Source organism: Bos mutus, chromosome 2, assembly GCF_027580195.1.
Source record: "Bos mutus isolate GX-2022 chromosome 2, NWIPB_WYAK_1.1, whole genome shotgun sequence".
Lineage (NCBI taxonomy): Eukaryota > Metazoa > Chordata > Mammalia > Artiodactyla > Bovidae > Bos > Bos mutus.
This window is the reverse complement of record NC_091618.1, coordinates 41,289,981-41,426,176: the sequence shown is the minus strand read 5'-3', so window position 1 is coordinate 41,426,176 and position 136,196 is coordinate 41,289,981. Positions and strand designations below refer to the sequence as shown.

At 39.8% G+C, this 136,196-nt stretch overlaps 3 protein-coding genes, 1 long non-coding RNA gene and 2 other non-coding genes across 6 annotated transcripts; 4 read left to right on the top strand and 2 right to left on the bottom strand.

The window, feature by feature from the left end:
- Positions 1-18,939: 18,939 nt before the first annotated feature.
- On the top strand, positions 18,940-27,242 carry LOC138991782 (uncharacterized). Its single transcript, XR_011467664.1, has 3 exons — positions 18,940-19,004; positions 25,941-26,071; positions 26,320-27,242. It is a non-coding gene; the product is annotated as an uncharacterized lncRNA (long non-coding RNA).
- A 4,178-nt stretch (positions 27,243-31,420) lies between these two features.
- NDUFS1 (NADH:ubiquinone oxidoreductase core subunit S1) lies at positions 31,421-61,577 on the bottom strand. Its single transcript, XM_070387774.1, is given in 19 exon segments — positions 31,421-33,240; positions 34,416-34,488; positions 34,590-34,724; positions 35,396-35,571; positions 37,078-37,232; positions 40,598-40,758; positions 44,418-44,547; positions 48,007-48,135; positions 48,485-48,622; positions 50,251-50,391; positions 51,067-51,201; positions 53,545-53,730; positions 54,176-54,306; positions 54,398-54,479; positions 55,115-55,191; positions 55,831-55,938; positions 58,049-58,140; positions 58,841-58,905; positions 61,431-61,577. Coding segments are annotated over 18 exon segments (2,202 nt in total). The 5' UTR covers positions 58,902-58,905; positions 61,431-61,577; the 3' UTR covers positions 31,421-33,148.
- A 314-nt stretch (positions 61,578-61,891) lies between these two features.
- Positions 61,892-65,013, top strand: EEF1B2 (eukaryotic translation elongation factor 1 beta 2). Its single transcript, XM_070387722.1, has 6 exons — positions 61,892-62,175; positions 62,625-62,747; positions 63,735-63,861; positions 64,134-64,200; positions 64,601-64,726; positions 64,814-65,013. Exons 1-6 carry the CDS (start codon positions 62,096-62,098, stop codon positions 64,966-64,968), a joined length of 678 nt encoding a protein of 225 aa, XP_070243823.1. The 5' UTR covers positions 61,892-62,095; the 3' UTR covers positions 64,969-65,013.
- Positions 63,978-64,056, top strand: LOC138985011 (small nucleolar RNA SNORD51). The gene has a single exon (XR_011462250.1). It is a non-coding gene; the product is annotated as a small nucleolar RNA SNORD51 (small nucleolar RNA).
- On the top strand, positions 64,328-64,461 carry LOC138985012 (small nucleolar RNA SNORA41). The gene has a single exon (XR_011462251.1). It is a non-coding gene; the product is annotated as a small nucleolar RNA SNORA41 (small nucleolar RNA).
- Positions 65,014-70,871: 5,858 nt separating the features above from the next.
- CMKLR2 (chemerin chemokine-like receptor 2) lies at positions 70,872-124,490 on the bottom strand. The gene is given in 4 exon segments (XM_070387711.1): positions 70,872-80,095; positions 80,097-80,363; positions 82,045-82,111; positions 124,168-124,490. Coding segments are annotated over 4 exon segments (1,278 nt in total). The 5' UTR covers positions 124,290-124,490; the 3' UTR covers positions 70,872-79,273.
- Between the last annotated feature and the right edge of the window lie 11,706 nt (positions 124,491-136,196).

The following is a 136,196-nucleotide window of genomic DNA, read 5'->3' as shown; positions in this document are numbered from 1 at the left end:
GATATTGAATGGTTTGCCTTGAAAATGAACAGAGATCATTCTGTCGTTTTTGAGATTGCATCCAGGTACTGCATTATGGACTCTTTTGTTGACCATGATGGCTACTCTATTTCTTCTGAGGGATTCCTGTCCGCAGTAGTAGATATAATGGTCATCTGAGTTAAATTCACCCATTCCAGTCCATTTGAGTTCACTGATTCCTAGAATGTTGACATTAACTCTTGTCGTCTCTTGTTTGACCACTTCCAATTTGCCTTGATTCATGGACCTGACATTCTAGGTTGCTATGCAATATTGCGCTTTACAGCATCGGACCTTCCTTCTATCACCAGTCACATCCACAACTGGGTATTGTTTTTGCTTTGGCTCCATCCCTTCATTCTTTCTGAAGTTATTTCTCTGCTGTTCTCCAGTAGCATATTGGGCACCTACTGACCTGGGGAGTTCCTCTTTCAGTATCCTATCATTTTGCCTTTTCATACTGTTCATGGGTTCTCAAGGCAAGAATACTGAAGTGGTTTGCCATTCCCTTCTCCAGTGGACCACATTCTGTCAGACCTCTCCACCATGACCCGTCCATCTTGGGTTGCCCCACTGGCATGGCTTAGTTTCATCGAGTTAGACAAGGCTGTGGTCCTAGTGTGATTAGATTGACTAGTTTCCTGTGAGTATGGTTTCAGTGTGTCTGCCCTCTGATGCACTCTTGCAACACCTACCATCTTACTTGGGTTTCTCTTCCCTTGGGCGTGGGGTATCTCTTCATTGGTCAGTGTTAATTTCTATTGGTAGCTGAACTCATTTCAGGTGTTATATCTCTTAATTCCTAGAAACTACAGGTGCTAACAAAACTACTGACATAGTTAACCTTAAATAACCCTATTTTGCCCAGTAAAATTCCTGGTACTCAAGTTTGGCTAACGTTGAGCACCTGCCTCTTGAGAAATCTGTATGCATGTCAGGAAGCAACGGTTAGAACTGAACACGGAACAACAGACTGGTTCCAAATCAGGAAAGGAGTACCTCAAGGCTGTATATTGTCACCCTGCTTATTTAACTTATATGCAGAGTACGTCATGAGAAATGCTGGGCTGGATGAAGCACAAGCTGGAATCAAGATTGCTTTGAGAAATATCAATAACCTCAGATATGCAGATGACACCACCCTTATGGCAGAAAGTGAAGAAGAACTAAAGAGCCTCTTGATGAAAGAGGAGAGTGAAAAAGTTCACTTAAAGCTCAACATTCAGAAAACGAAGATCATGGCATCTGGTCCCATCACTTCATAGCAAATAGATGGGGAAACAGTGGAAACAGAGACTTTATTTTGGGGGGGCTCAAAAATCACTGCAGATGGTGACTGCAGCCATGAAATTAAAAGATGCTTGCTCCTTGGAAGAAAAGTTATGACCAACCTATTAAAGACAGCATATTCAAAAGCAAAGACATTACTTTGCCAACAAAGTTCCGTCTAGTCAAAGGTATTGTTTTTCCAGTAGTCATGGATGTGAGATTTGGACCATAAAGAAAGCTGAGTGGCGAAGAACTGATGCTTTTGAACTGTGGTGTCAGAGAAGACTCTTGAGTCCCTTGGACTGCAAGGAGATCCAACTAGTCCATCCTAAAGGAAATCAGTCCTGAATATTCATTGGAAGGACTGATGCTGAAGCTGAAGCTCCAATACTTTGGCCACCTGATGTGAAGAACTGACTAATTGGAAAAGACCTTGATGCTGGGAAATATTGAAGGTGGCAGGAGAAGGGGATGACAGAGAATGAGATGGTTGGATGGCATCACAGACTCAATGAACATGAGTTTGAGTAAACTCCGGGAGTTGGCGATGGACAGGGAGGCCTGGCGTGCTGCAGTCCATGGGGTCACAAAGAGTCTGACGTGACTGAGCGACTGAACTAAACTGAGCACCTAATATATCTTGGTAACTTTGCTGGACACTTTTTTTAATTTAAATGTATATTTTAGTTAGAGGCTACTTAGTTTACAATATTGTAGTGGTTTTGCCATACACTGACATTCATGTCAGTGTGTGCTGTACACTTCTTTCTATGGGCTCTGGTTTAATTCCCCGAACAGCTCCAAAAAAATACTATTTTTCTTTCCTTCCTCCCCTCCTCCTACTCCTTTCCCCTTATGTTTTAAATACTGTTGGGATAATTACCTTCACTTTCAAGGAGTGTAGATCTTCTTGGGCTTTCCAAAGATTCCAAATCCTTTTGCTGTATAGTTGCTGAGGTACCTACCACTGCTCTATACTCTATATCTGGAAATGCTGTTTCTGCCATTTTTTTGTAATTTAGTCACTAAGTTGTGTCTAACTCTTTTGGGATGCCATGGACTGTAGCCTTCCAGGCTTCTCTGTCTGTAGGGTTTCCCAGGCAAGAATACTAGACTGGGATGCCATTTCCTTCTCTAGCGGCTCTTCCCAACCCAGGGATCGAACCTGCGGCTCCTGCATTGACAGGCATATTCTTTACCACTGAGCCACCTGGGAAGCCCTTCTGCCATTTACTCTTTGCCAAAAACAGAGTAGCCAGCAATTAGATCTCCCTTTCATTCACTAGTGGCAGCCAGTGGCTTATTTCACCCTTGTGAAGGTCTAGTTCCTATGTCTATCCATTGTTTTGAGGAGTGCATATATATATTGATATGTATATGTGTCAGCTGAAACACTGTGGTTAAGAGAGATTTCCTTCCTGATCCTAAAAGTGGACAATATATGTGGAGCACTAGTGTAATTAGAAATGTTACCTATGGTTGTAAAATTGTACTTTCTAAAAAATCTAATCAATGGATGAAGTGACCTGGAACCATGAATGCCAAAGTTTACCTATGTGATCTTTAAAGCAGTGTCTTTTATTTATTCTGTTATGCCTTAATTTCACAAGTAGCTTGTTTAGCCTTTAGCTGAAATAAGAAATGCTTGCCTTAATATTTTTACTATTATTAGAAATTTTAATTGATCTGCCTTTTGGTATTAGTGAATTTAATTTTTCAAAAATTAACCACCTTATTGTGGACACTAGTGAAGTTATGAAAATACTACCTAGGGACTTCCCTGGCAGTCCAATGGTTAGTACTCCCGTACTTTTCACTGCAAAGGGCTCAGGTTCAAGCCCTTGTCTGGAATCTAAGATCCCAAAAGCCACAGGGTGCGGCCACAAAAAACAAAATACCACCTAGATTCACAGATTGTGTGGATTTAAAGTGAAGGATTTATGCATGTTTAATACATTAGATGTCTTTAAGCAATAAAGCCCTACCTTTATTAGCAAATGTGTGCTGACAGAATCACCAGTGACATCAGACATTATTATACAAATTCAGTGGGTTTCGGGAGAAGTAGGGGTATGATTATAAACCTTCCCTAATCACAGAAATGTTTCTCTTAACATTTCTAAAGGCAAACTCTGAAGTCATATCAAAAGGTCCCTAGTGTGAAGCCTTCCAAGGAGGTAAAAAGAAGTGGAGTGCGTTCAGAGCCTAAAAGTTTTCAAAAATCATACTGTTGATTTCAGAGAAAGAGCAGTGAGCAGTCCTGAGGAGAGATCTTAGTTCCCTGCCCAGGAATTAAATCTGGGTCACCTGGATGAAAACCAAGAATCCTAGCCACTAGATCATTGGAGCTAGAAGCAAAGTGGCCCTGGCTTTTGCCCCTGTTTGAAAACAAGAATGTTTCAAGGAGGCAAAACTGTAAAAACAGGTACAAAGTTTATAATTAGAGAGACAGCACAATGTGTGGGAGATCTCACAGGAAAACAGTTTGTTTATCCAACTCAGAAGCAGGGCAGAGATGTACACCCGGAGAGAAAGGGTATGGGCATCTTCTCTAGAGAGTAGTACAGTAAGTCAGAAACTAGGCAGAGATGCACACCGGGAGAGGAGCACGGAAGTTCTGAGTGCAGAGCAGCGCAGTATGGAGGCGATGTAGATCACTTATATAGGACAGTCCTTCCAAGTCTTTGTTTACCGTTGGCCAGTTATCTTGTTTCTTTCTTCACACCTGACTGATCCGTGGGTCCTCCCCAAGATACGTGTGCAACCTTTTTGCTAAGCTGGATCCCACTCTAGAGGCCTAAGAGTGCATGTCCACACTTACTATGGGTAGGCCTCCCCACTCCATTTCTGCCTTCCAAGAAGCCCCCAAGAACCCTTCCTGCACATGTGCAGACAGGGAGGCTTTCCTTGACCTCAGGAGCAGGTACTTTATCTCTCTGTTCTAGCAGAGCTCAGCTTTTACCACTAGCTTTGTCCTTGGAGTGTCTGGGTGAGAATAAAGCTTGGATTTTATTCCACTTGACAAATACCAGATGTCCAGCCCAGAGGCCCACTGTCCCCTGCCTCACTATTATGGTGGTCATACATGTATTTTTTTTTTTACTTTCTGTTTTGGAAACATTTGTTGGTAATGTTTCTATCTAAAACAAAGATTTTAGTTTTCTTATGGTTTTTATGCCCTGACGAAAACATTTTTGAGACAAGCATTATATTTGGGACATATTCTCATCGTAGCTTTAGGTTATTCAAATGTGAAATTTCTATATTAGAGATTGAACTACAGTCAAAGCACACACGATCAGGTAATCTCCAAGTTCTGACACCTACCCAAGGGCACTGAATCCTGGAAACAACTAATACCAAGCCAGAAAGGTCTTTTTTTTTCAAATCCCCATAAGGGATAGAAGATACTCTCCAGGAGGCAGATAGTCACCTGCAGCAGCAGGGACAGGACATGTCCCCAGTGCCATATCACTGCCTTCTTGTCACACTGCAGGCAAAGAATGTGACATCACTTCAGCCTTGGCAGTCTCTGGCTATTTCTTTTGACCCCAACCTTCATTTCAGTCGCTCAGCTGTGCCCGACTCTTTGTGACCCCATGGACTGCAGCATGTCAGGCTTGCCTGTCCCTCACCAACTCCTGGAGCTTGCTCAAACTCATGTCCATTGAGTCGGTGATGCCATCCAACCATCTTATCCTCTGTTGTCCCCTTCTCCCATCTTCAGTCTTTCCCAGCATCAAGGTCTTTTCCAATAAGTCAGTTCTTCACATCAGGTGGCCAAAGTACTGGAGCTTCAGCTTCAGCATCAGTCCTTCCAATGAATATTCAGGACTGATTTCCTTTAGGATGGACTGGTTGGATCTCCTTGCAGACCAAAGGACTCAAGAGTCTTCTCCAACACCACAGTTCAAAAGCCTCAATTTTTCACCACTCAGCTTTCTTTATGGTCCAACTCTCATATCCACACATGACTACTGGAAAAACAATACCTTTGACTAGACGGACCTTTGTTGGCAAAGTAATGTCTCTGCTTTTTAATATGCTATCTATGTTGGTCATAACTTTTCTTCCAAGGAGCAAGCATCTTTTAAATTCATGGCTGCAGTCACCATCTGCAGTGATTTTGGAGCTCCCCAAAATAAAGTCTCTCACTATTTCCATTGTTTCCCCATCTATTTGCCATGAAGTGATGGGACTGGATGCCATGATCTTCATTTTCTGAATGTTGAGTTTTAAGCCAACTTTTTAACTCTCCTCTTGCACTTTCATCAAGAGGCGTTTTAGTTCTTCTTCACTTTCTTCCATAAAGGTGGTGTCATCTGTATATTTTGATTCCAGCTTGTGCTTCATCCAGCCCAGCATTTCTCATAATGTACTCTGCATGTAAGTTAAATAAGCAGGGTGACAATATACAGCCTTGAGGTACTCCTTTCCTGATTTGGAACCAGTCTGTTGTTCCATGTCCAGTTCTAACTGTTGCTTTGTGACCTGCATACAGATTTCTCAGGAGGCAGGTCAGGTGGTCTGATATTCCCTTCTTAGACTGACCTTAGACTGAGGAAAACACCTCTCCAGCTGAAGCTGTGTTTTAAGTAATGGTTAGTAGAAAGAAGGGGCTTCCCTGTGGCTCAGACAGTAAAGAATCTGCCTGCAGTGCAGAGGACCCAGGTTCTATCCCTGGGTTGGGAAGATCCCCTGGAGAAGGGAATGGCTTCCCACTCCAGTATTCTTGCCTGGATAACTCCATGGACAGAGGAGACTGAGCCTAAGCCTGGAGGGCTGCAGTCCATGGGGTCACAAAGAGTGAGACACAACTGAGCGACTAATACTTTTCACTTAGTAGAAACAAACACCCCCCAAAGCAGTATCAAAGGTTAGATTTGAGCAAAATTGTGATAGTCAACTTTTTCTAAAACTTGTAATGAGAAAACTGTGTCCCCAAGGTGACTGTTAGCTAAAACATTGTAATAAGAAAAGAAATCCATGGAGTCCTCAGAATAATAGGCAGAGATCAACACAAAGGTGACTGTTTTACTACGTTCCTGGTTAAGCAAGCTTTGTAGACCCACTAGGAACTTAACTACTATTTCCATGGGAAAATTAATCCCGGGTTCCAAATAGCTAATTTACAGTGATACTCTGCAACACAATCCATTAATAAGTTTGGGCTTCCTGTGCTGTAATATCTTTGACATAGATTTGTTACAGGGTGCCAGAATTCAAGTAAGGATGGGGAAGGGGGGTAGTGGGAAATCCTCTCATTCAATTAAAGTAAGGAATAACCATTAACACAATTTAAACAGCTTGATTTAAATTCAGGTAAAGGAGATTTTCGAAGCTATGAAATTATGAGGCCAGTTGTAGTACACCAGTAAGAAGAAATGACTTCAGTCAATAAAAATTGTACCGTTTATACACTGATGTTTCTGTTTTATGTCTGTTTGAGTGCTTTATGTCCTATAGTAGTTATTTGCATTTTGTTTTCTTCTTAAGGAAAACCAGAAAGAGAAATGAAGGCATAGACGTAGGTAAAATTTTACTAAAAACTACATAACCTAGTCTCCTGCTATTATCCTGATGCTGTTTTACCCCACAGAGCAAGCCCTGCCCATTCCTGTCATAATGCCTCTGTTCTCAGCTTTGCCAATTAAGTCCCACTCTGCCCTGATGCTATGCTCACAATCTTCTTTCTGAAGCCTTCTGGTGCCAATCTGAGTGTACCGTATTCTTACTCTGTGCCTTGAGTTGTTTTCCAGAACTTTCTTCCCCCCTGATATGTGTTCTTTTGTGCAGGAGGAGCTGAAGTAGTTTCAGAGGTTAGTCTCCAGTCCAGGCTATCTGGTTTAGAAACTTGGCTCCACCATTTTCCTTGGTACTATGACCCTAGGCAAGCTGCTTAGCCTCTCAGGGATAATAATAGTACCTACCTCATTGTATTGTTGTGAGATTACAGGGCATAATGCATAAGGCAGAGCCTTAGTGCCATGTGAAGGTCAGCTGCTCTCTGGTTACTTGCCAATAAACATCTTGCAGGCAGCACAGCCCAAGGTCAGGGAGTGCAGTTTTGTTTGTGTTTTGTTTTTAAACATTACCAAGACAGTGGACTTAGCAGCACTAGTCACAAGTTGAATTAACTCAGCACAGAAAAAGACAACAACTATGATTATGGCATACCAAATATCTACACCACAATACCTACAAAAACAATCAATTGACTCTTTTTTCTAAATACTCAGATAGTTGATAGTCTGCAGCAAAGAATTTTAAGATTAGCTGAGATCTGAGTGTCCTTCAGACTCATCCAGGGTCTTAAAAACTGTAAAATGAAATACGGAAGAGTCCATACAGAATACAGAAGAGAAATAATGTGACCAGTTTACACCTTTTCATTAGCTGTTCTAAAGAGAAAGTGTTAGTTTCTCAGTTGTGTCCGACTCTTTGCAACGCCATGGACCATTAGCTCACCAGGCTCCTCTGTCCATGGAATTCTCCAGGCAAGAATACTGGAGTGGGTAGCCATTCTCTTCTCTAGGAGATCTTCCCAACCCAGGGATCGAACCTGGGCCTCCAACATTGGATGCAGGTGCTTTACCATCTGAGCCACCAGGGAAGCCCGTTCTAAAGAGAGAGGGGGTGGGGGGGGCATTTAAATTTCAACATGAGATCTTGAAGAAGACTTCTGACAAGACATGGAAAGGTTTATGAAATATCTTCAAAACAAGTAACCCCACAAAAAAAAAAAACATAGGTGTTTGACACATATTTCCAGTGAAATGTTTAATAGGGCAGGTACTAGTTCATTGTTTAAAATGTACCTACAGTGTTAAATAGTAGACAAACTGGGGGGTTGAGATCAGAAAACCATTAGACTCCCAAAGCTAATATTTATTTACTAGCTGTACAAACTCGGAGAAGGCAATGGCACCCCACTCCAGTACTCTTGCCTGGAAAATCCCATGGATGGAGGAGCCTGGTAGGCTGCAGTCCATGGGGTCGCTAAGGGTCGGACACGACTGAGCAACTTCCCTTTCACTTTTTTTTTTTTCTTTCACTTTTCACTTTCATGCATTGGAGAAGGAAATGGCAACCCACTCCAGTGTTCTTGCCTGGAGAATCCCAGGGACGGGGGAGCCTGGTGGGCTGCCGTCTATGGGGTCGCACAGAGTCGGACACGACTGAAGCGACTTAGCAGCAGCTGTACAAACTAAGTTTCCCCAGCCCCTCAAACCTCAGTGCGCTCATTCTCAACACGATTGATTGAATAAGGTGAGTGATAGACCGTATATAGTATACTGTATGACATGTAACAGCCACTCCACAACTGTCCATTCCCATTTTGGCCACTGAATTCATAGAAAGTGCCTGGAATTAAGGTAGGATTTTAATTAGAAAACTGTAAAAGAGGATCTTGCTCTAGAAGCAGTTCCTAAAGTATTGAAGAACAAATACCTAATTAGAACCCTACTTACATAATTTCCCCAGTAGCTCAGATGGTAAAGAATCTGCTTGCATGTGGGAGACCTTGGTTCGATCCCTGGGTTAGGAAGATCCCCTGGAGAAGTGAATGGCTACCCACTCTAGTATTCTTGCCTGGAAAATTCCATGGACAGGAGAGCCTAGTGGACTACAGTCCATGGGGTCACAAAGAGTCGGACAGGACTGAGCAACTTTCACTTTATTTTCACTTACATATTTACTATTTTCTTGCATGATTTGTGTGAGGTTTTTCTTTTTGACTAATTATTACTGCTTTTGACAAAATTATCTTTTAAAAATATGATCGAACTGTATATTTTCACAAGAGGCTCAATCAACACAAAACCACAAGTGTTTATTCACTTAGCCATGTTCCTTCCAGACAGCTATGCATTTCCCTGGCACTTGGCTTTAACAGAAAATGATGACGAGGGACTTCCCTGGTGGTCCAGCGGGTAAGACTCTGTGCTCTCAATGCAGGGGACCCAGGATCCATCCCTGGTCAGGGAACTAGATCCCACGTGCCACAGCCAAGAGTCTGCATGCCACAGTGAAGATCTCAAAAGCTGCAACTAAAACCCAGCGCAGCTAAAAATAAATAAAATTTTTTAAATGATGACAAGTCTTCTTGTTCAGGGTATTGCATGATACAGTGGCGAGAGACCTCACCTCAACTCTGTGGCATAGAGTGTTTACAAGAGGGAACTTAAGAAATCAGTTTGGCAGCTTATGACCTACTGGAGAGAATAGTGATATAGAAGAGAAAATATCCAAAGTCATTGTGGTTGATGTATTATTTCACAAAAAGATATTCTCTTCAGTTACAGATGCATGTATGTATATTTTTATGGTGGATTAGGGACAAAAAATTGAAGAGATACTGGTGTATCTTATGAGGCTGACATTTGTAGCATCCTGCAGTAGTTAAATAGTGAGCAAATCAGTCCCCATCCTCATTGGCTTTATAGTCTTAGCACAGGATAAGGGTTTGAACTGACCTGGTTGAGAAGAACTTGGAGACCACTGGGCTTAAAAATATTTTAAGTTCCCCACCCCCCTCCCGGCCCGCACCCCCCACTTCTGGTCAAGCTAGGCACCTGTGTGGTAGATTTGTTGGCTGATTATAACATCTGACCTGGATAGGTTATCTCATCAAAATACAGTTTAGCCATGCAGTTTTGCTTGCCATACCTCAACGACACCAAGGAGCCAGTGTGTGGTCAGAAGAATGAAAGAGAACCTGGGAACACGAGGTTTTCTTTGCTGAGAAAAATCAACAGGCTTGTGTTGTGATTCAAGTCAATGAAGAATTAGATCAGCTGAACATTAAATTGTTTACCTATAAGTCAAAGATAACTTGAATCTCAAATGAGGTGTTTATGACTAAAAGGATGTCTTTTTCACACAGCAGGTTTTGACTGTATAGAACTTGATTCAAAAGATGGGATTTATTGCAAAGGTTAACTTCCTAACAGTCAAAAGTAAGAGACAGCCAGAGTTGGTTAACCTTCTCAGTTAGCGGCTTATTTATTGCACATTCATTGGGCATGGTATTTGGTTAGGTTCTGCAGGGAAGTAAAAGAAGATACTGATATAATTCACAGTTGTGAACTTAGGATCTAGTTGCAGAGGTAGATAATATCCAGGAAGCCCCTGGAGAACAAGTAAGAGCTTCTAGTAGGGAATGGAAGGGGCAGAGCAAGAAGAGGAGGCTGCCTTGGGTTATTGTGGGGGATCCACCCAACTGAGTAGCCCAGGGACCTCAGGCTGCTCTCAGAACTTGGAGCCTCTCCCATGCCTTCTAAAAATCAATGAGAGCGCTTGTGTAGATTTAAGGAGACCTGTGGACAGCTCTACCACAGTCCTGGTATGTAGAAGATACTAAATCAGTGTTTGTTGAATCTAAATGGAGAAAATTTTTATTTACCTGGACAGAGGAAAGAAATAACATTTGCCAAAGCATGTCTCAACAGAAGGTGTGTTGGGAAAGATAGAGGAAAAGGAAGTAGTAGGGGAAGGGCTCAGTTAAGAGGATCTTGAAAGCCAAGGCAAAAAGTTCGAACAGATGTAACAGGCAATGAAGAAGGCAATTATTTATACTTAAACAAAAAAAGAAAAATCTGCTATTTAATTATTCAAGGAGTACCTATGAATCATTTATAGTGTGCTAGGCACTGTGGTTAAGATATGGGGAAATGGCATCTCTGCCCTCAAGTGGCTTAAGTCTGACAAGAAAAGTAAGAACTATTGCTTTGGGATGTTTTATTTATATACAGATCTAGTTTTACTTTTCTTTATTCCCTTCCACCCCTTGCCCGGTAGAGCAGTCGTAGTTCCCTGACCAGGGATTGGACCTTCACCCCTTGCATTGGAAGCACAGAGTCTTAACCACTGGACCACCAGGGAAGCCCCAGATCCTGGTTTTAAAAATATAAACTCCTTGAAGGCTAGCTGTTTTGTCCTTTTTTTTTTTCCCTCTTGATCTGTTTTGTTGACTTAGCATGTAGAATAGTGCCTAGCACACAATATGCACCATAAATATTTATTGAATTAATTTGAAATTTTGAGTTTTTAAACAGTACAATCTCTTTGAGACTAATATGATAATTAACATATGACTTTTAGATAGGTTAAGTGAGAAAAGTTCTAAGAAAGCTTGTGTTGGACTTACTGTTGTCAATCTCAATACAAGAGTCCAAGATGATTAGTAAAATATCTGTACAATTCTAATTATGTCAATAACCTTTGAGCATTGTATTCCATTTGACCATGTTAAAGTCCTGCTAAAAAACAACCTGGGAGTGGTGTTAAGTATTCTACTTTTTTCTATTGGCATATTCTGTTGTACATTCTTTTTTTTTTTTGCCACACTGCTCAACTTGTGGGATCTTACTTCCCTGACCAGGGATCAAACCTGCATTGGAAGCGCAGAGTCTGAACCACTGGACCGCCATGGAAGTCCTTATACTCTATTTTTAAATAACTAATGTCAGTTAATGCTGAAAACTTGTCAGGTTAAAAATTGAAAATACAGCATAAGAGAATCATCCAAAGTAAAAGGCAAACGTACAAAAGGAAAACAATATGGCTTTCATTAAAGCCGTTTTGTGGAAACTCTCGAGCGTATTTGAGCAAATGTCCTCGAGTATCCCCTTCCGCCACTTTTTAGGGTGGGATCAGTTTTACCATCTGCTCTTCCAGGTAACGTGACAGCTGTTGATTAACTAACAGTGTTCCCTGAGTTTTGCTGTCACCATAGATGATTCTGGAACATAAGAACAAAAGATTTGTCAGAATAGTTTTCCTAACACAAGTTTCCTTTAAATTATAGACAGGAGAAAGAAAATCAATATTGACCAGCTGGGAAGAATTAAATAAATATTTACATAGTCATAAATCATTTCAGTTTTCTCAGAGCTTATTACCATGATGTTTTATATATCTAAATGTTTTAAATGTGTAAAGAAAGAGCAATTAAGTAATTTAATACCAACAGAATTTAGACTTCAAATGGGGAAAGAGTAGATCATCTCAGTTGTGGTAAGATACACAGATGCTTCCTGTTGCTCTGTCCAGGACGATGTTAACATTAACCTCAGAGGAGGCCGTTAAGCCAGCCTTGAGCTAGATGGTAGGCACTAGGTTTCTCTCTATGGAGGAAGGAGGGAAGAATTACCTTACAAGTATAAGCAGCAAAGTCAGAGTACTTCATGCAATAATATGATGAAGTGATAAATTATCATTTAATCTCTATAGCATGTGTCCAGTTTTCTAAAATGAAGCTGAGAAAAAAATTATAAGGAAAGAGATTGATGATACCATTCTTAGAAAACTTATGCACATACCCCATGCCGGTCTTTTTTTTTTTTTCTATTGGAAGGGGATTTCTATCTTGTATGAATCCAACTGTTCATACAAACTGTGTGTTAGTTTTTTTGCTTCCCTCTCTGTATCTTGAATTCAGGAAACTTTTAAAATGTTCATTCTTTTAAGCTATTGAAAAGATTTTGTGTATTTATAGTTTTACATGCTAACTTCCTAATTTGTAATAAAAGTAAAAAGCAAACATCAAAGCAACAACCACAAAAGCCCCTACAATGTACTATATTGTCCGATTTTTCATTTTCGGATTTCACCCATTAATAGTATTTGCTTTCATTAATCTCTGCCACTGGGTCAAAGTCATTACAATGTTGAAGCATGCCAAGTCTCCCAAAACACACCAACTCTTCCAAAATTAAGCCATTTTAAAGGCAAATAGAATTATTAAAAGGCAAACAGTAAGCAGCATAACTTACCATTTTAGCTAAGAATCTTTTTTTTTTTTTTCTTCCAATTTTATTTTATTTTTAAACTTTACATAATTGTATTAGTTTTGCCAAATATCAAAATGAATCCGAAGCTAAGAATCTTAAAGCACACTGCAAATGTTTTTCATGTTACCTAACAATTGGAAAAATAAATTCTAGAAGTGAATTTCTTACTATTACATGGAGTTGCCCAATTCTACAGAGAAATAGCTTTGGGTATGTTCTGTTGTAATTTTTTTCTGTCAACTAAACTACAGACTTTATTCTGATTTTTGCCAGTTTACCACTGATGTCCCTTTTCTGTCTCAGATACTCAAATTTTCCTTATCTTTCATGACCACCACAGTCTTGAAGAGTACCAGTCTATTATTTTGTAGAACGTCTCTCAATCTGAGTTTCTCTAATATTTCCTCGTAATTAGATGGGGGAATCTGAGACATGGCGTGTCCTTTCAGAGCATGCTGTGAGGGAGGACGTGATGCTGAGCTGTGCTGGGACTGGCTGTGTGGTTTTGTACTGCTGCTGCGACACAGCTCCACAGACCTAGCACCACCACACAGCACCCATCTTATCTGCAGGGCAGGGGTCCAGGCAGACTGGGTGGTATCCCTGCTTGGGGTCTCCCAAGGCCAATACCAAGGTGTCAGCTGGGCTGCGTTCTCATCTGGAGCTGGTGGTCCTCTTCCAGCTCATTCAGGTTGATGGCAGAATCCAGGATGGATGGTTTACCTGCTGATTGGCAGTAGGAATCTCTCTCAGTTCCTGGAAGCCATTCTCAAGTTCTCACCTGCAGCCCCTCCATTCACAAGGGCAGCAGGAGAATTGCCCTCCCTGACAATCCCTCTTACACTTTGCATCTCTGACTTCTGGACCCATATTTACAAGGCTCATAGGTCAGGCAAACACGTAATCTCACATAATATAGCCTAGTCACAGGATTAAAATCCATGGTATTCACAACCTGGAAGATTATGACAGGTGTGTCCCAAGAGTGGGGAGGGAAAGGCAGAGAGTGAACATCTCAGAATTCTGCCTACCATGTTACTGCTATTAGCCTGGTTACTTGGTATAGCTGGTGTCTTCTGGTTTCTCCATTGTAACCTTACTGTCTTTCCATTTGTAATTAAAAGATACCAGGAGGGAGCCCATTTGAACTATGTAAACATTTTATTTCTCCTCAGACTTTCCTAAACTAACGTTAACTCACCAGTGGACTTGTCCATTCTCTGCCATTTATTTGTTTGTCTATTTCATTGCAGATTCATGGATACATATTTTATTTGGGAGGTTATGGTTATAATCCAACACTGTCATTATTTTGCTGTGCTAATTGTCCCAGCTTTGGCCATTGCAGGCTCTTTCACTTAGCTCCTGTGCTCTTTCCGTGTGCCCTCACACTTTCTCAGCACTTCTTTACTTTCTCACACTGAGACACTCTAGATTCACCTTGCATTTTTTCCTGCTCAAGCCCCGAAAGAAATCGTTTTTCCACAGATAACTCCAGTTTTAATCCAAGAGAACTAGAAGCACGAGGCTTCCCTGGTGGCTCAGATGGTAAAGAATCTGCCTGCAATTCAGGAGATCTGGGTTTGATCCCTGGGTTGGGAAGATCCCCTGGAGAAGGGAATGGCAACCCACTCCAGTATTCTGGCCTGGAGAATCCCATGGACAGAGGAGCCTTGTGGGCTATAGACTATGGGGTCGCAAAAAGTCGGACGTGACTGAGTGACTAACTAGAAGTCACTTCGGTTTGTACTGGCTACAAATTAGTGTCTCCACAGGTTAGGTGCAGATTAGTAAATGTATTTAGTTTCCACCTGCTGTCCTCACATGGTGCCACAAATGTGGTAGCTTAAAACAACACAGATGTATTATCTTACATTCCTCCGGTCAGGGATCTGAAATGGGTTTTACTGGTTGTCGGGAAGGGCTACATTTCTCTCTGGAGGCTCTAGGCAAGAATCTGCTTCCTTGTCTCTTCCAGCTTCTAGAAGCTACTTACATTTGTTGACTCCTAATTCCTTCCTATGTCTTTATTTATGTATTTACTTTTGGCTGCATCTCAAAGCTTGTAAGATGTTAGCTCCCTGACCAGGGGATGAACCCCATCCTGCAGCAAGAGCACAAAATCTTAACCACTGGACCAGGGAAGTCCCCTTTCCTATGACTCTAAAGCCAGCAACATAGTATCTTCCAGTCTCCAGTGACTCTTGTCCTGTCCTGCTCTTATTAGGATCTTTCTGCTTACATTATGCCCACCCAGATAATCCAGAATAATCTCCGTATCTCAGGATCCTTAATTCAGTCATATCTACAAAATCCCTTTTGCCATGTAAGGTAACATTCACAGGTTGGGGGGAGGATTAGAACATGGACATATTTGGGGCCATTATTTTACCTACCACATGAATATATTTGCACAGATGGGACCATCAGTCCACAAAAATCAGGCAAAAGGAAAATATCCCTTTAATAACAGATCCTTTTTTACTTTTTCTTCTTAGCCCCATAAGTCACTTTTTAAAAAATTGCTGTATATTTTGCACATTTGTCTAAATCCTTGGCAAAAGTAGATGTCATTAATCCTCCATTGGTAGGACATCAGTTTTGATTTGTCCTCCAGCAGCCGTGAAGAGCTCCTGCTCATCCATCTGTCTCCTCCTCTGTTGTTTGTCACCAACAGCACAGATTTTACAGGATCATACCCAGTTGTAAAAAGCAATGATTATAGTTTCCCACGATGCATTACTCTGCTGTCCAAAGACCTGTTTCTATAGCATGTATGCACATTATTGGTTAGAAATTACATTGCCAGAGCTAGTGAAAAAAATTAAATGTTCTCTAAACACCCTTGCCTATAACTGCATTTACTTTTTAGTTCATTTCTAAAACCAAGGTTTTCCCATTCTTACTATTTTCAATGAGCTATAATAAAATTTTTGATGTAAAGTATTTTGTGTAAAAAGCCATTTAACGCTGTCTGTTCTAATACTAAACTATGGATTGGTTGCATACTAAGTCGCAGGCAGGATTCTAGGTATACATTTTCATTCTTTCTTTTTAAAGGATGGAATAGCAACAGCACATTACACTCATTAAGCACTTACTCTCGTCCAGTGTTTTACACATATTAAGTTATTTAGTCAAATCTCTGAGGCAGGTGTTGCTATCATCATAGCATATGCAACCCCCATATCAATAGGTAATAGTGGGAATTCCCTGGCGGTCCAGTGGTTAGGACTCTGTACTTTCACTGTGGAGGTTATGGGTTAATTAACTTAATTCCTGGATGGGGAATTAAGATCCTGCAAGCGTGTGGCTTGGCCAAAAAAAAAAAAAAAAGGGAATAGTAATAGAGATGACATAGCTGCTAAGCAGTAGAGCCAAGACTTAAATCTAGGAAACAGATTATGGAGCTTTCTCTTTTAACAAATCATTTTGTACAGTATCACAGCGTTTTTTCTTTTTTAAAGAAAAAAAAAGTTGAATATAATGATTTTTTCAAACCCTGCTCTTAACCAGATCATTTTTTCCAAATTGGTATATAGCTGAAAAACTATAATGTCAAAAGATTGTGATACATGCAGTGAACAGAAATTTTAGAAGCAGCCTAAATGCTGCAGAGACTTACTAAATCCAAGTCCTATTGAATGCACATATGATAATTAAATCCCAGGACATTTCAGACTCCAGTTCATCATTGCTGCTGTTGAAATCATCCCTTTAATTTGATAGCATGAATCAGGGAGAATGTACCAATAGCTCCCAGCACAGTTGTCTAGTTTACCATTGGCAGTTACTTTCCTATAATTGAGGACAACTGCTGTCAAGTTAGGCATTTGCTATGATTTGAACGTTAGTGTTTCCTTAACATTCATATGATGAAATCCTAAATCCCTAAGGTGATGGTATTAGGAGGTGGCACTTTTGGAAGGTGCTTAAGTTATGAGGCTGGAACTTTCATGAATGGGATTGTTTCTGTTATAAAGGAGACCCTCCAGGGTTTCCTAGTACCTTCCACCATGTACGGACACAGCGAGGGATGATAGTCTGCAGCCTGGAAGAGGGTCTTCACCAGAACTTGACCATGCTGGCTCCTGATCTTGGACTTCCAGCCTCCAGAACTGTAAGAAATAAATTTCTGTTGTTTATAAGCTACCCAGTGTGTGGCATTTTGTTATAGCAACCCAAATAGATTATAACAGTATTATTTCTCCAGTTCTTAAAAAAATCCTGGAAGAAAACTTGGGCAAATAAATTTTGGCTGCCTCATAATAGATTCTTAATAGTATATTCTATTTACATCTAGTCAGAAAGAATGCTCTTCATGTTTACTTTATACATTTCAGTACTTACACATTTATAGAAACATGTAAATTTTTCTATTCCAGAACACTCAAATCTAAAATACTTTTATGTTGAAGTTCATAGATATTTCTCATACTTAGTTTTAGAAATCTGTAAGTCTAGATAAATTGGAAAGGGGGAAAATGAATTCAGTTTATATCCATGTTTGTACAAGTCTTTGAAAATGGATACACTCAACAAGAAAGAACATTATTCAAGATAGTTGAAGGTTTTGGAATAAAATAGATGAAGTATATGAAATGTGATTTATATAGTCTAATAAAATACACATAATCTAAAATATATTCAAAATGAATTTATATTATGATCTGAGAGTAAGTTTTGTCAACATATATATGTTGTTGTTGTTTAGTCACTAAGTCGTGTCTGACTCTTGTACGAAGCCGCCAGGCTCCTCTGTCCATGGGATTTCCCAGGCAAGAATGCTAGAGTGCCTAGCCATTTCCTTCTCTAGGGTATCTTCCTAACCCAGAGACTGAACCCACGTCTCCTGCATTGTAGGAGTATTCTTTACCACTGAGCCACCTGGGAAGCCCATATGTATGACTACACATGACTAATTTCTACTAGATTGCTAACCAATTGGAAGTGATTTTCATAAGTAGGCTTGTCTATCAATAACTTTAAAGAAATAGCATATAGTTTCCTGAAGGACCAATAAAAATGTTTATGTACAAGTATGATTAATACTACGTTATCTGTAATAGAAAAAAAATAGGAAAGCCCTAAATACCCCATCAATAGGGAAGCAGTATGGCATTGTGATTAAGAATTGCCTGGATTCAAATCCCATCTCCACAATTTACTGTGTGATCATGGAGACATTATCTCACTCTCCAATTAGTTTGCTTGTGCTCAGTCACTAAGTAGTGTCTGACTTTTTGCGACCCCATGGGCTGTAGTCCCCAGGCTCCTCTGTCCATGGGATTTCCCAGGCAAGAACACTGGAGTGGGTTGCCATTTCCTTCTCCAGGGGCTCTTCCCGACTCAAGGATCGAACCTTCATCTCCTGCATTGGCAGGCAGGTTCTTTACCACTGAGCCCCAGGAAGCCCCCATTTGTAAAATGAAGCTAATAAAATTTACTCCACTGGTTTGTTGTAGTACTTAGAATAGTTCCTAGTCCATAGTATATACTCAATGCATTTTAGTTATCATTATTGATAGGGAATTGGGATACAACTTGGTAGAGGCACACAAGGGAATACTAGGTAACTTTTAAAAAAAAGACAGCTATATGCACTACTTAACTAGAAGACAGTCTGTTGCCAACTCATTTTGTCTCCCTCTCTCCAATGCCCTGCAAAAAACTTAGCTAGAGAGAAGCTGAATTTTGTGCATATATATTGAAGAACAGAGAGCAGATCTGGGGGGCCTCTGATGGAAAATAAAATTATTTGGGGGTGCATTATAGGAAGAGAAAGGGGAGAGGCTTCGGGGCAATATGGATTGTATATAGAGAAAAGACCTGCCGACTTTTTTTTTTCTTTGTAGGCAAAGAAAACTGATGTTTATTAAAATGCTCTTTAGGTGACACACACTTTGCTGCCAGCTTGATGTAAGTAAATAATTCCATTTAGTCTTTGAAGTAACCCTAAGAGGTGGGTGTTACTGCTGGTTGACCACAAAATTATAGAGGTGAAATGGTTTGACAGCCACACCTGGAGCTTAACTATGCTATGCGAAGCTCAGAACCTGTATTGACTTCAGGACTTCAAGATACTTTTCTCAACTCAACGCTCTTCGCTTCAGTGCCTCCAAGGAAAGCGTAAGGTCTTTCATGGAGCAGACCACATTATCTGGCATCCATTTTGTCAGAGCTGCTTCCCATTGTCCCAAAAGGGCATCTGTCCTTGCTTGCTGTGCTCCTTCTGTCCACTTGACTTACTCCTGCACAGCCCACAGGCCTCCTCACAGTAAGCACTTCCTCTTGGAAGCCTTCCCTGATAGCTCTTGATAGCCTCCCAGTCAGGGCTGTCATGAAGGTGTGGTCCCTACTGTTCCCAGCGGACCTTGTTCTGTCACAGCACTTGCACATATATGCAATCATCAGTGACTCTTCTGCCTTTGCCACTGAAGACAGGGTCAGTCTCCAACACCTGTATAGTTCCCAACCACTGGTAGTTGCTCCATTGTTCCTGTACAGGAACTAGGGATGAATATGATCCCTAGTTACCACTCTCCTTGGGCAATTTTTTTAAGTATAGTTAACTTACAAAATTATATTAATTTCAGATGTTCAACAAAGTGATTCAATTATATATATGTATCAGTTCAGTTCAGTTCAGTAGCTCAGTCCTGTCTGACTCTTTGCAACCCCATGAACCGCACGCAGCACGCCAGGCCTCCCTGCTGCTACTGCTAAGTCACTTCAGTTGTGTCTGACTCTGTGCAGCCCCATAGACAGCAGCCCACCAGGCTCCACCATCCCTGGAATTCTCCAGGCAAGAACACTGGAGTGGGTTGCCATTGCCTTCTCCCCAGGCCTCCCTATCCATCACCAGCTCCCGGAGTTTACCCAAACTCATGTCAATTGAGTCAGTGATGCCATCCAACCATCTCATCCTCTGTTGTCCCCTTCTCCTCCTGCCCTCAATCTTTCCCAGCATCAGGGTCTTTTCAAATGAGTCAGCTCTCCGCATCAGGTGGCCAAAGTATTGGAGTTTCAGCTTCAACATCAGTCCTTCCAATGAACACCCAGGACTGATCTCCTTTAGGATGGACTGGTTGGATCTCCTTGCAGTCCAAGGGACTCTCAAGAGTCTTCTCCAACACCACAGTTCAAAAGCATCCATTCTTCGGCACTCAGCTTTCTTTATGGTCCAACTCTCACATACATACATGACTACTGGGAAAACCATAGCCTTGACTAGACGGACTTTGTTGACAAAGTAAACGTCTCTGCTTTTTAATATGCTGTCTAGGTTGGTCATAAATTTCCTTCCAAGGAGTAAGTGTCTTTTAATTTCATGGCTGCAATCACCATCTGCAGTGATTTTGGAGCCCCCCAAAATAAAGTCAGCTACTGTTTCCAATGTTTCCCCATCTATTTGCCATGAAGTGATGGGACTGGATGCCATGATCTTAGTTTTCTGAATGTTGAGTTTTAAGCCAACTTTTTAACTCTCTTCTTTCACTTTCATCAAGAAGCTCTTTATTTCTTCTTCACTTTCTTTCATAAGGGTGGTGTCATCTGCATATCTGAGGTTATTGATACTTCTCCCGGCAATCTTGATTCCAGCTTGTGCTTCTTCCAGCCCAGCGTTTCTCATATTAAGTTTCATGAGAAACTTAATATATATTTATAATATAATAATATATAATATTATATATAAAACTTAATATATATAAGTTAAGTATGCTGCTGCTGCTAAGTCACTTCAGTCATGTCCGACTCTGTGCGACCCCAGAGACGGCAGCCCATGAGGCCCCCCTGTCCCTGAGATTCTCCAGGCAAGAACACTGCAGTGGGTTGCCATTTCCTTCTCCAATGCATGAAAGTGAAAAGTGAAAGTGAAGTCGCTTAGTCGTGTCCGACTCTTCTCGACCCCATGGACTGCAGCCTACCAGGACCCTCCGTCCATGGGATTTTCCAAGCAAGAGTACTGGAGTGGGGTGCCATCGCCTTCTCCATAAGTTAAGTATATATTAACTTATATACTCTGCATAAAAGTTAAATAAGCGGGGCGACAATATACAGCCTTGACGTACTCCTTTTCCCATTTGGAACCAGTCTGTTGTTCCATGTCCAGTTCTAACTGTTATTTCCTGACCTGCATACAGATTTCTCAAGAGGCAGGTCAGGTGGTCTGGTATTTCCATTTCTTTAAGAATTTCCCACAGTTTATTGTGAGCCACACAGTCAAAGGCTTTGGCATAGTCAATAAAGCAGAAATAGGTGTTTTTCTGGAACTCTCTTGCATTTTTGATGATCCAGCGGATGTTGGCAATTTGATCTCTGGTTCTCCGTCCTTTCTAAAACCAGCTTGAACATCTGGAAGTTCACAGTTCACATATTGCTGAAGCCTGACTTGGAGAATTTTGAGCATTACTTTACTAGCATGTGAGATGAGTACAATTGTGCGGTAGTTTGAGCATTCTTTGGCATTGCGTTTCTTTGGGATTGGAATGAAAACTGACCTTTTCCAGTCCTGTGGCCACTGCAGAGTTTTCCAAATTTGTTGGCATATTGAGTGCAGCACTTTCACAGGTGTTAAACAGCATTTATTATATTCAGGATTTTGTGTGTCAGGAATTGGGATGGGGCTTAGTGAGAACAGCTCATCACTGTTCTATGCTTCTGTTGATGATCAGGTAGCTCAAATGGCCAGAGATGGTTGGAATAGTTTGCATGCATACATGTGAAGTCACTTTAGTCCTATCTGACTCTTGAGTGCAGCACTTTCACAGCATCATCTTTTAGGATTTGAAATAGCTCAACTGCAATTCCATCACCTCCACTAGCTTTGTTCCTAGTGATGCTTTCTAAGGCCCACTTGACTTCACATTCCAGGATGTCTGGCTCTAGGCGAGTGATCACACCATCGGGATTATCTGGGTTGTGAAGATCTTTTTTGTATAGTTCTTCTGTGACTTCTTGCCACTTCTTCTGTATATATCTATACTATTTTCTAAAAATTCTTTTCCATTATGGTTTACTACAAGATATTGAATATAGTTCCCTATGCTATGAATCTTTGTTATCTGTTTTACAAATAGTAGTGTGCATCTGTTAATTCCCTACACCCAATTTATCCCTCCCTGCCCCCTACCCTTTGGTAACCTTAAGTTGGTTTACTATGTCTGTGAGTCTGTTTCTGTTTTGTAAATAATTTTATTTGTACTATTTTTTATTTACTTTTGGCTGCGCTGGATCAGTGCTTTGCTCGGATTTCTCTAATTGTGGTGAGCTGGGCTACTCTTCATTGTGGTGTGTGGGCTGCTCCTTTTGGTGGCTTCTCTTGTTACAGAACACAGGCTCTAGGCATGCAGGCTTCAGTAGTTGCTGCACACATGCTCAGTAATTGTGCCTCGGGGGCTCTAGAACTTGGGCTCAGTAGTTCTGGCACACAGGCTTAGCCGCTCCAAGGCATGTGCAATCTTCCCGGACCAGGGATCAAACCCATGTCCCCTGCATTAGCAGGTGGATTCTTATCCACTGTGCCACCAGGTAAGTCCTGTACTATTTTTTAGATTCCCCATATCAGTGATATCATATGATATTTGTCTTTCTCTTTTCTCTCAGAGAAAAGACAATACTAAGTAAGTACATACTAAGTGAGTACTTTACTTAGTATGATCATCTGTAGGTCCCTCCATGTTGGTGCAAATGAGCAGTCAGAGCTTTTGAGGTATTACTTTGGTGGGTGGGTTCAAGGGAGTTAAGAGACCAGGGAAGAATTATGGGCCCCACAGGAAACTGGGATCTGGTATCTTTTGGTTCACTAGATATACATATATATATATATATATATATATACACACACACACGTATATATATATATATATATGTTCTATATATGTGTATGTGTGTATATATATATATATACAGATACACACATATATGTATATATATGTTCTATATATATGTATGTATATGTACATATATGTGTATGCTGCTAAGTCACTTTGGTCGTGTCAGACTCTGTGTGACTCCATAGACGGCAGCCCACCAGGCTCCCCCGTCCCTGGGATTCTCCAGGCAAGAACACTGGAGTGGGTTGCCATTTCCTTCTCCAATGCGTGAAAGTGAAAGTGAAGTCGCTCAGTCGTGTCCGACTCTTAGCGACCCCATGGACTGCAGCCTACTAGACTCCTCCATCCATGGGATTTTCCAGGCAAGAGTACTGGAGTGGGGTACCATTGCCTTCTCCATATATGTATATATGTATACACATATATATACATCCTGCATCCAGATGTTCTACTGCATCCCGAACTCTAGCAGACAATATTTTCTCAACTGTTTATTGTGTATAAGCATGCTGAGTCAGAGGTGAGTTAACCCTGCTCTCTGGGAGGGAGATACTCACCAGGGAGAAGGAATGACTTCCTGGGCTGCAGGGCTGATTTAGGGAAATTCCTTGCCCAGAGACCTAATCAGTGTCTTGGTGCCTAGGAAAAGTGAAGTGTTATTTCCAGGGGTGAGCAGTTGATTTGGTCCATTCAGTCTTGAGGATTATACGTAGTAATCCTAGTTAACATCACAATGTTCAAATGTAAGAGCACACTGGGTACTTCCTGGGGAAAAACACTGAGCAGGCCCAGTCCTTGCCTAGTAGCCTTAATTGTAAGTTAGTAATGATAATAGCAGGTTGGTGTATTAGGAACATATTAGTTCCTAATAATTTCTTGGTAGTTTGTCTAGCAGAAAGATCTCTGCCCCCTTTTAGGGTGGTTTTCATTTCCCTTCTGAAAATCGCTTTTCTTGCAAGAGACTTAATCGATTAAACCACAAAACATGAAATAGAAGAACCAATTCCAATCAAAAAGATCTAAGATGTGGACTCTCAGGATCAAACAGGTTATTTTAAAACATCAGGTATCTCTTTTCTGGCAATCAATAGATTTGTACAGAATACCACCATTTCCTAAAAACACTCCCTTATAAAATAATTGTCCTAATATTCTAGTTTTGGATAAGAATTGTTCCAGTTTTACCAAAGGGCACTATATTTTATATGTTGAGTCAAAATGAAGGAAAGGTACAGAATGCATGAGATGACAACAAGTGTGAACCTGTAGAAAACGCACTTCATATATGACTGGGAACAATACAAAAGTATTAGCTAAGAACATTCGTGAAAGGGGTCAGAGGCGCATCCTACCTCTCATGGAACAAAAAGGCTTGGAGAAATGGACACATGCATTTAACTAGAAAGCGAAGGGTAAGCAAGGAGAGCACAGAGGTCACGGGGTAAAGACGCAGACACAGTTACTGAGGAACAACCCCAAACTCCCAAGAAAATGCTGCTGCCCCTCCCTCCTCATTCCCTCCCAGCTTGCAGATACAAAACAAGCCCCATCTCATGAAGGGGTGTAGCTGTTTAGTGCCAAGTACTAAGCAAACCATAAATTTCCACTTTATGTTTTATGGGAACTGTAGTTTGGGGGACCTACCAGAAGGCTCTATTATGATTTAACTTTATCCATGTAACAATATATCTCAGTATAAAGTCCAGGTTCCTGGAGGAGGGGATGGATTGGGAAATTGGAATTGACATATATACACTGCTATGTATAAAATAGATAACTAATGAGAATTGACTATATAGCACAGGGAACTCTAATCAATGCTCTGTGGTGACCTAAATGGAAAGGAAATCCAGAGGGTTTATATGTAAACATATAGCTGATTCTATATATGTACTTTGCTGTACAGCAGAAACTAACACAATATTGTAGAGCAAGTATACTCCAATTGGAAAAAAAAAAAAAACAGGTTGCCTCAGTTTAAAAAAAAAAAAAAAAAGCAGAAACAGGCAAAAAGAATTTGCATTTTATTTTTCTTGGCAGGGGAAATTGAGATTAATGAAATTTAATCGTGCTTTACTGCTCCTTTTAGATTTCCAACATTATCCCAGGGCTTCCCAGCAGCAAAGTAGATTGCTTCTGTTCTAGAACAATGGGACAAGGTCACCCTAACCCTCAGAACATGAGGAAAATCCCCAAGTCTTCAAAGAGTTGAAAGATCTCCATAGACTCGGTTCTTGTCCTAGTTTGTCCTCATGATTTGCCACTTTTTTTTTTTTTAATTCAGAAAATAATTTATATTAATTACAGTACATTTTCTGGCAGGGAGGTTACTTACCCTACTGAAGAATATAGTAAATCCTGTAAAGTGGAAATGGAATAGAAGATACTGAAAAACTACACTTTGGGTTCTACTATTGGACTCAGACTATGATATTAAATCTATTACTTGAGGAACATTACTCCATCTGGCCTAGTACTTACCCAATCTATAGCAACCCAGACTGGACAATCTGTGAGGAAACTCACAAAGGCTCATTTCCTCCTATAAATAGCCTTTATGCCCCCCAAAAGCATCTTAGTTACAGGTGCCAATGTTCTTGGGTTATATTTAAAAGCTTAAAGAATTTGAGCCAAAGGAAAGGGTCTTCATTCTATCTTATGTATGACAGGAGACTTACCACCTCTATACTGGATACAAAAGCAGTTAACTAATGAGAAAACAGGTATAGATTAATTGGTATGTTATAGAAGCTTCACTTTATAATCCATACAGTCTTTTTTTCCTGAGTATCTCCTTCTTCACTACTGCAGTAGGTATCATAGGGCTTGTCTCCTATGTCTATTCTTCTGGTTGTTTTAATCATTTGACCCTCCTCCTCTCAAGAGATGGGGTGTATGCTTTCTTCCTTTGAACCTGGGTGGGCTCCAAGACTGGCTTGACCAGTAAAGCACAGTTAAGTGATGCTATAGTTTCCGAAGTTGTCATAAAAAGCCTTGCATCTTCCTCCTTGGCCTCTAGGAACACTATGGTTCTTGGAACCCTGAACCACCCTGTGAGTAGATCTGTCCTGGGACTGTCGTGCTGAATGCTCTGGAAGATAACCCCCTGTGAACCTGTCTTTCCACCATTCCAGCCCAGGAGCCAAGCATGTAAGTGAAGATGCTATCTGGGGATTTAAGGTGCTTCAGCCAGAGCTTCTCTAGCCCCTAGCTCTTTGAGTCATTCCCCAGTACTTTAGTCACCCAGCTGAGGTGCCATCTTGCTGTGCCCTTTCTACATTTTGGACCTATTGAATCTCATGAGTATAATAAAAGATTGTTGTTTTACACCACTAAGTTTTGGGGTGGTTTGTTATACAGCAAAAGATAACTGGAACATCTCTTGGAATCTATTTTAGTTGAAAAAATGGCTGTTGGGCTAAAGGCTGTATTTTCCAGCGTCTGCTCTTGCAGGTGAGTGTGGTAATGAGTCTTGCCTGTGGTGTGTGAGTGGAAGTGATGCAATTTCCAAGTCATGTCAATAAAATGTTAGTGCTGGTCCTCCACTTGCCCTCCCTCACTGCTTCTTGTTGACTGAGATATAGTGATAATTGAAGCAGTTATGTAGGATCCAGACATTCCAGAAGGCTATCACAGACTGAATTCCCCAGGGAGCATATAGTGCGCAGAATTCAATGTGCAAAACACTCATTAAATAGTTCCATGGGGATCAACACCTGTAAAGAAGGGGAAGAAGGCAGAAGTGGGCAGAGGGCAAAAACTGCAATGCAGGGCCAATGACAGCCTCAGACAGGCCCATAGAAAACCTGGACGCTAAAAGAGCCCTTCACATTTGTCCTCTGCTAGGTCTAGATGGAGAAGGCAATGGCAACCCACTCCAGTACTCTTGCCTGGAAAATCCCATGGATGGAGGAACCTGGTAGGCTGCAGTCCATGAGATCACTGAGTCGGACATGACTGAGCAACTTCACTTTCACTTTTCACTTTCATGCATTGGAGAAGGAAATGGCAACCCACTCCAGTGTTCTTGCCTGGAGAATCCCAGGGACGGGGGAGCCTGGTGGGCTGCCATCTATGGGACTGCACAGGGTCGGACACAACTGAAGCAACTTAGCAGCAGCAGCAGCAGGTCTAGATGAAAAGCAGAGACATTACTTTGCCAACAAAGGTCCGTCTAGTCAAGGCAATGGTTTTTCCAGTGGTCATGTATGGATGTGAGAGTTGAACTGTGAAGAAAGCTGTGAAGAATTGATGCTTTTGAACTGTGGTGTTGGAGAAGACTCTTGAGAGTCCCTTGGACTGCAAGGAGATCCAACCAGTCCATTCTGAAGGGAGATCAGCCCTGGGATTTCTTTGGAAGGAATGATGCTAAAGCTGAAACTCCAGTACTTTGGCTACCTCATGCAGAGTTGACTCATTGGAAAAGACTCTGATGCTGGGAGGGATTGGGGGCAGGAGGAGAAGGGGACAACAGAGGATGAGATGGCTGGATGGCATCACTGACTCAATGGATGTGAGTCTGAGTGAACTCTGGGAGTTGGTGATGGATAGGGAGGCCTGGAATGCTGCAATTCATGGGGTCACAAAGAGTCAGACACAACTGAGCAATTGAACTGAACTGAGGTCTAGATGGCCACAAGTCAGTTATTAGATTTGGGTCACCCTAGGCTTTGCCTCGGAGAAGGCAATGGCACCCCACTCCAGTAGTCTTGCCTGGAAAATCCCATCAACGGAGGAGCCTGGTGGGCTGCAGTCCATGGGGTCACTAAGAGTCAGACACGACTGAGTGACTTCACTTTCACTTTCAAGCATTGGAGAAGGAAATGGCAACCCATTTGTGTTCTTGCCTGGAGAATCCCAGGGACAGGGGAGACTGGTGGGCTGCGGTCTATGGGGTCGCACAGAGTCGGACACGACTAAAGCGACTTAGCAGCAGCAGCAGCTGCAGGTTTTGCCTAGATGTAATCATTGTGTACTAGCTATTTTTTTTTTTTTCTTTTCATTCATTTATTTGGCTGTGTTGACTCTCATGGGCTCTTTAGCACGTGGTCTTAGGTGCCCCACAGCATGTGGGGTCTTAGTTCCCCAACCAGGGATAGAACCCAAGTCCCCTGCGTTGCAAGGTGGATTCTATTAACTACCACGGAAATCCCTGTACTATTTCTACATAACAAAATAACATAAAATTTAATGGTTAAAACAACAACTATTTATTAGCTCATAATTTCTGTGTCAGGAATCCAGAAATGTATGGGGTTGCAATTAAACTGTTGGCTAGGGCTGCAGTCATCTCAATTGGCAGCCAAGATTCGGCTCACTTACAAATGGTGGCTGGAAGTCCTCTTCCTTACCACACGAGATCTCTCTGTAGGCTAAGTATCCTCCAACATGGCAGGTAGTGATCTGAGAGGGAGAGAATCAGAGCAAACCCCAGACCGAAATTGCAGATTAAGTTTAAAAAAAAAAACACAAAACCTAATCTCAGCACAAACATCCCTACTCATTAGAAGTGAATCAGGAAGTCTGGCCCACACTCAAGGAGAGATGACGACAAAGGGGAGGGAATCCCAGGAGGCAGGGATCAGTGGGGCCGTCTTAGAGGCTGCCAAGCACACAGAGAATGCATACAATTTTGTATCCTATTTTTAGCTTTCATCAACTTAAGTTTTGTTTTGCCATTCTTCATTTATATGTTTTTAAAAATAATAAAAGCAATATATTCTTATTGTCAAAATCTTCAAATATTCAAGTGATAAAACTGTACTGTCTTCTTTTTTTGCCATATGGCATGCAGGCTTAGTTCCCTGACCAGGGATCAAACTTGCAACCCCTGTAGTGGAAGCACAGAGTCTTAACCATTGAACCATCAGGGAAGTCCTGACAATCCTTTTCTTTAAGCTGTTTCCTCAGACTAGTTCAACTACCCTGAGGTAGTTGCATCTAAGATACTTTTCACACATAATAAACATGTATGTATGCTCATAATACATACAGTAAAAAAATATATATGTCTCTTGTACTCATAGTACTTATTACACCTCACACAGAGGATACTCTGCAAATGCTAAATAAATGTTGGAGCTGAATTGAGATGTCATTGAACCAGGAATCAGAGGGCTGGTTCAAATCGCAAAACCTCTAATTTACCCTTATTCTTTGGCCTCCAATTCCATAATTATCAAACACACGTGTAATGCTAGATTTTTTCCTATAGTCCTTTCCAGATTTGAAAATACATGTCTAAGAAGGAAATGGCTCAGAAGTAAACAAATCCATCTGCAACACGGAAGACCCTGGTTAATCCCTGGGTAGGGAAGATACCCTATAGAAGGAAATGACAACCCACTCCAATATTCTTGCCTGGAGAATCCCATGGACAGAGGGTCCTTGAGGGCTGCAGTTCATGCTTCACTTTCACTTTCTTTCAAGAAAGAAACTGTTATTCATCTTATGATCTCTTTACAAACCAATTCAAGTTAAATATTATAATCACTAGTCCTAGACCATGCATTTCACCCTATTTTTCAATGCCCACAAATATTTTTCATTTTATTTTAAAAACTATACAGATGTCAAAGATTCTGAACATCAATCACAGTCTGAAGATCAGTTTCAGATAATTAAATCTTTAATCTTTTTGATTTCAAAAAGTCTTTATCAAGGTTGATTTTTTTCATGAGTACTTGTTTCCAAAAGTTGGGTCACTCACAAACCTATGGTCTAGCTATAAGGTAGGATTAGCCTTACAAAATGTCCTAAAAAACTGTCATGCATATCATTTATTTCTGCTTGGACTCTTTCCCAGCCACACTGGGCCTTTGGTAACAGGCGTTTGTAATGATTTTGCTAGTGACATTTTAACAGTGGTCATGAATGACACTGTTAACATTTAAAACAAACCTTACCTCTTACCACTGTTTTGGTTGCTAAGTTGCCTCAGTTCTTCTCTCCTTGGGAACTTGAATCATGGTGGAGTTAATTTGTTTCAGTAACAATAAAGCTGACAGTTTATATTAGCCAAAGGCTTTGCCAGCAAAAAAATCCTCCTGTCCCCTTTTATGCACATCAATAGCTCTCACACTCCTCCTGTTCCCTTTCTATCAGCATACAGTTTTCCCTCTTCTGATAGCACTGCTTTATCTTTTTGCTTTCAGAGTAATCTCTTTTAAGGGTTAGAATTCAACAGATTCAGTAAGTCTTATTCTAACAAAAATTCCATCAAAATCTGCAGAATTCTGCATAATAAATTATAATCTTCACCACCTTGGTGGACAGTTTGTAGTAGCAGTATTCTGTTGACTGGATTGACCTTGGATAAGTCATTCAATTCTTTTGAATTAAATAGTTTTCTTTAGGAAAACAGAAGCTAGAGGTTATATTAGGCTTGGCTTTCCCTCACACTTGACAGAATTGAGTTTTTCTCTTGGTTCACTTAGAATGGGGACTTTAAGGACTCCCATGGATGGTTAGCTGCAACTTCCTGAAACTTAGCAAAATTTTGAACACAGCCTTTCCCTACGATGGTTCTCAGTTATTAACCACAGTGAACATTTACTATATGTCAAGAAATAGCCTAAGAAAGTTTTAGAGGCTTTCTAACTTAATCCTCATTACAACACTGTGAGGTTCAAAGTAGGTATAATCATTAGAATTTTTGTCATTTTACAGATGATGAAACAATCTTCCATTTTCCTAAGTAACATTTCCAAAGTTGAACAAGATCTATCTGACCTGGCAAGAAATGGTGTTTAAATAACTCAGCAACAAACAATAGTAAATTATTGCATACTGAGTATTATTAATGCTTTTTATTAATGTATTCATTATAATACAATTCACAATAAATTTGAGGGGCATTCTGTATGGAGTTAAGGCTTTTAAGATTTCTCCTGTGTATCTATTCTACTAATTGCCCATAACATTTTTTGAGGCAAAATGGAACAGTAAAAATATCTCTAGTTAAACATTCTTGCCTTTAGTCTTTAACTGGGTAAAAATGGGCAAGTAATTTGATATTTCTTGGGTCTTAATACCGATTGTCAGCATGGCTTTAACTAGACATAATGTACTTAAAGCTCTAATGGCACATATTAGTGGTCTTCTCTAAATGGTATTATTCCAGGGTCTTTCCAGATTGCCATCTTCACCTAAAAGGACTTGGCCTTGATTCTTTGCAGTTTTCTCATTGTTGACTCCCTCATTGCTTAGAATAAAATTCCATCAACAGTGTTATTCTTCTTATCTATATGTATTTTTCTTCTATCTGGATCCATTCTTCAGAAAGTCTTGCAACCATCTTCAATGTTTATGCTCATGATAACCTTAATATGGGCTCTTCCCTGGTGGCTCAGATGGTAAAGAATTTGCTTGCAAATGTGAGAGAGGGGAGAAGGGAATGCTACCCACTCCAGTATTCTTGCCTGGAGAATTCCACGGACAAAGGAGCCTGGCGGGCTATACAGTCCATGGGGTAGCAAAGAGATGGACACACTGAGTGACTAACACTTTCACTTTTCAACTTTAATATTTTGTATTAAGTGACTGATAGGTGCTCATGGGACAGACTTTCATATTTACTTTATGCAAAACCAACAACTTTAATGAGTACTACTTAGCCCAGACAAAATACTCTTTATGAAACTACAAGTTCAACACATGCTGCCCAGATGGCAGCCCTAGGATCCTGGACCATCTTAGTCATATCACCATTTCTCCATCTGAATGCAACATTCCCTCACCAAGAATCCTACGAAGTCTATCACTGAAGAGTACTGTGTAAAATAAAAACCCAAAGTGTTTGCCCCTGTGAGGTCAGCAACAGACTACGGAGTAGAGAAGGTAGAGAGAGAAGGAGTTTGTATTAAATTCAAAGTCTTTTAGTAAGAAGTTATATTTCAGGCAACTGAGAATTTAAAACGAAGTACACAACTTTATGACTGAAATGAATAAAATAATTCTGAAAAGGCTGTTATGGGTGACAAATTCTGAGCAATTTTTGAAGATGACAAACTATATTCTAAAAATTTTACCTTTTCTCATATCAGTAAAATTGCGACCTATAGTTGGGCTAATAAATCTCTGGTGAAAGCAAAAAGGAATAAAGATTATAAAACAAATGATTCTGAACATAAGATTTCAAAAAAAATTAATACAGCATTAGATCATCTCCTAGATTAATTGTAAGTTTTTTTACTTTTTTTTTTGGACAATTGAAAATTATGAAAGCTGTTAGTTTTGTCTTTTATTACTGGAGTAATTTAGTTGACTTAAATACTACAGATGGTGTTAATATAATAAATATGGAACATCAATGAAAACCTAAATATTTCTTGAGACCTCACTCATTCCAAGGGATGTGTGTGCTATCTATTATACAAAGAAGAAAAATCACATAAATCACCATGACATTATATTGTATAAACAGATGTAAGAAAAAACAGAAAAATGTGTTATCCATTAAGCTTCTCAATACCAATTATTGGAGGTAACAACCTATGGAATTTGTATTAATGAGAGGAAATTATGTCCAACACTTAAGAACAATGGGCTATGAATTTGAAGTCAGAGAACCAGGTTTGATTCTATGACTTTTTTTGCTGTGGACTCAGGCAAACTATCCAGTATCTCTGGGCTTCAGTTTCTTCACTTGTAATATGAGATAATACCCATCTCACACGGATGTAACAAGGACAAAACGAGATGATGCATGTAAAACCAGACTGCTTAGGACACAGAAAATCCTGAATAATCATTAAGCTATTATTACTATGATTATTATTAGAATTGTTCAAGATACATACCTGATGTGTGATTATATTATATATATTTTTTCTATTTACCCAGTTTGACAGAATACTTAAATCTTTTCTTTAGCACTAGGATAGAACAGGAGCAATGGAAGCTATTCTTATTTTATTCACTTTACAAGCATAAGTGAGCAATGAAGATAAAAAAATTTATATTTTAAGGACTTTCTTTTTTATGTCACAAAGATTATCAGTGCTTTTACATGAAAAGTCCTCTATATAATGTTTATTAAACTATTTAACATTTACATTCAACACATAATTGTTTTGAAACTTCAAAGTTCTCTGATAATTGCAATAGCATTTTCAAATAAAGCATGGTAGAACCTTAAATATTACATCAAGATTATTTTTGAAAGAGATACACCTTCAAGAGATCGTGCCAACATAACTGTCCATTAACTGGGCCATAGTAGATGTTTCAGCATATGGATGGTTCCTCTACTGCATGGGCACCCTCTGTAACAGCTTTGACACATTTAGCCATTGTCTGTGAGGCTCTGCTAATTGAATCTGAAAGATATCAAGAAAATGTGCATTCTGATAATATAACTTCAACAGAGGCACACAGTAAAACCTTCCTATTGTGCATATTCAGGAACAACAAACAACAAAAGGACTATAAAAGTCTATGTAACAATATATAAATATTGTAAAAATCAACTGATAAATTCAGAATATAAGCCCTGTAACAGCTAAATGGTTTTAATAAGTACTCATAGGAATGATTAAATAATTATATATAGCCATACAAAGGGCCAGTATGCAATCAGTAAGAATATTATAGAAAAGTGTTGAATTAACAACAGGAAAAGAATACACATATACATGGTTATGGAAAAAAAGGTTACAGAACAGTGTACTAAAATCCATAAATCATACACTTTATGGGTGAATTTTATGGTATGTGAATTATATTTTGATAAAGCCATACAAATCCTCCCTCCCAGGGTAAATGAATAATCTCATTTATATTTAAATAAAAACATGTGTATATCCCTGGTTGATTGGCCAAAATGTTAAACATAGTTATTTCTGGGATGGTAGTGTTTTTACCTTGTTATGGTGGCCTTAGGTAAGTATTCTACAATGAACATAACTTTTACAATACAACTAAAAATCCTATTAAAAACAATCTTGGATACAAACTGTACCAAAAACTTAAAAATATCTATCTGCTTTTAGACAGAAAATTATTTTTAAATGTCTGTCAACTACCTCATAACCTAGATGTTCTATCATGTATTATAAAATCTGTAGGTTAGTCTGCATTCCTTAAGAATATTCTTAACAATTTATATCAGAAGCACTATTTAACATGTTTCACATTTTAGTGTTTTGATTCTTCTACTGTAATTCTCAGAAAAAACCTTCAGTTTTTTGTCACTCAGAAAATTATCCCCATATTGCTGTATAGTAATTCTACATATAATAGTTAAAGTTTATATTTAACATCTGCTAATTCTTACTGGATTTTCCAACTCTACTTACATTAGAAAAGAAATTAGAAAGAAAATAAATTAGAGTAAAATCAGAATATATACTTATATTAGTTCAATATTTGAAAAATCTTGTGAGATTAGACATATCAAATACTACCACTAGCAGGTGAGAATCGTAACACTAAATTAGGTGATGATATTCCTTCCCACCTTCCATTTATGGCAGCCATGCTAACAACTGCATACCTGTCATGTAGAAGTCTTTTATTGTTAGCTGAGGTGGAACAAGTGGATCAGCAAGAAGCTGTTGGTTCACTAGCTGCAAAAAAAGGAATAAGAGATCAGTAATAGTATTGAAAACTAGTACTGCTACACCAGAGGATACATTATTATGAAAACTGCAAATAGACAAGGTTTTACCTTGGAAAGCTCACTTGCTTGCTGGAAATAATTAGCTCCTTCAACATCATCATATCGAACAAGATTAGGAGAGACTTCTTCCAATCTGTTTCTCACTTGATCCAGAGTATCATATGGAAGAGTCATACCTGCAATCTATAACATAACAGGTTCCAAAGCATTAATACTTATAAATTTCAAATAATACATCATTGCAACTATGGTAAAATAAGGCAGTACTAGTATGAAAAATATACTGGTGTCCATTTGCATGTATATTAAGCAAGTGGGTGAGGAATATTAGAATATTCTTCTAATTCATAAGTAGCTGTCAACATATTAGTAATTTATTTTTAGAAAACAGAATGATTATGAAATAAATGCTTTGCTAATCTGAATATTTCAGCTAACCTGTTATTGCTCATATACAAGGTTTATGGACAACTATATTATTACTTTAAATCTCATATGATGCTTCTTTTTATAATAAGAGTTGAGTCTTTTTAGGCAAAAGACAAGTCAAAAATAAAAAACACCAATTTCAAATTCCCATTTTCTTTTTGTTTTTGGCCAAGTCACACAGCTTGTGCGATCTCAGTTCTCTGACCAAGGATTAAACCAGTGCCTTCGGCAGTGAAAGCGCAGAGTCCTAACCAATGGACCACCAGGAAATTCCCCAAACCCCTGTTTGGGGTTTCTCATGTTTCTCCTACAGATTGTTTAAATCATCTCTGCATTTCAGACTTGCGTCCCCCTTGACTCCGGAAATCATTCTGACAAGCTAACATGTCAAACATCCTACTAGCAGCATCACTAAGGACAAATACCTCAGAAAGGGCTCTTATAATTTTCCAGTCTTCTCTTGCCAAGCCGGGAGGCGTCACTGCTACTTTTGTCTGCTGAGCTCGGCCCTCGGTATTGACGTAAGTAGCAGACTTCTCTGTGTAAGCAGCGCCAGGGAGAATAACATCAGCTATAGGAGCTCCGACGTCGCCATGGTGTCCTGTGAAAAAGATAGAAAATGGCAAACCACATTTTAGCACAAAACTGATTACATATTAAACATGAACACCGTAGATATCCTTTTAAAATTTCATTTTTATAAGTGTTAAAATTCCATTTTATGAAGTGTTTAAAAATTTATTGTTAAAAAATTAAAACAATACAGTATTGAGTATATGGAATAAAAATTAAAGCCCACTGGGTCCACAGTTAAACTCCCTTCTCCAAAAAAAGGTACTGTTAAAGCCCTTGGTATGTATCTTACCAGATCAATTTTTGCAAATACACAAATACATAATACCACACACACACACACATCTAATGGGCAACTAGGTGTATTATCTCACTTGATGGTTACAAAGCGGAAATGCTCAGATGTCTGCTACTGAGATTCGGTAAAGTAAACTGAAATGGTGCAGGAACAAGAAGTGTGTGACGGGGCATGACAGGAATACTACTAAAAAGAGCACGAACAGAAGATTACAGAAAACAGTATGCTAAAGACTGTCACTCAGTAACTGAAGTGTTGGAAGAAAAAAGGAACTTTGGTTAAGTAAAAGAAAGCTATAGAATAATACATAAACTTTGATCTCATTTACTAATTTTATATACATATAAAAATATGTATGAAGCATCCGTATCTAAAATATCTCAATGATTATCCCTGGATAGAACTAGGACAGGATTTTAGTTTATGCATTTTGGTTTAAGTTTATCAAACAAAATATTACATGCTTTTTATGTGGCATGGCAATAAAAAGCTTATTATAAATTAGTGTTGTTTCTGTATAAAACAAGGTTTCCCTGGTAGCTCAGCTGGTAAAGAATCCACCTGCAATGCAGGACACCCCAGTTCAATTCCTGGGTTGGAAAGATCCTCAGTATTCTTGGGCTTCTCTGGTGGTTTAGGCGGTAAAGAATCCGCCTGCAATGCAGGAGACCTGGGTTCAATCCCAGGGTTGGGAAGATCTTCTGGAGGAGGGCATAGCAACCCACTACAGTACTCTTGTCTGGAGAATCCCCATGAACAGAGAAGCCTGGCGGGCTACAGTCCATGGGGTTGCAAAGAGTCAGACATGAATGAGCACGCATGCACAAAGTGCAAAATTTAACAAAGGACTCATGATTTTTTAATTTTTACAGTTTATATAAAAGTGCTAGCCCTTTAATATATAATCACACTAAATATTTGTTGAAAAATTGAATTTAATGCTATATAATATTTCATAATTTAAATTACTGTTACTGGGGGCATTAGCTTTCTTCCAATTCTTTGTTATTAAATAATGTAAGGTGATAATTCTTAATAGCAAAGCAACTATGTAAGTAACAAAGCCTATTTTAAAAAATATAAAATCTATAAAAATACATATTGTTTTGAAACTGGTGAGCGTATAGGGAAATTCTCAAATGGAAAATATTATTACACTAAATATACTGCCATGCAGTTTCTAATATACAAAATGTACTATTCTCTTCTGTTTCTAATGTCACAGATGCTACTAACCTTGATAAACAATGAAACAATCCTTTGGCAAATCCTGTCGAGTGATACAACCTCCATCTGCTCCCAGGAGAAACAGCATTTTAGGAGGATTCTTCCGAATTGCTTCCACCCCAGGCTTATAGCCAAGATCCAAAGCAGCTACTTGGCTTGCAATCCTGTAAAACAATTATGGGATTTCGGCATACTTGCTGTTTTCATTATAAAAAATTAAATGTGATTCTTGAATAATACCGAGTCTTTTTTTTTTTTCTGTTCGATGCTGTCAAAGATCTTCCCTCATTTTTTTTTACCCAGGTGAAATAAATGTCAGAATCAGAAAAAGCAGTCTTTTACTGTTTTAAGAATGCTAAACAAAGAAATAAGATGCTGAGGACACTGTTTCTTCAGGACATGATACTTAATGGAGTAATTCGGGAAACTATGCCAACCACATACTTGATTTTTATTCAATATAGCAAGACTTGATGAGTCAAAGACAGTCATTAGAGAAAAATTAGAAGACTTTGAAAACCTAAAAGGAAAATCTAAACACCACTCATAAAACTGTAATTCAGAGAAAACTATAATTAGTACACTGGTGTATGTCCTTAGGGAACTTTTTCAATGAATATATATTATTGTTATACAAGCAGATAAAAACCTTTTAAAGAAGTTTCAAGTAACTATACTTCGAACATTTGGGAGTTTTTGCTCTAGTTAGGTATTATCAATTTTCTTTATAGAAATAGTAGCCATTTTGAGAACCTACTATGAATAAAGCTAAACTTTACCTGTTAAGGGAGGAGGGCAGATCAAACAAACTCCCACTAGATGCTGCTTGCTCTGTAAAACTCTCTAATAGGACATCAAAAGAATAAAATACTTTAAGAATATTTAACAAAAGAAGCGTTAAGATTTATATGATGAAAATTACAAAACTCCAAAGGAAATTAAAGACTGTAACAAATGGAAAGACACCCTATGTTCATGGATTGGAAGACTTAATGTTTTGAAGATGGCATTACTCCCCAAACTGATCTATAGGTTTAATGCAATCCCTATCAAAACTGACAGCTGAGTCCTCCGCAGAAACTGACAAACCGATCCTAAAAGTCACATGGAGTGCAAAGTGAAAGTGAAGTGAAAGTCGCTCAGTCGTGTCCGACTCTTTGCAACCCCATGGACTATACATTTCATGGAATTCTCCAGACGAGGATACTGGAGTGGGTAGCCTTTCCCTTCTCCAGGGGATCTTCCCAACTCAGGGATCAAACCCAGGTCTCCCGCATTGCAAGAAGATTCTTTACCAGCTGAGCCACAAGGGAAGTCCAATGCAATGCAATGGAAGGCAAAGGACCCTGAAAAACCAAGTCTATCTTAAAAATGAACAAAGTCAGAAAACTCAGACTTCCTCAATTCAATTTCAAAACTTAGCTCCTCTTGCCTCGCCACCTACACAGTATTTTTTTCTTAAACATCTCCCCTTCTGAGCATTGATGTCTCACAAAGATCTGAGCAGAGACTCACGCTAACTCATGACAGAGCCCACCTCGTCTTGGAAAACAAAGTGGGTAACATTAAGTTTGCCTCTGAGAGAATGATGAGTAAAAAAAAGAAACTACAGGCTGATTCTTTAAGAATGATTCTTTAAGAATGAGAAATTATGCTTTACTATGAAATAAACTTACTGTAAGAAATTTTTAAAAGGTTTATAAATACTCTTCATGTTCTCAACAAGCATTAATTAGAAGGTATGTCTTAACAAACTGCATTGAAACAAGCTGTTCTCATGAAAATGAAATCTTATATAAGAATGAAATGAAATTAAAAAACAAGTCTAATCAATTAAAAATTACAATGGCATTAGTGCTCTCCATAATCAAAGCTCACAAATGACAGAAGATAAATAAGAAATTCTCCCTAAACACAGGAAAAGTGAGAAAAATTATGAGAGAGAAGAGACAAAAGTCTGAAGGGCCAACCAGTGCAGAATAAATAGAAGCTTCTGCATGAGAGCAAACAACAGTGTAGAAGTAGACAAACTGGCTTTTTCTGAACTTACACGAAAAAACAAAAACTTTCAATTTGAAAATGGAGAGTTCTATGATATCCCAGGCAAAGGTGATGTCAAACAAATGTCACTTAGTTATACCCCGGAATAATTTTTTTTTTCTGACCAGGCTGTACTGTGGAGCATATGGGATCATAGTTTCCTGACAAAGGATTGAACCTATGTTCCCTGCACTGGAAGCATGAAGTCTTAACCACTGGACTGCCAGGGAAGTCCCTCTAGGAATCCAAAGGGTGGGCAGGCAGACAAGAACACATACATACATAAAACCAAGTTCTCAGAGACAAAAAACCACACAACAAAACAGATTAGATGAGATCCTCTCTAAAATGTGAAAGGCAGGGTGAAAATACTGAGTATTAAAGGAAAAATATCTGCGATTTATGTATTTAGCCAAGTGGTCCTCGGTGAAAAGGAACCATAAAGACATCATTAGACACGCACAAATTTTTCTTAAAAAAGTTATTATGTTATTGTTTTTCAGACAAAAACAGAAACAAAAAATATTAATAAAGACATATGTTCAAAAGTGAATTAAAAATAAGAAATAACTAGTCTCTTTTCTATTCTAAAAATTGTGGCTAGAAAGATCTGGAAGTGATCAATGCAAATAAACGATTTAAAAAATAGAAGTTTTAAAAAAATGTTTACATGATGACCTACGATGCCAAATTAATCTATTAAGAGGGGAAATGTAACACTGAAATGAATGTTTAAGAATGCATTTGAATACTTTTAAAATAAAAAAATTTTATTATCATGGAGTGTTTATTTTATTGTTGTTTAGTTGCCCAGTCATGTGCAACTCTTTGTGACCCCATAGATTCTCCGGGCAAAAATACTGGAGTAGATTGCCATTTCCTTTCTCTGGAGGAGGGGGTGTTCCCAACCCAGGGATCGAACCTGCACCTCTTGTTTGCATCTCCTGCACTGCAGGCGGATTCTTTACTACTGAGCAATGGGGGAAGCCCACTGAGTGTTTACCCTCAATCTTTAAACAAATCTGAAGATTCGAAAAGTAACACTTAAGGTAGAAAGAATTGTGTGAAATGGGAAACTCGTTCGCTAATGCAAAATTGGTACAATCTTTCTAAAATAAGTTGGAAATATGCATTAAAAGCCTCAAAAATGTTTATCCTGTTCACTGCAATAGTTCTACTTTCAGAACAATTCTACTTTATATTTATAAAGAATTTATAATCACAGGAGGAAATTCTTGTTTCAATTTTTGAACCCAGTATATTAATATGATATAAATTTTCAAGATTTTTTCTAGCACTTACCACAATTTGGATATTTTAAATATTATTTATTATCTTGGGTTCTTCTCACACAAAATAAAAGTTGCTATTTCACATCTGCTACTGAGATAATGTCACTAAATATTAATTTGTTTTAAAAATAAATGTGACGGTGTACAGGAACACATATACACACAATTACAGATTACAAAACAACTATTTAACTTACCTATGAAGGATATTCATAACTTTCCAATCACCAGTAACACCACTACTTGTCCGAATCTTCTGAGCAATGTTGGAAACAGCTGCAAGAATTGCTGCACCATCATTTCTTTGGAGTGCAGAACTGCCTAAAACCACCATTGGTTTTTTAGCTTCCTGTAGGACCTATTTTTAAGAAGAACTTTGAATTAAAAAAAAAATTAGAAGTAACTAAATCTAACCAAGTTTGTATCTACAATATACTGTCCCAAGCTTTAGTTCTAAGATGAACATTGTGATTTGCTAGTCAACATATGGATATACATACAAACCGGATTTACTCAAAAACCTCTTGCCAAAGCTACTGTGAAGTAGCTAAATGAATATTAGATAAAGTAGTTTCAATAAGGAAGCACTGGGAATAAAAGCCTGAGTCAAACATCCTTTAGTCAGAATGACTATGGATAGGTCCCAGAAAAAACTGGAGAATATGTGCACAGAGGTTCAGATGATACAACGTTTAACAAGAGAAATCAAGCTGAAGTACCATGTCTACCGTCTTCCATCTACTTTCTAAGTTCCAGACAGAGGGGAAAAGGTAGGGAAAGCAACGGACATAGATCACAATGCAGAATACTTTAAGGGCTTTGCTTTAAACCACAGTAACTACCTGAATATCAGAAACTGAGAAGGAATGCATCCCAAGTGCAAAAGAAACTACAGATATGGTGGAGAACAGAAAAATTAGCAGTAAAGCTGTAGATTGTTACAGTTCATTCCCCTGCCCATCCATTCTTTGATAAAGGGCTGGTCCCAATCAATCAATCAGCATGAAAATCATTTCTAGATACTACAAAGAAGAGGCCATTCATCTTAAGAGGAGTTTCCCAAGGAAAAGTGAAGAGTTTTCAATAGCCTTAAAAAATGAGAAACAGTTTTCAACAGCCTCAAAGAAAATGAAATATTTTTTAAAAGAGCTCAGAGAAGTTACATGATAGACAATATCATAGAGGATTTTCATCAGAAAGTTCAAGAACTAAAAGATACACAAAGCAGAGGTGAACATCATTCCAGAAACAACAAAAACCAAAATTTAACATGAGTGTAAATACAGGAGCAAGAAGTATATAGGAAATTATATAAAACAAATTGAAAAAGAACAGAGGAATAAAGAAATAAGTGACAGAAAAGATAGAAAAAGGGATCCAATATCTGCATTAAGAGTTCTTAACAAACTAGAAGTTACTTCCATTAGAAGTTACTTCCATTAGAAGTTACTAATGGAAAATACATCTAAATCTATTATAAAAGAAAACTTTCCTGAAGAACACTCATCACCTTCTGGGGAATGGGGAAGGGAACTATAGAGAAGAGAGGGCTTCTTCTCAATAAAATTTTTAAAAAAATATTTTTGATGCTAGTAATAATAGAGATGTTATTCAAAACTGACAACAAAGGAGTTGGGTTTGGCTGCTTTGTCCCCTCACACTTGACTTCTTCATGCCTACATCCGGAGGTGTAAGCAAAGCAACCATCTTGACATCATGAGGAGAGGCTCACACACAAACACATGTGAGTGAACCAGTACACTGAGGACAGCAAGCAGGAGGGCAGGCTCCTGCCTTGAATAGATCCTTGGACAGCTGCACGATATGTCAAACTTCAGCATCACTGTTATGTGAGAAACAGAAACCTTTCTTATATTTTTTTAAATAATCACTAGCCCGCACACCACATACAAGCACACACACAACTCCTAAAATAAAGAGAATCTTGAGTATTCAAAATTAAGGAGGCAGCATATCCCATTAAAAAAAAAAAGGGTATGGAACCACCATCATTAAGATATATTCTAGTGAAGTCACTAAATTTCAAAGATAAAAAACCAAGTACGAAATAGCAACAAAAATGTATCTAGACAACAACAACAGGACAGGGTTGAAACAGAATACTACCTCAAATCAGGATTCTCCACAATAACAAAAGGCAGTGTCTAGACTTCCCTGGTGGTCCAGTGGCTAAGACTCTGTCCTCCCAAAGCAGGGGGCCAGGGCTCAATCCCTGGTTGGGGAACTAGATCCCACATGCCACAACTAAGAGTTCGCATGCCACAGTAAAAGATCCTGCATGCTGCAACTAAGACCCGGCACAGCCAAATAAATACATTAATTTAAAGGGGGAAGGTGGGCCCATATCTATAAAGTTCAGAGGGAAAAACAGAAGTATAACCCAAGATCTTTACATTCTGCCAAGGCTCTCGTCAGGAATAAAATAAACATTTTCAAGCAAGAAAGAACTTAAGAAATGGTGTACCTACATCTCTTGGGAAAAAAAAGAAATAAAAAGCCTAAAAGCTCTAAATTTAAGGTGGCAAATGAAAAAAAAATTAAATAAGGAATTTAGTAATGAAAAGGTCATATAAAAAGACCAGTGAAATTTCTTTAAAGAATAATAACTCTTGCTGTAAAGAAAGACTTCACTGAAGTTTAAAATTTAATTCTTTCAGTTTCACATCATTTTCTTTTCTGATAACTTCAAGTAAAATTAAACTCTGGTTGAAAAAAAAAAAAGGCAGAGTCCTAGAGAATAGCAAGGAGAGATAAGAAAGTGTTCCTAGGAGATCAATGCAAAGAAACAGAGAAAAACAATAGAATGGGAAAGACTAGAGACTTCTTCAAGAAAATCAGAGATACCAAGGGAACATTTCATGCAAAGACGGGCATAATAAAGGACAGAAATGGTATGGACCTAACAGATGCAGAAGGTATTTAGAAGAGATGACAAGAATACATAGAACTATACTAAAAAGATCTTAGTGGTCCAAATAACCACAATGGTGTGATCACTCACCTAGAGCCAGATATCCTGGAATGTGAAGTCAAGTGGGCCTTAGGAAGCATCACTACAAACAAAGCTAGTGGAGGTGATGGAATTCCAGCTGAGTTATTTCAAATCCTAAAAGATGATGCCATTAAATTGCTACACACAATATGCCAGCAAATTTGGAAAACTCAGCAGTGGTCACAGGACTGGAAAAGGTCAGTTTTCATTCTAATCCCCCAAAAATGCAATATCAAAGAATGTTCAAACTACTGCACAACTGGACTCATCTCACACGCTAGCAAAGTAATGCTCAAAATTCTCCAAGCCAGGCTTCAGCAGTACGTGAACCGTGAACTTCCAGATGTTCAAGCTGGATTTAGAAAAGGCAGAGAACCAGAGATCAAATTGCCAACATCCGTTGGATCATCAAAAAAGCAAGAGAGTTCCAAAAAAACATCTACTTCTGCATTATTGACTATGCCAAAGCCTTTGACTGTGTGCATCATGACAAACTGTGGAAAATTCTTAAAGAGATGGGAATACCACACCACCTGACCTGCCTCCTAAGAAACCTGTACGCAGGTCAAGAAGCAACAGTTAAAACTAGACATGGAACGACAGACTGATTCCAAATTGGGAAAGCAGTTTCCCTTGACATATATTCCCAATGGCTGTATATCGTCATCCTGATTATTTAACTTATAGCCTGCATGCTGCAGTACATGGGATCGCAGAGTCGAACACAACCGAGCAATTGAACTGAACTGAAATAAAAATGTAGAGTATGATTTCATTTTTTTGCTTACCTATCCATCCTTCTTTCTCTATATAAATGAGAGATGACCATAGGACGTTTCATCAACAGTTGTTTGTAGTAGGATTTTTTATTATGTTTACTTTCTTATATATTATTTTCTATATTGCAATCTCATAGTTATCACGAAAATAATAAATTAAAAAAATAAGACTTAAAAATCACATACATATAACTTAAAAATCTTATACATGTAACTTAAGAGCACCTGGCTGAATGGATGGCTACCCGAAGCAATGTCTTGAAGAATTTTGGGAGAATCTCCCAGATGGTCATATCTGTAAGTGAGATCCACTGGGCTGCCTATAAGGGCCACTTTTAAGTCATTATGAAGCCAGCTGAAATAAAAACAATGAAGTTTTTAGAGCTAAATCACTAAGTCGGTACAGTTATTGGTCTCATCAATGCTAAGTGCTACATCTATTTAAATTAAAAAATGTTAAAAAGCATTAAAGCTTTCCCCAAACATTAACAGATATTATTGTGTATTTTTCAAAATAAAGTGTAAAAATACAGGTATACCTGTGTTTGGTTGCAGACAGCAACAATAAAGCAAATATCTCAATAAAGCAAGTCCCACAAAGTTTTTGCTTTCCCAGGGCATATACAAGTTATGTTTATACTACACTGTAGCTTATTAAGTGTATAAAAAGTATTATGTCAAAAAAATAATATATACACCTTAATTAAAAAATACTTTATACTGAAAAAAAATACTTTATTGCTAAAAAATGCTAACCATCATATGAACGTTTAGCGAGTGGAAATCTTTTTGCTGGTAGAGACGCTTGCCTCAATGTTGAAGGCTGCTGAATAATCAGGATGGTGGTTCACTTAAGATTAGGGTGGCTGTGGCAGTTTCTTAAATAAGACAACAGTGAAGTTTACTGTATCAATTAACTCTTCCTTTCATAAGCAATTTTTCTGTAGCATGCAGTGCTGTTTGATGGCATTTTATCCACAGTAGAAATTCTTTCAAAACTGGGAGTCAATCCTCTCAAATCCAGCTCCTGCTTTATCAACTTAAGTGTATGTCACATTCTAAATCCACTGTTATTACTTCTACAATTTCTTTATAGAATCTTCACCAGGAGTAGATCCTATATCAAGAAATAACTTTCTTTTTGCTTATCCTTAAGAAGCAACTCCTCATCCATTAAAGTTTTATCATGAGATCACAGCAATTTAGTCACATCTTCAGATCTCACTAATAATTCTAACCCTCTATTTCCACCATATTTGCAGGTACTTCAACTGAAGCCTCTCAAAGTCATCCAGGAGGGTTGGAATCAACTTCTTCCAAACTCTTTTTTAACACTGATATCTTGACCTCTTCCCAAGACTCAATGTTCTTATTGGCATCTAGCATAGTGAATCTTTTCCAGGTTTTCAATTTACTTTGCCCAAATCCATCAGCAGAATCCTATATATGGCAGCTTCAGCCTTCTGAATAAGTATTCCTCAAATAATAAGACTTGAAAATTGAATTACTCCTTAATCCATGAGCTGCAGAATGGATGCTGTGTTAGCAGACACAAAACAAGATTAATCTCATTGTATATCTTCATCAGAGTTTTTGGGTGATCAGGTACAATTATCAGTTAGCAGTATCTTGAATCCTGAGCAGTAGGTCTCAACAATGGACTTAAAATAGTCAGTAAACCATAATGCAAACAGATGTGCTGTCAATGAGGCTTTGTTGTTCCATTTATCAAGCACAAGCAGAACAGGTTTAGCAAAATTCTCAAGAGCCCTAGGATTTTCAGAATGGTAAGTTGAGCACTGGCTTCAACTTAAAGTCATCAGGAACATTAACCCCTCACACAGCCTATCCTTTGAAGCTCTGAAGCCAGGCACTAATTTCTCCTTTCTAGCTATTAAAGTTCTAGGTGGCACATTTTTCCAATAAAAGGCTGTTTCGTCTACACTGAAAATCTGTTGTTCACTGCAGCCACCTTCATTATCTTAGCTAGACCTCTGGGTGACTCGCTGCAGTTTCTACATTAGCACTGGCTGCTTCAACTTGTACCTTTATGTTATGGAGACAGCTTCCTGCCCTAAATCTCATGAACCAACCTCTGCTAGTTTTAACTTCTCTTCTGTAGCTTCTTTACCTTTAGAAATGAAGAGAGTTAGGGCCTTGCTTTGGATTAGGCTTTGAGGGAATGTCATGGCTGGTCTGATCTTCAATCCAGACCACTCAAACTTTATCCACATTAGCAATCAGGTTGTTTTGCTTTCTTATCATGCACTGCGCACTTTGGAATAGCACTTTAAATCTCCTCTGCAGTCATGACATGATTGTTTGGCACAAGAGGTCTGTTTTTTGGCCTATCTATGCTTTCAATATCCCTCCTTCAATAAGTTTAATATTTCTAGCTTTTGATTTAAAGTAAGATGTACAAGACTTCCTTTCACCTGAACACTTATAAGCCACTGTAGGTTATTAATTGACCTACTCTCCACACTGTTGTGTCTCGGAATAAGGAGACCCAAGGAGAGGGAGAAACACGAAGGACTGGCCAGTTGGCAGAGTGATCAAAAGACATCAACATCTACTGATTAATTTCACCATATTATATGGATACGGCCTATGGTGCCCCCAAACAATTAAAAGAGTAACAGCAAAGATCACCATAATAAAATGTAGTAATAATAAAAAAGTTTGAAATATTGTGAGAGTTATCAAAATATGACAGAGATACAAATGAGAAAATGCTGTTGGAAAATAGCACTGAAAGACTTACTCGACCAACAGCTGCCATAAACTTTAAATCTGCAAAAAACAGACTATATCTGCAAAGTGCGATAAAGCAAAGTATAACAAAATAAGGTAAGTCTGCACACACCAAGTAAAGTCAATGAATTAACTTGCTGTGTTAGAATGCTAACTCTAAGCTAGCTATAAACAGACTTTAATTTTAGAATAAGTGATGTTTTTATTTTGCCATATTTACACAGCAGAGTCCTAATTATCTGTTAAGATCATTTAAATAAAAGTTCATAAAAAACAAACTACATCATTCATATTTACTGTCTACTGACAACGAAGTATGGATCCAGCTCCTCCAAAAATATTAATAAATGTGGTGACCATATATTCTGGTTTGTGAGAGACAGTAGGGGTTTTTAACCTGTCACCCTGGAATAAAAAAATCCCTTTTCTACTCCCAACACTGTCCCAGTTTAGACAATCAACTATATGGTTGAGCTATTACACGTCTCTAAGATATAAAAAGATAGAGAGGCATTCTACAAAATATCTGGCCTGTAGTCTTAAAAAAAAAAGTCAAAATGGAAAAAATTATGGAAATTTTGGAAACAATTATGGAAAAAATTCAGTGAAATTTAAGCACAAATAGATAATAATACTGTATCAATACTAAATTCTTAATTAAATAAAGAATCAAATTCCTAAATGGAGAATGTCCTTGTCCTTAGGAAATCCACACAGACGTGTTTAGTTTGGGATTAAAAGGGCATCATGTATACAATCTACTTTCAAATGATTATGTTCACACAAATATATAGATGGAGAGAAAAGAAAAAAATATAAACATTAGCACTGATTAATCTGTGTGAACACTACACAAACGTGGGTATACAAAGTTGAGTTATTTCAAACTAAAAAAATGATCAGCAGGGAAGAAGTGGGAAATGGAGCTGTTAGAAACTGCCCTTCAATTATCTTTTGGAATCTTACTCCCACTATTAGGAATCAGCTAAGACAGTCATTTTTCATATATAAAACAAATTATCATGTAAATGTTTTTAAAACCCAGAATATTATTACAAACCTCTTTCGAATTCTAGCATTAAATAGCGGTGCCTCAAAACGTGGATTTGTACCAACTAGAAGGACAACATCTGCCTCCTCCACACCAGCGATTGTAGTATTAAGAAGATAATTGGAACGTAGATCTGTGCTAGAAACATAAAATATAAAATCCAAGTTTATTTTAAAATTAATACACACTGACAATCCATGAAATACTCTGTCATTAAACCCACAGCTCACTGCCTGACAAAAAATTTTTTGAAATAGTCTTAAACTGCATCAAAGGTTCAAATACTTTATTAATAATTAGATTTTCTAATAGCTCCTGGTTTGACTTTGGTCTATATGTGAAAATAACCAGGAGGTATGTTGGAGTATCCAAGTTGTCACATGTAAGTCACTGATGCCACAGATGTGTTGGTTTAAACACAACCTATAAACAGAAGGAAAAAAAGAAAGAAAACAGAACACCTAGATCCTAGCCTCAAATTTCTCACCCAGCTCCTGCGGTGGGGAAGACCTCTTCAGTGCACAGCGTGTCAGAATCCACTCTATTAAGTAAATCTTTGAGAGCTATGAGGGCTTCAGCATCCACCAAGCCACCTGCAATTGCTGCCACATCGTTGCCTTGAAAGCTCTCTGCAACTAGAAATGGATGAAAAGGCTATCACCAAGAAACCTTCGTTCAGAAAAAGACCAGTGACTCATTCAGAAAACAAAACAATAACGTCATTTTCAAGTAAAATAAAAGCAACAAACTTCTGACAAAAAAGCTTTTTACACTAATTAGTCTGAAAGTGAGAAGCAGAAAGTGTATGTGGGGCCAAGAATAACATCTGCTTGTAATAAAAGTTGTTTGTTTTAAATTAGGAACAAAAGGCCTCAAAATGATGTCAGGAAGATGAAGACTTTGGAGTTATATAGCCAAATACAATCTTCTGAAGCATCTGTCATTCCTTCAAGCCCTTTATGTATTTTGCTCTGGCAAGCCTGTTCGTGGCTCATCTACTAAAGAGACCATCAAAAGCATTCTTCATTCCTGGTAGTGTTTTCGATCCCTAGCATTTGTCTTTTGTTTTTTCTTAGAATTTCCATCTCTCTCTGCTAACATTGTTCATCCATTTTTGTATGCAGTCTTCTTTTTCCAATATAGTCTTTTAACATTTTAGTCATAGTTTAAAAAATACCTGGTCTGATACATCCAATATTCTTGTCACAGATGACTCTGGGTCTAATGCTTATTCAGTCTCCTGTGTTTTTACCTTTTAGTATGCCTTGAAAGTCATTGCTCAAAGATGGATGTGATGTACTGGGTAAAAGGAACTGAGCTAACAGGTGTTTAGTAAATATGGTGGTGAGGTTGAGTGGGCAGGGGAAGTATTTTCTAGTCCTATGATTAGGTTTTAGTCTCTCAATGAGCCTGTGCCAGTGAACTTTCAGTTTCTCTCATCCCCTCCCCCACATGGTATAGGACTGCAAGAGGTGGCTGAGGTTAGGTATTTCACTTCTCTCAGGTAGGCTAGGCTCTGATTAGAAACCCAGTAAATTAGGATCAGGGATTCCTAGGTGGTTCAGTGGTAAAGAGTCTGCCTGTCAGTGTGGGAGACTTAGGTTATGACCCTGGGTCAGGAAGATCCTCTGGAGAAGGAAATAGCAACCCACTCCAGCATTATTGCCTGGAAAATCCTGCAGACAGAGGAGCCTGGGGGAGTCCAGAGTCAATGGGGTTGCAAAGAGTCAGATATGACTTAGCAACTAAACAAAGAAGTCATCTTACCTAGGTAATATGGTAGCCCTGGTAGGCATCCCTCCAATGTGCTCTCTCATATATCATCTTCTGCATGACTACCCGAAAGCAACATACAATAATTGCCTGAAGATGCATCTTTTCCTACTAAATGATTGTGGAAATAGGAACCATGTGCTATAATCTTTATATCCCTACATCTAGCATGACGTCAGATGGCTCTCAATAAATGCTTGTTAAAAGGAAGGTAATCCTGGTAAGAGGAAACAAGTTAAGAGAAACAATAACCCCTCTTCATTAGAAAGATGTTCCCTATGGGACTTCGCTCGTGGTCCAGTGTCTAAGACTCTGTGCTCCCAATGCAGGGGGCCTGGGTTCAATCCCTGGTCAGGGAACTAGATCCCACATGCCACAACTAAAGAACCCACATGCAGCAACAAAAATAGAAGATCCTGTGTGCCACAACGAAGACCTGGTACAGCCAAAAAAAAAATGTGTCCTGGAAACCACAAATACAGTTATTCTATATTTCAATTTTTTACCATTCCAGCTACACGAGAGAGTGCATCCTCCCAGGTGGTATGTGTTAAAAGTCCCTTTTCATTTCTGACCATCGGTTCGGTAAGTCTTTGACGTTTTAGCCCATCATAGGCAAATCTAGATAACAGAAATTACACCATTTGTGGAATCTTTCTAAAAAGGCAACTGTAATTTTCAAATTTCAAATCTAAAAGAAATGTTATTTAAGTACAGTGTTGGTTAAAGGTAATAGAACAATAAACACATGGATACAAATAATCATTCCAGATTTCTTTGGAGATGAATTAATATTTTACAAACATTATCTGAAACTCAAATGCCACCTAAAATGTCTGAGTTCTTATCATTTATTTTCAGCTACCCAAAGAAACTTAAAATTACAATACGTTTGGTAGCTGAGAAAGCCAAATCATTTATAAAACCTGAGTATCTCTAGATATTTCATCAAAATTATGTTATGCAAACTCAAACTTATATTTAGCTTCTATTCTCCAATGAAAGAGAGACAAACTGAAATAGGTTAAATATCTTCATTTACTTCAATTTCTCCATCTAGGAGAAAAAAAGATATTTCTCAATATGAAAACCAGTAAATATGAAAGCCAGTAATATACCTAGGATTATTATTAATGTCAGTTTTATCCAATTCACTATATATCCTAACAATCCAGATTTCAATAGTCTATAAACAGTAATTTGCAAATATAAAAGACTGTTCCTTAAAATGAAAATTATTATAAAATTTCCTTTAAATCTACTGCAAAAGTTAAAGGAAAAAAACACAGCATATACCTGGTTTTATCAGAGATCCACTCTTCATTGATGTCCTCATGCATCCTTGGCAAAATCCTCATTACCTCTCCAGTTCTTGTGCTGACCACAATATTACTTCCAACTGCATCCATTACATCAATGGATTCTGTCTTTCTAAGAAAATAAACACATATATTTACTAGCTGATTTTGAGAATAAATGGACAAAGTTTCTGTTACGTGGTTTACCAAAATCAAAAAACTTTACATATACTTTCCTTTCGTTACATATATATACACACACACTCTCATATTTGAGCAGACCATAACACAAAAACAGAAGCCAGTTATCTGAAAGTTATCTAGTTATCTAAAACAGAAGCCAGTTGGAAAGGTTGTAAATAGCCAAACTGTGAAAACTTGACTATCAAAATAAATAAATTTTGGGGTATGGCTGATTAAGGAGCTTGACAAATCCTCCCTCCAAAAGCAAAAATAAAGCTAGACAAAACTGACGAAAGTAACCAACTCAACTCTTTGGAGAGCTAACAAAAGCAAACACATCATGTGAAGGTTTTATGTTTAGAGAAACTGCTGAACTTCTAGAAAGAATGGTGGAAACCAGCGGTGTTCTGGCTTGGGACTATTCTTATTGTCCTTCTCACCACCTTGAACTGGAGGTTCTGGTAGGATGGGGCAAGCTATGAAGACAGGAGATTTTTTCTTGCAGACAAAGACTCACTTGATTTGGAGAAATGGAAAAGCTGTCTGTGGAAGTGATACCTTGGAGGTCACTGAGCTGAGGAAAGTCAAGGACCTACTGGCATGAGGCTGCAGTCACAGGCAGGGTGAGCATTCCTAGAGGAGGCTGCACAAATGTGCAGCTGAGACCAGAGATAGCCCAGGCTATTCACTCTCCTGGACAACACAGAGACCCAAGAGACCTAATGTAAACTACAAGCTGGGCAGACCGGAAAACAGCCTGAACTCTGAATATGCTTTTCTATCCACAAACAAGGGCAACCCACATGGCTCAGTGGTAAAAGAACCTGCCTGCAATGCAGGAGATGCAGGTTCAATTCCTGGGTCAGAAAGATCCCATGGAGAAGGAAATGGCAAACCACTCTTGCCCATATTCTTGCCTGGGAAATTCCATGGACAGAGGAGCCTGGCGGGCTACAGTCTATGGGGTCCCTAAAGAGTCAGACACAACTTAGCAACTAAACAGGAACAACAATCCACACACAGATCCACTGGCAGAGGATGGAAGCTTTACTGGCTCAAAGAATTTGAGCATGATCATTATTTGACTACTAAGCTATACAGAGAAGCAACTCCTAAGAAGCCCTGCTTAAAAATAAAAACAATAATATTAAAATGTTCAATGATAGAAGGAAAGTCATGTTTAAAGATGAAAGGGAAGAACTTCCCTGGTGGTGCAGTGGTTAAGACTCTGAGCTCCCAATGCAGGGGACCGGGGTTCAATCCCTGGTCAGGGAATTAGATCTCACATGCCACAACTAAAGATCCTGCATGCCACAGCTAAGACCTGGCACAGCCAAATAAATTAATAAAAATAACTATTAAAACAAAAAAGATTAAAGGGAAATATAAAATCATGAATCAACAAGTGAAGATTCCCAGCGAGGATACAAAAATTAAAAAAAAAAAAAGAAACAAATTCTGGAGTTGGAAAATGTAGCTAATAAAAAGCTGACTGTAGCGGTTGAATAGAAGATTTGGGATGGTAAAAGAATGAACCTGATATGATATGTCAACAGAATCCATCTAATCTGAAGAACAAAGAGAGAAAAAGTTTTAAAAAATGAATAGTGTCTCAGAGACCTATAGCACATTAAATGTACCCTCATATGTATTACAGAGAGGAGAAAAAACTCTCTACTTAAACTTTTGAGTTATGTACTGTCTTTTTTTTATACATAAATACATGGTTCAAAGCCTGGAATTTTAAGATGCTCCCATATACTCTGGTAGGAGTTTAAAATTAGAGGGCAATTTAATATGTTTCTAGAACCTGAAAAGTATTCAAATTTATTTTCAATGATCTATTTAATTTCTTAGTTTATTCAGAAGAATCAGAGATAGAATCAGAGAAAATGTAAATATATTTATCATAGATTTTTAATTATACAGTAATAGAAATAAACTAAAGGTCTAATAAGAACTGATTAAATAATGTATGATTTGTATACACGGTTGAAAGTTTAATATACAATGAGAGGAAACTATAAATTTTTAAAAATCAACACAATCTTACTCTTTGGAAGAAGTAAATAATTTTGTGATTAAGTACTCTAGAATTAATTTCCAAGGAAACAACAACTGACTTGCACAGGTTCATCCTATCTATCTAACAACTTACATTCCAGTAAAAGGGTTTCACTTTAAGCAAACAAAACCTTAGCAGACCAAAACAATTAGAACTCAGGAAGAAAATAAATCTTAAATTTTTTTGAATGATACTGAAGTAAAGGACAAAAAATACAATGATAAATACCTTGTTTCCCAAGGCCGAGCGGTAAAGGCATAGGGCTTAGAAGTCAGGGCACCTACAGGGCAGATGTCAATGATGTTGCCAGAAAGTTCAGACATGAACATCTTTTCAATGTATGTGCCAACTTGCATATCGTTTCCTCTGCCTGTAGTTCCCAAATCATCCACTCCTGCGATCTCACTTGCAAACCTACAGGATAAAAATGCACCAAACAACTGGTCAGACCTGCAAAATTACCTCCTTTCTTATTATTGCAAAGATAATGATTTTCAAAACACTAAGAAGGTTGTTTTCAATGGTAAGTGCAGTTCCTGAATAAAAATTAATAATAAATGCTGGCATTTGAGGTGTAACACACATACAGAAAATTGTACAAATCCATGTGTACAGCTCAACAAGTTATCATAAAGTTAATGCTTGTAGATTCTGATTTTTAAATCCAACTGAAGTTGCTGTTAACTAAAACTGAAAACTTTTTCACTCTATTGGCTTATGTAAAAAGCAACCAATACAACATCCCTCTTTTCTACCAAATAAAAGTTGCTATCCTTTCCAGTGTTATTATTCCACCAAGTTTTGTGAATATCAGGGCTAAGAATACAAATGATATTCCAAGAGACAGAAAAATAATTACCTGATGCAGCGAGTACACTGTATACACCTAGTCATAATGGTTTTTACCAACGGCCCAATGTTCTTGTCCTCCACAGCACGTTTCCCCTCTAAAAACCGGCTCCTATCACTTCCAAACATCATGGACTGGTCCTTAAGTAGATTACAAAAGAGTCAACCTAATTTTGCTAACAAAATTAAAACCTGAGACAACCAAAAGAATTAAGAAATTAAGACTACATACCTGCAGATCACATTCACCTCCCTGGTCACAAATAGGACAGTCCAGTGGGTGATTTGCTAATAAGAACTCCATCACACCTTCTCTGTACAGAAAATCGTAATATGTAAACTTAAGTAAATTGCTGGCATTCAAAATGGTTTACATATAGGGTATTTAAATAACCGTGACAGATGTATGTTCTCATACAGTTAGTATGGATTTTATATTTACTATCAGAAACACCACTGTTAATTATCATAAAAGTAATATTAAATACATAATTTAAAAAATGTTTATGAATCTGGAATAAAATATCATTAGAGAACCTAGAAAATTATGAGTTTTAACAACACAGAATTATCAAAAGTTGCTGAATGGGCCTCAGAAAACTCAGGCATTAATTCAGAAAAACATGAACGCAAAGCAAAAACAAACACAACCAGTGCCAGTACAGTTCAGTATCCTTGCAATAATCTCAGCTCAGTAAGCCCCAGACTCACTGCCATCACAGGCTGAGCAGAGTTCTAAACGGGGGTTTTTAATGCTGATTCCAATACAGACTCAAAAACATAAACACCTGACTTCACCTCCTCTATGTGTACTTACTTCCAACTGCTGCTAGAAGCACAACTTCTTCAGAGTCTGATACTGAATTTCTCATCTATGGGAAGGTCTACATATTGAAATGTTCAATTTTCTGCCAAGAAAAGTCACTATGCTGAGTTAACAGTAAAGTACCTGGCTTTCTTAGTTTTCTCAGAGTTTGTCAGGATATTCCAACCTTTCATTACTGGCATGGCACAAGCAGCTACAACCTGGAATTTCAATGGAGAAATCTCTAAGTATTTGTAATTATATAAATTTTATTTGTAATTATGAAAACAAGCAAAGAACAGAATATTTTTGAAGACTGAGTGTTTTAGTTTTCATGTTTATAATATGATAGTCTGGCACTTTACATTTCTCTTAAAAATAAGACATCATCTTAATTTTATTATAATAATTAAGATGATTTTTTAATAAGAGGCTCTGAAACAGAACATCAAATAACTGTTTTGATGAGCAGGCACTACTGAACTAAAACTGCATAAACCAAAACAGAGTTAAATTGAACGTGAACCTTTTCACTGCAACCCTTTTCTCTAGTGAAAAATGGCACAGCATAAGCACTTCCAATGTTGTGTGTCATACAGTCACTTGGAAATACTGACTGCTCTAAGAAGGTCCCTTTAATTTCTAAACATTACAATTATATAGGACTTGCACTTATAAAGTACAATGTGTTTCCAGTTGTGAAATGAAGAGAATCAATCACACAGAAAATAAATTTATAGATAGAAGTAAACAGGACCAGACTCTTGGTTACAACAATATTGATTTTAAATAAAGTTTGCTACATAATTTAAAGTTTTCTACCTTCTACAGCATGGTGTGTAATTTTAGGCATTAAGTACCTTAGGAGCTTTCTCAATTTCAACAAGGCACATCCTGCAGTTTCCAGCAACAGACAACCTTTCGTGATAACAGAATCGAGGAATCTGCATGCCAACCTTCTCACAAGCCTAGAAGAGAAAGTAAAAAATATTTGCACTAGAATAACCTGACCTTCCTGTGTCTTATCTAAAACACAGGAAAAAGAAAACAAACAAAAATCAAACAAGAAAAAAATGAAGCCATCCACTACTTATCTAATTACTCCAATCCAAATATCTGCATCTTCATTCCACCTTCATCCTCAAAGAGATTTCCCTCCTTTTCTTTATTCTTGACTCCAACCTCTATCTGCTCTGAAGATACCTCTTTAAAGATCCTCACCATGCCTAAAAACTGGATAAAGCATCCTCAGACTGTGCTTGACTACTCACTTGTCCTCTGAACCATTCTCTACAAAGATTCCTCCTTCGAACTCTGTCCCAGTGGTTTCATGTCCCTGGATTTCCTCATTGACTAGCTCTCCTCCTTTAGATTAGACTTCATTTCACACCATCTAGGTGACTATAATCTGGTTCTGTCTTTGGCCCCATATATCCCGCCCAGGACTCCCCACTGTTGGCTAAGGGCTCTTCTCAGTTCCCATTTGCCTAGTGAGGGGGATTAGTTCAGCTCTGCCAATTATCCCTGCTCCTTTGCTGAGCCTATAAATGCACTTAAATTTCGAGAGTTAGTTATTCCATCCTTAGCCCTCACTCTAAAGCAATCTCATCAATTTTCAATATTTTTAACAACTTGATAAAAATGCACCAAGTCTTCCTGTGTGCTAGATGCAGTGGGTCAACTGTCCCCACCTTCACACTAGCCCATTTTACATACTGATTACATTCGAACCTTCATCTGCAATCCTGACAGTCTTCCACTTCTTTAGATGTAGGTAGGCATTTACATGTGCATGTTCTTTAGACAGTTAAAATTCAATCTATTTCCGTTCCCTACTTCTCCAGGGGATCTTCCCCACCCAGGGATTGTATCCGGGTTTCCCGCATTGCAGGCAGATTCTTTATCATCTGAGCCACAGGCAAGCCCTGTCCCCTCCTACATATCCCCAAATAAGATAACGAAGCCAGAAATCACAAAAACTCCTCTGCTCTTCATCATTCCTAAAGGCCTGTCTATCTACATCTCACTCTCTCATGAATATACTCTTTTGTTTCCATTTCCATTGCCACTATTTTGGCCCTTCTCATTTCCTGCTCCACTAATGCAAGATATACTCTATCCTTGTCTCATTCTAATCTTAATCACCAAAGCACCATACTCTACAGTCAATGTCATACTGCTTAGTAGCATGAAAACTCTTGATGGGCCAAACTACAAGCTCTTTAACATTGCACTGACTATCTTTAATGACTAGACCTTCTCCAACATCACAGTTCTGATTTCCTGTTATCTCCTCTTCCACACACACCTTGTTTCACTAGTACTAAATGACCTGAAGTTTCCTTGTCCACATATAAACATCTGTTCATCCTTTAAAAACTTCTCAGGGATCACCTGAGATATTTCTGACATCTCTTCTACCACCTCCTATTCATGCCAAAATACTCTCCACTGTACACTGAACATATTTTTGTTATATATTTATTGTTTATATTTCTATGCCTGATGGTACAAAAGTTACTGCTAAAATTAATAAAGAGCATTTAGCTCTGCAATAATTTACAATGGAATAAAGCACTACTTCTTCATGACCAATTTTGTTAGTTCTGGAAGAAACTGGAGATATTAAGTGTTTAGGGCATAAATTTAAGAACCTACTACCCTCCATTTACCTGCTTTGTAGGATACCTTCCTAGAAACATTGTTAAAAACAGGAGAGTTATGTAAATGTGCATCAAGCAGGCTCATAAAAAAGATTACCTTTCTCCCAAACTTACTCATATTAACTAATAATTTATTTCACATAACTTAAAATTTCTAAATGGGAATTTATTTGTAAGGCAGAAGTGAAACAAAAGAATTCCCACAGTTCATTAAGAAAGTCAGAAACAGAAAAGCTCATTCTGATATGCCAAGGTTTCAAATCGAAGTTATTTTCATATAATTTTACTATCTACAGTTCTTTAAAGAGCATTTGTCAAGGAATCTTGAAAATTTTAGAAGTAAACAGTATCAAGAAAATAAAATTTTTTTCAATCAGATTATGCACAAAAATAAAGAACTGAAATTAATGCCTACTTGAAGGACGGTAGTTCCTGGTTCCACCATGACAGACTGACCATCAACAAATACTTCAATCAAGTTGCTTGCTGCTGTGGCAGTTGTTCGAACTGATCATCCAAAACATTGAGGTGAAGATGAAATTAACAGAATTCAAGTTATCATAGCAGAGGGGGTAATGGATTAAATAATTAACCTACAGGTCTAAATTTTTTCCTCATTTAATACTATTCCCTTCTATTTCTCTAGATGCAAACTTTTAAAATACTGAATTAGAGGAAAGCTTTTCCAGTCCTTAACACCAAATGGAATATAGTTGTCTATTTTTAACAGCGGTTTAGGCTGTAACTTTTTTGGCCCTGCTGTGTGGCATGTGTACAATCTTAGTTCCCTACCAGGGATTGAACCATGCCTCCTGCCACTGTTAGTGCAGAGTCCTAACCATGGGACTGCCAGGAAGTCCCAGTTATAACTTTTAATGCCACTGAACACATGTTCCTGGGAAGATCACTTCTCAAAAGCAGAACGACTGCTTTTTCCATTCTGGCACTGATGGGGAATTCCTATTACTTTCCATTTCTATGAACTGTTTAAAGCTGTATTATTCTATTCAGCTATTCTATTCTATTTTTAATAAAAACTATTATATTTTTAAAGAAAAATAAACCACTGACTCAACATTGTTTCTATTTTTATTTAAAATCTATTATGGATTTAGGGTCTTTTAAGAAACATTCCATAAACCTATAAATTTACAAAGATAGACAGTTTAGTGCCCACAAACTTGCAATTTAAAAAAAAGATACTCACCACATCCTTTAGAAGACTTGGAAAGGCCTACTAAGGCCTTTCTTACAGGTATCCTTAACATACTGCTAAAAATAAAACAAAGAAGGGCTATGTTATGATAGAAAAAACAATCCCAATAACAAACTTTTTAGTAATATTTTATGGGTTTAAAGGACTTCATATACATATTTTATTCCATGGAACATTTCACAAGTCCTGATATTGTTTCTCAAATTATAGAGATGAGAATACTCCATCTCAGCTAAAGTAACTGACTTTTACATCATCAAGAAGCTAAGGAAGAGCCGCTAGTATATAAATATGAGCCTTCTAATTCTATACAAAGGGCAGTTTTGTTGTTTTTAATTATAAACAAATGGTCAAACTTAAATACAACTATGTAGTAAAATAAATTCCAAGAATTAGCTTATCATTAGTTGCTATGTAAAATAAAGCCTACCTTTCTATCTTCATTTCCTGCTAATACACATTCCAAAATTCTATGTTCTGAGCAGTTATCTACTAAATGCTCCTGAGATATTCTGAGCCTAAGATATTCACAAGCCTAAGCTTGAAAAAGTCTGGAGTGCCATTTTCTGTGTCAACTAGTACATTTATCTTTCAGATTTGCAATTATTTATTTTTGCGCTTGTTCTACCCCCACACTGTATTATGAACTTCCTGAATCTTTCTATCTCTACCCCTAAGGATCGCGCACAGTAAGCTCTAAAAGAGTGGTTCTCTACAAGACACAATTTTGTTTCCCAGGGAACATTTAGCAAGGTCCAGAGAAATTGTCTGTGGTCAGGATGAGGGGAAACCTATTGGTGTCTAGCGGGTAGAGGTCAGGGTGCAATTAAAGATCCTACAATACTCAGGACAATTTCCCATAAAATAGAATTACCTAAAGTGCTGCAGCTGAGAAGCCCTCTCTACAGGATTTGCTGAATTACTGAAATAAATGAAAGTAGGTTACAGAACTTAACACCAATTAAAGGTGTACATAAGCGAACACTGAAAAGTTATTTGATCTTTTAGGTCCACTCACTTGATTATATGGACAAAGCATTGCTGAATCAGAACAGCACAGATTCAAAATCAACAATCAATATTTCATACAACAGTGTAAAAAATTTTAATTACTATTTTGCTCATGTCCAATACAATATGAAACTGGTGCCTACTTTAGCTAGAAAATCCATGAGGACTATTTGTATTGAACACCCTGCAACAAATGGAAGACTGCATAACCCCAACATAAGAAATACAGATTTGCAAAACTTTGATAAGTGCTTTACACTTTTTTGGCTACCTTGCAGGAACAGAAAAAATCGAATATAAGATGGGAAAGTGCTAATGATGAACCATTTCTAAAACTAGACTGAACACGTTTTGGTACAGGGATAGATAATACCACTCCACATTCACCATGTATCCTGCATCCATCCACTTCTTTCCCTCCAAGGTACTATCCTATTCCAAGCCACCATCATCTCTTGCTTGGATTATTAGAACAGCCCCCTAACAGGTCTCCTGGCTTCCACACTGCTCCTATTGCCTCTCCCATCTTCCCAAGGGCTGTGGCCTCAGACTGAAATGCTCTTTCCTCAGATCTTTCTGGGCCCTCCTCATCCTTCAAATTTCTGCCTTAAAAGGCATTTCTCAGGGAGATTTTCTTAGACCAGTCTAACTAAAACTATCGTAACTACTCCCCAGTCATGTCACCCATTTAATTCTTCCTTGCAGACTCGCTTCTAGTTTATAATAGACGTCCAATAACTATTTGCTAAATGAGTTCTATCTCTACCATCTGGCCATCACTTCCACTTTCCTGGCATTAAAAAGTGTAGGTGCTCTGGCAATCTTGTAACACCCTGCTTAAAGATGCACATACAATTCAGTGGGGGAAAAAAAAAGACTTTCAGTAAAAAACCAACCTGATGTTTCTTCATCAGAAACACTTCATTTTACAGCTTCTATACTCTCACAAGTTCTGTTTCTGAGCACAGTTGTACCTGACCCACGCTTTTATAGTACATGTGCATGCATTAGATCCCCAAATTTAAACAACGTAGCTTTGTCATTTGCAGTGCAACCTCTGGGCCAACTGTTTAAATGTCCCTTTCTTCCCCACCAGTGAAAATGGTAAGAAGTGCTACCCAATGCAGCCCTTGCACAAAACCAAAAAACAAAACAAAAGGCATGCACAGTTGCTAAGGCAACAGCGGCCAAAGATGCCCAGTACCAGGTATGTGTTAATTTGGGGGAAAAGGCTCAGTCTTTAGGCCTAAGTCACTGACACAGGTTCTCTCCAGGAAGGGGACTGTCTTGCATTCCCGTGCAAAGGGAAGGTCACCCAAAAGGTGACTCGGACCAGCGTTCCCCAGGGCCTCCAGGTTTCCTCCTCCTCTCTGCTCCATCAGACCAGAGATCTTGCCTAACAGTCCTCACCTGCCGGCTCTCGGGGGTTCCCGAGGAGGCGGGGTGGAACGCGGCGCAAAGTCAAGGACAAGAGGAGAATGAGTGGGCTGAGACAAAGGAAACAGTCTCGTCAATAAACAAACGCCGGGGGCTGGGGCACCTCAGCCTTCTCACCCAAACACGACCTCACCTTCTCCCTGGAGCCGCGGAGGCTGCCCTGCAGAATTGTCTGCAATACACCGACCCCTTCAGAGGCCGGGTTGCCTATTCAATATGGCGGTCTCGGGTATCTCCGCCAGCCGGGCCTGGAAGAACGGAAAGCCGGGAGGGACTAGAAACCCCAGTTCGACAATTTCCGGCTGATAGAGTTCGGCAACTTCCGTCGGCTTGACAGAGGGCGGGGCGGAGGGCGTAGCACCCGGGAGGAGGCCGGGGTGGGGTTGGGGGTGACGGGGGCCGGCTCGGACCCGCAGTTCCGCCGGAAGTGGCCTGTCGGTTGAGGCCGAGCGTTTTCGGCCATCTCCGGCGCCCCCAGAGGGCGGGTCCTAGAGTCTTCGAAAACCTTGAGGTAGCAATTTAAGAAATATCCATTTTATTAATTGATTTCCAAATGCAAAGAAAGGCCAATGGATAAATTGCGGGCCATTAATTTAGAGCCTTTGCTTTTTACGTTGAAGAATCTTAACGTACTTTGACCTTTAACCTGCGGCCGAGGGCCTCGGAGAGAAACGCCTCCGTTTCTATATAAGGGATTTCCGGCCTTTGGCGGCCCTTTTTTTCCTCTTAGCGCTGGGCGCAGGCCGGTTGCGCGCCTCTTTTTCTTCGCTGCCTCCCAGTTCTAGATTAGCCGTCGCCATGGGTTTTGGAGACTTGAAAAGCCCCGCTGGCCTCCAGGTGCTCAACGACTACTTGGCGGACAAGAGTTACATAGAGGGGTGAGCGCATTGGCCCGGGTCGGGCAGGGCCGGGTTGGTGGGGCCACGTGGCGCCGCCTCGGCTGCGGCTAGAGGAAGGGAAACCCGGTCCCAGGGCTCTCCTTGGGGAGGGGGTTGCGAGGGAACAAGGGTTAAAATGTGCTTTTTCCGCATGCTTAACTCCACCAGGTTTTTCCACGTCTTTGCTCCGTTAACAGATGTAAGCCTGTAGCTCCATGTTAGCAATTGCAATTTCTGAAGAGGTCTACTGAGTGGCAAGAATGTCTCAGGGTATCGCGGAGAACCAAATAAATGATCCCTTATCCTAAGAAGCTTATTTCTTACAAAAGACAAAGCAGCTTAGGTACCCCGGTGACGAAAGGGCGAGTTCGTAGTGTTTGTCATTCATTTGCTGGTGTTTGTATCTCTCCTTATAAAAGTGTGTGTAATTACGTTTGTATCATCGGCAGGTATGTGCCATCACAAGCAGATGTAGCAGTGTTTGAAGCCGTCTCCGGCCCACCACCTGCCGACTTGTGTCATGCCCTCCGTTGGTATAATCACATCAAATCCTATGAGAAGGAAAAGGCCAGGTAAAATTATCTTTGTGTTTGCTTGAGGAATAGAATACTTTCAGAGCTTAAACTCGGGGTTTTCACGTGACAAGTTAGGGTTCAGGATATTTTAGTTTTGTTGGGATATTGTGAGCTAATTTCTCCATGACTTGAGAAGGGCCAAGAGACCGAAATCCTCCCATTTTTTCACGTAGCAGGTAGAACGTGACCATATTGAAGGAAAAAATTGGTCAATCTAGGAAATAGAAAATTTTATTCAAGCCACACCGAGGATTATAACCTCTGAAAAACTCTTCTGAAACCTGACAACTGTTCCCTCCACATAAGTAAGACAAGGCTGTAAATAATGTAAATGATTCATTTATTATTTAATGATGGTTTATATAATCTAGATCTACAGGTGCAAAGCAGGTTCATCATGACCCAAGATTAAGAAGAAATATTTCTTTAAGAGGGTTGGTTAATGCACATATACAATGCAGCCTAGAGGGGAGGCAGGTGGTTCAAATGGACTAAGAAAGATTTTATTTTTAATTTTTATTTTGTCTTGCCACAAAATATGAATTTTACTTGATCAAAAACAGCAATTCACCTGTTCCCCACACTGCCTTTCCAACGTGCCTGACCTTGACTTGGGGGGCAGTGCACCTCTGGGATGAGCGGGTCCTTCTTCAATCTTCGGAAACTGCTAACAAGAATGGAAGTTTGAGGAGGTAGACTCCAGTTCACTAAGAATGGAACTGAGCATACTTAATGAAATCTCAAATAGAAATAATCATTCTGAAAGTATATCATTGTCCATATTGAATAAAATGTTTCACATGGTACTGATGATTGTTGGGTGAGAAGCTCAACATATATATAAAAGTATTTACCAGGGAGGGTTGAAGGGTAAATTCTTAGTATAAAAGAGATTCTTTAGTTTTAATGAAAACAAGCTCTCGCGTGTTACATGAAAGGGGACATGGTGACCTAGTAATATTTGATTAATTTTTTTTTTTCAAGCCTGCCAGGAGTGAAGAAAGCTTTGGGCAAGTATGGCCCTGCTAATGTGGAAGACACCACAGAAAGTGGAGCTACAGATAGTAAAGATGATGATGACATTGATCTCTTTGGATCTGATGATGAGGAGGTATGGCATAAATTGACTTATGTGTGTATCTGTGCTTAAGCACAGGCTCTGTAGCCAAAATCCCTGGGTTTTAACTCTGGCTTCACTTAAAATTACCTGCCTTTTAAAAATTCTGACTGGCTACATGATGAATAAAATCAAATCACCATCTTTCGGCTGAGTTCGTGATGGATTTGCTTTTTTCTGACAAAGCCAGTCTTTGTTACAACCCACCAGCTTTAAACTAAGGAACAATCCACTTTGTGAAATACATGAAATTTTTTCCTCTACAGGAAAGTGAAGAAGCCAAGAGGCTAAGAGAAGAACGCCTTGCCCAGTATGAGTCAAAGAAAGCCAAAAGTGGGTCATTTTATAATTTGTGTCTAATTGACTTAATAGATTTCATAATGTGAATAATCTTTTTAAAAAGTTAACCTTCAAAGTAATTTCCTTTCCTCCCCATTTTGTTGAAGTAGAGCTTCAAAACTTCCACAGCTACTGGTCTGCAGCTGTTCTTAAAGGTAGCAGCTGTGGCATTCCACTGTGGGAAAGAAACTGTCACACAACTCAACACCTCTTTCTCAGCACAACAGAAAGTGGGCATGTGTGTGACAAACACAAGGTGTGTGTTCTATACTTCTGTGTGGCTAAGGAGATGATCCATTTAGAAACAAATTTAAGATTTATTAAGTGACTTGGAGTAGGGTAAAAAGAATTGTTTGAACGATGCTGTTTCCTGTACACTTTTTAAATTTTTTAGAACCAGCACTTGTCGCCAAGTCTTCCATCTTATTAGACGTGAAACCTTGGGATGATGAGACTGATATGGCAAAACTAGAGGAGTGCGTCAGAAGCATTCAAGCAGATGGCTTGGTCTGGGGCTCTTGTGAGTTTAATCTTCTCTTTTTGACACTGGCATCTGCATAGTTTCCAACTGTGTCAATTCTAAGATTTTTTTCGATCTTCTTTTCAGCTAAACTAGTTCCGGTTGGGTATGGCATTAAAAAACTACAAATACAGTGTGTAGTTGAAGACGACAAAGTTGGGACAGACATGCTGGAGGAGCAGATCACTGCTTTCGATGAGTATGTACAGTCTATGGATGTGGCTGCATTCAACAAGATCTAAAATCCATCATGGTTCAGTGCCCATAAATAAAAGTTTGAAAGACAACCCTTGGCTCTTGATTTCTAAATAAGAAGGTGGTACTTATATTCCATTTTTGAGGGAAGAAATTCAGTGGCTAGATAATTCATAAATAATGTAAATTTAGGTCAGCATTGTCATTCAACATTTAGCCAAAAAAAGACTACCTGTTATGAATACTGTGGCTACGCATAGATGTAAGGTAGATTTTATAAACAAAAGTGGACTTAGGACAACTTCTCTACCTGTTAGTGACATCCTCTATAAGTGGTGATACAACTTTTACTGCAGTATTTCAAGCGTTTATATTATTGAAGAGGTGTACGTGACTGAGAATTTGTACTAAGAGTTTTTTTTTTCTTTAACCACATCACTTGGCTTTTGGGACTTTAGTTACCCAGGTCCAAGGCAGTTAACTGCCAAGAGTTGATTTTAGATTAATTTGGCCCATGTATAATGGCTCAGTTACAAAATTACCTAATATCTGAGCTGACTCCTCAATGAGAATATTCAGAATATCTTGAATCATAAGAAATGAGTGAAAAACAGATAAAGTGCTTATGGTAACACCAGGCATGTGCAAATAATATCATTTTGTTGGATAGTTAAACATTTGGAGTTAAAGGAATTAAAGGCCAAGACTAACTCATTTTGTAGTTGGGGACGATGGCTGACAGTAGTTTGTTGTGACCTAACATCAAGCTAGGGTCTGCTGCTGCTGCTGCTAAGTCGATTCAGTCATGTCCGACTCTGCGACCCCATCCCTGGGATTCTCCAGGCAAGAACACTGGAGTGGGTTGCCATTTCCTTCTCCAAGGTAGGGTCTACTTGTGACTAAAATCACAATTAAAAGTCCCAACTAAAAATGTTACGTGTTACATGAGTTAGTATGTGTGATTTACTAAAGGTTACCTACCTAACCCAGAGCTTGGTTTCCCAGTGGTGCTAGTGGTAAAGAACCCACCTGCTAATGCAACAGACTTGGGTTCAATCCCTGGGTTGGGAAGATCCCCTAGAGAAGGAAATCACAGCCCACTCCAGGATTGTTACCTGGATAACCCTATGGACAGAGTAGCCTAGTGGACAGTGGTCCATGGGGTCACAGAGAGACACAACGCAAAGTGACAGCCTGTAGGCAACCTGGAGGAGGGGAGGATTCCCAGAATTTGTCATGAATTGCAACCTGCGTCAAGGCAACATTGTAAATTTTACATGATGCCTTCTGTACTGTTTGATCTTCCCTGGTTGCTCAGAGGTTAAAGCGTCTGCCTCCAACGTTGGAGACCTGGGATTGATCCCTGGGTCGGGAAGATCCCCTGGAGAAGGAAATGGCAACCCACTCCAGTATTCTTGCCTGGAGAATCCCATGGACAGATGAGCCTGGTAGGCTACAGTCCACAGGATCACAAAGAGACAGACACGACTGAGCGACTTCACCTTCACCTTCTGTACTGTTGGGGAGAATTTGTGTTGAGCCTGTGTGGTGGTGTGGGGAGGGAAGCCTAAAGATTCTTCAAGAGATGGGAATACCAGATCACTTTACCTGCCTCCTGAGAAATCTTTATGCAGGTCAAGAAGCAACAGAACTGGACATGAAACAACAGACTGGTTCCAAAGTGGGAAAGGAGTCAAGACTGTATGTTGTCACCCTGCTTATTTGACTTACATGTAGAGTACATCATGTGAAATACCAGGCTGGAATCAAGATTGCCAGGAGAAATAATAAACTCAGATAATGCAGATGACACCATCCTGATGGCAGAAAGCAAAGAACTAAAGAGCCTCTTAATGAGAGTGAAAGGAGAGTGAAAACGCTGGCTTAAAACTCAACATTAAAAAAACCGAGATCATGGCATCTGGTCCCATCACTCCATGGCAAATAGATGGAGAAACAAGGGGAACAGTGATAGACTTTATTTTCACAGGCTCCAAAGTCACTGCAGATGGTGACTGCAGCCATGACATTAAGACGCTTGCTCCCTGGAGAAAAAGCTATGACCAAACTGGACAGCATGTTAAAAAGAGATACTACTGACAAAAGTCTGTCTAGTCAAAGGTATGGTTTTTCCAGTAATCATGTATGGATGTGAGAGTTGGATCATAAAGCTAAGCACCGAAGAATTGATGCTTTTTGGTGTTGAAGAAAACTTTAATTAAGAGTCCCTTGGACTGCAAGGAGATCAAACCAGTCAGTCCTCAAGGAAATGAGTCCTGAATGTTCACTGGGAAGACTGATGCTGAAGCTGAAATTCCAATACTTTGTCCACCTGATGCAAAAAACTGACTCCTTGGAAAAGACCCTGATGCTGGGAAGATTGAAGGCAGGAGGAGAAGGGTATGACAAGAGGATGAGATGGTTGGATGGCATCACCGACTCCACAGACGTGAGTTTGAGTAAGCTCCAGGAGTTGGCGATGGAAAGGAGCTGGTGTGCTGCGGTCCATGGGGTCATCTCAGAGAGTCGGACATGACTGAGCAACTGAACTGAACTGTGTAGTAGTGTTTGGGAGGGAGGCCTAAAGATGGGTGATTGATCCCTAGGCTGTGGTTCATGAGTCTAGCTTGGGTGAGGAAGTGGGACATTCTACCTGAATTTGTAAGTCTGACTAAGTCTGTCAGGGTGGGGGATCTTCAAAACTGAGATGGTGCTACAGTTGAATGAATGTACTGAGAGGAGAATGGTACTGTAGTCAGATGATAGTCCAGTATTGGAAACAGCTGCATGTTAACAGTTTGCAATATACTGAACCTTTGAGTATATATTTTTCAAATATATAAATGTTTTTTACTTGGCTGTAGCCGGTCTTAGTTGCAAGAGGGGACAACGTGATGAGATGGATGGCATCACTGACTCAATGGACATGAGTTTGAGCAAACTCTGGGAGATGGTGAAGAACAGGGAAGCCTGGTGTGCTGCAGTCCATGGGCCAGCAAAGACTTGGACACGACTGAGCAACTGAACAAGAAGTCTTGGATGTGGCATGTGGGATCTAGTTCCTTGACCAGAAATCAAACTCAGGATCCCTGCATTGAAAGTGTGAAGTCTTATTAACCACTGACCACCAAGGAAGTCCCTTGGTGGGACTTCCTTTTTTTTCTTTATGAGTAGTATTTATATCGGAGAAGGCAGTGGCACCCCACTCCAGTACTCTTGCCTGGAAAATCCCATGGGCGGAGGAGCCTGGTAGGCTGCAGTCCATGGGGTGGCACAGAGTCGGACACGACTGAGCGACTTCACTTTGACTTTTCACTTTCATGCATTGGAGAAGGAAATGGCAACCCACTCCAGTGTTCTTGCCTGGAGAATCCCAGAGACGGGGAAATGTAGTGAGCTGCCATCTATGGGGTCGCACAGAGACAGACGCAACTGAAGCGACTTAGCAGCAGCAGCAGTATTTATATATTTTTTTGCAGTAGTAGTTTTCAGAAAAGTAGAGCTTGGAAATTGTGGACCTCCAAAAATGTTCATTTTGTAGTCTGTAGGCCAAAGAGATTACAACAGACCCAGTCTAAAATCACTGGAGATATTTTCAGGTTGTCACAATTATGGTAGCCAGCAGAGGGCAGCACTTGATTTTGTGGTGAACAGCAGAGCCTGGGGATTCTGGAAATGATACGGAAAAGCAGAGATGTAGTAGCCTAGTGAACAGCCAAAAATAATTCATAGTCACTTACTTGAGTACCAGATAGCTTGAGTACCAAGTAGCTTGACCAAAATGTTAAGTATGAAAAGTAATTAATTTTAAACTAATGATTAAAAATGTTTTTAAGGGGCTCCCCTGGAGTCCAGTGGTTAAGGCACAGTGCTTTCACTGAAGGGGACATGGATTCCTGATCTGAACCAAGATACCACAGACCACACTGCTGAAATATAGGAAAAACAATGGTTAAAAGTAAGAGTTAAAAAATTTAGAATAGTCAATTCAAACCACAGCTGTCTGGTAAATCTTAAAATAATGAAGCATATGACTTTAAGATCTTGACTCCATGGTCCTGAATGAAAAATTAATGGTATCTTTTAATGTCATTTAAAAAGATCACACATTAATATCATTCAAAATTCTAGAGTTTATACAGTGAAATCTTCCCTGTCCCCCAGGTCTCCCATTCACTTTCATAAAAGCAACCAAGGTTGCCAGTTTCTTAGGTCTTTCCAGAGCTAGTCTAAACATATGTAGAGACTAATTGTAGCATACTAATTATAGCATATGATGCAAATTTCTGCATCTTAAGTTTTGTCCATAGATATAGACTTAGATATCTTTTATTCTGTAATGGTACCTAAAAGACTTCCTCATTTTTTTAACAGTTATATAATCCATTTTCTCATATCTTACTTAGTCTGGTTATTGGATCTTTAGTTTGCTTTCATTTTTTTGCTATTATGAGCAATGCTCACATATTCATGTGAGCCAGTATACCGAATTGTTTTTTTGAACAGAATGGGAAAGACTAGGGATCTCTTCAAGAAAATCAGAGATACCAAAGGAACATTTCATGCAAAGATGAACTCGATAAAGGACAGAAATGGTATGGACCTAACATAAGCAGAATATATTAAGAAGAGATGGCAAGAATACACAGAAGAACTGTACAAAAAAGATCTTCACGACCCAGATAATCACGATGGTGTGATCACTGACCTAGAGCCAGACATCCTGGAATGTGAAGTCAAGTGGGCCTTAGAAAGCATCACTACGAACAAAGCTAGTGGAGGTGATGGAATTCCAGTTGAGCTATTTCAAATCCTAAAAGATGATGCTGTGAAAGTGCTGCACTCAATATGCCAGCAAATTTGGAAAACTCAGCAGTGGCCACAGGACTGGAAAAGGTCAGTTTTCATTCCAATGCCAAAGAATGCTCAAACTACCGCACAACTGCACTCATCTCACAGGCTAGTAAAGTAATGTTCAAAATTCTCCAAGCCAGGCTTCAGCAATATGTGAACTGTGAACTTCCTGATGTTCAAGCTGGTTTTAGAAAAGGCAGAGGAACCAGAGATCAAATTGCCAACATCCACTGGATCATGGAAAAAGCAAGAGAGTTCCAGAAAAACATCTATTTCTGCTTTATTGACATTGCCAAAGCCTTTGACTCTGTGGATCACAATAAACTGTGGAAAATTCTGAAAGAGATGGGAACACCAGACCACCTGATCTGCCTCTTGAGAAATTTGTATGCAGGTCAGGAAGCAACAGTTAGAACTGGACATGGAACAACAGACTGGTTCCAAATAGGAAAAGGAGTTCGTCAAGGCTGTATATTGTCACCCTGCTTATTTAACTTCTATGCAGAGTACATCATGAGAAGCGCTGGACTGGAAGAAGCGCAAGCTGGAATCAAGATTGCCGGGAAAAATATCAATAACCTCAGATATGCAGATGACACCACCCTTATGGCAGAAAGTGAAGAGGAACTAAAAAGCCTCTTGATGAAAGTGAAAGTGGAGAGTGAAAAAGTTGGCTTAAAGCTCAACATTCAGAAAATGAAGATCATGGCATCCGGTCCCACCACTTCATGGGAAATAGATGGGGAAACAGTGGAAACAGTGTCAGACTTTATTTTTCTGGGCTCCAAAATCACTACAGATGGTGACTGCAGCCATGAAATTAAAAGACGCTTACTCCTTGGAAGGAAAGTTATGACCAACCTAGATGGCATATTCAAAAGCAGAGACATTACTTTGCCAACAAAGGTCTGTCTAGTCAAGGCTATGGTTTTTCCTGTGGTCATGTATGGATGTGAGAGTTGGACTGTGAAGAAAGCTGAGCGCCGAAGAATTGATGGTTTTGAACTGTGGTGTTGGAGAAAACTCTTGAGAGTCCCTTGGACTGCAAGGAGATCCAACCAGTCCATTCTGAAGGAGATCAGCCCTGGGATTTCTTTGGAAGGAATGATGCTAAAGCTGAAACTCCAGTACTTTGGCCACCTCATGCAAGGAGTTGACTCATTAGAAAAGATGCTGATGCTGGGAGGGATTGGGGGCAGGAGGAGAAGGGGATGACAGAGGATGAGATGGCTGGATGGCATCACTTACTCGATGGACGTGAGTCTGGGTGAACTCCGGGAGTTGGTGATGGACAGGGAGGCCTGGCGTGCTGCGATTCATGGGGTCGCAAAGAGTTGGACACGACTGAGCGACTGATCTGATCTGATCTCTGATGTTCAGAAGGCATAGGTTTACGTAGAGAAAGATTTTTTTTCTGTTTCTGGCCTTGGTATAAGAACCTCATCTTTTTTGATGTGTTCCCTAAGTGATTACCTGACGCTGAAACCTTATTTATTTTTTCATATTCATCCATCCAGTATAAGAACTGGGCACAGTGTGGGAATTCAAAACTGATTCATTCAGTGTCACTGTATTAGATATTATAAAATTACAAAAGGAGTAAGAAAATAGCCAAAGGGAGGTGGTTCAAACATCCTTAAAATGAAGTTATTTTGTGATTAAGTACGGTCATCCTTCAGTATCCAAGGGTGGATTGGCTCCAGGAACCACCCTCAGACCTCAGGTACCAAAATCCTAAGATGCTCAAATTTCTTATATAAAATGGCATAGTATTTGCATATAACCTACTAGCATCCTCCTGTATTAAATCATCTTGACTATTATAATACATAATACAATGTAAATGCTATGTAGATGGTTGTCAGCATGTGAGAAATTGAAGTTTTACTTTTTGCAACTTTCTGGAATTTTTTCTTTTTTCAGATATTTTTGATTTGTGGTTGGTTGAATCTACAGATGTAGAACCTGCAGATAAGGAGGTATCACAGTAATCTAAAAGTCCAGAGACTCAGGGAAGGCTAGAATTGAATAAAAATGTTTTAGAAGAGTTAGGACTTGAGTCGGATAGATCTTAATCAGTCATTCATTAAAAAAAAAAAGTTTCAGGATGGTGTGAAAGGCAGAATGAGAAGGCAAGAATGAGAACAGTTTTGGGAGGCAATTAGACCAGTTTGGCTGGATTTTGTAGTGTCAGTTTGGGATTATTAATAGACAGGGCCAGGTTGTAGAGACATCTGAGTTATAGGCTGGCTCATTCCGTGAGGGCAATGGGGAGCCTGGTTTCCAAGCCAGAGAATGACAAAGGCAGAGCAGAGGTGGAGGTGGGAGAGGTGGAGGGTGGTGAAATAGATGAATTAAGAGGGACAAATTTAAAATAAGTCACAGCAATGTACAGTGTAGGGGATATAGTCCGTAAAATTGTAATAGCTTTTTATGGTGACAGGTGTTTACTAGATTTAGTATAGTGACCAATTTTAATGTACATAAATGTCAAACTACTCTGTTGTACATCTGAAACTAATATAGTATTGTATGTCAACTATATTTCAGTAAAAAAAAGTTCTGATCTGGAGATCTGTGGACAGAAGCAGGGAAATAAGAGGACTGTTTAACAACAGAAAGGGCTAAATCATGGCATATGTGAAAATTTTTATAAATTTAATACATTTAGTTTAGACAGTAATGGAGATTATAGCAGCAATGAAAATGCTTAATTTTTTCACTGATCATAACTATGAACTATAAGCTTATGGACAAAGACAGAGATACAAAAAAGAGTTGCATTCGTGTTTTTGAATGTGTGTATAATTTTTTTCCAAACAAATGCATTTGGCAATGACAGTTATTGTCCATAAAATAAGTGTTAAAAAAAAAAGTACATGCCTCACATACTTTGTCTAATATGAACCCCATTATAAGCTGGTGAGATAAAGCAAACACTACAATCAGCACTTACAGGTAAGGATACACCTCTGAAGGATCATTCCCCAGTTATTCACCTAGTAAGTGAGACAGAAGGAATGCAAGCCCGTCTTCATGGGCCAGGTAATATGTTGGTAACAGAATGGGGGAAGTTCTTCATTCCTGCATTTAGACAATTTGATCCTGTTTCATCTAACCCTTGCTTGATACCCTCAACTAGGAGAAGTAAAACAACAGTATCACATAAGGATAAACTTAAAATTAAGAAAGATAAACATATTCTCTCCATACATGCCCTGTATGGATAATAGTTGCATCTAGAAAATGTCCCAAATGAAAGTCTGTCATTTGAAATGTCATTGTCCTGAATAGCTTTTAGTAAAGTGAAGTGAGGGAAAATCGCTCAGTCATGTCCGACTCTGCATCCCCATGGACTATACAGTCCATGGAATTCTCCAGGCCAGAATACTGGAGTGGGTAGCCTTTCCCTTCTCCAGGAGATCTTCCCAACCCTGGGATCAAGCCTGCGTCTCTCGCACTGCAAGTGGATTCTTTAGCAACTGAGCCACAAGGGAAGCCCAGCTTTTAGTAAAGTGAACAGCAAAGAAAACTGTCCACAGACTTCTAAGTGTGCATCCCCAAGGAACTATTCATATATGGAAGAATATTGAGTGGTGAATTACTATTCAAGCCTGACTCCAACCTGGGAATCTTCTATCCTTGCTTTGCCCCTATAAAATGGGACTCCTCTCTTTTCTGAACACAGTCTGTTTTCTGTCCTCTATAAACATATGGTCTTGAGGGGCCACCTACCTGAAATACTTTTTCACCTGCACTTGTTAAAATTAGAGTCATTCTAGCTGCACTTACGGAGAAGGCAATGGCACCCCACTCCAGTACTCTTGCTTGGAAAATCCCATGGACGGAGGAGCCTGGTAGGCTGCAGTCCATGAGGTCGAGAAGAGTCATACACGACTGCGCGACTTCACTTCCACTTTTCACTTTCATGCATTGGAGAAGGAAATGGCAACCCACTCCAGTGTTCTTGCCTGGAGAATCCCAGGGACGGGGGAGCCTGGTAGGCTGCCGTCTATGGGGTCGCACAGAGTTGGACACGACTGAAGTGACTTAGCAGCTGTAGCAGCAGCTGCACTTAAATCACTTCTTTTAATGTCTTTCATTCTACTTTTCCTGCCTCTTGTAGCCTCTCAGCCCATAATATCCTTTTATAGTATTTCTAAACTTTATAAATTTTAAGAAATATTTATTAATTTGGCCACAATGTGCAGCTTATAAGATCTTAGTACTCAGACCAGGGATTGAGCCTGGGGCCTAGGCAGTGAGCGCACAGAGTCTTAACCACTGGACTGCCAGGAAATTCTTTTTTTTTAATAATATTTATTTACTTATTTGGCTGCACCAAGTCTTATTTGGAGCACACAGGATCTTTTGTTGCAGCATATGGGATCTAGTTCCCTGACCAGGCAGAGAACCTGGGCCTCCTGCATTGGGAGCACAGAGTCTTAGCCACTGGACCACCAGGGAAGTCCCCAGGAAATTCTTAATAAATACATATTTTAAAATAAAATTTATAAAATTTGAAATTCTTTGTATAAGTTCCCTTCTTCCTATAAGATTTTTTTATATTCATTCAAGAGGTGAAAGGGCTGTAACATTAATAAGTAATTACTATGTCAGAAGATGCTGAGAGTTTCACTGAATAAGTATAATACCAGGTAATATTAAGTGTTTATAGGACTAAGTGCCCACTTGAAGTACTTCATCTTTGTCAGTTCATTTAATTTTCACAATAATCCTATGTAGTAAGTACTACTATTATGAATCCATTTGCAGATGGGGGAAACTGAGGTCTAAAAAATTTAGGTCAATTTAGCCAAGGTCATAGAGCTAGGATAAACTGGGAGTCATAATTCAAAGCCAGATATCCTGCCTCAGGAGGCCCTGAAAGTTGCACTCTGTTTGGGTATTTGCTTCCATTGAGAAGGAATCAGATCTGTCTTGTTGGGTTCATGCCCTAGTCCCTGGGAGCCATGGGATTCTTTACTCTTCCGCCAACCAGGCACTGAGCTTCCTTGCTTCCTCCTCAGATTGCCCCAGGGCAGTCCTCTCCCTCTAGCCCCCTGTCCTTTCATGAATTCCTGCTACTCATTAGAGGTTATTAGACCCTTAGACCCCTGGAGAGCCCCCCTCTCCAATTCCGGCTGCCAGGGGAGGAGGCTTGAAGCCTCTAAATCTGGGCCCAGCCTTGGGTCCTACACTATTCTCCAGATTTTCCCTCAAGTTGAGAATAAAAATGAACTCCTGTTTCTGCTAGAAAGTGCTTGCATTGGTTACTACTTTCTACTAGTAGACTCCTGTAAGTTACACCCAGGCTATCAGCTATTTATTTCTGGCTGTGCTGGGTCTTCGATGCTGTGCTTGGACTTCTTATTGTGATGGTTTCTCTTGTTGCAGAGCACAGGCTCTAGGGCACATGGGTTTCCATAGTTGCAGCACTTGGGCTCAGTAGCTGCAGCTCCCCGGCTCCAGAGCACAGGCTCAACGGTTGTGGTGCATGGGCTTAGTTGCCCGCAACATGTGGCATCCTCCCAGACCAGGAAGTGAACCGTGTCTCCTGCATCGCAAAACAGACTCCTAACCACTGGACCACCAAGGAAGCCCCGTTATCATCTATTTTAAAAGCCACTAAAATTGGAGTTCTTTTCCTGGGGTACCAGGACTCCCTGAAATTTTATTTAAAAGCATTTTTTTCTGGGGAAAGGACCCATAACTTTTCATTAGACTTTCAAATAAACTCAGAATATTTATTAATTTTGACTTTTCAAGTTTCCCTTTTTAATTTTAGAGACGATTTTTTTTAGGATCTCAAACATTTTCACAGGCCCTTGGAAAGCTCAGAGGCCTTAGACGCTGTGCCCGTAGCATGGGGAAAACCGAATTGCTCTGCATGGGTTCCTAACTCACAAAGCTTAGGAAGCACTGTCCTGAACTTCCAGACCACCACCTGCTCCGTAATGTACTTTTGACCCTGGTAGCTTAATCACCTTCCTTCCTGCTCCTCAGCCTTCTTTCTCCCCCAGCCTTCAGAGTCAGTCTCTCTGCACAAACCAGGGATGAACCTACATAATCCTCTTTTCTTTCTTGGATCCTCCAGCTTTTCTCCTGATCCTGGAAGCCCATCCCTTGAGGGTTGAGGGGTACACCAGAGTGAAATATTGCAAGCCCTCCTTGTGCAAGGGGCAGGGTTCAACGGAGCACAGAGGGCTAGAAACTCACAATGAGCCTTTCTCTCCCAATCTTCCCTTAACCTATACTGGGTATGGCAGGAGGCAGGAAGCTTGGGAATGGCAAAAGTTTGGGATATGCTGAGCTATGCCGCATATTTTATTTTTTTCTTGGAATAATTTCCAAATCAGATCTGATTGTCGCATGGGGCTAACAGTAAAGAACATAGCCAGTAAATGATCTGATATTAGCATTTCTAAAAACTAAGAGATGAAATTAAAAAGATACTTATCTTCCCTCACAACTTTCAAATAAAATCAATAAATTATAGAAAATTAAGTATTTTAAAAATTGCAGTGAGTAGCAGAGTTTGTATTTATAAAAGACAAGAGAACCAGCAGAGACATGGAAAAGGAGTGGCATCTTTAAGAAACTAGATTTCCAGTGCTTCTTCACTGGCCCACTGGAATCCATCTCTTTCCTCTCTGAAAAGGCTACACTCTTCTTGGCTCTTTTATAGTATTTTTCCAAGCCAGGCTTCAGCAATACATGAACCATGAACTTCCAGATGTTCAAGCTGGTTTTAGAAAAGGCAGAGGAACCAGAGATCAAATTGCCAACATCTGCTGGATCATCGAAAAAGCAAGAGAGTTCCAGAAAAACATCTATTTCTGCTTTATTGACATCGCCAAAGCCTTTGACTGTGTGGATCACAATAAACTGTGGAAAATTCTGAAAGCGATGGGAACACCAGACCACCTGACCTGCCTCTTGAGAAACCTATATGTAGGTCAGGAAGCAACAGTTAGAACTGGACATGGAACAACAGACTGGTTCCAAATAGGAAAAGGAGTATGTCAAGGCTGTATATTGTCACCCTGCTTATTTAACTTATATGCAGAGTACATCATGAGAAATGCTGGACTGGAAGAAGCAAAAGCTGGAATCAAGATTGCTGGGAGAAATATCAATAACCTCAGATATGCAGATGACACCACCCTTATGGCAGAAAGTGAAGAACTAGAGTGTCTTGATGAAAGTGAAAGAGGAGAGTGAAAAAGTTGGCTGAAAGCTCAACATTCAGAAAACTAAGATCATGGCATCTGGTCCCATCACTTCATGGCAAATAAATGGGAAAACAGTAGCTGACTTTATTTTTCTGGGCTCCAAAATCGCTGCAGATGGTGATTGTAGCCATGAAATTAAAAGACGCTTACTCCTTGAAAGGAAAGTTATGACCAACCTAGATAGCATATTCAAAAGCAGAGACATTACTTTACCAACAAAGGTCCATCTAGTCAAGGCTATGGTTTTTCCAGTGGTCATGTATGGATGTGAGAGTTGGACTGTGAAGAAAGCTGGGTGCCGAAGAATGGATGCTTTTGAACTGTGGTGTTGGAGAAAACTCTTGAGAGTCCCTTGGACTGCAAGGAGATCCAACCAGTCCATTCTAAAGGAGATTAGTCCTGGGTCTTCATTGGAAGGACTGATGCTGAAGCTGAAACTCCAATACTTTGGCCACCTGATGCGAAGAACTGATTCATTTGAAAAGACCCTGATGCTGAGAAAGATTGAGGGCAGGAGGAGAAGGGGATGACAGTGGATGAGATTGTTGGATGACATCACTGACTTAATGGACATGGGTTTGGGTAGACTCCGGCAGTTGGTGATGGACAGGGAGGCCTGGCGTGCTGCAGTTCATGGGGTCGCAAAGAGTCAGACATGACTGAGCAACTGAACTGAACTGAATAGTATTTACTACTGTCTATCTTGCTTTAGGATTGTTCTTATCCAAGTTTACTCTCACTCTCTATAAGTACCGTATTCATCTTGTGTGCGTGCTAAGTTGCTTCAGTCACATCCAACTCTTTGCGACCCTATGGACTGTAGCCAGCCAGGCTCCTCTGTCCATGGGATTCTCCAGGCAAGAATACTGGACTGGACTGCCATGCCCTCCTCCAGGGGATCTTCGCAACCCATGGGTCAAACCCACGTCTCTTACATCTCCTGCATTGGCAGGCAGGTTCTTTACCACTAGGGCCACCTCTTGACATCCTTTAAAATATCTATCTACTGAAGTTTTATATAACTCTTAGTCATCTATTTGCTAAAGCGACAAATGAATAGAAGTCAAAATACTATTATAGTCTTAAATGCAACACATTTGCATCATGAAAAGGTCACTGACTTAAAGGTATACTTTATTGGTCTTACACTGTTGTCTATATATAGAAATAGAAAGTAGAAATATCATACATGCCTTCTTTTCCTGAAATCTTTCTGATATTGAGCTGGCGTACCTACTATCTGGATGTCAGTGTTTCATGTTTATAGCAAACTTATACATATTTGCACATATAAACATTTATATTTATAATATTAGTGTAGGGGTTTAATAGGGCATATATCCCAGTTGAGAGATGGGGTCTATGTCTCCTCTCTTTGAATCTGACCTGGCCAGTGACTGCTTTGATCAATAGAGTACAGTGAAAGTGTGCAGTGTCTGGCATAGCTGTTAAGAGGAGTGGAAGTTTCCACCCTGGTCTCTTAGAGCCCTGTATTACCCTAAGTCTGGCTTCCCTGAGGTGCCATGCTGGAATACCCATGTGAAGAAAGAAGAGGAGAAGATACAAGAAACAAGGGGAGGAGGAGAGGGGAAGGAGAAGAAGGAAGGGAAGAGAAGAGGGCGGAAGGGAAGAAAGCTGCTCGGCCCATACAGCTGAGGCCCCTAATACTGTGAAACAGAGAGATGAACCTCCCTTCTGTGCCTTGTTTAAACCCTGATTCTCAGAATCATGAGAGATAATAATAATAGTTATTTTCTAGATTTGGGGGCAGTTTACCAAGTATTCAGGCACCCTGAATATATACTATAACCTACTATAATCAACTATCACTTTAATTCATAAAGGCACATGTACAGATTACATGAAATAAGGAAATTAAGTACATATGTTGCATTTTAAGAATAAGTCTAATAGGTTACTTGTGCAGAATTAAAGTAGCTTAAGCATGCCTATTTTTATATTTTTTAAATCAATCATACATTTAATATTAAAATTTAGAAGTTTTAAAAAGTCATTAAAGTTATAAAAGTAGTGTTGGTTAATCTACTATGGTATAATTAGCAAGAATAAGATAATTTAGGTTGCTGAAAAGAAAAATGAAGATCCTTCTTATATTTTATATCTAAAGAAAAATAGGATGCCAATAAAATTACCAAAAAAATAAAAAGATACAATCAGCTGTATGTCTTGGAACCAAATAATCTAAAAGCATGTCAGGGGAACCACACAAAAGTCGTGTGCTGATGGGTCGGAGGGCAAGAATTCACTGGGCTGTTTCCAGGAGACTCAGATTCTTGGTTTCAGAGTTCCTGAGCTGTTCACTCAGGGTGCCTGAGCAGCTCACCTCCCACAGCGTGTATTTTAGTATCTCAGCCACTGAGGCCCGGAAGCGCGCTTGGAACTTCTTACTAATCAGGACGTAAAGGATGGGGTTCAAGCAACTATTGAGGAACGCCAGGCCAGTGGAGAGGGGGATGCTAGCCTGTAGCACTTGGTGGAAATAGCTATTGTGGTGAATCGTGAGTTCCCAAATGCTAAACAGGTGATAAGGAGTCCAGCAAATCAGAAAGGCCATGACCACAGCCAGGATGGTCCAGAAGTGCTTACTGGAGATCAGGATGCTTCGCTTCTTCACCTTGAAGATGAGGCACAAGTAGCAAATGCTCATTGTTAGCAGAGGGAGGAGGTACCCAACAATAACTTTCACCCAGGTCAGAACATGATGCCTCAACAACCTGAGGTCCACATCATGCTCATGGAAGTTGTTATAGCAAAGAGTGTGGTTATTCAACTCCAGAGTGTCCCGGAAGTACAGAGCTGGCCCACCCATTAGTGAAGCCAAAAGCCAAACAACTATAATAACAATCAGAGAGTTCCTGAGGGTACGGTACCGATGAGATAAGACCGGGTGGATCAAGTAGATATAGCGGTCCAGGCTTATCACCATCAGGAAGAAGACACTGGCAAACATGTTCAACTGGGCAATGAAGGAATTGGCTTTGCACAACCAGATGCCGAAGGGCCAGTGAAAATTCATGGCCACATAGGAGATGTACAGAGGTAGGAAGAGAAGAAAAATGAAATCTCGCGATGGCTAGATTGAGGAACCAGAGAGTGGTGACTGTCTTCTTCCACTTGAATCCTGTGAACCAAATGACAGTGGCATTTCCTGGAATGCCCAGGACAAATGCCAAACAGCACAACACCAAGGAGACCCAGTGAATGGCTCCCAGGGGTGCTTTCTCCTCTGAATCGGTCTCTGGGGAGTAATATTCCAGGGCATACGAGTAGTTCTCAAAGTCTTCAAATAATGTCTCCTCTAGATCTTCCATGATCTTGCAGAATGAACAAATCTATGGAAACAAATTTAAAAAGAAAGAAAACAACTTAAAAAATTTGTTTATAGAAAACAACTTATCAAAGAAAAAATGTTTAGTAAGTAATAAAGGACATAAGGATAAAAATTCTTTATCTTAATAGGCACTAATAACAATTTAGGGACAAAAGGGAGATTTTGTATGACCCCCCTCTTACAGTAATGGAAATAAAAACAAAAGTAAACAAGTGGGACCTGATTAAACTTAAAAGCTTTTGCACAGCAAAGGAAACTACAGGCAAGGTGAAAAGACAACCCTCAGAATGGGAGAAAATAGTAGCAAATGAAACAACTGACAAAGGATTAATTTCCAAATAAACAAGCAGCTCATACAACTCAATACCAGAAAAACAAACAACCCAATCAAAAAGTGGGAAAAAGACCTAAACAGACATTTCTCCCAAGAAGACATACAGATGGCTAACAAACACATGAAAAGATGCTCAACATCGCTCATTATTAGAGAAATGCAAATCAAAACTACAATGAGCTATCACCTCACACCGGTCAGAATGGGCATCATCAAAAAATCTACAAACAATAAATGCTGGAGGGGTATGGAGAAAAGGGAATGCTCCTGCACCATTGGTGGGAACATAAATTGATATAGCCACTATGGAAGATGGTATGGAGGTTTCTTAAAAAACTAGGAATAAAACCACCATATGACTCAGCAATCACACTCCTGGGCATGTGCCCTGAGGAAACCAGAATTGAAAAAGATACATGTATCCCATTGTTCATTGCAGCACTATTTATAATAGCTAGAACATGGAAGCAACTAGATATCCCTCAACAGATGAATGGATGAAAATGTTGTGGTACATATACATAATGGAATATTACTCAGCCATAAAAAGGAACGCCTTTGAGTCGGTTCTAATGAGGTGGATGAACCTAGAACCTATTATACAGAGTGAAGTAAGTCAGAAAGAGAAAGATAAATATCGTATTCTAACGCATATATACGGAATCTAGAAAAACAGTAATGAAGAATTTACTTACAGGGCAGCAATGGAAAAACAGACATAGAGAATAGACTTACAGACATGTGGAGAGGGGAGGAATGGGGAGATGTATGGAAAGAGTAACATGGAAACTTATATTACCATATGTAAAATAGATAGCCATCAGGAATTTGCTGTATGACTAAGAAACTCAAACAGGGGCTCTGTATCAACCTAGAGGGGTGGGGTGGGGTGGGGAGGAAGATGGGAGGGAAATTCAAAAGGGAGTAAATATATGTATACCTACGGAGAAGGCAGTGGCACCCCACTCCAGTACTCTTGCCTGGAAAATCCCATGGGCGAAGGAGCCTGGTAGGCTGCAGTCGATGGGGTCGCTAAGAATCAGGCACGACTGAGCGACTTCACTTTCACTTTTCACTTTCATGCATTGGAGAAGGAAATGGCAACCCACTCCAGTGTTCTTGCCTGGAGAATCCCAGGGACGGAGGTGCCTAGTGGGCTGCCGACTATGGGGTTGCACAGAGTCGGACACGACTAAAGTGACTTAGCAGCAGCAGCATGGTTGATTCAGGTTGAGGTTTGACAGAAAACAACAAAATTCTATAAAGCAATTATCCTTCAATAAAAAAATTTTAAAAAAGGAAGTAGAGATTTTGTAAATGAGAGAGAACTATGAAAAAAAATACTTACTTGAAATATTTGGCAAAAAGTATATTCTTCCAAGATGGACACAAGTAGAAACAAAACCTGAATAGACCTACAATTATTAAAGAAATATCATGAATTAAAACATTTTTTTTCAGACTTTCCTGGCAGTCCAGTGGTTAAGACTCCTTGTTACCAATGCAAAGGACTTCAAAGTCTCATCAGGGAACTAAGATCCTACATGCCACACGGTGTGAAAAAAAAAAAAAGTATTCTTTTTCATGCTATGAACTAGAAATAGTATATTTCTTGGTAGGACTTGTGATTAACACTCTAGGTGCCCAAGTCTTGATGGACCTAAATTTTGCTATAATTTTGCTATAATCATTCTCAAGGCTGTGAAAGTTTATTTTTTTTTAATATTCAGTAAATGCTAAATTAAAATGATTCACACTATAGGTGCAATTTCTATGTTCATAATGTTTGCAGGGCTGACTCAAGAGAATCTAAAATTCAAGTACTTATTAAATTCTTACCAGGTATTTTTATTTTATGGAAGATGCAAAAGAAAACAGATTAACATTTATGTGTGATGACTTTAACCTCTTTATTTGCATCCATGAACCTGTTTACAGAGAAGAGAAGGAGACACAGACATAGAGAACAGACTTATGGACACAGCAGGGGAAGAAGCAGCAAGGAGAAACTGAGAAAGCAGCAGAGACAATATATACACTACCATGTGTAAAACATATAAACAGCAAGCTGCTATATGACACAGGGAGCCAGCCTGGCACTGTATGATGACATAGAGAGATGGAATGGTGGGGGGAAGGAGGCTCCAGACAGAGGGGCTATGTATATAACTGTGATTGATTCACGCTGATGTACAATAAGGCCACTACAACAGTGTAAAGCAGTTATTCCTCTAATAATAAAAGACTTCTGAAAAAAAACTTTAGTACTCTGACTTCTGAAGATCTGGACGGAGTTCCACTTGCTTCCTTGGCTCACCACCTGGATGTCACAGGCAAGCACTGGAGATTTTGACCCATTTGGCACTCATGGATGTTCTGATTCTGTGTTTATGAATTCAAATATATTCATCAGAATTATATCAATATGGAAGACTTTTCAACTAAAAGATATATTTTGGAACAAACTTGACTATGACCACTTAATTTCTACATTAACTTCCTGTAGAGTGCATTTAAGGGAAAGGTTACCCACTCCAGTATTCTGGCCTAGAGAATTCCATGGATTGTATAGTCCATGGGGTCACAGAGAGTCAGACAAGACTGAGCGACTTTCACTGTCAAACTTTATTTTCTTCTGTGGTCTCATTTTTCTTTCCTGCTATCAAGTCTAGTTTCCTGGGCTAAGAAGACTTTAAATGTCAATTTTTCAACCAAAACAAAGCTTATTGGGTACAATTCTAGCTTCATCAATTAATTTTGCTACTTCTATCTGTAGTATTCAAAATCAAGTAGAAAAAATACTAGTAGTTATAGTCATCTCATGGAGCTATAATCACTGATAGAGTAAATATATAAGATTTGAGAGAGTTAGAATGAAGAGGTCAAAACACCTTGTATTGCTTACAGCCATCTCAAGCTCAATTTGACTAACACTGAATTCATCATCTTATCTAAATTCATTTGAGGAATCTGACATAATAAACAAAAGCAATTCATTAGTATCTTCCCAAACCCAAACTCAGCCAACTTCTCTTTATTTTTCATTATTCAGCTCAAATGCCACCTTTTCTTGGGAACATGTTCTAACATTACCTCCCCTCAGATAATTATATTAATAATACTTAATAATAACTATTATCATATGCAGTAATCAATGCTGTTGGGAATTTCCTAGATGCTAGGCATGTATGATCTAATTTGATCCTTGAAAAAAATCATATAAAGTGTATAAGTACTACTATTTTCCTATTTACAAGGAAAAATACTGAAGCTTTGAAAAGCTTAGTGACTTTCCCAGTTTCATGGCAACCTATAATTGGAGAGTCAGAATCGAAACTCAGCTCCACTGAATGCAGATCCTGAGCTCTTAACCATGTGACATTCCCCCTCTTCTGTCACCCTGCTCTTACTGTACATAACACATTACACTTTCATTGATTTCTCTTTGATTTCTGCTCTACCAAACTGTGAATTCCTCAAGAATGACTTTCATCTTCGGACCCCACAGTGCTTAATACAGGGCTTAATTTGCTGTGCTTAGTTGCTCTGTCCTGTCTGACTCTGTGACCCCACAGACTGTATAGCTTGCCAGGCTCCTCTGTCCATGGGGATTCTCCAGGCAAGAATACTGGAGTGGGTTGTCACGGCCCCCAGGGGATCTTTCTGACCCAGGGATTGAACCTGGATATCCTGCATTGCAGGCAGATTCTTTACCAACTGAGCCACCAGGGAAGCCACGGTTTTGGTGCCTGTGACCTATTCTTTAGGCTATTAGCAATCCTGAAACCAAATGGCCTGGAATCACCTTATAAAACCCAAAGGAATGAGTAGATGGAATCTCATTCCCCAAACATAGAAAAGCCATTTGGAGGACCTGTAATTACACCCAACCACTATATTCACCAAGTCAGGAGCTGTCACTGCTGACCATGCTGGGCCAGAATGGTCATAGGGTCTGCTGAAGGATGCCAACTACCCCCCTTCCCAATTCTCTTGGGGCACGAGAATTACCTTGAGGATGAGTGAGCTTTCCAAACAGAATCCCTTCTAACAGAAAGCCCTGTTCCAGAGAAATTGCTAATCTTCCAGAAAGCAGATGCGTAGGTTAGATGTAATGACCAGTTTAGGCTTGGAGAAAGATCTTCAAGAGGAGCTGCATACTGCCCAGCTGAAGCCCTCACAGGAAATATAAGCTAGGAATTCCCCTGTGACTTACAGCAGATGTTTTTGTGTGTTGGTGATGGTGAGAGGGAGGGGTGGGATGGAGAAAAGAGAGAAGTAAGGCAGAATTCAAAGACTACCCTACCAAGTCCTTGGCTAGACAGTTAACCCTCAAGGACATATTCTTAATTATTTGCCTTGCTTATATTGGGTTGGCCAAAAAATTTGTTCAGGTTTTCTGTAACATCTTACAAAAAACTCAAATGAAATTTTTGGCCAACCCAATACTTTGCTTTACAGTTTACACATGCCTCCAGATTGAATTAAGTTTCCAAATGGTACTTAGACCTATCCAAATATCTAGAGGCTAACTTTATTAGTTTCCTAGGGCTGCTGTAACAAAGTGCTCTATGTTGAGTAGCTTAAAATTACAAATTTTTTGTTTCAAAGTCTGGAGAAAACTGTTCTCTAGGTGTAGGCAGAGTCACTTCCTTCTGAGGGTTATCAGTGACAATCTGTTCCATGTTTCTTGCCTGGATTCTAGTGATCTGTTGGCAAACTTTGGAAGTCCTTGGCTTATATATACAATAAGATGTTTAGACCTCTTGATTCCATGCCAGTGTCAGGCCTTCCCCTACCCTCTTTCTCTTCTTATTGGCTAAATGAGGATGCAGTGATGAGTCATCATATACCAGGTGGATGAGGAAAACATGATAGTTCACAAGATAGAAGCCTGGGTCCTGGATGATCTCATGGAGCAGTTTTTGCCATTGACTATGACGGGCTGGTGAGACTCTTGTTTTATAAGGAAATGAGGAGCAGATCTAGAGTTGTAATAGACCTATGTGACTTGGGCAGAGTTAAATGACCTCTGCCCTTTATTTCATAATTTAAATGTCACAAGGGCAGGTAACTTTAATGGGTACAATAGTCCAAGTTGGGGAGATAATGGGATTTGGGTGAACCAAAAAACAGTGGACTTGCTTTCAGTGGAAAGCAGCTACTCAATTCCAGCCAACTGTTTCCATGTGGGAAATGAGGGCTTAGTGTTGCCAGAGTTTTGGGTGAATGGATGAAAATTTATATATATATATATATACATACACACACACACATATATATTTTAAGGTATTTTTTAATTTATTTTTTTGGCCATGACTTGCAGCATGCTGGATCTTAGTTCCCCCCAGGGATTGAACCTGTGCTTCCTGCAGTGGAAGTGCAGAGTCTTAACCACCGGACCTCCAGGGAAGTCCCTGAATATCTGTATTTTTAATGTGAAAAGTTCCCAACTCCTAAACTACTATTTTAAAACTAAATAGTTGTGGGCCATATTCAGCCCAGCTATAAATTTGTGACCTCTGGGGGAGGCAAACTCTTTGAAGACTTTGAGATTTTCAACAGTGAAGGAGAGGAGGCTATATGTTAAATGGAAATAGAAACTCTGAGTTGGCCTCTGAGAATGATTTCCCCTTGGTGCCAGTGAGGCAACCATAAGATTTAATGCTACTCAGGGCCTCTCCACAGACCCTCATTTTAACCTTCTCCAAATTGATATAAGAATCAAGATAACTCTTCTTTTTTCTAGGATAAAAGATACTATGGACAAGTTCCTGACTTTACTGGGTTTCTGTTAGAGTTATTAAGGAGGACCCTGATAAGAAAGGCAAAACAATGGATCATTACCTAGAACCAGAGCCCTTCCTTGGAGCTGTAACAAAGCTCCTGGTTCTCAAAAGGGAATGATGAGTAAATTCCCTGATAATGACCCTCACCCCGCTTTCTGCCGTCTCTGGTTAGACCACTATTTCCCTGCCTCATCACTGTTCTAATTCTCACAGCTTTCTACCTGTAAGCTCTGCTCTGCCCCAAACTTGGACTCAACTATATTTCTTGTTCAAAGTGTAACTTGGCAGCTGTCCTGATCCAAGGTTCTATTTCTACTTCGTTCTCTGGTTTGAATAACTGGGTTATTGCCTTGTTCCTAGTCCTTACTCCAGGTTCCAGCTTTGGATTGCTATCCCTTTGGTCCTCTAGAGAACACTGTTAGCACATTTCCATCATGCTGCTCCTTTCTTCTCTAGGAAGACCCATGCTTCTCTCCCAACCTTGGTTAGACTCTCTGCTTACCATCCCAGGGGTCAGTGCTCTGACAATTCCGATTGTCCATCCCTGACACAATCTACACCTGTGGATCTCAAACCGGGGACAACTTTGCCTCCCAGGGGATATTTGACAATATCTAGAGACACTGTTGATTGTCACAACAAAGGATGGAGGATGAGGGGGTAATGCTGCTGCTATGTAGTGGGTAGGGACCAGGGATACTGCTAAGCATCCTAGAATATACAGCCCCCGACAACAAAGACTCATGTTCCCCCAAAAGTCAAGGATGCCAAAGTTCAGAAACCCTCATCTACACACACTGGGCTCAGTCTGAACTCCTTTCTTCTATCTCCTGCTGTTGAATCTGTTCTTTATCTGTGGGCACTCTATCCTTGGAGTCCTGGCTTGGCTTGGTCCACTCTACCCCACTAAACCAACTGCACTTTGTAGAGACTGCAAATGTATTTGATTTGGTTGAAAAAGTGTTAAAAAAAATGTATGCTAGATGTCAATGCTAATATTAAACATTAATAGACTTCACAAAAATAATTGCAATTTCTAGCTTCTTTGGAAAATGTATATTATCTGGTAATAACGGACCTGTATTTCCTATAGCAGCATTTGCATTCCTCTTCAGACAAGGGATGTATTGTCTCATTTGTCGTGGTCACCACTTCTAAATCACTCATTTATGACACTTTCCAAGATGCTGTCAATACTTGAATATGCAATCTTAGCTAACACTATGCCTTGTATATAGTAAGAAATAAAATTATTGAAAAAAGAAAAGCTATACACATGTGAGAATGCAAACGAACTGTATGATAATGCAATCTCGAGAAAATACCTGCAATCTCAAAGTAAAAATGTGGTCTACAGAGAAAGGATATTACCTTGGGCATTTCTGCCAATTTAAATTTAAGGGCCTATATTTAAGAACAAGTATTTTTAAACTTTTAAAAACTGATATTCAAGCAACTATACTCCAATAAAAATTCTATAAAAAAAAGCCCCTGACATTCTGCTGTATCATCAAACATACTGTTATACTTATCTATTTATTCTTGATAAGAGAGAAAGAGCAAAAAGAGATACAGAAAGAAAATACGGGGGGATTTTTCTTCAGTTTCACCATGTGTATGCACACATACAGGGCTTCTCAGGTGAGACAGTGATAAAGAAACTGCCTGCCAATGCAGGACACACAAGGATGTGGGTTTGATCCCTGTGTTGGGAAGATCCCCTGGAGGAGGAAATGGCAACCCACTTCAGTATTCTTGCTTGGGAAATTCCACAGAGGAGCCTGGTGGGCTACAGTCTATGGGGTTGCAAAGAGTTGGACATGACTGAGCACATATACATGCTACATACACACACACACATATGTATATTTAGGCACATAAAACTTTTTTTGTTTTTGAGAAGAGGAGATATGAATGAAGACTCAGATGAAACTGGAGGGATGTCTGAACAACAGAAAAAAACCCTGGCTAGGCAATAACCAGAAATGAAGATGCAGAGCAGGCCAACTTAGAATCCAGATTTAAAGGAAACTTTCACATTCATTAAACAGGAAACATGAAACTGTCTTGGCTGGCCGTGGCTTTCCATTGAGACGTCATTTATTTTTCTCAATTTGGAAATGCACAAAACATCGCCAAGATGAGTCCTTTTGACTTGACTGAAAAAGAGGAAATAGCTACTGTATTTGTCTTAAACCATATGTGCTGCTGAAAAGCAAATAATTCTGTCTGAAATAAAGACAGAAAGATCTCCATGATCTTAAATCTTTTGAGTAGCTTCTTAAGTGAGTGTCAAGCGGTATTGTGGACATGAATATAAAAAAGGTCCGCCTGAGTCCATTAGAAATGTATGAAAAATGCTTGATGTGGAGCAAAGTTCAGAGAAGCACCCCCTGAGGTTTGCGGTTTGGCTTCCAGAGAACGTGGAGGGGCATGTTTACCGCAGGGATTCAGCTGCTGTGGGGAGCCAAGTTGTCACATTCCTGGGTTACAGTTACACTGACACTCAAGTGACAAATATCTACTTCTGGAGCACAGAGCAGTTTATTGAATTAAGCAAATTGGTTTCTGATCTATGCAGACTTAATAGACTGTAAAGCTGAAACTCTTTCCTGAATAAATAGATTTCACTACAAGAGTCCTGGCAAAAAAAATAGTGATAAACATTCCATAAAATCCAGATGATTTGGGGAAAGAACATCTGGTGGAAATGTGTATCTTTAAACATTTAAGTGTGGTTTTAAATGAGACTTGACTGTAGAGGGAAACATTTAGTTTATCTACCTTGACAAAACACAAAGATTCCTTCTGGCAGAACATTTGGTGAATGCAAAGGAGTTTAATTTAGTTTCATATTGTTGAGTTAGATGGGTTGTCATGGACCACTGCAAAAATGTATACCTAACAGAATCTTAAGAAAGTTTAGGGTCTAATCTGCTTCAGCCAGAGAGAAGGTTTTGATGTTGCTGACCATTGTCTGCCTGTGTAGAATTTCCGTTGTTGTTGTTGTTTAGTCACTAACTCGTGTCTGACCCTTTTGCAATCCCATAGACTGTGGCCCACCAGGCTCCTTGTGTCCATGGGATTTACCAGGCAAAAATACTGGAGAGCGTTGCCATTTCTTTCTCCAGGGAATCTTCCCCACCCAGGGATCAAACCCATTGGCAGGTGGGTTCTTTACCACTGAGACACTGGTGAAGCCCCAGAATTCCCCCATTTACCCTGATAAAGAACTCAAGAATGCATCTCCTATGAAATGTATCTCCCATGAAAACCATAGGGAACCTCGAGGGTATCTATACCCTTCTTCTGATTGAATGACAAAAATAAGCAGGAAGAATCAATGGACATGAGAGAGAAACTCTTTGGTGAAAACCAAAAATCCATCAATCAGCAAACATATGTGATCAGCAAACTATATCTCTCAAAAGCTGTCTACTTAGGGAAGAGACTTTGTTCAAAAGCATGTGTGTGTGAGAGAGAGAGAGAAAGAGAGTGGGGGAGGGTTACTTGAGGTCATTGCTCAATATTTTTCACTCACTATCAAACATAAACAGTATACCACACCCCAGTTTGTACTCAAGATGTTTGGCACCAGCAGAATATTTTGTTGCCCTTTGGAAAAATGACCTCTGCTTGGAAGGTGTTGGGACACAGCAGTATTTTATAAAGATTCCCTGTTTATTCACCCAAGAGAAGCAAGGGAGTTTTAAATGGAAATTGAAGGTTGAATTTGATATTGATGGTTAAATGGTTATTGTTGGATTGCTCCTTTCCACCCCAAGCCCTGGCAGAGCCTATCCTTGAATAAGAGGCATCTAGGCAATGGCACCCCACTCCAGTACTCTTGCCTGGAAAATCCCATGGACGGAGAAGCCTGGTGGGCTGCAGTCCATGGGGTTGCTAAGAGTCGGACACAACTGAGCGACTTCACTTTCACTTTTCACTTTCATGCATTGGAGGACAAGGCAACCCACTCCAGTGTTCTTGCCTGGAGAATCCCAGGGATGGGGGAGCCTGATGGGCTGCCGTCTATGGGGTCGCATAGAGTCGGACATGACTGAAGCAACTTAGCAGCAGCAGCAGCAGCCTATCTATCTGTAGCTCCCATTTATTCCTTAGTGCCACACATTAAGACAAATGTTAATATTCCTTATTAGGAAAATGGGCATATTAGGATTAAGTGGAAGTGTTTTGGTTTGACTGGAAAAGACAAAACCAATCAAGGGAATGTTTTGGTAATGAAGACCTTTGAAAGTCATGCCTAAGTAGTTAAGATTTTATTCCACTGTTGAGTTGGGAGCAAATAAAACTATTTGTACTAGTGAGTGTCATCACTGAATTTTTGTAAAGATCATCTGGAGGCAGTTTGGGACATATTGACACACTTGAGGTCAAAGATGGAAGAGCCCCTAGGCAGTGAGAGTTAGAACGGAGATGAGGGAGACATATCCGAAAGACATTCATTTAGGAAATTAATAGAATATTTTAGGAAGCTTAGCTAAGCTAGGGTAACACTCACAATAACTTTTTACTGACTTGGCTTTGAAACTCTACCCTGGATTTAAACACTAGCTAATTTCAAGGATTTCCCTGGTGATCCAGTGATTAAGACTGTGCTTTCACTGCAGGGGGCATAGTTTGATCCCTGATAGAGGAATTAAAAGGCTTCCTAGGTGGCGCTAGTGGTAAAGAACCTGCCTGCCAATGTAGGAGATGGAATGGATGTGAGTTCGATCCTTGGGTCAGGAAGATCCCCGGAAGAAGTGCATGGCAACCCACTCTAGTATTCTTGCCTGGAGAATCCCATGGACAGAGAAGCCTGTGATCCCATGGAGTCACAAACAGCCAGATATAACTAAAGTGACGTAGCATATAGGGGTACTAAAAACCCACAAGTCATAAAGAAATGGGGGTAAGAACCCTCTTACACTGTTGGGAATGCAAATTAACACAGCCACTATGGAGAACAGTATGGAGATTCCTTAAGAAACTAGGAATAAAACTACCATATGACCCAGTAATCCCACTACGGGGCGTATACTCTGAGGAGACCATAACTGAAAAGGACACATGTACACCAATATGTGCTGCAGCACTATTTACAATACTGGGACATGGAAGCAATCTAGATGTCCATCGACAGATGAATAGATAAGGAAGTTTTGGTGCATGTACACAATGGAATATTACTCAGCTATAAAAAGGAACACACTTGAGTCAGTTTAATGAGGTGGATGAATCTAGGGCCTATTATACAGAGTGAAGTAAGTCAGAATGAGAAAGACAAATATTGTATATTAATGCATATAAATGGAATTTAAAAAGATGGTACCAATGATCGTTCAGGGCAACAAAGGAGACATGTAAAGAATAGACTTTTGGGCTCAGTGGGAGAAGGAAAGGGTGGGATGATTTTTAGAGACTAGCACTGAAACATATGTATTACCATATGTAAAATAGCCAGCCACTGGGAGTTTGCAGTATGATGCAGGGAACCCAAAGCCAGGGCTCTCTGACAGCCCGGAGGGATGGGATGAAGAAGAGGTGCAAATGGGGTTCAAGAAGGAGGGGACATAAGTATACCTCTTACTGATTCATGTTGATATATGGCAAAAACTAGCATGATATTATAAAGTAGTCATCCCCTAATTAAAAATTAAAAAAAAAATAATAATTTAAGAAGAAATGGAGTTAGGGAAGAGAAAATTTTTTCTTTAGTTAAAAAAAAAATTGACCCAGTGGACATGAAGTGATACCTATTTTCACTCTGTTGGGATCAAGGTCTTTTCATAAAAGGCAGTTGCTGATTGATTTGCACGTCTAACCCTCATGCTTCATTAGGACAGTTCAAGAGAACATAGCACATATTTGAAAGGTCAGTGCCTACTTACACAACAGTTGATTTGACGTTCCACCCAGAGGTTTATGTCCTGATTTGCACAATCTGTTAAGCTCTGTGGATTTGGGGGAGGAAAACAGAGTGAATGAATAACCTTAGGTTAGGGAGAAATTTTCAGGCTTGATTCTTTTTGCAAGACTTTAAGATAATTAACACATGGGTGTAATTTAAATATCAGACCATAAAGGGGTCTATTGTCTCTGGAATCAGAATACCTGACTTCAAATCCCAGTCCTATCTCTTCTGGCTGTGGAGTTTTGGACAAATCACCTACTACCTTGAAATATCAGTTTCCTCATTTGCAAAATGACAGCAGTAATAGTTGTAAGTCATAGTGTTGCTATGATGATTACATAAGGAAATCCTCAAAAAAAGGTTAGCTCACTACCTGGCACACAGAGCGTTCTCAGTAATTATAGCTATCGATCACTACCATTTTTTAAATGTTTCCTTGTGATAAAGAATGCAGAGTGCTGAAGAATTGATGCTTTTGAACTGTGGTGTTGGAGAAGACTATTGAGAGTCCCTTGGACTGCAAGGAGATACAACCAGTCCATCCTAAAGGAGATCAGTCCTGAATATTCACTGGAAGGACTGATGCTGAAGCTGAAGCTCCAATACTTTGGCCACCTGATGCAAAGAACTGGAGGAGACCCTGATGCTGGGAAAGACTGAAGGCTGGAGAAGGAGATGACAGAGGATGAGATGGTTGGATGGCATCACTGACGTGATGGACATGAGTTTGAGCAAGCTCTGGGAGTTGGTGATGGACAGGGAAGCTTGGCGTGCTGCAGTCCATGATGTCACAAAGAGTCAGACACAACTGAGCCACTGAACTGAACTGTGATGAAACTCTTAGGATTTATTTACATTTTTAATACTTATTTATTTAGCTGTGCCAGTCTTAATTGCGGCACTCGAGATCTTCCATCCTTGTTGCAGCCTGAGGAGCTTTAATTGAAGGATGTGGGATATAGTTCTCTGGCCAGGGACTGAACTCAGGCCCCCTGCTTTGGGAGTCTTACCCATTAGACTACCAGGGAAGTTCCAATTACTACCAGTTTAAGACCAAAAGCAGTACACAATAGAGGGTTAGAAGGAAAGTAGAAAGATAATGGGATTTCTTTATGTCACTTCAGGAGAAGAGTGAGAAGACTTAAGGAGAGATTTTAAAACTTGCTTTGTTATGTGTGCTTTATATTATGAAAAATACTGAATCTGGACTGAGATCACACATTGTCAGATGTCTGTCCTCCAAAGGAAGTTGGGGAACCCTTGTGTCTAGCCCCAAATGCCAGTACTATCCCTTTATCTGACCAAGAGTGGTGAGAAAACAGAACACTATAAAGCATTATATTTCTCTTATTCTTTAAAAAAGCTATTTTTCACCTTTTATTAAAGATCTAGGTCTTTATCTCGCTTTTCTCATTTTTTTTCTTTTCCTTTCTTCTTTTGCTGTGCCACATAGCACATTGGATCTTAGTTCCTCAGCAAGGGATTGAACCCTGCAGTATAAGAGCAGAGTCTTAACCACTGGACCACCAGGGAAGTCCCACTTTTCTCCAAATTTTGTCTGGAATCTGGGACAGAATCACCACAATTAACAATGTAATGTTTCAAAGCCTTGGTCAGAGCAAATTTTTAAAATGTTCTTCAAAAAGGATTTCTGTATATGCAAATAATTTTTTAGCAGGAAGAAGTGGGCACTTAATTTGGAAACTTTGATGCTAGAGGACTTCTGTAACTTTATTTTTGTAAGGCATATGACTAGCTAGCTATTGGACATCTGAATTGTTCGATTTATGTCATGGATATATCCATCCATATAAGCGATCAAAACTAGAGCTTTAACCCTTTTTAGTGTCTTCTGGGCAATATTATGTTTACTGAAGAACTGATTTTGGAAGCAAAAATCGCAACAAGGTACCTACCAGATTATAAAACTTCTCATAGATACTATGCATGGTTTAGTAAAAAAAAAAAAAGTCAAACACGACTATGTTGGTGTGCATCAAAAATCTTTAACCATAACCTGACATCTCTGCAGACAAACATATGCTTCAGAAAAGTCAGGGACACACAGTAGAAGTTTGTGCTGCTGCTATAACACACTTCTGTTTTCTGAAGCCTTGGCACTGAAGATGTTTTGATCTTAATCACATATTGCTGTGACACTGAGAAATCTAGGAGAAACATCCAGTTTGGGATGGAAACTGAATTAGCCAGCTACTACATGCTTATTTCAATTTTTATCAAGATATTTCCTTCCTTTAAAAAAGAAAGGTGGTGGTGCAATGACTGAGGCTCCAAGCTCCCAATGCAGAGGGCCCAAGTTCAATTCCTGGTTGCAGAACTAGATCCCACATACCCAACTGAGAGTTCACATGCCACAATTAAGATCCCACATACCACAACTGAGATCTGGAGCAGCCAAATAAGTAAGTAAATATTTGTTAAAACAAATAAATAGCTAAGAAAATTAAAAAGAAGAGAGAAGGCTAGTCTCCAAAAGGAGAAAAAACAGTACACAAGTAATTCACAAAATATATTGAAGTTTCAGCCACTTCACAAAACAATACTATTCATCATACAGAGAGATGGTTAGTGAACTTGGTAAAGCAGGGGGAAGGGAAACTTGTGTTGGTAGCAAAAGTAATGTTTTTTCAAGATAGCAGCAAAAAAGTAGGAGGAGTGAGGGACAACAGTTCTAGAATTTCCTCCCATTCATACAAGATTATGCCTGAAAATATTTCTGCCGTTTTTTTCACTTAGAGGAGATAGAAATGAGTATAGGATCAAACGTAGTAATGGAAGGTAAAATAAAGCACCAGTTGAAAGATTTGCCATTGATAAAAACCAAACAGTTGGATACCAAAGTCATCATTGCAATGGTTTAGAAACATTCTTCATGAACACTTTAAATTATTTGACGGTAGTCCAAGTAAGCTAGTAGGCTCAGCACTCCACTTTATCACTGTCAGTCTATATGAGGTATAGTTGGTTGAAGTCTGCAAAAACAGATTTTGAGAAGACCATTGGAAAAAGAAGCAATGCAAAAGGAAGGACTTGAGACTAAATTACATTTGTTGGAATGGTTGAAGGAATTGGTAAGAAAGGAAGGCTGTTTACAATAGTCAAGCCATGGAACCAACATAAGCGTCTATCAACAGTTGAATGGATAAAGAAGACGTGGTATATATGTACAATCGATATTATTTAGTCATTTAAAAGGACAAAATAATGCTGTTTATAGCGAAATGGATGGAACTGGAGTCTATCAGACTAAGTGAAGTCAGACAGAGAAAGACTAATACCACATGATATTGCTTACATGTTGAATTTTTCAAAAATGATACAAATTAACTTATTTACAAAACACAGACTCACAGATTTAGAGAATGAATTTATGGTTACCAGCTGGGACAGGTCGGGAGGAGACATAGATTGGGAGCTTGAGACTGACAAGTGCACACTGCTATATTTAAAATAGATAACCAACAAGGACCTACTGTATAGCACAGGAAATGCTACTCAATATTCTCTAATAATGTAAATGGGAAAAGAATTTTTTAAAAAATAGACTTGTATATATATATATAACTGAATCACTTTGCTGTACACCTGAAACTAACACAACACTGTTAATCAACTATACTCCAATATAAAAAAATTAAAAATAAAGGCGGTCTGAGAGCTGTTTTCACATACCTGAAGATGAGGAAAAAATAAAACATTTATTCTGTGTGGTTCCAGTGCTGAAGCTAGGGCAAAAAATTACTTGGCACAATAGGTAGGAAAAGTTTGGCTTAGTAGAACCCAAAACTTACAGCTGTTCAAAATCTATCAGCCAGCAAACAAACAAAGAGATCCATGGCACAGGGTGGGCACAAAGCGGGCTGAATGGCTGCTGATGGGGACATTTTAGAAGGTATTGACATCTGTATTTAGAGGGTCTTTAACATCATCCATCAAGGACAAGAATCTATGATAATAGATATTACTTTTGAGCTTTTATTCTGTACTTACTGATTGGGAAACTGGAGGTGAGGAAACTTAAGGAAATTGCAAAACCATTCAGTTGGCAAGTTAGAATGGTTAGATTCTTACTAAAATGTGTAAGTGCCCAAGTTCTTACCCTCTAGGCACTCAAGGTATAAGAATCCTTTCTCCAGAGTGTTTAAAGCAATAGTTTCTAAGAACAGCACTGAAATTAGAGTATAATTCTACTTTTCTAGAGCCATAATTGGCTGAATAAAAAGCAAAATAAATAAACCCCTCTTCCTTGCAAGTGAGGAGGATTAGACAGGAGGAAGCTCAGAATGATGTAAGAAAAGAAAGGTGCTTTGGGGACTTCCCTAGCCATCCAGTGGTTAAGACTCTGATCTTCTGTTGCAGGGGGCACAGGTTCAATCCCTGGTTATCCCTGATCAAGGACCTAAAATCCTGCTTGCTGTGAAGCAAAAAAAAAAGTAACTACACTGTTTTTTAATTAGACCCTTTCCCACCATTCCTCACCCCACAACTCCACCTCCAGGCCAGGTGGACCCAGCTTATGAGAAGTTTTGGTCCTTGAGATTCTGTTGTGGCTACACGTCAGAGCTGTGCCAGAGATCTGTATTTATCCAGAATCTGTTCTATTCCTGGGCATGGTTCTAACTCTGCTGTTAAAGTTACTGCAAATGTAGAAACATGAAGAACAAAATTAGCAGACCAGGAACCTAAACCAATGCTCATCCAGCCATGGCAGCTGTGTTCTGAGGACATCCAGGCAAATGCCTATCCTTTACTGCTCCACAGCTGGCGAAGTCTCAAGTCCCCTTGTGGCCTGGACCATGTAGGTACTGCATTTGCCCAAAAGCCCCTTCTTTCCCCCAGGACTCCACTGTGATTTCTTCTTGTCCTACAAAGGGCAAGAGTATTTTCAAATGGTATATATCCAGGACCTGGACTATCACTTCAAGCACAGGACACAGGTGAGAGAGAGAAGAAAATCAGAAAGAGGAAGAAAAATTTAACCCAGTTTCTAGTTCTGATCAAAGCCCTCCAACCAAACCCCATTGTGAGACTCTCAGGACTCCACTTTGTCCTCACCTTGCAGAGCCGTTGAGGGAAACGGGATTCTTGTCCCCTAGAAATTAGCATGACCCACCATCGCATCTCAAGTTTTTCCTCTTGTCTTCAATATGTGTCTTATTAAAACAAATGAGAGCTATTTTATCTCAATACACTACTATGTGGATCGTGCGTGATCCATCTCTGAACATCTGGATATGTTACTTTATTTACTCCAGGATTCCTTTAGTGTTATCCCAGTCCCAGAATATTTTCATATTGGCTTTCCCCATTGGTCCACCCATAAATTCAGATTACATGACGTAGGGCCAAGACTTGGGTGAAGCAAGTGAAGTTGGGTCATGCGAGTACAGGGTCAGATCCTGACTCCACTTAAAATTTTGATATTTTGTTCAGCATGGACTTCTTGTATTCATTTTGTTTACTGAGATTTTTGGTGTCATGATGTTTGACCCCATTGACGTTCATTGGTATTAGGTAGCCTGGTGTGTTGAAAGAACACTGGAACTCAGGAAAGATGGTTCTAAGTTTTTGTCCTACATGTCACTCTAAGACTTTGTATGAGTTACCTTCCTACTTAGGATTCCAGGTGCCAAATCTGAAAGATACAGGTGACATTGAGTTTAAACTTTCACTGCTGCTGTCAAGTCGCTTCAGTCGTGTCCGACTCTGTGTGACCCCATGGACTGCAGCCTACCAGGCTTCTCTGTCCATGGGATTCTCCAGGCAAGAACACTGGAGTGGGTTGCCATTTCCTTCTCCAATGCATGAAAGTGGAAAGTGAAAGTGAAGTCACTCAGTCGTGTCTGACTCTTAGCGACCCCATGGACTGCAGCCCACCAGGCTCCTTCATCCATGGGATTTTCCGGGCAACAGTACTGGAGTGGGGTGCCATTGCCTTCTCCCTAAACTTTCACGAGAAGATCAAATATGGCAGTACAAAGTGTTCTAGCCCTTTTATTCTCTGTGCCTCCAAGTAGCATCAAATCCAGTGCTTTGCCTAGAGTAAGTATTAAAAAAATGTCTACTAGTAAGTGGTTTTTTGAATACTGGAACACAAATATGGACCAAAGCCCAAAACAAAATGCCTACACAAATTAAAAACACTTTGCAAATGAAAACAAAACCTCCCCAGACAAGAATGCTGTCCCTCCCTCATTCTCTTAGGAGAAAAAAAATGGATTTGAATTCATTTAAGTGTGGCACAATCTTGTTGCCTTTTTTCCCCCTCCCAGGAAATATTCTATTCAAATATCTAGGGTTCTGAGTGAACCAGACTTGTGTAATCTTTCATCCCTCAGAGATTTCTTTCCATCTAAAGACACCAGTACCACCCTTGGTGAGTCAGGGTTCATAAAATGTAACATCTGCGAGAAAAGTTTATAAACACACAGCCGTGCCTGAAATTGTCATAGAACTACAGAAGACATGAGACTTCCCCTTCCTAACTAGATCTTCATACAGTATTAAAGTTTGCATAGTTAGAAAGTAGGGAGAGACAGTATTTGTTCATATAGCCCATATTCCTTTTTATTTCCTCCTCTTTTTTCCTTGACAAATGACAGAAGGAAGGGAGGGAGGGAGGAAGGCAAGAGGGGAAAGACAAGGGAGGTAGGAAGATACTGATAAAACATATGATTTTATTTTAAGAGCTATTTTCCTTATTCTTAGCTCATTTTAAATTATGGCCATTTTTTACATTTACTTACTCTCAGACTAGTGGTAGAAAATTGAGTCAAGAACCACTTTAAAAAAATACATATGTATGTATTTTATTTATTTGGCTGCACTGAGTCTTAGTTGCAGCATGTGGGATCTTTAATCTGACATTTGAACTCTTTGTTGCAGCATGTGGGATCTAGTTGCCTGCTGCTGCTGCTAAGTCACTTCAGTCTGTGTGACCCCATAGGCGGCAGCCCACGAGGCTCTCCCGTCCCTGGGATTCTCCAGGCAAGAACACTGAAGTGGGTTGCCATTTCCGGACCAGGGGTCAAACCTGGGCTCGCTGCATTGGAAGCATGGAGTCTTAGCCACTGGACCACCAGGGAAGTCCCAAGAACCACTTTTGAGACCTCGACTATATTATTTTGCAAACTGGTTCTGAACACGGTAAAAATATTCAGTAAATAATTTTAATATATTTGTTTCTTTTATATTTAGTATTACTCACCTTGCCTCAGAAACACCTTGCCTCTGGTACTTCAGGAAAATAAAGTGACCTTCTCAAGGTCATTAGTAGAGTGGTTCATGAGAAAGACAGGCATATATCTGGTATATGTAGGCATATATGATCTCAGTACAGATCTTCCTTGATCGGCTTTATATTCTGATGGTGAAAAAGTGAAAGTGTTAGTCATTCAGTCATGTCCAACTCTATGCGACCTCATGGGCTGTAGCCCACCAGGCTCTTATGTCCATGGAATTCTCCAGGCAAGAATACTGGAGTGGGTAGCCATTCCTTTCTCCAGGGGATCTTTCCCATCCAGGGATTGAACCTGGGTCTCCGACATTGCAGGCAGATTCCTTACTGTCTGAGCCACCAGGGAAACCCATCGTAACTTGAAAATACTATAAGTCAAAAATGCATTTAATACACGTAACCTTAGGAACGTTACAGCTTAGCCAGCTGACCTTAAAAACATGGTCAGAACACTTAGCCTACAGCTGGGCAAAATCATCTGACACAAAGCCCATTTTATAAGAAAGTGTTGAAGAGCTCATGTAACGTACTAAATACTATGCTGAAAGCATGTAATGTACTAAATACTATGCTGAAAGCGAAAGCCAGACGCTGTCTGGGCACAGAGTGGTTGTATCACTTGTTTACCCTGGAGATCACTCGGCTGCCTGGGAGCGGAGGCTGCTGCCGTTGCCCAACATCACAACAGAGTATAGAGGTATATCATACGCTATACGCTGCTAGCTGGGAAAAGATCAAAACTCAAAGTACAGGGACTTCCCTGGTGGTCCAGTGGCTAAGACATAGTCCAGCACAGGGCGCCTTGTTGGGAAACTGGATCCCAAATGCTGCAACTAAGAGCTTCTATGCTCCAACTAAAGGACACCGCATGCCACAGCAAAGATTGAAGATCTGCATGCTGCAACTGAGACCTGGCAGAGCCAAATACAAAAATAAAAATAAACATTTTTTAAAGTCTTTAAAAAAATTGGGAGTAGAATTTTTACTGAATGTGTATCATTTTCACACAATTGTAAAGTGAAAAAATTGTAAGTTGAATCATTGTAAGTTGGGGACAGTCTGTACTTGGGATAATTCAAAAGCCAAGTACTTCTTCAAGTACTCAAGCACAAGGGAGCAGTCAGAAAATATCTGGGCACCTATACAAATAACACAACATATGTATTAAATGAACAAAATGTAGGCAGCATGTTTCCTGACAAGGAACTTGGATGAAACTCAGTAGCAAACCACTTGATATCCTTGATGCAATAAAATCTCTTTTTAAAAATTCTAGTTTTAGAACAAGTTCCTCTCTCTCTTCTGCAAATCACAGCTTTTCTCTAACAAGATAAAGTCACATAAACTACTTCAAGTCTAAAGTATGATTCCCTGAAACTATGTTTAATAACTCATGTGACTATTAAAAAAAAAAAACCTTGCCATTTCTAAGCTCCACTTCAATGACACTTAAGAACAGTCATATTAATAGTAAGCATAGATACCTTGAGTCTAAAACAGTTTAGTTTTGCTTTCATTCAACACAAAGTTTTGAAGGTTCTAGAGAGATATTCAGAATGGTTATTCTACTGCTTCTAAAAAAGTCTAATTCCACCATACTGACCTGGAAAATGGGTCTGAAAGGCAGTGTCCAGAATATCCTTTAAAATTTACCTATCTTCTTTCACTTCAGAACTTGCTTGTTAAGCAATACCTGCACTGAACTTTATGCCAGTTACAGCACAAAGCAAATCATCTTCTCAGACAGGTTTTCCCGGCTGTGATGTGCTTAGACAGCAGTCACAGGACCTGAATTATTTCCCTAAATTGGATTGGGTAAGCCTACATTAAAGAGATACATACCTATGAACTAATGGTTTATTCCATGCCTTTTCACCATCCACGAGCAGGGGACAGATGCACCCAGAAGGTTTCCCCTCAACCCCCTTCACCTGCATTTCCATGGGATGGGCACCATTCACCAAATGTACTGAGATCAGTGCCCTTGGGTGACCTCTTCTGACCTCTGGACATGCTAAATTTCTGCCTAACACATGCTTTCTCCTTGACCATGAGCTTAATGAAAGTCAAGAAAGGGATGTAGCAGTTTAGAAAAACAGAAGGGGGAGTGAATTTGCCCTTGGCTGTTTGGATAGAATTGAGGGAGTATTTGTCCAACTCTGCTTGAGTTGTCAGAATGCACCTGGAGGTACTGTGTTCTTTCCTGGAAATTAAATTTATGAAGAATGATACACTGGAACATGTCCAGAAGAGACGGAACAGGATGAAGGGAAAGCTTAAAATGACATCATGGGAGGAGTTTTGGATGACCTGGTTCTAGCTATTTATTCTGGAAAAGAAAGAGCAGGGTAACATTTTTTTTCATGCAGAGGCAGGAAATATTTTATCTGGCCAGAGGGTAAAAGCTAAGACTATGAGGGAAAGAGACATTTTAACTCAGTATAAAGCAAAACTTTCTTAAGATTATAAATAGCTGTTAAAAGTGGCATTTAAAAAAAAAAGTGGCATTTGTTCATTTGATAGGTATTTTCTGAATATCTCCTATGTGTTCAAGGCCCCAGTGAAACAGTGCTGAAGAGTAATAAAATGAAGCCATGGAGCTTTTGGTCAAGTACAAAGCTTTGTCAGATGATGGTACAGATCTCATTCTTAAGAGATGTTTAATGAGACAACAATAAGCTGAAGGTTTTTCTGACATCAAACGTGACTGGACTTAATGTCTAAAGTTCTGCCAACCCTGAAACTCCAGATTTTGGTTACTCAAATGTTATACTTGGTACAGTTTGATGGCTCTCCTGGCTATGGATCAGGATGTACAGCTGATTCTGTGGCTTAGTCATGGTCTTCTATCTATCATGTATATATGCGGTGCTGTCTCTAAGTATTTTATTTGTTTTTTTTATTAATTTTTTCTGCTAAGTGTTTAAGATGGATAGGGTAGCATGGAGGGTAGAGAGAAAAGACTAGAACAGTTCTTTCATACGTGATGTACAATGAAGGGAAAAAAATTTCTTATATCCCATATTCACCCCCAAATATCTGGTTGTCATTTCTGTTACTTTTATTCTTTTTTCCATTATTGTTTGTGGAATGAGAGTTCTCTTCCCTTACAGATTAGTTTCAATTCTTTAATTTCTTTGAAAGTGGTTGGAGTCAGGGTGGCTTAACAGCATAGAATCATAGTCCTTGAAGTGAGATAAAATAATGGAGATAATCTACTCTAGTCCTTCCATCTTATACACAAGAAAACAGAAATTTAGCAGAATACTTTAAAACACTGAATACAAAGGACAGAAGCACCAATAACCACTCGAATTTTAGGCAGAATATTGACTTTTGGAAAAGAAAGTTTTACAAAGAATCCAATAGAGGGACTTCCCTGGTGGTCTTGTGGTTAAGACTCGGAGCTCCCAATGCAGAGGCATGGGTTCCAACCTTGGTTGGGGAGCTAAGAACCCGAATGGCATGGCCAATAAATAAATAAATAAATAGAGTAGAACTTTTAGAAATGACAAAGTTAACCTTGAAATTTAATTTAATGGATACATAAAATTGTAGTTTATACTCAGTTGAAGGGAGAATGTAAACTAGAAGACATATCTGAAGAAGTTATCCAAAATGTAGTATAGAAAGATGATGATATGCAAGATATGAAAGAAAGGCTAAAAATGAAGAATGGAAAAGATCTAATATATACCAACTCAGAGTTTCAGGACCTGGAAATTTACTTAAATGCCTAGAACCAACAAGTATCCTGGCTTTTGGTGAGAGGCTCTATGTGCGTGTTAGGAGGAGAGTGCATTTTTCAGCTCTGCCTTAGCCTTCACCTCCCTTACACAGAATCTTAAGGTCATCGAGAGGTGAGAGCTTAGAGCCTTTTCAAGTCAGTCTTGGCAATGCACAGAGCCGTGGGCATAGGCACAATCCATACATGTGTGTGGCCTTCTTGATTCAGAAGCTTCAAAAAGACCCTCTGTATGTCTCATTCCCAGTTTTTAATTTTCTAGTTAGTCTAATGTTTTCACCCAACTGGTATCCATCACCTCAGGCAGCTGCAAAGTTAAGTAACTGCCTGTAATTTTTTTTGAAAAATGCTTATGTGGAAAAAAAATTTTCATGCTGAATGAGCTCTGAGTTAAGTCAAATAAATCACCCGGCAAGTGGAATTTTCCAGGGAAAATTCCTATCCAACAGACAGGCCATACAATAATTCTCTGGGGATGAAGCTTTGAAAGAGCTTCAGCCCCTTTCTGTCCCTTCCCTTGGCTCTCAGGCTGCTGTTCTTCACCCTTCACCAGCAAGCTGTTGGTTTTTAAGAATATCATAAAGCAGGAGAGTATGAGATGGGACTAGGGAAAGTTAAAAATGCCATCGAGGGACTTCCCTAGTGGTCCAGAGGTTAAGAAACCATGCTTCAAACGCAGGGAGCGTGGTTTTGATCCCTGATTAGGGAACTAGGATCTTACCTGCTGAGTGGTGTGGCCAAAAAATTAAAAAAAAAAAAATTTTTTTAAGACAGAAAACTCGTTTCTTTCACTGAGATTGAGCTGTTTTTCCTCCTCTCCTTTCCTTCTCTTCCTTCTCTTTGACAAACACTCCCCAGATTGTTGCAAGTCTTTGGGTAATTTCCAGAGTTTTGAAAAATTTGATTCTGACCATTTTGCCAGTTTATTGCAGCTTCTGTGAAAGAGAATTTTCTGAGATCCTTACTCCACTAATTTTGCTCATGTCACCTGGATAGGGAGTTTGAATTGGCATATTTTGTGTGTCTGGAAACCATTTGACTGAAACAGCATGGTGTTCTTTTAAAAATTCAGCTTATGAAATCAAAGAAGAGGAATAACCACTTAATAAATCTCTATGGGAAAACATATATTTTCCCACCATTTCCTTCTCTTTCCTAAACTTGCTTTAGTCCTAGAGACTATAAAAATGAATGAATAAATAAATGAATTAATGAAATTTGTGACTCCCACAGTACAGGAACTATACAGTCCAGTACAGGAGCCTAAACATAATAGGCACTCAAAGAATGGTGCTGAACCAAAATAGATTAGCTCAAAATAGGCAAAATGACCTGCTGTCTATTATATTTTATCCTACTCATAACATTAAATATTTAGTTTTATATTTAGGTTTCCCACTTCGTTTAGTTTTTATGGGATATATCTTAGTTTGGGTAAAAATATAGGTTTAACAGTAAATTCTTTCTGTTAAAAATAGAAGAAAGGAGAAAAGAAGGAGGAGACAGAAAAGTATTCTTGTTAGCTGCCAAGATGGCGGCAGTGACAAATTTTGCAAGTATTCTGACAAACACCTAGCAGAAATAAACTTATTTTCCATCAGAAAATTCATAACTAGTTCAACTGAAGGACATTAGGTAAAAAAACCTGTTTGGAAATAATCTGAAAACATTCTTGTGTCTCATGCCTTTCTTAATCTGTTATAATGAATGAGTCATAATATTTTAAGAGGATAAGAGCTGTTCATAATGAGTGCTAAGTTGAAAGGACTAAAAAGCTTTAGCAATATGATCATGAAACAACATAATATGATAGGTGAGATAATGAGTCTTTCATTTCCTTTTTTAAAAAATTACAGAAATACTAAGTGGCTTTTTATTTTCCTTTACTTTTTGTTAGAGAAGATGTGAAAGTTAAATAGAATCTAGTTATGTTTCCACATACAAACACACTAGTGCACAAATATTGACTAAATTTTGTAAAAATGTAATAAAAATAGTATGAAACCATTTTATCTCTTTACTTCTCTTTGACTCCCCTTAATTAATTATGGATATAAAAGTAGGCCTTCAATTACAATTCTAAAGATTGTTATTGTTCAGTCACTCAGTCGTGTCTGACTGTTTGGGACCCCATGAAGGGGGTCTGAAAGGAGTATGTCAACGTTGTATATTGTCAACCTGCTTATTTAACTTATATGCAGAGTACATCATGTGAAATGCCAGGCTGGATGAAGCACAAGCTGGAATCAAGATTGTCAGGAGAAATATCAATAACCTCAGATAAGCAGATGATACCACCCTTATGGCAGAAAGCAAAGAAGAAATAAAGAGCCTCTTGATGAAAGTGAAGGAGGAAAGTGAAAAAGCTGGCTTAAAACTCACTCAACATTAAACAAAAACTAAGACCATGGCATCTGGTCCCATCACTTCATGGAAAACAGATGGGGAAACAATGGAAACAGTGAGAGACTTTATTTTGGGGGGCTCCAAAATCACTGCTGATGGTGACTGCAGCCATGAAATTAAAAACGCTCCTAGGAAGAAAAGCTGCGACCAACCTAGACAGCATATGTCTAGTAATGTCTTTTTAAAGCAGAGACATTACTTTCCCAACAAAGGTCCATCTAGTCAAAGCTATGGTTTTTTCAGTACTCATGTAAGAATGTGAGAGTTGGACTATAAAGAAAGCTGAGTGCCAAAGAATTGATGCTTTTGAACCGGGGTGTTGGGGAAGACTCTTGAGAGTCCCTTGGACAACAAGGAGATCCAACCAGTCCATCCTAAGGGAAATCGGACCTGAATATTCATTGGAAGGACTGATGCTGAAGGTGAAGCTCCAATACTTTGGTCACCTGATGGGAAGAACTGATTCATTAGAAAAGACCCTGATGCTGGGAAAGACTGAAGGCAGGAGGAGAAGGGGACGACAGAGGATGAGATGGTTGGATGGCATCACCGACTCAATGGACATGGGTTTGGGTGAACTCCAGGAGTTGGTAATGGACAGGGAGGCCTGGTGTGCTGCGGTTCATGGCGTCGCAAAGAGTTGGACATGACTGAGCAACTGAACTGAGCTGGACTGCAGCATGCCAGGCTTACCTGTCCTTCACCAACAAAGGCAGTTTACATCTTTAAAAATTATTTCATCTGTATTAATACTTAAAATCATCTAAGAAAAAGCAACATCCTCAGTTCTTGCAACATTAAGTCTTATGACTTTCAAATTTGAAAAAAAAAAATAGCAAGGTTCTTCAAGACATCAGACCCCGTCTCCTTAGAAAGGCTTTGTCATGGAAAAAGAGTGATTATTCTAGTTAAAAAGAGAAAAGGGAGTTTAATATGATTAGGGATTTAATATGATTGATTAGATACTGATTTTAAAAAGCTATAAAAGATATTTTGAGAATAATAGGGGGAATTTTAATATGAATTGAATATCATTAAGTTATCTTATTCATTTTCTTAGGTATGTTAATAATATTGTTTTGTAGGACAATCTTCTTTATTCTAGGTAAATGCTGAAGTTTTTAGGGCTGAAGTCTACAATCTAACTTTCAAAAGATTCAGAAAAGCGCTAGGATAATGGAAAAGAATGTTAAAAAATGTATATATAACTGGGTCATTTTGCTGTATAGCAGAAATTATTGTAACTCAACCTTGTAAATCAACCATGTGCATGCATGTGTGCTAAGTCACTTCAGTTGTGTCTGATTCTTTGTGATACTATGGATCATAGCCCATTCCAATAAAAAAGAAAATATACATATATATGTATACACATACATAGCAGTCATCCAGATAGAAGTGAAAAAATCTGATTTTAATCGTGAAATGTGGTGAATGGAAATGCATTCTCCAGATCCCTCTATAAGGACAAACTTGTTGTCCTCACTCCTGGAAGAGCTGTCAAGAGAGTGCCCCCATCTGTAAATAACAGCCCTTCAGAGACTTCTGCTACTACATAGAGGCCCTTCTAGAGTAGCCAACTGCCAACAATGATTAAGACGGAAGTAGGAAGGCCTGGTCACCTTGGACCAGTGAAGGGTAATTCTGATACGTCCATTTTAGCTTCAGAGGTCCATTGAGAGTCAAATATGGTTGTCAGTTCTCCCTTACAGCTTAATCTCTCCTCTGCCTGGTTGTGCTGTCCCCCATGCCCACCCCCTCACCTCCCATTCCACATGCAGATGTTGATTCTAAGGGCATAAACTAGTAAACATCTGACCATTAAACTCTGTCTTAAACTAGAAGAAGACCACTAAAATTTTCTTCTAGCAGAACTGAATCTGAAACGCAAGATGGGTATCAGACGAACTCCAAACGAAGAACATTTTTTTTTAAGTTCTGTTTTCGTTAAAAATGCCAGTGTCATCACAGTCAAAAAAGGCTGTGTAAATGTTCTGGATTAAAACAGATTAGAGAAACATGACAATTTTAATGAGATATGTGATGCTGGCATGCCTCTTGTACTGGAAGAAAATAAAAAGCCAGAAAGAACATTGCTAGATCAATTGACAAAATTAGAATATGGATTATAGATTAGAGTTAACAAAGGATTGCATCAAAACTATCACACATAGAATGGACAAACAACAAGGTCCTACTGTAGAGCACAGAGAACTATATTCAATATCCTGTGATAAATCATAATGGAAAATATATCAAAAAGAATGCACATATATGTATAACTGAATCACTTTGCTGTATACCAGAAACTAACACATTATAAATCAACTGTGTGTGTGTGTACGCTCAGTCACCCACTCCAGTCCGACTCTGTGCTACACCCTGAACTATAGACCACCAGACTCCTCTGTCCATGGAATTTTCCAGGCAAGAATACTGGAGCAGGTTGCCATTTCTTTCTCCAGGGGATCTTCCGGACCCAGGGATCCAACCTGCATCTCTGGCACCTCCTGCACTGGCAGGTGGATTCTTTACCATTGTGCCAAAAATACAGGATCAATTTTAAATTTACTGTAATTGGTAAATATACAGTGGTTATGTAGGAGAATGTCCTTGTTTTTAAGAAATAGGCACTGAAAAATATATGGGAAAGGGGATATAATGTATGCAACTTCCTTTCAAGCAATTCAGAAAAACAGCATATACACATACATGCTGCTAAATCGCTTCAGTTGTGTCCAACTCTGTGCGACCCCATAGACGGCAGCCCACCAGGCCCCGCCGTCCCTGTGATTCTCCAGGCAAGAACACTGGAGTGGGTTGCCATTTCCTTCTCCAGTGCATGAAAGTGAAAAGTGAAAGTGAAGTCGCTCAGTCGTGTCCGACTCTTAGCGACCCCATGGACTTCAGCCTACCAGGCTCTTCCATCCATGGGATTTTCCAGGCAAGAGTACTGGAGTGGGGTGCCATTGCCTTCTCCATACACAAACATACAGTATAGTAAAAGCAAACGCGGCAGGGAAGGGCCAGTGGTTAGGACTCTGTGCTCTCACTGACCAGGGCCTGTGGTTGATCCTTGGCTCCTCTGTCCATGGGATCCTCCAGGCAAGAATACTAGATTAGGTTGCCATTCCCTTCTCCAGGGGATTTTCCCGACCTAGGTATTGAACCCCTATCTCTTATGTCTCCTGCATTGGCAGGCGGGTTCTTCATCACTAGCGCCTCCTGGGAATTTCAGTATAGATGAATAGTTCTATTACACATCAGCTCCTATCATTATGGCCAACAAAGAACTTCGTTTTACTGTTTTTGCTTACTTTTTCTTTCTTACTGTAAATTGAGAGACTCGGAATTCTGTGATTATTTCAACAGCCAAGTAGTTAATCTGGGTGAAGCTGAGTTGAGAAGCAGTTTGAGGTAGTGCTTCTGGGTTCCTGGAGGGGGCAGCAGAGAGCCTTTTGAATGCAAACCTATTAGGGTGCTCAGGTAGAGGGTGACCTTGAGGAAAAAAGGGCAATGGCAACTAAGGGCTTAGGAGGAGAGGACCCACCACCACACAATTTCGAGCTGACTTGAAACTAGGAAAACCAATGCTCCACACAGGAAGCTATATGAAGCCAACACATCAAAGCATGTATAGTTTATTTATTAACAAATGGTCAAAACTCAACGAGACCAGAAATGAATAACGCTGCAGGAAACTGAACAGTCAGGAATCAGAATGCAGAAATCAGGACTGGAGCAAGAACCAAGAGGAAACTAAACAGATGTGGAAAAAGGGCGCAGCTGCCGGGGGGATCCGTTTTGTCCTATTTGGATGTTTCCCCACCTGGGCCTGGGCGGAAGTGTTAACCATGAAACAAACGCTTTCTCAGGATCATGACTTCCTTGCAGACCACTGGGGCTGATAGCGCTGGTGGCTAACAGGGGCTAAAGTGTCCCCCAGAGGCATACACTGCGGTTGTTTCAGGGCACGCTTTATAGTCTGCTCTTCTAGCCTTACTATTTCTACTTCCAGTTTAGAAACAGAGAACGTCAAGTGAAGTATCACTGCTGCTGCTGCTGCTAAGTCGCTCAGTCGTGTCCGACTCTGCGAGCCCAGAGACTGCAGCCCACCAGGCTCTGCCGTCCCTGGGATTCTCCAGGCAAGAACACTGGAGTGGGAGACTTTAATTTTTCCTGTCCAGCATCCACCTTCTCATTTTCAAATCTAAAAAGCTGCTTGCTCCCTAGGCAACTTTTATCCAAAATAATTTGTTTAAATTTGTAATTAGTTATTTTACATGGAGTAACCTAAAAATGGCAGCCCACTCCAGTATTCTCGCCTGGAGAATCCCATGGACAGAGGAGCCTGGCGGGCTACAGTCCATGGGGTCGCAAGAGTTGGACACAACTTAGTAACCAAAACCACCAACCTAAAATTATCCTTTTAAATAAGATCAGCAAATTATCTAAAGTGTTTTCAAAGTGATATCTTATACTGCTCAAAAAGGACCATAATCCTCAACTTCTTGACATACTGAGGTGGAACATTGGAGATAAAATCAGTAAGTACAAGTGGTCTTAATACAGAGGTACACTGTCAGACACGATTTATGATATATAGACATCCTGAAAAATATGATTTATGGTGGAGCTCTATTTCAGGTTTTCTCTGCTTGTGATTGTCTTTCGTGTATTTTACAATCATGAAAGTTACAGACAACTTTTCAAAATGCAAATAATCTCCTCCAGAGAAATACAAATGAATTGTGTCTAGTGAGATGCAATCAATTATTGTCCTATAAATATTGACCAGTTTTGCAACTGTTTATAAATCCATTTCAACAGTCCTGATGGTCTATACTATACATGTGTGAGACTTTGAATTCTCCTTTTAACCCATTTAACTGATTGTATCATTAATTAATGAGTTAAGTAAAGCCTTTGAAACAGGTTAACTTTATATTTGTATGTGGGTCATGATTTACCTGTTTTAAAAAATAAAATCAGGTCTTTTAATAGGTCTTTCTTCCAACAGTATTAGTCTAACCTTGGGAGGGCAAATGGAAGTAGGAAGAGAGAGGTAGGGATGTGGTAAGGTGTTTTAAAAAGTGTCTATAAAGTTTCTTTCTGGCCATGAATTTCCAAAATCTAAATTTACCTTCTACTCCTAGGGTAACGATACCACTAAACATTAGGACAGGGGGACACATTTAGAGGAAGGGAACATTAGGGCTCATTTAGAGGAAGGGGTGAGGTGGGGGCGAGGGCTTGGTTGAACTCCAATACCAGGCAAGCAGGGAGGGCTGAAGGAGAGAAAATCCTGATACCACCACAAGGTTGCACTGCTGAAGCAAATTCTTCCTAAATTTAGGGATCTCAAACTCTTTTCCCTTCACTCTTCATTCCTATCTGCTCTCTTTAAGAACGGTATGTTAAAGCCAGGCCCTTGATATGACTGTTGGAAGCTTAATACAATTGTTTTACACAGCCAGGACATTAACACAGCATTCAAGTATGTACAGCTTTCGTTTTATCTCTCTTGCTTTTTCTCTTTTTTTGCAGTCAGACTGAGGCCTCTTAATCCCTTCAGCCACTACTCAGAGAAAGGGAACCAAGCCAGTGTTCCAGCCACCTCCAAACTTCAAAATAATTGGCTAGACATGGCACTTTGCCTGGTCAGTGCTGCAGCTGGAGCACACAGGATGCCTTCCTCATCCTGAGGATACACCATTTGCCTCACCAAAGCAGGATGAAGAGAAGTCCCAGTGGCCACCCAAGAAATTTCAGTTCTATGAGATCAGCCGAGAGACCTGCCCTGCCCTAGCTATTCCCTGAGATAACTAAACCCATTAGGGTGTTTATGTAAAGCTGACTTTTACTTCTACATCCCCTTCTCCAGTCTTCCCTCCTGTCTTTCTGTCTTGTTACCCTGAGTAAACTACCTTCTTCCCTACCAGTCCCTCCGCACCATGTGCTTTGATGTAATCCAGAAACAATCAGAATTCTTTCTGGGCCACATTTTATGGTAGGTAGGAATGAAAGCCCTGGAGTCAGGCAGACCTTGGCTTCTAACTGCAGTGCCACTTTGGAGGCAGGAAATAGATGGGCTCCAGGCTAGGCATTTACAGCCAGCCTACATTTTACAATTCTAAGCAAGGATGCAGGTGGGCTCTGGCCTAGATATTTACTTCCATCTTGAAATGCAAATAACAGCTGGACTTTGCCTCCTATGGACACTTTAAGATAATGGTTATGGCAGGGACAGAGAGAGGCTAAACCCCGTTGGAATAAAAGGTCAAGAGGTCACGTATTTCCCATTCTTGGGCCAAGGGAGTCACTGCACATGTGTAGAAAGTCTCCTTAGGGGTCAAAAAGGAGGTGGCACCACCCCAGCATAGGTGATGCCAAGGTCCCTCCATAGGCCCCTGGGTTGGAATCCATCTTGGGAAAAAGTTGCACATGCATGTCGGAGAGGGTCCTAGGACAGATAGTGGGTGAGAGAAGACAGATAATTGGCCAAAGGTAAACAAAGACCCAGAACTGCCCTACGTAAATGATTTAACCACCTCTTTACCACACTTCTCCTCATCAGCCAGGATGCTCACACCCTTTCTCTCCTGGTGTGTATCTCTGTCTTGCTTCTGTCTTAATGAAACAAACTATTTCTCTGTGTCCTCTCCCACTTGGTGTGCTATATTTCTAAAAATAAACGTTGTACCTGTTTCTACAGTTTTTGCCTCCTTGAGAAATGCACTTTTCAATGGGGGCAAGGGCCAGGGGAATTTTGCTTGTAGCCTCTAGCCCCTGGTGAACTAGTGGCTGGGATTCCTGATTTTCATCCCAGGTCCAGTTCCTGGGCAGAGAACTAAGATCTGAATTCTCGCTGCCACCCACTGCTATCTGTCTCTCACCTGTGTGGCCTTGGAAAGTCAGTCAAAAGCTCTAAGCAGCAATTTCTCCATCTGTAAAAATAGGGATAATATAACATCTATTGTATTAGGGAGTTGTGAGGAGAAAAACTTGGCAATGGAGTGAAGCTCAGTGTCGGATACATAGCCTTCTATTACTTCTGTCTCCAGTCTTCTCTCTGTTAATAGCGTACTTCTATTTCCTATTTTGTTATTGTAGGTACTACTTTACATTTCCCCCCTCAATCCAACATAGATACTGATGACGTTCCACTGCTAGCCCCAAATAATGGCACCGTGGCATATGCAATAGTTTAAGCTGAAGGAGTATGAGAAACAACAGGTGCAAGAAGGATTTCTGACCCTCCCCTGAGTCAGGCATGAGATCCTCAAGTGAAAGGTGCCCTCCTTATGCCCTAGGGAAAGGAACATCTTTATCTCCAAAGAAGGAAGGATGCTGAGTGGAATCTGAATGAAGAGCCTTGCTAAGTTTTCCCCAATTTACCACTCTTAGTTCACATTCATTTTGTTCTATGACATTTCTCAATGACTCTTCACTTTTCATCAAACCTAGTATGCATAAAAACACTCAAACTTAACTATTTCCTTAGGTCTTCATTTCCTTATGAAGGCTCTTATGTAAAGGCTCTTATTTAAACTTATATTTAAAAATCTGAATGCTTTCCTCCTATTAACTTGTATTTTTTATAGGTGCTCCAGCTGAGAATCTAGAAGAAGAGGAAGAAGGATGTTTTTCTTTTTTCCTCCTCTACATCAGCAAAATCAATAACAGTGGTCACAGGTACCATATTTTTTATTACAAACATCTGCTTCTGCTTCATTGACTTCGCTAAAGCCTTTGATTGTGAGGATCACAACAAACTGTGGAAAATTATTAAAGAGATGGGAATACCAGACCACCTGACCTGCCCCCCTGAGATATCTGTATGCAGGCTAAGAAGCAACAGTTAGAGCCAGACGTGGAACAACAGACTGGTTCCAAATCGGGAAAGGAGTAGGTCAAGGCTGTATACTGTCACCCTGCTTATCTAACTTATATGCAGAGTACATCATGTGAAATGCCAGGCTGGATGAAGCACAAGGGGGAATCAAGACTGCCAGAAGAAATATCAATAACCTCAGATAAGCAGATGATACCACCCTTATGGCAGAAAGCGAAGTGGAACTAAAGAGCCTCTTAATGAAAGTGAAAGGGAGTGAAAAAGCTGGCTTACAACTCAATATTTGAAAAACGAAGATCATGGCACCCAGACCCATCACTTCATGGCAAATAGATGGGGAAACATTGGAAGCAGCAACAGACTTTATTTTGGGGGGGTGCTCCAAAATCACTGCTGATGGTGACTGCAGCCATGAACTTAAAAGATGCTTGCTCCTTGGAAGAAAAGCTATGACCAACCTAGACAGCATATTAAAAAGCAGAGACATTACTTTCCCAACAAAGGTCCGTCTAGTCAAAGCTATGATTTTTTCAGTAGTCATGTATGGATGTGAGAGTTGGGCCATAAAGAAAGCTGAGCACTGAAGAATTGATGCTTTCAAACTGTGGTACTGGAGAAAACTCTTGAGAGTCCCTTCGACTACAGGGAGGTCAAACCAGTCAATCTTAAAGGAAATCAGTCCTGATTATTCATTGGAAAGACTGATGCTGAAGCTGAAGCTCCAATACTTTGGCCACCTTATGAGAAGAACTGACTCATTGGAAAAGACCCTGATTCTGGGAAAGTTTGAAGGCAGGAGAAGGGGATGACAGAGGAGGAGATGGTTGGATGGCATCACTGACTCAATGGACATGAATTTGAGCAAGTTCTGGGAATTAGTGATGGACAGGGAAGGCTGGTGTGCTACAGTCCAAGGGGGCCACCAAGAGTCAGACATGACTGAACCACTGAACTGAACTGAACTAAATTTTAGTTTCTTCATCTGTGATCTGGGGAGGAACACCATCAGCAAACCACTCTAGGGTTGTTGTAAGAATTACACAGGATAATGTATATAAGTGCCTAGCACAGTGCCTGGATCATAGTAAGAGCTCAGGAAATATGCAATATCATTTTTATATCTTACTTTATTAGTGCTTTTTTATTAGGGTGTACTATGAAATAATTCACAAAACTAACATATGGTTTTGTTGAAAGGTAGCACATTCTTGGGCTTCCAGCTAGTTTAATGATCACTGGTTCTAATCAGAGAGCCCATTTGATGATATTATTTGTAATTAGTTTAGATAACATTCTGGATTTGTGCTTCATCCTGAAAGAAAACATTAGTTGAAAGATACCACGGGAGCAACAAAATAATGGTTTCTTGCTGGGACAGTAAAGCTACATTACACTCATTCCTTCCTTTCCAAAGGGGAACATTTTGATCCTGTGATAATATTCCATTTAAAGGAGTTTATTTATTTTATGTCAAATGATTTATGTAGATCGAGTTCATTCCTTGTGATAAAGATGGGAATGAAGTAAACTGGGCTTCTTGCTGAAATCTCTGTGACTTGCTGCGATCCAACTGGTTAGAAAATACATCAACTGTCTGACTAAGCAAAAATAAAAAAAGCCCTACAAAAAAACAAAAAAAATGAGCTTTTCCAAAGAAATCCTGTTTGGGCACTCTCTTACGTTTGATGAATGAGTTATTTACTGACTGCTTGAGAAAAGTGTAAAAAGGAAGAAGTCGTCTTTTTAGAAAATTATTGAAGTGTACTCAGTACAAATTCCATTTGACAAGGTTTGAAAATAGACCTAGTTTTTAACAAATCAAGCTTTTGTTTAATTAAGACTGAAATAAATGAGTGTGAATATTCTTATAAATAATCTAATAGAAAGTTAAAATGAAGAGATACTCTTCACAATCATTTCCTCCACCTGCTCCTATGTTCTGGGGGATAGAATACATTTGTAAGGAGATATGAAAATACACTTTTAAATAGTGTTTGGTATATTATGATCCCTCCTAAGAGATAAACCGTGTTAGGCATGTTCTGAAGTTCCTCCTTCCCTATTCAATCTCTTAGAAATCAAAAAGCAAACCAAGGAGAAATGCCTCCTTATACCATCCCAGAGCAAGGCACCTCTCCCAAACAAGGAAGAATTTAGTCATTTTACTATCTTCAAAATTTTCCGTCTTCTTGGTTACTCAATGTAAACAACTAAATTAAATATACATTTTGTGTCTGAGTGTGTTGATAATGATAGAATTACCCTAGAGGTGAATGGTCTTATTTTGAATAATTAATGAAATAAAAGCCCATATGAGGCAGAATGACAATCAAAAGAAGAGTCACATTTAGTATTATCTATACATTTGAGTCGGAGAAGGCAATGGCACCCCACTCCAGCACTTTTGCCTGGAAAATCCCATGGACGGAGGAGCCTGGTAGGCTGCAGTCCATGGGATTGCTGGAGTCGGACACGACTGAGCGATTTCACTTTCACTTTTCACTTTCATGCATTGGAGAAGGAAATAGCAACCCACTCCAGTGTTCTTGCCTGGAGAATCCCAGGGACAGGGAAGCCTGGTGGGCTGCCGTCTATGGGGTCACATAGAGTCGGACACGACTGAAGCGACTTAGCAGCAGCAGCAGCAGCATACATTTGAGTAATACAATAAACAATTTCTATAGACTTAGTATTTCCCATAAAGTAACCAAACAATTGATTTGACTAAACTCATTTCCTTAACTTGCTGGTGGTTTGGAATTAAGGAGAAAATCATCAGTTCTTCTAAAGGGTAAGCTATGTTTTTAGATATTACTTTCCTAAGTGAATTCTTTCCTGATCTCCACAAGTCTATCCCTCAACCTAAATCAGGGTCCCTGCTCTACATTCTTCCTTTAGAATTTTTATATATTTGAATGTTTGTTTGATGAATCTCTCTCCTCCACCAGAGTGTTGCTTCGCTTCCCTTCATACGCCCAGATACTTCCTTCATACTCCCTTTGCTCCCCAGGTGGCGCCAGTGGTAAAGAATCTGCCTGCCCATCCAGTACACATAAGAGATGCGGGTTCGATCCCTGGATCAGGAAGATCCCGACGTAGGAAAATGGCAACCCAACCCAGTACTCTCGGAGAAGGCAATGGCACCCCACTCCAGTACTCTTGCCTGGAAAATCCCATGAACGGAGGAGCCTGGTAGGCTGCAGTCCGTGGGGTCGCTAGGAGTCAGACACGACAGAGCGACTTCACTTTCACTTTTCAGTTTCACGCATTGGAGAAGGAAATGGCAACCCACTCCAGTGTTCTTGCCTGGAGAATCCTAGGGACAGGGAGCCTGGTGGGCTGGCGTCTATGGGATGGCACAGAGTCGGACACGACTGACGCGACTTAGCAGCAGCAGCAGCAGCAGCCGCCCAGTATTCTTGCCTGAAAAATTCCATGGACAGAGGAACCTGGAGGGCTACAAAGAGTCGAACTGAGAGCACATGCACAAATATTTATTGGCTGGCAGTAAAACTATTCAGTGGGGTTTTTTAAAAAAAATATTTATTTACTTGGCTGCATTGAGTCTGTTTGCATCACCTGGGATCTTTTGTTGCAGTATGCGGGCTCAGTAGCTGTGCCACACTGGTTTAGTTGCCCTGTGGCACGTGGAATCTTAGTTTCCCAATCAGGGATGGAATCCACACCCCATGCATTGTGAGGTGCATTCTTAACCACTGGACCGCCAAGGTAGTCCCATATTTGGTGGGTTTTGAGAAAAGGCATTCACGGTCATGGGCATCTTGGCAACAACTAACATTTATATTTGCTTGAAAGGCAAAGGTGAGTTTGAGAAGGAAATTTCAGCTCTTAATTACCATCAAATCCATTAGTTTTTGTTCTCAGGTCCTCTTTCTTATTAAAGGTGTTAAAAGAATAATGATTAGAGATGTTTTAAATCTGTCCGGCCACTTAATTAGATCAGGATTCTTGAATGAAAACAAGTCCCACTTACAGGGAAAGATGATGAGATTTTTCTCTAAACTATTATCAGAAAATAAATAAATAAATAAATAAACTATTATCAGGAGCAAATTACATCCAATAATGTATGGCTTATAATTAAGAACAGTCTACCTAACTACATTCAAAATGAAGCAAACGAAGCATACGACATTATACGACAGGACCTAATTATACGACACCATTTAACACACTATAGTAATAGGGTAACATCTCCTGAGTACTTGTTATGTGTACTACAACACTAAGCAACTGCATTTTCACATTTCATTCTCACAACAACCCTGTGAAGTACTATTATTATTTCTATGAGGATAAGGAAGGTTGGGCAATTAACAAAAGTGGTGAAGCCCAGACAAGACTTCTGGGTCTGACTTCAGGGACTTCCTTCTTAATCCTTGTACACATGCTCTCTGTAGTAACCACCTGTTGGTGTGTTTATCTCCCTTGCTAAATGTTGAAAGTCTCAAGGGCAAGGTGATAAAGATAAAGACAAAGCTTTACTCTTTTGTGTGTCTCAAATACAGAACAGAGAGTGCAGGAAACATAGTAGGTACTCAATAAAAGTTTAGTGAATGAAGGAGGAAGTGTTTTCTCCATTCTCAAAACTATAGTATGTTGAGTATAGTTTTAGTGTTAGACATAGTTAACTATATAATGTGTATAAATAAAATATACAAACCAAACAAATATTTATGCAATAAAATAAATAATATAGATATATCTTTCTATTTTATTAAATTAATAATCCATATTTTATGTTTAAGCATATGACATTGCCATTTTATTAGGTCAAAAATCATCAAGGACAAATAACAGCACTTTTAAATGGTACCTCATTAAAAAAAATCCATGTCAACTCTTTAGTTACACAATAAGCGGAATGCACCATTACCATATGTTTTCCACTGAAACAGAGGTTTATCATTAACTGCCAAAGAGAAAGATTTATGAAAATTAAGGATGTCATATCTATAAGCACTTTCTACTAGGTCTAGTGATCTAATTTCACATACAAATTATATTTCATGCCCTTAGGTCCTTATGAAAATTCAACCCAGCACATATTATTAGACTTGACTTGGATTCTCTCTTTTCTGAGCTGCCAGGTTGCATAGTCCATGCAAAAGTCCTTCTTCATAAAGCCCTATCCTTCTAGTATTAACTCTGCCTTTATCCCAAGCCCTGATGCATCCCCTGCTGCTGCTGCTGTTAAGTCACTTCAGTCATGTCTGACTCTGTGGGACCCCATAGACGGCAGCCCACCAGGCCCCGCCGTCCCTGGGACTCTCCAGTCAAGAACACTAGAGTGGGTTGCCATTTCCTTCTCCAATGCATGAAAGTGAAAAGTGAAAGTGAAGTCATTCAGTCATGTCTGACTCTTCGAGATCCCATGGACTGAAGCCCACCAGGCTCCTCCATCCATGGGATTTTCCAGGCAAGAGCACTGGAGTGGGGTGCCATTGCCTTCTCCGATGCACCCCGTAGTGTTCCTCAAACACTTCAGTAATTATTCTGTTTATAACGATGACTTTTTGTTGAATGTTGGAGTCTGTTATATGCAACTGTATAAAGCATTTAAAAATGGAGGAACTGTACTGAAGTGGGTCAGAATATGCCACCCTCAAATATGCTACTTTGGCATATAGACTATTCCAAGTTAAAGTTATGTGAGAAAGAGCTGGTACAAGAAGGATACCCTGACCCTTCTTTGTCCCCAAAGCAGGAAATAACCCTCCTAAGTGAAAGGTAGCCTCCCTATATCAGGAGAGTAGAAAGCATCTTTATCACCAGAAATAGGGAATTTGGGGCCAAGAAGACGTTATAAACAAAACTTGTTACTTCTTCACTAATTTACTACTCCAAATCCAAACTTCTTTGTCCTATCGATTCTTCACGAATTTATTCTTCGTCTAAAAGGTATACAAGCTGCTTGCCTTGGTTACTGCTTTGAATTTCATATATGGACTCCCGTACACATGAAATTAGTTTTTCTCTTGTTAATCAGTTTTATTTGATTATTACACCAGCCAAACACCTTTGAAAGTAAGAAGGGAAGTTTCCACCTCTCTAACACCCAAATGATTTGGTTATTATACTAAATGATGGCCTGGGTGACCATGGACAGTTCTTAAATTTAACTTTTTTTTGTTTGTTTCTTGCATAAGAAGAAATACCAAAGTAGAACTTCAGAGAGTAACCCTTGAGGCCTTTTAAAGGTCATAGGATAAGCTTTGCTTCTTCATGATTCCTGAGAGATTATGACTTCTTTTTATTTAACTCTTTATATGCTGAACTTCATTAAATAAATTACTTTCTTGAATGTTGTCATCTAGTGGTTGCATTCTTGCCAGCAATACCAGTAAGGTCTCTCTTTTTTGGTGTTCGAAAAAAGTCCTCCTAAACCATTGCTGCTGCTGCTAAGTCATTTCAGTCGTGTCCGATTCTGTATGACCCTTTAGACGGCAGCCCAGCAGGCTCCCCTGTCCCTGGGATTCTCCAGGCAAGAACACTGGAGTGGGTTGCCATTTCCTTCTCCAATGCATGAAGGTGAAAAGTGAAAGTGAAGTCACTCAGTCGTGTCCGACTCTTAGCGACCCCATGGACTGCAGCCTACCAGGCTCCCCTGTCCCTGGGATTTTCCAGGCAAGAGTACTGGAGTGGGGTGCCATTGCCTTCTCTGTTGAGGGGTCTGAATTCTTTTTCTACTCTACTTCCTTCTTCAATTTAAACACTATACCTCAGTGAGTGAAGGTCGCTCAGTCATGTCTGACTCTTTGCAACCCCATGGACTATACAGTCATGGAATTCTCCAGGCCAGAATAATGGAGTGGGTAGCCTTTCCCTTCTCCAGGGGATCTTCCCAACCCAGGGATTGAACCCAGGTCTCCCGCATTGCAGGCAGATTCTTTACCAGCTAGCTGAGCTACCAGGGAAGCCCTAAGAATACTGGAGTGGGTAGCCTATTCCTTCTCCAGAGGATCTTCCTGACCCAGGAATCGAACCAGGGTCTCTTGCATTGTAGGCAGATTCTTTACCAGCTGAGCTACCAGGAAAGCCCAGGCTGAAGGAAGGACTGCATAATTCCTAGCAAAAAGCTTGTGCCTGATTCATGTTTACTTTTTTTCTACTGACACTATTTTCTTTAACAATGAAGAGAATTTTTCATCTTATTTGAGTATCATGGAATAATCAGTACATATTATGATAATTGAAGAATATGAAAACATAGAATCTGAATAAAAAATTTGTTTCACCAAATATTAGGTATCCACTGTGTGTGCAAGGACCCCATTATATATATCACATTGAACAATGACTTAATAAGCAGAGGTTGGAAAAAGGGTAAGAGGTGAGACTGGAGGGCTCGAAGGAACCTAGCCCATCAATTTATTTAAGACTAAAGGAAACTGAGTTCCAGGAAGTTTGCTCAGCCTCAAGTCACAAAACAAATTAGAGACAAAGCTGGGATTAAAATCTGGGGTGACAGACAATTTCAAAATAGACAGACAATTTCAAATAGCAAGTTTAACAATGCTATGCAGCCATAGATTTGGGGAATGTTTAGAAATTGTCCAATTTAAGAGGATGCTGTGTTATTTATCTGCATTTAGCTAGTTTTGCTTTTTTTCTATCTTTAAAATTTTTATACTATCAGTTTTTATTGTGGTCTTGGCTTTTGCTACTTTCATTAGAAGATTTGTGAGGCAGTAGGAGTGGGGGAAGGAAGGATTGGGAGTTTGGGATTAGTAGATGCAAACTATTACACATAGGATGAATAAAACAAGGTCTTACTTGTTCTACAGCACAGGGAACTGCATTCAATATGCTGTGATAAAACATGCTGGAAAAGAGCATGAAAAAGAATATATATATATGTGTGTGTGTATAACTGAGTCACTGCTGTACAGCAGAAATTAAACACAACGTTGGTAGTCAACTATACTTCAGAACATTTTTCAAAAGACGTCTCATGAGGCAGAAACCTTTGTTCAAGTTAATGTCACCAAAGAAACTGGATGAATTAGAATGGAAGAGCCTCCACCAGACTGAAGGGTTTAACTTTCAGATCTTCAGGTTAAAGACCTGAAGAAAAAAATAGATGGGAATTCTCAATATTATAAAATTTTAAAATTATACAAATAATGGACTATTAGAAAGTTTGGGGAAAGAGAAAGGATATATATATCACCTGAAGGGGTCCAGCATGTGCCACTGTGGCATAAAAATTATCTTGAACAGAGGGCGTGTGAGGTCCCAAAAGAACTCAGTTGTCGTAAACCCCCTCCCCAGGAGCAGCAAGGAAAGGTCGACTCTTAACCTCCATGGGCGAGAAGTCTCCACAACAGATCCAAACAATGTCACGCAAACTATCCTGCTGCCCATCTATTCTCCTAAAGGCCTGTTTATGTTTCTCAAAAGTCATTTGTTTTCCCATAAGTGCCCTTTCTCCACCTCCTCCTTCCTTATTTAGATATTTAAGAAGTCACTTGTATTCCTGTAACTGTCCTTCTTTCTCCTCCCTTCCCTTTAAGATGGTGTGAAGTGAAATCACTCAGTCATGTCCAACTCTTTGCGATACCATGGACTGTAGCCTACCAGGCTCCTCTGTTCATGAGATTTTCCAGGCTATAGTACTGGAGTGGATTACCATTTCCTTCTCCAGGGGATCTTTCCAACCCAGGGATTGAACCCGGGTCTCCCGCATTGTAGACAGACGCTTTACCGTCTGAGCCACCAGGGACCAGGCCCCAGTTCCAGCCCTCCCTTTGAGTGACATTTTTATGTGAAGTCCATCATCTGTCATTTATTAGTTTAATTCATAAGCCTTCAGAAACTGAATTTAAGAGGGTAGAGGAAAAGTTTTTCTTCCCTGATAAATCACCAGTTCACCATTAGCTTAACACAGTTGTTTTCAATTTTGTGTGTTTTTCTTCAATTCTTTCATTTCCATTTACCTTTTTACATAATCACAGTCACTGTCAGTATTATGAGCACTTGTCCATGATGCAACATATTCCTCCAAACTATTATTGCCTAATGACTTAAACATTTCACTGAAATAATATATAAGGTTAACTAGCTTTATTTTCTTAATGATTGGAGTACAATTGCTTTACAATGCTGTATTAGTTTCTGCTGAATAACAACGTGAATCGGGGGGGGGTGTGTGTGTGTGTGTGTGTGTGTGTGTGTGTGTGTAATCCCCTCCCTCCCACCCACCTCTTAAGCAGCTTTCTACTGCTGGATATTTAGATTGCTTTTAGTTTTTTTAAATTGTAAACTATTCAGAAAAAAAGTCTTTGAGCACAAGACTTTTCTTATTTCAGAATTACTTCTGTAAGTTAGCTTCAACTGCTGTAGCCTTTGAGAGGGGAATGTTGGGTTAAATAACTGTCTCTCAGGGAGACGACAGTTAGTAGTAAAGTAACACAGAAAAGGTATGACATTCTTTATAAACTAAAGAACTTAAATTTTAGGTAAAATCATAAATAATATCTGTGAAAAAACAAAAATCATTCAGTGTCTGGAAGAAGTGCAAACATGATGAGTGTTATACAAAAAGAGAAATTACTTGAACTAGGTAATTTGAGATGTCTGTTGGCTTTTTCACAAAACAAACTAGTGGATTAATTTAGCAACAAGTTGGTGGAAGCTTGGGCAAATGAGTTTGTTTGAAGGAAGAATGGCCAGCTTAAGAGAGTAACTGATGGTGAAAGTTCTATTATCAAATTTTCATTTGGTTTTCATTAGTTTTCATTTAGGGGAAAAGAATAAACTATTGACAAAGAGCAATTGGTGAACACAGTTATCTGACCACCCAGAGTTAGCCCAACCTTTTCTCCCACATACTTCCCTTCGTCCTGCGTTAGATGAGCTCAGATACCAAATCCTCTAACAGGCAATTGATAATGAGATTTCAAAAACGCAGCAGCAAAAAAGAAATGTTGGTATTGAAGAACCGAATGCTATTCATCTCAAAAAGGAGAAAACCAAGCCACGTTACAACTCAATTTAGAACTTTGTTCCTACCATGTAATCAAAAGAGGGCAAAATCAGTTTTCATCTCAGAGCACCATTTCCTCCTACTCGATTTCACTACAGTGAGCTTTCCACTAATGATGTTAGACATTTCTGAGTCATAACTGCATTTGTGAGCTGTCATTTTCTAGGTAAAAGCTGATGAAATGAAAGTTCTTCATTGCGCCTTCCCAATTCCCCCATCCCACCCCAGCAACCTAGTCCTGTTCTCTCAGTGTTTCAGATTTAATCACAGCTGTTGCAAACCCAGTTACACTTTTCCTAAACACTTTTGACAGGACCAAAAATATGAATTTGCACAGAGAGTGTTTCATAAGCTATCAGGAGTCCTTTTCCTTTTTGTTTTTTGCCAGCTGGTAGTTAGTCCAAATACTGCTTTGTAAATAAATCATCTGCAGGCATCCTCATCAGGTCAGCTGCAAACGTGTCAGTGTGAGGAAAACAAGAAAGCACTTACCAGTTAATTTTCTGTGAGGAGAGAAGCTTTTGTGATGTCTGGGTGTAACTTCCCTGCTCCAGAATGAAATGGAGAGTGGTTTTCAGAACAGCTACGTTGGACACTTTCCCCAGCCTCCTCATTCGGCTTTTATCTGGCTTTTGAAATGACACTGTAGAGGAGAATGATGTAGGGTTTCGCTTGAATGTGGTTTTTCCCTTCCTCCTCTACCCTCCATAAAAATTCATCATGTATTCCAGGAGAAAAGTAAGCAGTGAACACACTGCACAGATTAATTCTTCTGCTCAGCATGGACACATGTGTATCAGAGGTTTGTTCCCTGAAAGATCATTGCTGTTGGCTGCAGCGCCTCAAGCTGGAAACCAGCTTCCAAAGGGGGAGGCACCAATCCCTCCTTTGTTTGGATGGGCTTTGGCTTACGAATCAATTTAAAGTTCATTCCAACGTTGGCATGAAAAGAACCATAGAATCTAAGTAGAGCTCTTCAAATGTACCCAGGGCTCATTAGGAAAGAGATTTTATTTCCTGGGTTTCAGTGGGAGGAATCAGAATCACACAATAGTTAAGTATGAATTAATATTTTAATTTTTATTTCTTTATTGAGGTGGGTTGAGAGAGAGTTTTCCAGGTTTTGGAGAAATTAAAGATCCGATTCTTATCTCTCATTTCATCTGTGATGAGGGCAGATGAGGGCAAGTCTGTGTACCTGAAGGACTCAGAGAATGAGAAGTGTGGAGGCTGATACTTCACACTAGGAAGCCAGCCCTGATGCAATTAGCTTGTCCATCTGTAGAGCTAACTCGATTTTCTTTAAGGTCAAACATCAGCTTGTCCATGTGAACATTACTAGGTCTTAAAACATTAGCCAAGCTAATTGAACACTGTGAGGTGTGACAGGCCAGAAAACACAATTTGTGTCTGATTGCTGTGAGTTCTGAGGGCTTAGGAGAATGGGTCACCCTGAAAGGTGCCTTGTTGAAGACTAAGAATTATTTTGAGAGTTTTATTTTAAGGAACTTCAAGCTCAGGAAAAGCTCCGAAAACTGAGTAGAAGTTAACCATTTGTAAGGGAAATCTTACATTTGTAAAGGAAATTTACATTAGAAAGGGGGCCAGTATCAGGAAGACAGTGATTCCTTTTTCTTTTGAGACTAAACTTCTGGACCTAGCCACCTCAGTTTACCAAACAATTCCTGTTTTCACCAGTCTGTGAATTGCCTTCCCCCACCTTTAAGCCTCAGACCCCATCCTTTTCCTTAGTTCAGGATGGAATATTATCTTCAATCTTCTTTTCAGTGGGGTTTCTGTGTGTACATAATTAAAATTTCCCCCTGTTAATCTTTTTATTTGCAGTGGCGGATTTAGCCAAGTATAATGAAAGGTTGAAGGAAAATTATTTTCCCCCTCTACAAGATGAAGTCCAGAAAATCGAAAACAATAATCCTCTGTTGGGGGGCAGGGGTTGGTGAGAGTGGGGTGGGGGCAGACTGGGATAACACTGGGGGATAGAGTGGGTATGATTTCTCAAACTACACATGTCCCTCAGCCCCCTGGGGATGTACACTCTTCCATGTTTGCCCCCAGTCCTTGATTCCACAGAAATATCACTATTAATAATCTTGGCGTATTACTTGTCAATGTTATCTGACAAGTTATCACTGAAGGAGGTGATACCTGATGGAGGTGATATCCATTCACTAATTCCTACCCCTTGGCATCAGCTATATTCGTATTTACTGAGTTATATGTTGTCTTCCATAATCACACAAAAGCACAATTTCATCCATAAAAGACACTTTTTTAGAAGAAGCTTTTTCAGGAAGTTTTGGTTACTTTACATGGCTTTAGATATATTTTCTAGTAGTGGAGTGTGAAGCATCAGGTAGCAAAAAAGACAAAAGAAATGACATTTCACAAGCATTTACTGTGCTCCCAGCACAGTAATCACACTGAAACCCAGGAAAGGATCAGCCTTTTTAGTTTTCTGTTTTAGTTACCACCTAAAACAACAAAGTTGTGACAGATGCTTACTTAGCTTTGAAATTGGTCCCCCAAGTCAAGGATAGTAAATAAAATCTCTATCCTAATCAGCCCTATACTCTATGCTCTGTGTCTGAGGAGCTCTGCTTCAAAGTCCTAAGGCTTGCCTTATATTTGATCTTTTATTCAAAAGTAGTTAAAACTGAAGTGCTCATGTATACGAGACATTAGCTTACCTGCATTGGTTAAGCTGATGAGTCAGGTCATTGGGGATCTGTGAATTGCAGAGTTGGAGTTCTGTCCCAGGCATTCTGATTCCAAATGCCAAGCTCTTAATGTAACTGGGAAGGGTTAATTTTTGACTCCCTGCGGGATCTGTTTCTCTGACTTTAACCCTGTTTTTGCCGTTTCTATTATTATAATCAAACATAATGGCCTGCCTCAGAGAGCCCTGCCCCCTCTGCCTGACCCTTTTAAAGTGCCTTTGTTTAGCTCACAGGGAGATTATCTGACCCAGCCCACCAATGAATGACTGTAAGTAAAGGAAACTAACATATCCCCCTGCCTGAGGCTTGCCATTCTAGGAGATAATTGCCAGAGTCAAACGGTCTTTTCACTTTGTTTCCTGGCCTCCCCCCATCCCTGATCCATAAAGGAACCTGGCATCCAGGCCCCAACAAGATGGTTATTTTGAGACATTAGTCAGCCATTTTCTCAGTCAGCCTCAACACTTCGTCCCTCAGATTTATTGGCCTCTAGTGCAGTCCGGAGAGTGAGCTTGGACTCAGTAACATTAAGACACTTAGCTCTATGAGAAAAGGTGTTTCCAGAATCAAGTGACTAGGAGGAAGGGGCAGGAATAACTTCTGCCAAATAAAAGACTTTCAGGACAGTTCCGGCATTTTCTAAATCAGTGCAAGTTCTCTGAAACCTGCTGTGGTCAGGGTTTCAAGGGGTCTTTCTAGAGGGGTGGGTGTGTATAAGCAGGTCTAAAGGGCCAGCTGGGCTCAGAGGGAAGATACACAGTGCCTCTATCATACTATTTTTGAGGAATGGGATCATTCTTTAAAAATAGTTTTTCTCCACTGATACTTGAAATTTCACTCTTAGAAAATCAGTCTTTTGAAGAGAGTACGTTTTAAAAGAGAAACTTTGTATTAAGTAAGGTTCTAGTGGTTAGAATGGACTGGGTGCTTTTAAGATGACTGTCCCTTCTCCTTACTCCAACCCCTCCAGAAAAAATTGGGATCAGTAATTTGGTCTCTGCAGAGGATGAGATGGTTTGATGGCATCACCAACTCAATGGACATAAATTTGAGTAGACTCTGGGAGTTGGTGACGGACAGGGAGGCCTGGCATGTTGCAGTCCACGGGGTCGCAAAGAGTCAGACATGACTGAGTGACTGAACTGAACTTGGTCTCCCATATCTTGCAATGATCAAGAATATCTTTATTCTTTTCCTTTCTTGTATGATGATAAAATAGCAAATTTACCTCAAACACCTAAATACTCTGATGATAGAAATTTGAGAAATAGACATTTGAGAAAACACAATAGATCACAGTGGGTTTTGTTACTGACCATTTCTAATATTTTTGTTGTTGTTTGTAAAAAGAAAAAAAAAAAATTGGCCCAGAACATAACCTCTGGGAAAGAGACAATGTGATAAGATGGATATTTTCTTTTAAAAGAAACTGATATGTGAAAAAGGCAAAAACCTCACTTCTTTTGAGTTTTTTTCCTCTTGTCATACAGGGAGATGACTACCTCCTTGTGTAAATGCCCTTCGTAGGCCTGTTTCTTTGGGGTAGGCAGAGTCAGAGATTATACCTGGGGGCCTTTAGTGGGTTAACAGTGAGCTTTTCCTTGGGATTTAAATGGCAGACTCAGTTCTTTGGGAGGTCACAGCAAGGAGCCATGCCCATGTGGCCATATAGGGCCGCTTCCATGCACTTAAACCAGACAATTCTTAACAGCCACAGAAGACAAAGCCAGCTTCAAATTCTTGCTTTAAATTTTGTACAACCCCTGCAGGAACCTAGCCTGAGGATACTTAGTAAATCTGTCAAAGGAATTAAAATATAGCTTTTTAATTAAGATATACAAAGCTCTAATTACCTGCGGAAATGAGTGGAACAACTTCTATTGTTGTCTTTTACTTGAAAAAAACCTCTTTTAATATGCCAAATGCCAGCTCAAATGAAATCTACATACTGAGACTTAGAATGCTGTTCTTAACTACCTATCTCAGAGGTTCTGAGCCTGAAACCTTTGGAGGGCCAAGCAAACACTCACCCCTCAGAAGGTGCCCATGCAGTGCAGCGGCAAGGAGTCCAGTGGGCCAAGGCTTCCAGGCTCCATGCTCTGAATCTTTGAGGTAAAGAATTTCTCTGGAAGAACTGGCCGCAGCTACCCAGAGTCTTGAAAGAAATATTTCTTCTTTTTGTAACCAAGGGAGGTAAATAATCTTTTAACTCATTGCCCTACAAAGAAAAAAAAAAGTGGTTGTCAGTAGTTAAATAAATTTGGTGTATATCACTTAGTCCACAGGCATCTGGGTGACACCATCCTTGGCCCTGACTCAAGAGAAAGGAGGACTCTGGGGCTTCAGGCCACTCCCAACTATTTACTGTAATTATGCTTCTTTTCTCGTTAAACTGCAGATTATGGATGTGATGTAAGTGTAGCTGGATTTTTCTAAGATGTCACATTTGGGGAAAGGAAAGGATCAGAAAATAAATTGTATTTTCTCAACTTCTGTAACTGATTCAATCACTACTTGCATTTTTATTAGGAATTTTGTAGCCTGCGGGTGAACTGCAGCTGAGGACCTATTTTGTTTGCGTCGCAGTGTTTTTCTAGAGTTTGAATTAATTTCCATCATTTAAAAATCAAGGGATATCACAAAGACATCAGATTGTCAGCTCCTCATGAAAAAAAATTGCCAGAGGTTTGTAACTATGGGCCTGTGTCCCACAAGGATACAGTTGAGGAAGGCTGAATAGGAGCTGCTCCCGGTGTCACCCGCAACTTGCAGCCGGGCATTTCTATTCATTCTATACCTTTCTCCCCTGCCTTCTGACTCACAGACAATGTTCATGTGGACCTTCTAGGAGTTTGGGCTTGCAACCTCATGTTCTTTCCCAATTCTTTTCCTGTTGAGTTTCTTCAATTTAGGACAATTGCGTACACAGAAAGATAAGTCATTGGGCAATCATTTTTATTGCATAAGGAATTTTAGGTTTGGTCATTTTAAAAATATGAATCCCCAAAGCTTCCCTCCTAAAACCAGACTGCATTATAAAATATGGTTAAATCAATGAAACCAGCTTTAACTAGCTTAACTAGCGGTAGGTGCAAAGGAAGAGCAGTGGGGGCAACCTGCCCCTATGTAGGCAATAATGGAGTGCTGTCTTTAGAGAATTTCAACCCAATAATAAAACCACCTAAAGCCCTTCTGCTTTTTGTGATCACTGTGTGCCAGAAATTCTAAGCAGGTGATGAAACCCTCCCCGCCTCAAAATACCTTTAAGTTCTAGAAAATTGCTGATATTATATTAGTGGAACCACTGACAGAAATTGTCTACCCTGGCCAGGAACAATAGTAATGACTTGCATGAGTTACCTTACAACAGGAATTCCTGGTAAGGAAAGCAGAACTCACAAGCAACCACCAACCAGAAGAATTTGGCAAAGGTCAGAAGGAGAGAGGGGAGGCCAGTCCATATGTCCTACCAACCCCAGAATCCTTCTTGTTGGAATCCATCTTGACTGAGCAATGCACAAGCCACCAAGAAGCACCCTGAGTCAGAATGATTGGCCAGAGACAACCTGGAAACTAACCCCCACCACCATGAAACCCAAGACTGCAAGCCAGGTGGCAGAGCAGTTCTCCTGGGTGTCCTTACCCTGCTGCCCTCTGCCCAGGCACCCCTTCCCATTAAAGTCTCTTGCTTTGTCAGCACATGTGCCTCCTTGGACAATTCATTCGAGTGCTAGACATGAGCCCACTCTTGGGCTCTGCAAAGTGTCCTCTTTCCAGCAACAATTATTCTGACTTTTAATTACATATACATATTTTTTATTACATATACATTGCCTTATTTTTTAATAGGCGATGTGCTTTATATGACGGAGAAGGCAATGGCACCCCACTCCAGTACTCTTGCCTGGAAAATCCCATGGGCAGAGGAGCCTGGTGGGCTGCAGTCCATGGGGTCGCCAAGAGTCGGACACGACTGAGTGACTTCACTTTCACTTTTTACTTTCATGCATTGGAGAAGGAAATGGCAACCCACTCCAGTGTTCTTGCCTGGAGAATCCCAGGGACCGGGGAGCCTGGTGGGCTGCCATCTATGGGGTCACACAGAGTCAGACACGACTGAAGTGACTTAGCATAGCTTTATATGAAAGCTGCTTATTCTTATTTTAATTACTGTTCAGTTCAGTTTAGTGCAGTCACTCAGTCGTGTCCAACTCTTTGCAACCCCATGAATTGCAACATCCCAGGCCCCCCTGTCCATCACCAACTCCCGGAGTTTACCCAAACTCATGTCCATTGAGTCGGTGATGCCATCCAGCCATCTCATCCTCTGTCGTCCTCTTCTCCTCCTGCCCCCTATCCCTCCCAGCATCAGGGTCTTTTCCAATGAGTCAACTCTTCACATGAGGTGGCCAAAGTGTTGGAGTTTCAGCTTCAACATCAGTCCTTCCAATGAACATCCAGGACTGATCTCCTTTAGGATGGACTGGTTGGATTTTTTTGCAGTCCAAGGGACTCTCAAGAGTCTTTTCCAACACCACAGTTCAAAAGCATCCATTCTTCGGCACTCAGCTTTCTTTATAGTCCAACTCTCACATCCATACATGACCACTGGAAAAACCATAGCCTTGACTAGATGGACCTTTGTTGGCAAAGTAATGTCTCTGCTTTTTAATATGCTATCTAAGTTGGTCATAACTTTCCTTCCAAGGAGGAACCATCTTTTAATTTCATGGCTGCAATCACCATCTGCAGTGATTTTGGAGCCCCCAAAAATAAAGTCTAATACTGTTTCCACTGTTTCCCCATGTGTTTGCCATGAAGTGATGGGACCAGATGCCATGATCTTCGTTTTCTGAATGTTGAGCTTTAAGCCAACTTTTTCACTCTCCTCTTTCACTTTCATCAAGAGGCTTTTTAGTTCCTCTTCACTTTCTGCCATAAGGGTGGTGTCATCTGCATATCTGAGCTTATTGATATTTCTCCCAGCAATCTTGATTCCAGCTTGTGCTTCTTCCAGCCCAGCGCTTCTCATGATGTACTCTGCATAGAAGTTAAATAAGCAGGGTGATAATAATACAGCCTTGATGTACTCCTTTTTATTCTTTAATAGACAATGTGTTTATGTATACGTGCTTATATATCATCAAAAGGCGATGAACAAAGGGCAGTCTATTTCAAATTCTTTATTCCATGAAACCACTTGGAATTTTTAGTTATATTTAAAACATAATTGGTAAAACCAAGGGGGTACTGCAAGCTATGCTATTTTTTGTTTTTGGCAAATGTAAATTTTAGTCCAGAGATAATTTATTTTTTTACTTAATTTGAATACTTTTTTAAAAATTGAAAATCATTCAAGAAAATTGTTTGTTTTAAAATGACTGATTTGGGCTTCCCTAGTGGCTCAGTGGTAAAGAATCCACCTGCCAGGGCAGGAGACATGAGTACGATCCCTGGTCCGGGAAGAACCCACATGCTGAGGGACAACTAAGCCCATGGGCCACAGATACCAAGCCCATGTGCTGCAAATACTGAAGCCATTGTACTCTAGGGGCCCATGCCCCACAATAAGAGAATCCACTGCAATGAGAAGCCTAAGAACCGCAACCAGGGAAGAGACCCACTTTCCGCAACTACAGAAAGCCTGCGCACAGCAATGAACTACCAGCACAGCCAAAACGAACTAACTAAATAAATCTTAAAAAAAACAACAAGGAGAAGGAAATGGCAACCCACTCCAGTACCTTTGCTTGGGAAATCCCATGGGGAGTCTAGTGTGCAATAGTCCATGGAGTACAACAGGGCCGGACACGGCTTAGCGACTAACAACAGCAAATGGCAGTTCTAGCCAATGTGTGAGAACAAAGACTTGTAAGGAATCGGGGGTTGGGGCTGAAACCAACATCCTATTGTTTACAGATGTGAATGTCTATTTAGAAAAACCAAAATAAACTGCAAGCAAATATTTTAAAAAAAACAAAAAACAAAAAAAGACCGATTCAAGAAGTAAAAGCATGCATAGCAGTGATGTGACTGAATAGTTGCCTAGGACTTCCCTGATGGTCGCATGGTTAAGAATCTGCCTCTCAATGCAGGGGACACCTACTGGATCCCTGATCCAGGAGGATTCCTGGAGGGACAGCCAAGCCTGAGTGCCACAACTACTGAGCCCACGTGCCCTAGAGCCCGGGCTTTGAGACAAGCCACTGCAATGAGAAGCCAGAACACTGCAACAAAGCGCTCCCACAGGCCATAACTACAGAAAGGACTTGTGCAGCAACAAGACCCAGCACAGCCAAAAATGAAATAAATAAATAAACTTATTCAGAAAAAAGTTGCCTATATTGTATCTTCAGTAGACATATCAGTTTTATTAAAATTAAGCTGTTAATTGTTGATGTAGGGCAGGAAAAGAATCTTTCACCCCATCCATCAAAAGAGGTCCCTCTAACAAAAGACACATTAACAACAAAAAACATACATATATACATAATTTTAGTTTTACATGACTTGAGAGACTTCATAAGAAAATGAAGGCCTGAGGAAGCAGTTGAACCTGAGTGTTTTTACGCTTGGTTTGATGAACAGCCCAGTCTTGAGAAAATTAGATGGGACAGAAGGAGTATGAACTAAGTGCAGTAAATTGGGGGAAACAGCAAGTCCCATCTGTTCAGATTCCCCTGGTGTCTTAGAGATGAGAATGCCCCTTTCATCAGTATAGGAAGGGGACCACGCACATGATGGTTTCATGCCTTGGGAGCAGCTCAGAAGGACAACCTGTTTCTTAAATTCCTTCAGCTCAAAATATTCAATATGGGAATGTGCCACACTTTGGGGTGATGTATCCTGAGCCGTGTCACTGGACAATTATTTGCAGAAAATATTACATTGGGGGTTCCCTGACAGCTCAGTTGGTAAAGAATCCACCTGCAATGCAGGAGACCCCAGTTCAATTCCTATGTCCGGAAGATCCCCTGGAGAAGGGATAGGCTACCTACTCCAGTATTCTTGGGCTTCCTTTACCAGCTGGTAAAGAATCCATCTGCAGTGTGGGAGACCTGGGTTCGATCCCTGGGTTGGGAAGATTCCCTGGGGAAGAGAAAGAATTACCCCACTCCAGTATTCTGGCCTGGAGAATTCCATGACTGTATAGTCTATGGGGTCGAAAAGAGTCAGACAGGACTGAGCGACTTTCACTTTCATTATTACATCAGACTGTAAACAAAGGATCTACAGTCAAATTGTTAGATATTAAAAACTGTTGAAGAAACAGTTCAATTTTTCTCCTTTTGTGTTACAACTATGTATTTATTTCTCACTTTGTTTCCTGGCATAATTATATAGCCAAAGTTGAGTAAATAAAAATTCTCACTACCTAGATTTCTTTTTGTTTCATTTCATGACATTGCTGGAAATTATTTGGTCATATTGAGGGGGGTGTGTGTGTGTTAGTTGCTCAGTCATGTATGACTCTTTGTGACCCTATGGACTGTAGCCTGCCAGGTTTCTCTGTCTATGGAATTCACCAGGCAAGAATACTGGAGTGGGTTGACATTTCCTGCTCCAGGGGATCTTCCCGACCTGGAGATGGAACCCACGTCGCATATCTCCTGCATTGTCAGGCAGGTTCTTTACCACTAGTGGTGCCTGGGAAAGTGAAGTGAAAGTGAAAGTCACTCAGTCGTGTCCGACTCTTTGTGAGCCCATGGACTGTACAGTCACGGAATTCTCCAGGCCAGAATACTGGAGTGGAGTAGCCTTTCCCTTCCCCAGGGAATTTTCCCAACCCAGGGATCGAACCCAGGTCTCCCACACTGCAGAAGGATTCTTTACCAGCTGAGCCACAAAGGAAGCCCAAGAATACTGGAGTAGGTAGCCTATCCCTTCTCCAGGGGATCTTCCCGACCCAGGAATTGAACAGGGGTCTCTTGAACTACAGGCAGATTCTTTACCAATTGAGCTTTCACAGAAGCTCCTTTTTAAAACTTGTTAAGGACTAAGTTAAATAAAAAATCTTCTTAGCTGTATAAGGATAAACAAGAGACAGAGAGACTCTCCACTTCTCCCAAGAGATATTGAGGAGGAGATTACTAAAAACCAGTCTGTTCCAGGTGTCAGTGTACTAGTACACCATTGCCATCCACACAGGGACCACCAAGATAATGTTACAGAGGAAAAACTTTTCTCTACCCTCTTAGGTTTCTTAGTGAGGCCTGTGAGTTAAACTGCCAAAAGATATATTAATAGGAGGAAAGGTTATTTCTCATGCACACAAGGACCTCACAGAAAAGAAATGAAAGCCTGAAGTAGTTAGGCCTGGAAGTTATATATCATTTTAACAAAGAGCAGTAAGTTAAGGAGAAGTGACTAGGCCAAAAAAAAGGTGAGTGATTGTGCTTTAAAAAAACAATATTTATTTATTTATTTGGCTGTGCTAAGTCCTGGCTGCAGCATGTGGGATCTAGTTCCCTGACCAGGGATCGAACCCCAGGGTCCCTGAATTGGGAGCACAGAGTCTTAGGCACTAGACCCCAGGGAAGTCCCAGTGATTGTGCTTTGGAAGATAATACATTGAGGAAATTTAACTAGAAAATGTGTGGTAGATAAGAATTGTTTAGTAAGTGCTTTGGTCTGAATGTGTCCCCCCAAAACTCATACACTAAGATAGTATTAGGAGAGGGGGCCTTTAGGGGGTGGTTAGGTAAGGAAGCGGAGCCCTCATGGGTAGGATTAGTGCTCTTATAAGAGAGGTACAGAGAAATGCCTTTCTTGCCCTTTCTGCCTTTGAGGACATAGCAAGGTGCCAGCTATGAACCACGAAAAGGGCCCTCATCAGAATACCACCATGCTGCCAGCTTAATCTTGGGTTTCCCAGTCTCCAGAAATGTGAGAAATACTTGTCTGTTGTTTGTCAGCTGCACAGTCCATGGTCTTTGTTACAGCAGCATGAACGGACCAAGAAGTCAGTCAGGTTTATTATGCAGACTCAAGTCAGGGCCATCTCCAGTACTAAGCGTCATTCTCCTCCTGGTGCGGGAACGGGAGGTACCTGTACAAGTGGAAGATTTACGCCTTGCTTTTAGGCAGAAAGAGGGAGGCAGAGAGCTCCTCCCGTGTCTGCTGCTTCTTAGCTGCTTTCAGGTAAAATAATCCTTATGTCAAAGTGCATATTCTGGGTTGGCTTATGCTGATCCCCTTCAGTTACCTCATGGGCTCATGTGTCTATCCCTGGATTTATTCTGTATTGGAGTTCTCTGCGGTTTATTAGCTAAGTCATGTCTGACTCTTGTGTTCTCATGGATGGTAACTTGCCAGACTCCTCTGTCCATGAAATTTTTCCAGCAAGAATACTGGAATGGGCTGTCATTTCCTTCTCCAGAGGATCATCCTGACCCAGGGATCAAACCTGAGTCTTGAACCCAAGTCTCCTACACTGCAGGCAGATTCTTTACTATGGAGCCACCAGAGAAGCCCCTGGAGTTCTCTGTACTCCATTTAATTTTTTTTCTTTTTAAATCTTCCAGATGTGTAACTCTATACCTATTAAACAAGAACTCCCATTTTTGTTGTGATTTTTCCCCCCCACTGCACCACATAGCTTGCAGGATCTTAGTTTCTCAGCCAGAGATTGAACCCAGGCTACAGCAGTGAAAGCACTGAGTCTTAACCACTGAACTGCAAGGGAACTCCCATGTGTGTGTGTGAATTTTTAAATGAAATTTCAACTGACAGTTTAGGTAAAGGGAGGACCTCTGGCTAAGCAACCAGCATGGGGAAGGGCAA

Bases quoted from the DNA above. Each gene is read 5' to 3' on its own strand.
- EEF1B2 (XM_070387722.1), top strand. From the start codon at position 62,096: ATGGGTTTTGGAGACTTGAAAAGCCCCGCTGGCCTCCAGGTGCTCAAC. The intron at 63,862-64,133 runs GTATGGCATAAA...TTTCCTCTACAG, and splicing joins TTGGATCTGATGATGAGGAG to GAAAGTGAAGAAGCCAAGAG. The intron at 64,201-64,600 runs GTGGGTCATTTT...TAAATTTTTTAG, and splicing joins TGAGTCAAAGAAAGCCAAAA to AACCAGCACTTGTCGCCAAG.